This window comes from Abrus precatorius, unplaced genomic scaffold (genome assembly GCF_003935025.1).
Source record: "Abrus precatorius isolate BTA unplaced genomic scaffold, Abrus_2018 Scaffold5, whole genome shotgun sequence".
Taxonomy (NCBI): domain Eukaryota; kingdom Viridiplantae; phylum Streptophyta; class Magnoliopsida; order Fabales; family Fabaceae; genus Abrus; species Abrus precatorius.
This window is the reverse complement of record NW_020874395.1, coordinates 21,616,559-21,760,737: the sequence shown is the minus strand read 5'-3', so window position 1 is coordinate 21,760,737 and position 144,179 is coordinate 21,616,559. Positions and strand designations below refer to the sequence as shown.

The following is a 144,179-nucleotide window of genomic DNA, read 5'->3' as shown; positions in this document are numbered from 1 at the left end:
ATTAATGTAATTGATGATTATGTTTCTGATTGTGCACAGGAATTTTTGATTTCAAACCCATTGAAAAGAAGCTTAGTTCATGAAGGAGGAAAAGATGGTATGAGCTTGCTAACTCAAGAACAGTGGTGTCATTTAGAAGCCACTAAGCCATTATGGAGAAAGATGGACTTCGAAATTTTGGAGTGGAAATCAAAGAAACAACCCAACCCATCCATTAATGAACCACCAGATGAAAAATTAAAGGTCTACCATCATAAAAAAATCAAGGGAGGTAAACTATTTCAAAAAGGTGATTTAGTAGTACTGTTGTACAACTCTCACCTCAAATTATTCCCAGGTAAACTCAAATCCCGTTGGTCTGGACCGTTTACTGTGCATAAGGTATTTCCTTGTGGTATAATTGAATTAACTCATCCAGAAAAAGAAAATTTTAAGGTGAATGAACATAGGCTAAAACTGTACCAGGGGGTCAACTGCAAACTTTTGCAAATGAGGAGTTTAAACTCCTCCATGTTGAATGTTGAATTACATTGAATAGTTTAGGTTAGGTAGGTTTAGTTTATTTTAATTTAGTTATTTATTTGCCTATTTATATATATTTTGAATAAGCGTCCTCGCCCCCAGCATGAACCCTATCTTCTTTTGACCACTTTCTTAGTACAGATGATGAAAGACTCAAATGATGCTAGTGCAGCAGTTTAGTCTGCAATTAGGATAGTCTTAGTTGTTGGATTTCTTTTACTTATGTTATTTTTAGAATTTAAATTGCTCGTTTCTTTATTGCTTTTGTTTCTTTATTGTGTTATTTTGATTGTTCCTCTCCCTTTGTCATTTTGAACTGAGATGATTTCCCTATAAATTCACTTTGGTCATGTTTCTTCTTCATTTGTATCTCAGATTAGCTGTGACTCCCACCACTCTTTGCATATTTCTATTTCTTTTTAGGGAAGTTTCAATTTGCACCTTAATTCTTATATTTGATTGAGGACAATGCAAATCTTATATTATTGGGTGGATACTTATAAATGTCTGAACTGAATTTTTGTTTTGTTCTCGAGCAAATATTGAGCCAGTTTTGCCTTTGCATTAGAGATGATATTCCTGGATAGTTTATATAAATAAAATGTTTTGTTGAAAAAAAGAAAAAGATCATATGCAGTTATTTTGATTATTTGAATTGTGTTTTTAATTGTTTCTCAATTGAAGTATCAAAAGAGTTTTCTAATTTGAGGACCTTGAATCTATGCCAAATGTTTAAGAATATATGCAATTAATAGAATAATTAATATTTGGAAAAAAATTTGGGGCTCTACTAAAAAATAAAAGAGCATGCCATAGAAGCATATCTAGTTGAATGTGGATTGTAGGCAATGTCCGGATACCACATCCTAGAACTCCAAAATTGCTTGAGGTACCGATGTGGAAAGTAAGGGATAGAATTTCCATTAATACCTTGTACTAATTGGGATGGTGCATAAGATGCACCCTGTTAGTCGATCATGGCTCAAAGTGAAGAGAATTAAACAACACCTTGTGGAAGGATTCAAAGTTTTGAATTGAATTTTAACAGCTAATAGTAGAGAGGTCCTTATTCAGTTCTGTCTGAAGTTACAAAGGTTGAGAGCAAAAAAAGGCACAATTTAATTTTTAAGAATTACTGTCCCTCTAAAAATTTGAAAAATAAAATAAAAATAACAATAATAAAAATTTTTGAATTTGATTCGTTGTTGTCAAGGGTAAATTTGATCCATTTCTTTGCTTAGGGACAAGCAATCGTTCAAGTTCGGGGAAATTTGATAAATGCTTTCTATACTTGATCATACACTGTAATTCATGAATGATAATTGAGAGTTTTAAGCTATTCATTGAGAAAATTTACTATTATTAATTTCATTTTATTCATATTTCATGAAAAAGGATCAAGAAGTGAAAACTTTAAAAGATATTGGGAATTGAAGCACACAAAGAACCAGAGATACACATGGAAAAGTACACGCCCGTGTATATGAGTGTGTATCTCACTGGTTGCATGAATCAAGAACACAATGAAGCCAGAGATATACACGGGCAAGTACATGCCCGTGTATATGAGTGTGTATCTCACTGGTCGCGTCAATTGAAGTGTATCATCAAAACCAGAGATGTACACGGTCAAAGTACATGGCCGTGTACATGGGCGTGTACTTTTCATGAAAGCTGTGAACTACAATTTTTAGAGACTAGAGATGTACACGGCCAAAGTACATGGCCATGTACTTTTCAAGAAAGCTGTGAAGTGCAATTTTTAGAGACCAGAGATGTACACAGCCAAAGTACATGGCCGTGTACTTTTCAAGAAAGCTGTGAAGTGCAATTTTTAGAGACCAGAGATGTACACAACCAAAGTACATGGCCGTGTACATGGACATGTACTTTAAACGTGCATCAGAATTTAAATTTCTGCGACAAGATGAGCCCTTGGGCTATTCATATAAAAGGAAACTTGGCACGAAACCTAGGGGACATTGTTTTGAGAAGAAGACTTAGAGACAACGGGAGGACAGAATCAAGCACTTTTATTCATCTCTTTTGTAATTTTAGTTTCAAGATGTTTAGGTTCTAATTTTTCTTTGAGTATCTAGACGTAATAAATCCTAATTGACCAAATTTTCTGGAATTCTTCTAATGCTATTTCATGTTCTTTTCTCTTGGGTTTAATTGAGTAGTATCAATTGTCTTCCATCTTGTTTTCTTGTTTGAATTTAAGTAAAATTCCTGCATGAAATTAACATTATTCAATTAAAAGGACTTGAATGTATTTCTAGAGATAGAAAGACGTAAGTTTTCTGTATTAGGATTAACCCTAATTATGGAATTCATAATGAACTTAATGCAACCTAGGGGTATTAATTAAGGAAGAGATTTTGATTGATCAACAGAGGGTTAGGAATCATTATCCTTAAGAAAGGTATTGATTTAATTCAAAATTTCCTACAGCGATAAGGGTTTGGAACTAAGTAGTTGAAGAAGAATTTTAGTTATTTGGATACTTAGGTGGATTTACAGTATAGATACCCTTTTCTCCTTGAATACCTTTAGTCATACTTTTCTATAATTTATTATCATAAGAAATTTGTTCCTTTTAATTTATTATTCTTCTATTTTTAGTAACTTTATCAACAAAAATTTATTTTTCATATTCATTAACGATTGCGTAATTAAGGATGTAATTCTTAATAACAGTCCCTGTGGATATGACACTTGGTACTCTATTTTTTATAATATTACTCTGACAACGAGTACACTTGCCCAATAATTAGTTTTTACACACGAGTCTCACACTTAGTTACCTATGAACTTAATTGATTACCTCATCTTACTCATCATCTTATGCCAAGATCTCGATATCTCGCTAATTATGTATTTTGCATTATTCCATCATCACCTAACATCAAGGCAATAATTCCTATTTAGATTCTGCGTTAGTTCTTCTCACTCTAATTTATTCCTCAATTTATCCCTTAATTCATGAATTGTACCAACCCTCCCTACGTTCCATTATCCACGGTTTATTACAATGTGTTTTTCGGTATTAGGTAGTTGCTTATTATCCTATTATGAGTGTATTTACATATACTCTTCAATTGAAATGTTGAAGCGAATTTAATGTACATCTCATTTATTTGTTTGTTTTGTACATTGTCTTAATTTACATGTTAGGTCCATGGAATCTATTGGTAGATTCTAACTCTCAGACTCTAATTTTTCTTTGGTTCAGTCTCATTATTGAATATAGTTCTCTATGCTAATCACTCTGTTATATTCTTTGTAGTAAACTTTTTTTTTTGTACAAGGAAAAGACTAATTTGTAGTTATCAACTGTCCTCACCATTTCTATTCTACAAAATTCTAAGATTTGAACCTTAATTTATCAAAATTTAATATTTGAATCATCTAGCATATTAATATCAATCATAAATAACAAATTATTAGTTCATTCATCATACAGGGTAAATACAACACAAGTTAAGTATACTATTCATTTCGTTATCTTATTCACAAAGTATGCTCATTCCACATTATAAACTACATTTATGTGACCACTAATAGGGATTCAAATGGGATTTTATGTTAAGAGTTCCTAATGTTTTCTTTGGTGAGGTTTTTGAGTTCTGTTTAATGCCAATATATATATATATATATATATATATATCTATGTACATTAACACTTCACGTAATTTTACTCACCCTCCCCCCTTTTTTTTGTGAATACAACTTTGCTAGGTCACATGCAACCAAATTCAATTGATCATACAATAAGATTCATACAGTAAGGCTTCACTAAACATGCAATGAGAATTTGGTCAAAATGTAACAAAATTCTAATAGAAACTTCACTCATTATGGGCCCTTTACTTGCTAATAAGAGTCTTATGATGGAGGAAGAATTGTTGGGTGTGAAGGGTCCTAGTCCAGCTCAGTCTAGACCTTGGTGAAATTTCCCAAAGTGACGATGCAAGGAACAAGGTGCAAGAAGATGGAAAAGCATGAGAAAAGGGAGAAAGACTAAGATTTTTGTGATTGAATATTTTTTTTAAAGTGAGAAACCGAAGGCTATTCTTTTGTCATCATACACCTCTCACTCTTATTTGCATAAGGACACATTAGGTTGGATTTTTTCTTAGTGGCTTCTTTTCTTAAGGATAGTTCTCAAAAGTGTGATGGAGGAAGCTTTAAATTGATAGGACTATGAGCAGCCCATCGTGATTTCCAAGGCCCAATATAGTGCCAACTGGCTTGCTCTAGGAGATAGAAACACTTAAGTTTTTTCATAGGGTTGTATTAGGTAGGAGGTCCAAAAATAAAATTGAGGCTCTTAAAGATGTTAACCAGAATTGGATATTTAATTCATTTGAATTATAGTCCTTAGCTCTAAACTCTTTTAAGACACTCTATTCTAATCTTAATCCCCCACATTTTATTCTAAATACTTTGTCCTCTTTTCCCTCTCTTAAAGATGCAAATATTAGGCTATTCTCTCTTAGGGTCTCCATAGAAGAGGTTAAAGTTGCCTTATTTAGTATAGGTAATTTTAAGGCCCCTGGGCCTGATGGGCTTCATGCCCTATTTTTTTAAAAACCAATGGCATTTTCTAGGCTAATTTATATATACCTTTGTTCTGAGTGTTTTCTATAACGACCCTTCTAATACTAAAGCTCTGATATCACTTTTTTAATGTAGTAACTCAGAAAACACCAAAATCTGGTAAAAAAAAATTTTCTTGATACATAGAAATATAAGTATAGGTTCCCTTTTATGGAAAAAGAGAGTTAATAATCATATCTGTTCAACATCTAACCATACCATAGCTAATTATCATTCCATATTTCAATCCCAACGGCCTAATAGAGTAAGAATAGACACAGCTCATAATATGATAACACCTCGATATATTAAATATCAGTTTGGCAGCATAGTCAAGTACTTAGTCATAATTAAAGACGATTAGCATTATCCAAATACAAAACATAACACAATAAGACCAGACTTCCTAAGAGCAGTTCCCCTAATGCATAAGCAAATAAAACATCAGTCATGAGGAGAGTAATCCCTAATGGGATTCAACTCCTCAGAAGAAGTAGGGGAAGAAAAACTAAAAGTAGAAGCGGGATCTTTATCATTCTCCTCGATCCATTCAGCAGCGCGAGGGGTGAACAAGTAGTAGGTATCCTCCTCAGAAGGTAGGTTCCATGCCTTCACCTTGCTCGTGTCCATCTATATAGATAAAAGGAAAGCGATACGAAACAACACAAACAAGGGGTGAGTTCTCCAAACACAAACATCATATATAGCCATACCCCAAGGAAGGCAGCGTACAGTCACATCTCAATCTAACAATCCACATTCAGCATCATCAAAGGTTCAATCATATAATAGGGAGATAAATGTAATCATAATCATAACAAATCTCACGAATATTCAATCATCCCTAATAGTAATGCACATGATGCATGAATGCAGGTTTCGATCTCATCCATAGAGTCATTCATGTGTTAATAACATGCAAATGATGCATGGGGATCCCATCACTCTATGACTGGCGACTTGCCCAGCTTTTACCATAGGGTCTCATAGATAGATTCAAGTCGTGAGGAGATCGGAGGACTCTATTCCCTGCATTTTAGATTGGCACAGTAGAATAGAATAGAAGCAGCATTTAGCTTTAGTAGAACACCACTAGTGTTTGGCCCAAGATAGGTCTCTTTGGGAATGGACCTCGATGACCATAGAATGTGCGGTCCTTGTCAGGTTTGGCTAAGGTTTGCAGTGGGTCATGACCCAGCCACAGAGGCGCATCACTGTTGCCACTTAGGTCGATTATTCCCCCTTTTGCCATCTCTAGTAGATCTACTCGGGACCGAACCTACAACCCTGTCTAGGGTAGGCATTAATTCTGAAATGATAAATTTCATTCAAGCCTGCATTACTTCCCCTTTTATGGTGGTTAATTGGGATAGTTTTCTTGCTAGAGCTTTTCAGCCTACTAGGGAAATTCGTCAAGGGGACCCTATATCCCTCTATTTATTTGTCCTTTGTATAAAGAGATTGACACATCTTATTCAAGATAGTATTCTTGGGAAGGATTGGGATCCTTTTTATCTTGGTTCTCAAGATTTGCCCATTTCCCATCTCCTTTTTGCAGATGATATAATTTTGGTTGCTAAGGCTACTCTCAATCAAATTGCTATCATTAATAGCATTCTGTTTATTTTTTTCCAAACTTCTAGCCTCAACGTTAACCATGGAAAATTTGCTCTATTTTTCTCTAAAAATATTGATCATTATAATAGTGTGCAATCCACTTATCATTACATTCATCATTTCTTCACTACAGGTAGCGGTTTAGAGCTATGTCTAGTGTAGGTCTTATGCAAAATTTGGAAGATTAGTGCGCGAGGAAGGTAGTAGTATTTATTTGACATCTATTGCTTAATGCAATCCTGGTGCGCAGAACTTGACCAATTGTGGATTGACGATTCCCTCAGAAGCTTGTGGGTTGTGTGATAATGAAGATGAGCATATATTGCATCTTTTTTTTGTATTGTAGTATTTCCATGAAACTGTGGTACATAGTGTTTGAATAGTTTGGTGTCAGTTTATACTTACCTGGACATTTGCACGAGACGTTACTAAGCCTGTGTGGAATCCAATGTGAAAAAAAGAAATGGAAGATAGTTGTAATTGTATGGTTTATAGTAGTATAGACAATTTGGCTTCAACGAAATAATATTCTCTTCAATAATATTGTATTAAATGCTAGTAAAATATTTAATTCTATTAAGTATCATTCTTAGAAGTGGTTTGCAGCATAGCCTTTGGAAAGATCAATTGTACATGTAAATTGGATAAATAGTTCATTGACATATATTGTTAATTCTCTTTAGAGTTGTAACCGGTTATAATAACTCTTGTACTCTAAATTTGTTTTTAATAAAATGTTGATGTTTAGCAAAATAAAGAAATAAATACTTATAATTTAATAGATTAAAATAAATAATTATTTTTTGTCTATTTTGTTAAGTTAATAATGATGTTAACCTTTTTCTAATAATTTCTTTAAATCTTGTTTATTCTTAATTTCTGAATTATTGTTAGCTTATAATAATTGTTAAGATTCATCTTCCGGAGCAAAAAGATGTTAAAAGAAAAAATAAAGTGTAGTACATACTCTAACTAACATGTTCAATCCCCTGGGTAAAAGTGATATACTAACTCTCTTATTATGTTTGTCGGCTTCTTGTTTTAATGAAAAAAATTAAATATTAAAATATGAAAATTTTAAAAATTACCAGCAATTTAATTTTTTTAAATTTTAAATTAATAATTTATAGAAATTCCATCTCATTTATATATTTTAGTATATATTATTTTAAATATTATATAAAAATAAAAATTCCTATGTTTAACTCCTTTAACATTGACTTTATCGAATAAAGATTAAATTATTAATATACATATTTTAAGTCTAACAAACAATTTCATTAATATACAAAATTTACATACTCTTAATATGATGTCTTATAATATAAATATACACATTAGAAAAGATGCAATACTGATAAAAAGAAATCAAATAACAAACTAAACTTTTTTACTAATTATATATAAATACTTCATTTCTTCTTAAATGGACTTATTAGTGATTACAAATGTTTTGAAAAAGAATAGTTATAGTAAAATTATCACTTAAAAATTTAATTAAAATATTATCTTTTAAACTAATTATTATTTTATTTTAGTAAATAAATAAAAGTCTTAAATTTGAGTTTACTTGGAGTAGTTGTAATATTTTTATTTTTAAATATAAATTTTAAAATAAAATGTTTTAATTAAAATAAATTTGCGTTCATTTTTAATACAACTTTAAAATACTTTCATTTTAACTTTTAAAAATAAAAAACAATAATTTTATTTTTCATTTATGAAAATAAATCACTTTAAAAAATTTTAATATAACTAATTAACTATTACTTTAATTACTGTAATTTTGTAATCAGTGTCATTTTCATCATGATTTTTTTTTTATGATTATTATCATTAATGTCTTTGTTATTATTATTATTATTTAAAAATAAATATTAATATTTTTATTGTAAATATAATAAATAAAATAGTCAATTAAACTTGTGACACAAAAATTAAGAAATGTATTTAATTATTATAATTTTTTTTTATTATACTAATTTTAAAATGATAAATTCTATGATACATTTAAAATTTTTTAAGATATCATACATGAAAAATTTTAATTAATAATATTTAAACATATGTTTAAATAATAATTATGTTTGTTACATTTAAATAAATTAAAAAAAGTTAAGTCTTCAAACATAATCAGGATACAATTAAAATTAAATAAATTAAAATTTAAATATAAAATAATAATATTATATTATTATTTTTTATATTCTTAATCCTATTATTATTAATATTTAATTACTATATTAATATGTTATATTATAATTCTTTTATTTATAATAAATAAAAATTATATTCTATTCAAAATTAAAAATATTTATATATGTATTTAAATAATAAATTTATTTATTAATAAATTATTATATTTACCACATTTAAATAAGGTGAAGAGCGATTAAGTGTTTGAACATGAACAATATTAAGAAAAATAAATAAATTAAAATTTAAAAATAAAATAATAATATTATATTAATATATTTTTTATATTCTTAATTGTATTATTATTAATATTTAATTATTTAATTATAATAATAATAATATATTATATTATATTTTTTATTTATAATAAATAAAAATTAGTTAAATATGAATTATATTTTATTTAAAACTAAAAATTTATAAAAAATGATAAAAAAATAAAATGATAAATTTAATATATAATAATAATAATAATAATAGTAATAATAATAATAATAATAATAATAAGACTGTGTAGCAAAAATATAAATAATATAATTTTAAATAAATTATATCTAATAATATTTTTTTAACATGCCACATGTCTCTTTTTTATTAGTATAAATTTTTTGGATACAGTATTCATAAAAAAGATTTTACAATACCACAACACATACCTTTTAGAATTTATTTATGCAATAACTGAATAGAAAAAAGATAAAAAAAAACTTATTTTGATATAATAATTATCTTAAGAGGAAAATTGTAAGAAAAAAAAATAGTTCTTACTTTCAATTATAAAATACTATTATAAAAAATAATCAGCTAAAAAAATATTTTTCAAAGATATAGAAAGTATAAAATTTGCATTAAAAATTACTTATTATTTATTTATAAAATTGATAATTTTTAAAATAAAATATAAATTTATAACACATAATTAATTTTTATTAATTTTAATAAATAAATTATTATTTCTCATTAATCATATCAAAGGCACAATTATTATATTTGTTATACTTAAATATATTTCAGTGATATACAATTTACAACATAAAAAAATTGTTAAATTTACATTCAATAATTATTAAAATATTGTAATATTTTATACTTAATTAATGTTACATTTTACAATAAATAATTTCTTTTAGCTAAAAAAAATAGTCTACAAATAATTTATTTTGATACTATTATTATCATAATAATTATAATTATTATTACTATAATAATTATCACTCATCATTACTGATAACAATATTATCATTATCATTATTATAATATTATTATCACTATTTATTATTATTTTATTTTATTTTTACAAGTTTATCACATTATTGTTAGCTCTTCGATTGTCTTCAATTCCGAATGTTAAAATTTTAAAATAAAAATTAATGAATATTATAACATTAAAAATTATATATATTTTTTAAAAATTCAAAATTAACAAAGATAACGAATGAACCTTAAAATTTAATTTAATTAAATAATTTCGTTTGAGTCCCATAATTTTTCGTTCTCATCACCTATGGAATGATTCGAAATAATTTCGTAAACAATAATTAAAATTGCCTTACAAGACAAGTTTTAGTTTGACAAGGCTCGTTTAATATTTATTATTTTATTGAAAGTAATTTTATTGAAATTAGATAAGATGATTATAAATGAAAAATTGTCTTCTTTTAAATATTTAAGATTTAAATTTGAGATTACGAAAAATAATATTGAACTAGTCGTTCTTCTCATTTAGTGGTAATACCAGTTAAAATCTCATGTAATAGTGTAATACGCGTATAACTATTTTTAACTGTACCTTAGTTTTAATTTTTATGTATAAACTAAAGTTATTTGAAAAATTGTAAAAAAATTGTCTTGGGAGCAATATTTTGGAATTGGATGGACGTTTTATAGACCCCACTTTTCTCGGTTCAGATGAGATGCGTACGGTTTGATATGACAAATGATAATCACATCGTAACAGACCCAATTCAAATCGGTCCAAGTGAGCAGGCCTCGCTTATTTTCCTTTAATCTTTTTTGAATTTGCGTGTGTTTTCTTTTCTTTTCTTTTTTTTGTGATTTTTTGTATTTATTTCCTCTTCCTAACACGATTTTTTACATTATTAGCATAAAATTAACAAGGCAGAATGTTAAGGTAGTTTGTTCCGAGCAAAATGTGCACTCTAATTGAAAAGTAACGTTGCAATTTGCTAAATATTTAAAGCCTAGGAAAATTGTAAAAATTTCAAGATATGATTTATTGTTATTTTTATCAACTAAAGTTTAAAGGCTTGTTTGATTTTAAATCTTCAATTTTTTTTTTGAAATAGTATGTGTACTATGTAAAATATTTTAATCTTTAAAATTTTAAAAAAATATCACATTAGTTCTTATTTTTTATTTTTGTCAAACATTTAAACCTTTAAATTTAGACATCGTTGATAAATAATTACAGAATATTAACATGTTATGTTAAGTGATATGTATGATTAATTATGTAAAAAATAATAATATTTTATGTGATAATAATATATGTTTTTACTTTATTTTAGATCTTCAAATTATCACATGTCAAACATTTAATCCTTGATATTGTTATTGACAAACATTTTAGCTATTGGTTCTTAAAAACTTTTATTTATTCATACTTCTTCTTCTTCATTCTTATAGAAACTATCTTTGTTGGCTACTATTTGTATTCTTTGTTGGTAACAGAGGCATTGCTTTAGGCACTGTTTAGTATACATAAAAAATATGATCATAATTTCCTTTAATGGTTCATGGTTGCTTAAGGGGTTGAAAGATTCTTTTAATTTGACTATTTCAAGTTGTATTTTCGTTTACCTCAAATGAGAGTGGTACAAAATCATGATTTATTTTGAGAATTATTGATTAATCCCTATGCAAACTTTGTTTTCATGACTGTTCTAATTTAAACCATTGCGTTAATATACATTTTTTCATTTTTCTTAAGCTTTGACATTGATGGTATTGCTCATCATTTGTCTTTGAGTTTGAAAATTGTCCTCAAACAACAGTTTGTGAGGTTTTGAAGGAAATGATGAGGCCAAAAGAATATAAATTTGAGTTGCCAACAAAGAATGCAGATGGTAGCTGGTGATGGTAGTTTTTGGTGATAAAGAATGAAAAAGAAAAAAGACAAGTAAACAAAATATTTTAAGAATTAATGACTAAAATGTTTGTTAGTGACAATATCATATATTAAAATATCTGATAAGTGATAATCTTAGGGGTTAAAATGAAATAAAAACATATATCATACCACATATGACATTATTTTTGTCACGTAATTAATTTATATGTATCACTTAACGTAACATGTTAATATTTTGTTATTGTCTATTATCAATATTTAAATTTAAATACTTAAATATTCGATAGAGATAGAAGTCAGAAATTAATATAATATTTTAAAAATTTTAAAAATTAAAATGTTTAATGCTTACTTTTTTAAAAACTAAAATGAATGTTTAGTCTTGTTTTATAGCTATAGAATCAATTCTTAAACTTAAAAAGGTAAAATATATATTTCAATAAAAATATAGTATATCTTAAAAATATTTAATAATATAAAATTAATAAATAGTTAGTATCTTGAAACAACTTTTATTACTACTATAAAAGTAACTTGGTATTTTTCAAACAAGTAGGCTTACTTCATTTTAAAATAATTTTGCTATATATTTTTAATAATATTGTAAGTAATTTTTTAATTATTTTATAAAATAAGCATTAAATAAAAAATTTAAGCATTTATCATCTTAAAAATATTTAAAAGTTCTTTCATTTAATAACTAATTTAGAGAACGAGTCTTTATATTGGTTAAGGAGTTAATAAATAATACATTTTTATTAAAATTATATTAAAAGATATTGAAAATAATCTGAATGAGTGCATTTTCATGTTTTTTAATAAAACATTTCTAGTTTAAATTTCTTAACTATTGCTCTTTTGTTAGCATTTTCATATGAAAAATTGGAATACAAGGTAAGAAGATTTATAATTGTTCTTTATAAAAACTTAAATTCATTATCATATACAACATTGGGTAACTTGGATTAAAGCTGTGAGTAATACCACCAATTTGTATATTAGTTTTTAATTTTCTTACACTTTTATACTTCTTTTATAATTTTCTATCACATACTTATTGCATTTTTTCTTATATATATATTATCAATCACTTTTTTGCCCATTTCACATCTAATTATGCTGGGTCATAAACTTATTTTCATCCGTATATGATCAAATAGAATTCGTATAATTCATATAATTTAATTCGTGAGAATTTTCTAATTGAACTTGCAACTAAGATTACTCATAAAAGATCTATATGAATGGCCGTTATTGTCGATGTGCATGGTATTTGAAACCTGGCAGATAAATCTAACATCTCAAAATAAATAAATACATAAAATTGAAAAGCATTGCATGTGGTACAAAGATGTGACTCAGTAGTTCAGGAAGAGCTAGTTGGTAGAACGTACAAACAAGCTCACATGATTTGGTTTAAGCCATGTTATAGAGCTGCAGGACCAACCCTGACCTGTTTGGTTCATGATCTTCAGCCATAGGGGCTCTGCTCTGATTAGACCCTCTTCTGTGGATAATAAAGATCGTCAATCAAATCACGAATAAATCAAGTTCTGATACGTTTCCAACGCTTGCATGATTTAATCTGCCATTGCATTAATAATATAATAACAGAACTCAATCTCAATGATCAAATAACTAGCTGTAGTTTAACGAATGTTTATATCATTCTAGTACAAGCTACTATTGCATTTCCATGTGTAGAATTAATTTATTTAGCTGGTAGTTTAAAAAAGTTTCTTTTCTAATGAAACACATTAATTATAAAAAAAATTATTCATTAAAAGAAATATATAAATAGTTTATACAAGAAAGGCCTTAGCCTTGAACTGAAGTTTTCCATACACGTGTATCTGAACAATGGTTAAGATTAGGTAGTACCGAAACCCTTAATACCTAATATCATGCGAAATGAATCACAATTAATGCACCCAATTAACGGGTACTTAATTTAGATAGGAAATGGTGAAACAAATTTAAAAGAAACAGGGTGATTAGTCGATGTTTAATATAAGAAATTAAGAATGGAACATTCCAATAAGTGCTCACTATGATAGGGTAAGTCTTCATTTAGGGCCACGAGGGCAAAACGATTGGGTTATTATTCTTCGAATATAGCTAATTTGGTATTTGATAAGGAAAAAAGAAAGCATTGAATTTCGTATGTATCGTTGAAAAGTGTGGATTAGATATATAAGGAACGTGCATTGTCTTCAAATTGAGAATTCCCCACACATGTGCTTTTATTTCATCTATGACAAAATAAAGCACCATCAAAACCTGTTTAGTGAATGCGTAAGGAATAACTGGCACAAACATAACAATAATTTCCGATATATCACATATACGAAATCTAAACCATGCACTCTCATGCTCAATAATTATCCTTGAGACTCGCAACCATTTTCATGATAGCTACAAAAACCCCAAGCACACGTTGTTGATCCTGACCTTTTGAAACACGATGCAAAGTGAGGAGGTGCAAGGATGTTGAATGAGGGGATAATGAGGTTCAACGAGGGTGGTCTTGAGCTTAGGTAGCGGTGTAATGCTTTGCCTTTTGCTATTCATCTATTGACTTCTAATTGGAATAAAGTCGATAAAATTACAGAGAAATTATTTTGAGTAGAGAAGAAAATTATAAAGGTTAATATTATCTTTGAAATATATCTGTGAATTATTTGTTTTATATTTAGAGTATTTTTTTATTTATTCTTAACTTAACATATAATTATAGTTTAAAAAAAGGTTTCAATACCTTTTCTCCCGAGATTAATTTTAAATTTAGTCCTTAAATGAAAAAGATAGTAGATCCTTCCTTATAAAAAAATTATTTACTTTAGTTTTAGTTTTTATTATTAATGAGTGTCATAACATTGTTAATCAAACTATATAGAATTACAATATAAAATTATAATGTAAGAGCAAATTTTATAGTATTTTTTCTTCCTTTTTTTCTCAAAGTTACTAAATTTTTTGTTCTTTAACCTATTCATACTATATACATAAATGAGTTTTTATATTAGTTAAAAAGAGTTTTTAATATTAGTTATTACGCCGATGTAGATATAATTGATAAAGCAAGTAGTGATATTCTACATCGGTAGAAATAACATATTTTACCAGTTTTAGAGGTAATCGATGTAGAAAATATATTTTTTGCATAAATTCTGCTAAAAACCAATGTAGAATATACATTTTTTTTTATCATATCTGATATAGAAAGTTTTCTACGTTAGTTAATGTATATATATATATATATATATATATATATATTAAATATATTTTTTATTGAATAAATATCTACAAAATCTAAAATATTAGAAAAATCTCACACAATTTTAGATTTAGAACATTTACATTTTATTCTATATAAAAGGAATAATTTGATATATAAATCAATTGTAATCAATACAATATTTACAAAGAATTTGAAAAACGATAGTCTAAAATAAATGAAGCCTAGCATATTTTGATTTCATTAATCTCTTCTTTGGGATTGAATTAGAATCTACAAATATCTACAAAATCAAATAACAAATAAACATTAGTTTTTTTTTGGTTGAATATAAACATTAGCATTATAACTATAAACAAACAAGTATTTTATGTTCTTTATTCAATTATCATACTTACCAAAGCTCAAGATTCTATAATGTTGGTTGTGATGACAGTTAGCATATGCCTCATGACATAATATTCACACTCCTAACTCCTCTTTTGTTTGTGTGACTAGAAAAATAAGAAATAGAAATGAAGAAAATAAAAAAATCACAAATTATGTGGTGAACATACACCTGGGTATATCCATGTAGGTTTCTTTCTTTTCACATACTTACCCTCTAATGTAACACCCCAAGTTTTGTAATTCTTTTATGACAGTTTTATATATATATATATATATATATATATATATATATATATATATATATATATATATATATATGTTTATGTGGTGATTTAAAGTGTGGCTGTTGACTTGTGGTTGGATTGAAAATGCTTAAGAGTATAGGCTGATGTGTGCTATAAGGACCTTCTCGCTACAGCGAGAAGGTCCTGGGCAAGTTAACGTGTTTCTGTTGCGTTCTCGCTGTAGCGAGAGGAAAACAGAGAGGGAGTATTTTTTGGGTTCAGTCTCACTGTAGTGAGATTATACAGAAAACTAAGTCCAGTTTTGTCTAATATTTTTGCTGTAGTGAGAAGGGGTCTCGCTCTCTTGCTACAGCAAGAGATGCCTTGCTATAGCGAGAATATCGCGACGTTTAGGGTATTTGAGGAGTTTAGGGAAACACATTTCCCATCTTTTCTCTTCATTTCTCCTTCGATTCTCTCGACTCCTAATCCATTTTCACCGATTAAATGACTTCCAAAGCTATTTGTTGTAACTCCTTAAATTTAATTTCTGAAATAAATAAATTTTGTAAAAACAGGAATAATAACAATTTTCATTCAAATGGTTTCTGAAGATAGGTCAACAAAGTATTTCAAAATAAGGGTGAATTACAATTTGAATCAATAATTGCTACAAGACTCAATTAATACATCAATTTTCAAAATAAATTCCTAAGTCTTATAGCAATTTCATCCACCTTTCACTGAGCCCAGTGCTGATCGTCTTGGTCACCTAAAAAATAAATGTAAGGGTGAGTACTCTACACTATTAAACACACACAAGCAAGCATAGAGTCTCACCTTGCACACTTCACACGTTTCTAACACAATTTAGGTCAAGCATTCACAACCACAATTAACATTTCATTTCTATTTACACACTAGTGCGCTTACTGTACCTCCACATAATTAATAAATAACAACCACGTGCGCTCACTGCACGCTAGCCACACTCACTGTGGCACTGTGATAACAATTTTACCTTATGGATGGTTGTCAGTTACTCCCGCATCACAGATACCACGTGTGCAGTCACGAGTCACTCGGTAAATGTGTTGGTCAGAGGTCTAGTCAGGAGGAGAGTGTGTGGCCTGTGGTGCACTCACGCTCACTGTTGGTGTCACTACCACTCTCTCTTCCCCAAGGTATTTCTATCATCCCCATCTTCCACACCTCTAGTGTATCGCTGAACCATTCATAGCATATTCACAACCGCATTTAATATGCCTTATTCACACACATTTCAATTGCATACGATATTCATATTCGCACACGGCATATAGGCCCATATTCATTCACATTACACTTAAGCATTCAGTCGTCATTAGAATTCACCACAACCACTTTACATTATTAAATCATTAATCAATGGCATGTCACAATACATAATCACCCACAATGGGTTCAACCATTCTTATCACATATCACATTACATTCAAACACACAATAATTTCCATCAACACATATTTCCTACCCTCTATCTCAGCCACATTGTAATATTTAGCAAAATAAATGGTAATCAAAATACAATGAGATATGGTAAAGTTCCCCCTTACTTCTAATCAAAGACCCAACATAATACTATGGTAGGAAACAATCCCCACTCAGATTTTGCTCCTAAAACACATGGAAAACTCCATGAGAACTAAAAAGAGCCAAGAAAACAGAGAAGAGGGACGAAAACTGAAACCCTAACCATGGAAACTCACATTCAAAAGCTCCAAACATGTTTCCAACCTTCAATCTTGCACTCAAATGGTTTTGCAGGCAATTTAATCAGTAAGAATGACTTGAGAATCGGGAGAAATGAGAGAGAACTCAAAGGGAGAAGTGGGAAATGATTTTTCCCAAGCCCTAACCCCTCAAATACCCCTTTGGTCGCGATATTCTCACTACCTCACTGCAGCGACATCCTCTCTCGCTACAGTGAAAATCTTAGAGGAAATTGTACTCTAGTTTTTGCAAAATCTTGTTACAGTGAGACCCTCTCGCTACAACGAGACTGCACCCAGAAATGCATCCTCCATTGTTGCCCTCTCACTACAGCGAGAACGCAACAGTTTCAACTCTTTCTCCTAGTGCCTTCTCGCTACAGCGGAAACCTTCTCGTTACAGCGAGAACAACACAGTTTCATGTCCTTCGCCCAGGGCCTTCTCACTACAGTGAGAACACCCTATAACACCCACACTTAGCCTGTACATATATGTATACATATATTCAATTAGTCTAGCCTACTCAATCTTAATACACAATCAACATCCATATTTATTATATATGCTCATCACACAATCAATACTTTTCAACATCCATACATGTATTTACATATATATTAATAACCAATATCACAAAATTTGGGGCGTTACATTTGTACACTAGATTGAAGGTTGGGATTACATTTTGGACATTTGGAGGTACATTTCATGAGTTAGTGTTTTCGTTTTCACCCTCTCTTCGTTCTTCTTAGTTTCTCATGGAGTTTTTCATGTATTTAGAACAAAAATTCATATAGGGAGTAGTTCTACTGTTGATTTCGTAGTGAGTCTTCATTCCAAGGTAACTTAGAATTCATTTAAATTATTATGTGTTAGAATGTGATTAAGATAGAAAGTAGGAAAATGTGTTTATTGATGGAAATTTTGTATTAACCATAATATGGTAAACATTGGATAATGTGTGTGTTGAAAAGGGTTTGATTTGCAATAGGGTTGTAATGGAAATTATGTGTTTAGGTATAATGTGGTTGAATGTGTGCATACATGCCATGTATGAAAATGATTACATGATACGATTGAGAATATGGGTAAATGTGTGTGAATGACATGTTGGTTGTGTTTGAAATGGTTGGAACTATGAATGGTTACAGTGATATATTGGAGGTGTTGAAGATGGAAGCGATAGAAATACCTTAGGGAAAGGAGGGTGGTGGTGAAATCAACAGTGAGCGTGGGTGCACCACAGACCACACACTCTTCTCTGGCCTCTGACCAATACCTTTGCTAAGGGGCCCGTGACTGCACATGTTGTATTTATGAGGCAGGGGGTAACCGGCGACTATCCATGGTGTGAAACTGAGTAAGTTCCTGAGGTTGAGGGCATCAGGAAAACTGTGATCACAGTGCTACGGTGAGCGTAGCTAACGTGAAGTGAGCGCACCTGCGTATGAATTGATGTGCAAATATGCATGTGTGTTATTGAAAAGAGTAAATTAATGCCGTTAAAGTGTGATTTTATTATATTAGCAATTGTTATGAAATAGGCAAGGTGAGTCTCTGTGTTTGTGTGTGTGTGATAGTGTAGAGAACTCCCCTTACATTTATTTTTCAGGTGACCAAGACGATCAATACCAAGCTCGGTGAATAGGATGGGTGATACTGCTATATGACTTAGATAATTATTTTTTTTGAAATTTTTGATGTACTAAATAGGTCCTGTAGCATTTATTTTGATTGAAATTTGTAACTCATCTTATATTTTGAAATACTTTATAGAAACCCTATACTTGAAACCATTTGAAATAAAATTTTTATTATCTCCTTTTTAGTTACGAAAATATCTCATTTGAAAATATTTGAAAAATAAATAAGGTGTTACATCCAACAGATTACTTGCTTCCATAGATCTAATCATGATGAACAATACCATAAAGGAGTGAGTTATGGAAATATTTATGCATATGTAAATAAGTGAAATAAATTGAGTACATGTGGAGATGACGTACAAATCAATTATGACTTTCATTCCTTTTTGGGCTTATTTCTAATGAGCATAGGAAAATGAATTCATTACTTTTGGGACAAATGATAAACAATTGCCAATGTTGCCTATAAACCAATTGACCATATTAGCAACTGTAAAAGTAATTATATAACAAGACTAATTTGCAAAAACACACTCATAATGAAAGGGTGCAAGATAGCAATGCTTCATTCCTTCACACAAACTTTTTTGAATATATGATTGAATAGATTTAGGCTTGTTTCCTAAGCCTTGAATTTGAAGAGGGTCAAGGAAATCATACAAATGATCCACACCCTTTGTAACTGCATGTTGATGTAGATAACTACAAAATGGTAATATAAAAATAAATATTAGTGATTTAACATAACTATTAACAACTTATAAAAAAAAAGAAACAACAATGAACTTATATTAACCATGCTTGAAGAATTGAAATGCAAAACATCTCCTCACTCATTACAACCTCCATACTGTCCTTTTGTGTGAGGTATAATGGTATTGAAGAACCATTTCCATTTATTTCAACATCAAAGTCCAATTGTACAAGTTCTTGCCCCTTTATATTTTTAGGAATATGAGCCTTTATAGTTTCAACAATTTCCTATACAATTACCAATGTTACTAATAATTACATATATGGGCAAAATTTTAAATAAAAAATATTTAAAGAATAAATGAAAGATAGTATACCTCATCATGAGGCAATTGAATGAGGTGCCTAGGCCAAAGGATGAAATAATTAGGGGCTTTCCCCACTATCCTGACCTCCTCTATTAGCTCAACCTATTCAACCACCACTATCATGATACCATCATCTACTATTTGATGGTGTATGGTTAGGCCTAGGTTGTGCACTATGCCATATGCCACTAGTCGCATAGGACCTTACACAAATAATTTGCATTGGTTGACTAGGGTATCGTCATCATTGAGGTCCACTAGGGTACAACTAACCTTCATGCTGACACGCTCCTTAGGGCAAGAGGCTTTAGGAAGGTTGTAGGAATTTGTGCTCCCTTGAGAGAGACTCAAAGAGGCAAGTTCTTTCCTAATCTCAGCTCTCAGCTCCTATCTAATCTCTTCCCTGATTGCCTCCAATTCTTCATGTGTGACAATTCTTTCTTCTTGGAGGTACTTAAGGCAAATGTAACATCCCTTTTTTCGTATTCACTTTATATAATAAATTATGACAATTTAAAAGAAATAACATGAAGATTTCTTAAAACAAATGGTATGAAAATGTAATGACGTTAAAAACTTTCTTGTAAATGAATCCTTTCATGATACTTTGCAAAAACATTAGAAATACATTTTTCATAATTTAAAATTTCAACATAAAAATAATATGATTGATGAAGTTAATTGCTGAGTATTACAAATATAACTCAAATAATTATTTACAGTAATCTTTATCATCACATTGTGTACATACCAAAAATTAATTTTTAAATAATATTGAATCAAAACTTTTACAACTTTAATACAATTTAATGCCTACATAGCATATTCTTCCTTGTAATACCACTGAGAATATGATCCTAGAACGAACCATCCTTCACTTCAATTCCTAAAAAAGTGGTTGTAAGGATGAGTACTCCCGCCCCCAAAATTCATTTATTTAAGAATCATCCAAAATAACATAGGAGACATAAATTTATACCAATATAGCAAATAATACTAGTTTCAACATTAAATTAATAAAATCATAGCAATAGCAATCATATTATTTATACTTCAAATCATACATTACATTCACAGATGTTGCAGCAGCTCAACAGATTATCGATCACATCATCATACTTTAAACATATCCTAGGTTCGCACCACTTCATTCATTTTCACACAGACCAGTATGTCATAATAAGTACATTACAACTATATTAATTAATGCATTATAATTATACCTGTCGATGTATTACAATACCTGTATTATAATTACGCTAATCAATCCATTATGATTCACCTATTACAAACACACATCTCACAAATGTGCATCTATTGCCTCTGGGATCTCTTGAGTTCTTACATATGCATAGATAGCTGCTAGTTAGCTGCAATAACATGGATATAATATGTGTTCCCCCGGCTCCTTTTAGCAAAGATATAGTCAGGAGTCTCGTCAAGAGATGAGTGTGTGACCTGTGAATGCTTTTCCTTTCGGTAAATCATGGTGCATTCTCTTATAATTAGCATTCATCACTCTCATTTCTCCAAGATTTTTCAAATCTTCTCTGGACTCTATGCCCCAATGTATCTCTGTAACTATCTATATTGTGTCTCAACATTTCTCATGACACTTACTTTCTTAGTATTTCATATGACATTCAATTTCTCAGCAAATTTTCATTCCAATTCATTTTATCAACACTTCAGTATTTCCACATGACACATTTCTCATCATCATTTCAACATTTCATATTTTACACTATTTATCCTCATTTTTTCCTTTTTACTTTGACAACATAAACAACCTTAATTTGACATGCACACTTATTCACATTAGCCCTTTATTAATGAATTCTCAATAATAAAACATTACCATTCAAGATAACCAAATACTTTTCATAACAATATGAATTTACCAATTTTCACATTCATCAATTGTCAAACACAAACTCACACTCATCAAACTACACGATTCCAATATTGACAATTCATCCATCTATTTCACATCATACAAATTTACATAGTGATCTACTAATCTAATCACCCCCGTGATTCAATCATCCTTGCTCTCTAAAATGTTTAGTAAGGATGAGCATCTATCTTACCATTAAACATAATGTAATTACATTATTGAATATCATAACATAAACTTTGCTCACAAACTAAGGAAAATCATATTATAGCATATATCGAAATACATACATCAACAATTTCCACAATGCATAAATATTTTATAAAGAAATCGCTACAATTCTCTCTCTCAGTTACGCACTTTCTATGTACTATAATCACATACATTCGATGCCTCCAACACTTTATTAACCCATGCACAGATAGGTAAATAGTCGTTGGTTAACCCATGCACACATATATAACGTATACAATAACAGGCCCCTTAGCAAAGGTATAATCAAGAGTCTAGTTAGGAAACGAGTGTGAGGTCATGTGACGCATTCACTCTCAGAAAGAGTATATATGCGAATGTTGTTTACCTTCCTACATTTTTCTTAGATTTTCCATCGTCTCTAGACTTTATACTCCTAATGTACCTCTGTAACTATTCATACTAATTTCTTTCATCACTTTGTATTCATTCCATACTCCTTTTCACATCCATCTTATTATTCAACTAAAAAATCATGCTTAGTAAAGCACTTTCAGACTAAGTCCATAACACATAGGTTTCAGTATATTAAAAACTTCTAAAATCATCCAAAACATACACTATTAACCCTTCACCACAAACAACTATCATTTGACTAAAAGATCATGCTCATCCAAACATTTTTAGACTAAGTCCTTATCATATGTATCACATAAATATAGAACAATCATGCAAATCAACCAAATATGTATCATCAATATTCACTACAAAATATTATCATTCAAATACGTATTTCCATACAACAAACTTACAATATTATTCCTATGAGTATAAAATATAAATTATGTTATAATGATGAAATATAGTTCTCTTTACCTTGGGATGAAGTGTAATGCTCCAAATTTTGTAATAATAATTTAATATATTAATATAAGTGTATATGTGGATATTCATGTGGTTGTATGTTTGATTCATGTATATGATGATGCGTATATGTGTGTAATGATGTAGACATGTATGAAAGTATGAAAAAGATTGTGAAATGGTCCGTATAGTGTGGTTAAGATGTGATGTAGACTTGTGTTTGAGCATGATTATTGATGGTTAACTTGTGTTTGGGCTAGAGTTGTTTAAATATATAGGCTAAGTGTGGGTGCTGCAGGGTGTTCTCGCTGTAGCGAGAAGGCCCTGGGTGAAGAGCATGAATCTGTGCTGTCCCTGCTGTAGCGAGAAGGCACTGGAAGAAGGGGTGAAACTGTTGCGTTCTTGCTGTAGCGAGAGAGAGACAGTGGAGGGTGCATTTTCTAGGTGCAGTCTTGCTGTAGCGAGATTCTGCAGAAAGTAGAGTGTAGTTTTCTCTGAGATTTTCGTTGCAGCAAGAGAGAGTGTCGTTGCAACAAGAATATCTCGCTGTAGCGAGAGTGTTGTGAGCAGAGGGGTATTTCAACGGTTAAGGTTCAAAGAAATGGGTTATTTTACATTTCCCTTCCCTTCTTTTGCTATTCTATCAATCCCAAACCCTATTCCACCAATTAAACTGCCTCCAAAAGCTGTTTGGGAGTAAGATTAAAGGTTGGATTCACGTTTGGGGCATTTAGAGGTAAGTTTCATGGTTAGGATTTTGGTTTCTCGACCCCATTCTCATGGGATTCTTCCATGTATTTAGGATGAAATTCATGTGGAAAGCCTCTTCATTGTTGATTTCGTGTGTGGGTCTTTAATCCGAAGTGAAGGGGGACTCTATTCTATCTCATTTATGCTTTGAACTCCGTTAAATTGCTATGTATTGTAATGTGGTTGAGATAGAAGGTAGGGAATTGTGTGTTTGGATGAGATTGATTGATTATAGTGAGATTGTGTAGAGTATAGAGTAATGGATGTTGAAAGGTGTGTATGATGGATATGGATTGTGTTGGAAATGTTATGTGTATGGAATGTGAAGTGAGTGAATGTGGGCATATGTACCATGTTGGAAAGTGATACATTGAGGGTGTGGAAGATGGGGGTGGTGGTGACACCAATAGTGAGTGTGGGTGTATCACAGGCCACACACTCTCCTCCTGACTCGTCCTATAACTAACACCTTTGCAGAGGGGCTCGTGACCACACACGTTGTATACGTGCAGAGAGCGCATGTGTGTGTGTGTGAATTGGCTAATGGTGCAGTGAGTGCACCTGTATGTGGATTGGTATGAAATGTTGAAAAGTGATGAATGTGTTAATTGATGCATGATTTGAATTTGGTAGTGAATATGTATGATATGCGAAAGTGAGTCTCTGTACTTGTGTGTAATAGTGTAGAGTCCTCACCCTTACGTTTATTTTTCAGGTGACCAAGACGATCAGCACCAGGCTCAGTGAAGGATGGATGAAAATGCTATTGGAAAAGGATTTGTGAAGGATATTGTTTAAAGAACTGAGTTCCTCCTAAATATTGCAAGAGAGAGCACTTTAGAGAACATAGAAAATAGAGAAAGCAAACAAAGATTGAAAGACTAAGTACTAAGAAACTTTCTTAGAGTTGATCGAAACGAACTTTCAAGCCCGAATTCAAAGAAAGATTGAGGTTTAGGGGTGGTTTTCTGTGAGAAGAGAGTGAGAGATCAGAGAGAATGGAGAGCAGGTCAAAACTTGAATTGTAATCCAAGTGTTCTAGGCTAGAAAACCTTAAATTTCCTTTAACTCGCGACATTCTCGTTACAACGAGATGCCTCTCATTACAACAAAAAAACTAAACAACATTTTCCTCCTACTATCTATCATTCTGGCTACAACGAGAATCCTTGTTACAGCGAGGATGCTATGGGTCATCCTTATCCATTTCTTGCTACAGCGAAAAAGCTCTAGAGAGCTTGATTCTAGATGATCTTTCTTGCTACAATGAGAGATATCTTGCTACAATGAGATATGTTGCAATTTACATCACTTAAAATTTCCTAATTTCAGTCAACATGTACAAACAAATAACATAAAATATAACAATAATAACAATAATAATAATAATAACAAAATGAGGGTGTTATACTTATGATAAGTTTGTATTTTGTCATGCTTTTATAGCTTATATATTTATGTGTGGCCATTATTTTAATTGAGTTATACACTAATTTATATATTAATTGTGCAGATTAATATTAGAAGGCCACAATTAGTTTTTGGTGCATTTTGAACACAAATTAGTTGGAAAGTAGGACTTCATTACAGTCAGCATGCCCAGACCCCAGCAGCCATGACGGGAGTGCTTCGACCACGTGCCACGACAATGCTCACCTGCGAGAAGCCCAAACCTTAAGCAATTTTAAGGTTTTTAAACCCTACAAAAGAGACGTCAGGGGGAGCAACTGAAGGATCTTGTTTTTATCTCATCCTTGACATGTCTTTTTACACATCACTTTCACATCCTTAATCGTGATGCTAGCTATTCACTGACGACTATTAGAGCTTTGGGAGCACGTTAGATCAAGAGTTCTCCTCATTTTTCTCCATTGGAGACTTCTCTAGTTTGCATTTACTTTTCGATTACTATGGATTGGTTTAATGTTATTTAGATTTTTTTTATATTATGTCTGGCTAAATTCATAAATAGGGCTATGGTAGATTCCTTGCATGACTCTATGGGATTTTTATGGTTTATGATAATTTCGTGTTTCCGTTCTTGATTGGTGTTACCCTATTGCGCTATAATTGTATGTCAGAATTAACAATTCTTGAACATATCATAATTAATTATATTGTAGGTGATAATACCACAAATAGTTAATGGATCTATAGGATAAAATGAGACAAAAGATTAGGTGGACCAAACTTAATTTTTTTCTTTTAATCATTATTAAATTAACAGCTCTTAGGCATTTTATGCTTTCTCTTCCTTTTACCTTGCATGATCATTGGGAGTGATAGTTTATAGAAAAGACTACTAACATTGCATGATCATTGGGTGTTAACAGATTTAGTATGAGTGGTTGGCACTAATAAGGAAACTAGAATTAGAATTAATTTAAAAGAAAATATAAAGAAGTGTAAAGTGAAACCATGCACCCTAAGTTCTTCTCGATTAGTTTGTTGTTAAAGGCTGTGCTATTTTAATTTGTTGTTAATCAATTCTACATTCAAATACTTGTTATATTTAATTTTGCATCTTTTAAGTTCAAACAATTAAATTAAGAATTTCTTAGTAATTGGAAACAATTCTTGTGGGATAATATTTTGGGAACTTATTTTAGAACCCTTTATTACTTTCTGACGAGTACACTTGCTCATAAACACCTTATTATAATTTTTCTATGTGGAGATAAATGCAAATCTTTTACAGTGTCCTATTAGTCTCTAATAGCACCACAGTTGATGCAGCAACTAGAGGAGCCCTCATGAGAAAAGACCCAATGAGGCATATAAATGAGTGGATAAAATGGCAATCTTAGTTTTTAGTGGCACATAACTAACCCTATCATGAGCAGACAAAAGGAGACCACTCTACTATATCTAGTAGAGGGAAATGGTCCTCTAACAACTCAGTTAGAAGCACTGAATAAGAAGGATAAATCCTTATTGAAATTACAGGGACAATCAACAAAACCACCTGTAGCTTCTTTATATGAGCACTGCAGCGCCTTAGGCCACAATAACAACTGGTCTGTTACAAAAATTAAAGAGGAAGTAAATTTTATGGGCAATAACTATAACTCAGGATGGCAAAACAACCTTTCTAACTCTTGGGGTAATGACTTTTGTAACGCCCCAAGTTTTGTAATTCTTTTATGACAATTATATATATATATATATATATATATATATATATATATATGTTGTGATTTAGATGTGCATTGTGATTTATGTTAGTAATGTGGATATGTATGTATATAAATGAATATGAATATATATAAGTGTATGTGTATGTGGTGATTTAAAGTGTGGTTGTTGACTTGTGGTTGGATTGAAAATGCTTGAGAGTATTGGCTGATGTGTGCTATAGGGACATTCTCCCTATAGTAAGAAGGTTCTGGCAAGTCCGCTTATCTCTGTTGCGTTCTCGCTGTAGCGAGAAGGTCGTAGGAGATGTGGGTGCCTCTATTACTTTCTCACTACAGCAAGAGGCTCCTCGCTGTAGCTAGAGGGCAATAGAGAGAGTGTTTTCTGGGTTCAACCTCGTTGTAGCAGAAGGACCTCGCTGTAACAAGATTATGCAGAAAACTAAGTGCAGTTTTGTCTGACATTTTTACTGTAATGAGAATATCAAGATGTTTAGGGTATTTGAGGGGTTTAGGGTTTAGGAAACACATTCTTCACCCTTTCTCTTCATTTCTCCTTCAATTTTCTCGATCTCTCACCCTATTTGACCTATTAAATTGCATCCAAGACCATTTGCACCCTAGATTGAAGATTGTTATACGGAAAATAAAGACTCATATATTTATGGATATAGATCATCATTCCAAGCAAATAAAAAGCAAGCAATTTCTTCTAATTATAACACGCATAAAAAAAAAATTATTTGATATACAGTAGAAACTCTTTAAATTAATATTCGATAAATTAATAAACTCTCTAAAATAATAAATTTATCCGATCCCGACTTGGGCCAATATAAAAAATTGAAAAACTCGATAAAATAATAAGATAATAATTTTTTGGGAGATCCCTTTATAATTTTCGGTCCCAAGAAAATCATAAATTAATAATTCATAGAAACTGAAAAAAATATATTACACTCTATTGAAATATGATTCAATAGTTTCTGTTTTCCTTTAAAGTTCAAGTCTATTTGGAGCTCATCTCTAACTTTTCTTATTGCATCCAATAGCTCAGGTGTTGTATTTTTGTATTGTATCATAAAGTTGTGAAGAGTGTTCGACGCCATAAGTGCTTCCTTTCGCGTAACAGGCTCGAAAGACACTGTATCATCTTCGTCGTCATCCTCTGCATAGTTCTCAATGATAGTACCCACAATATCTTCTAAACTCTGAACCTCCAAACATGCTTCATTTTCACCTGGGTAGTTCATTAGATTGTCGATATCCATCTTATTACGATAGCCACATTGATTGATCATAGTCTCGAGGTCTTGAGTTTCTTCATCAAAAGTGGATTCATCCAAATTTCTTGCAACATCATTATCTGAACGAATTTTACAGTGTCGGAAGCATTTCGCTATTGTTTCTTTTTGAACATCTATCGTCCAAGCTGGGATTGCCAAATTGATAGCATCAAGGACATTTATCTTCCCTGGATCAGATTGTCCCACCTCATAACCTTCCAATATTTTGCGGTAAAACCTTCTATGGTAATGCATCTTGAAAGCTCTTATTATCCCAGCATCGCAAGGTTGAATCTTTGATGTCATGTTGGGTGGCAAGAAGAACAACTCAACGTTTCTTAGCCCTTGAATATTTCTTGGATGTGCTAGAAAATTATCCACCATAAGTAGAACTCTTCTACCATGCATTATTTGGTCAAATGAACGAACATATTCATCAAAAAGCACACTAGTCATCCATGCTTTTTTGTTAGCTCGATACTGACAATTCAAGCTATTCATGTTGACATTCTTGAAGCAACGAGGCTTTGCATATTTCCCAATAATCCATAGAGGGATTTTTTCAGAGCCATCTTCATTGCAACAAATAACTACCGTTAGCCTTTCTTTATCTTGTTTTCTTCCTTCAAGTTGTTTTGTTGCCAGTGAATGATCAGCTTGTAGCCGATAAAATAACCCAGTTTCATCCATATTGAAAACATCTTTCATAGGGAACTGATCAATTTTCTCCCGAATTGATACCAATTTTCGCTCCATGTCTTGTATATCAACAGACCCACTCTCGCCAAAACGACGAAATGACTTTATGCCATGTCGGTGCTTGAATTTCCCAAGCCATCCTATAGAGAAGTTAAAATTTGAATCATCATGAGGGTACACGAGTTTCATTGTATCTCTTGCCTTCTGCAAAATTAATTCTCCTGTGATATTCACACATTCTTGATGCTGGAGAAACCACTCATAAACAACCTTCTCCATGTCAGGATATTTTGCTGGTTTGTGTCTTTTGATCTCTGCTCTTCCCTTTTCTATTTTAGCAGAGAGATAGTCATCTGACCACTTAAGTGTGTTTGATATTGTTCCTTGACTAACTTTCAACTAAAATTTTCCCTCAAGCCATCTCTGCAAGTCTTTTTGTGTGCTTGCAGGATTATCTCTCTTATACTCACACAACTCCTTACGTATTTGATCTGACATAGTTGATTTTGCAACACCTTTTAGATGAGAAGCCATCTTGTGAGATATGGTTTGAATACTCTAACACATTCATGTAATTTATATATGCCAAACTTGCTTAAGAATACATTGAACACATTTGTTCCCCTTGTTTACATTTACTGTACTTCAAAAGTCATTATTGATTTCCAATGCATATGTAGTGTAGTTACTAATTTACTGTACGTTGAGTCCCAAGGTTTGCTGTGTAACATCCTATATTTTGATTTAAATAAAATGAGGTTTGTTAAAGTATAATTGGAATAGATTTGGATAGAATTTATTAAAAATAAAAATAAAAATAAAAAAAAATAAAAATAAAAAGGTGAACAGTAAAACCGCCTATGAACAGTGTCGATGAACAGTAAATCGCCTATGAACAGTAAACCGCGTATGAACAGTGAAACCGCCTTTGTACAGTGACGATGACGTCATCAATGACATCAACATGACGTCATGGCTGACGTCACATCCGCGTACAGTACGCGTACAATCCGTGTACAGTACGTGTGCACAGTGTTTCCGGCGTGAACAATGTTTCCGGCATGAACAGTAAGACGGTGAACAGTGTTTCCGATGATGAACAGTAACTTCGAAAATTTTCTATAAAAAGGGGGTTGCGGATGAAATTTTCATTTCTTCACTCCTATCCAAGGTTCTCAAAGGTTCTAAGGTCATATCTCGCCATTTTGTCCCATACTAAACCTCCTAAACTTAGATTTTTCTTCAGATCTGTGATTCTACGTTCGATCTAAAGGATTACAAGTAAGTTTTTCTAAGTTTGAAGTTAGATTTACCGTTTGTTTCTCTTCTTCTTCTTCTTCTTATAGATGTTCATGATGTTCTTAGGAAAACCTCCGTTCTAGAGTTAAACCTTCGGTTAAATCCTTGTAAAAGCTCTGTTTTGAGGTAAGGGGGGCTCTACTTTATCATTTTGTTATGTTTATTACTTGTATTCTCATAGATCTTGTCATGTATGTGATTATATGGGAAATAATCCTTATTTTATGAAAAATAATTGGTGAAAAGTGAGAATAATTGATTATTTATGTGATTTTATGATGAATACATGGTGAAAATGTGATATTATGTTCAAATAAGGCATGATAAGGTATATTGAGGATGGTTGATATGATTTCGTGATATGAAGTATACGAAGAGATGGATGTTTCATGTTTGAATATATTGTGTTTTATGTAAAAATAATGTGTATTGTGAATATGCCATGGTTTGATGTATATGATGAAAAGTATGTGGAAATATAATGAAAAAATATGTGTAAACATGATAAATGGCATATGTGAACATGTGAATATGCTCTAAAGAGTATGAGATGGAAAAAGATATGATGTAAATAGTTACAGAGATACACTGGGGAAGTGGAAGATGGAGACGATATGGGATATCTTGGGGAAATGCAGGGTGGTGAGTGACATTCAGGATTGTGCACTGAATATTGTGTTCAAATGCACCACATGGCCACACACTCATTTCTCGACTTGACTCCTGACCATTACCTTTGCTAAGGGGCCGTCTATTGCATGCGTTGTATCCGTATTGCATTGGGCCATCCGGCGACTATTTACATGGATGTGTAAGACCTCGGGATAGAGGCATCGGATAACTGTGGCCACAGGGCGCGGTAAGCGCGGATGAAAGTAAAAGAAATTGTGAATCTATGGAATATAATCTGTCTTGAGATGAGAATATGCTATATATGACACTGTGATATGTAATGCCATGATGTTTTCTTTAATCGTGATAAGATGTGTGTGATGAATATGTGTTATGTATGAGTGGTAGGGTAGAGACTCACCCTTACACAACATTTTTCAGGAAACCAGGACGAATAGTACCAGGCTCACAGTGCATGGATGGATGAGAACTGCTATAGGACTTAGTTATTTTGAGTTATGTACTGAATATTTTCAGTTCTATAGCGTTCTTTTGAAAATGTTGTAAAACTACTATTTCTTTTTATTGCTGATGAAAATTCTAGAATCTTTGTTTTTCTAAAGTACTTATAAATTAATAAAATTTTAATCTATGAACTTTATATCATTTCCATGTCTGTTTCTATTTAGAGAGTTTTTGAAAGAAAAAAAAAATTTACTCTACTATTTAACTTTTTATGAAAATTTATTATATATTGAGAAAAGAAATATAAGGCGTTACATGCTGCAACGTAATTCTAAGAGGCATAGATTAATTTGCCTTTTTGTTTGGTATGTACAGTATAATTACTTAAAAACTCTTTAAATTAATAATTATTAATTTATCGATAAATTAATAACTCTCTAAATTAATAAATTTCTCCGGTCCTGACATTATTAATTTAAAGAGTTTCTACTATAATGAGTAATATCTCTATGAAGAATTATACAGCGGAAGATGCTATTATAGATATGGAGAAAAATCTAGATAGAAAGTATTTTGATTGGATGGGAATGAATGTAGAAATACTAAATCGTTCCATATTGAGTACGAAAATTTTTTTTGTTTCAGAATTTTTGATATTTTCTAATGCATATAAATATCAAAATAACTCGCGGATCATACCAGTCAAATCACTTTTTTTTCCATTTTAATATAAATATAAATCAAAATGTTAGTGAAAATCAAAATAACATTATTGAAAAGAAAAGAATAATAGATATTTTTAGACCATCGAAAAAAAAGTGATGAAACGAATTTTAGCTATTCGTCATGCAAAAGATTGTCGTTAATCCTCATCAAATATGCAAAGAAATGAATGCAGTACTAGGGTGTTATCCTAGGTCGTCTCCAAGGAATTTTTGGTTGGGAACATACATCGAACAAGTGTAAACATATATTTTAAAGCAAGTAAATTGGGGGGAGGTTTGTCAATTTCTGGATTTTAATCAAGAACGAAATGTAAATTAATGAAATTCAATCAATTAAAATGAGTAATCCCTAGTCAAGCAATGAGTTCCATCATTATTCTTTCAAATGATTCAATAATCCCCTTTCTTTCCCTTGAATTAAGTTAATCTAACATGCGAAGACTAACTTTAACATTCCAATTAAAATTAAGCATCTTAATGGGCTCCAATCTCTATCCCTAAGATTAAGCAACCTCAAAGATTAATCAAAATTAAGCAATTTTGAATTAGAATTTTGTTAGGTAAATTAGGGTTCATTAAGCAATGTTCTCTTCATGCAAATTCCATTTCATTCAGAGATTGGGGTTAATAAATTCAAGGAAAGAAAGATTTGTATTGCAATTAATCCTAAGAATTCAAGATTCATGTGCATTGACTAGGAATTAGCCCTCCATGTGGATGGGCTTCACAAATGAGAGAAAGAAATGCAAGAACGTAAACATCATTAATGTAAATTCAACAAAAATCAAAAAAGAAATTGGAAATTAAAACCTATAGAGGACCCTTGGCTGTCACCCAAGACTCCAATGTCGTAAGAAATTATCCCAATTTGGCAAAGAAAAATTGTGTAAAGTGTCAAAAGTCCCGTACCCTAATTCCTAAAATCTATTTATAGTGGATGACATGTCACCAAAGTGTCCACTTTTGCCTTTGAAAGTGTCCACTTTGGGCCTTGAAAGTGTCCACGCGCAATTCTCGTAAAATTGTCAATTCTCGGGAGTTGCCACTATTGGTCTTGAAAGTGAGAACTTTGGATGCGCGTAGCCACTTTGAAAGGCAATAGTGGCCACGCGTATCATGCTTCAAAATTGGCGTTCCTGGAGCTTCTGGAGTTGCCACTTTTGGTCTTGAAAGTGGGAACTTTGGATGCGCGTAGCCACTTTGAAAGGCAATAGTGGCCACGCGCATCATGCTTCCAATTTAGCATCCCTGGAGCTCTCTGGAGTTGCCACTTTTGGTCTTGAAAGTGGCTACTTTGGAATCTTTAATGCCCAGACTTGCTGTAGTTGCCACTTTTGCTCCTAAAAGTGGCTACTTTGGGGGCAACTTTCATCCAAGGACCAAGATTTCTTAGAATTAACTTGGGGATTCTGCAAAATTATCAAGATAATTAAAATTGCAATCTATATCTATGTAATTAAATACAAATTAACTAAAAATTAATAAACCTATGATTTTTACTCAAAATGTAATTTCTATATTATTTTCACTATCTAAGTCCATTTTTTCTATCAAAAAGCACCAAAAAGGCAAGTAAAAATATAATAAAAAGTGGATTCATCACAACCCCAAACTTAAACTTTTGCTTGTCCTCAAGCAAATCAAATGAACAGGGTTAGATTTATCCAAATTTTTTTTTTTTTGAGATTTTCATTTCAACTTCATGCTTTAATTAGCACTTCCAACATCTTCACAACCATAGACTCATTCAATAGAGGAATCATATTCATGTCAAATATTCCATGCAAAGTTCCACTAAATTGAAACAAAAGAATCAAGCAAGGTTTCATGTGACTCCAATAATGCAAAGAAACTATCCATCTCACAAGGTGGTGTTTCACTCATCACTCAATAACATTTCAGGCTGAGTGTTTTCCCTTAATCCATGCATTTAGCCTCACCCTACCATAGGCTTGCCCATATTCTCAATCTCCTTTGCCTAGACACAATGAACCACCTATCATGAGGGCTTTGTTGGTCACAAATGGGGTTAGGATAGGCTCAAATTTAATCAAGAAGGGTCACAAGATCAAGTGGGTACTCAAGAGGAGGGAGTTCTTTTGAGTGATTTAGTACAACAACTAGAGTGGAATGCCTTAAATGATGTATGGGTTGGACAAGAACTTGCAATAATGTGAGCACAATTCACCCGCAAGAAAATATGTTCAAAATGTTAGGAACGAAAATATGTACAAAAATGAGAATGAGTATGGGTTGGATGGGAAATGCAATCAGAGCATAAAAGCAAAATTATAAAACAGGGCTAGATTAAAAAGAGAAGAGAAGGCATGAAATGAGGAAAAGTAAGCGAGAAATAAATGCAAAATAGGGACAAAGAGTTCACCCCCTCTTTTTATAGATGATGTATTCAAAGTTCCTTCGAGGATTGCTTGACAATATCTGCAGAGAAGAAAGAATATGTGAATGGGTAGTGCAGGGAAATTAGGTCAACCCTCCATGGTAACACACAACAGCAAGCAATCATACCAGGGGCTGCAAAATAATTTGATACCATCCTAAGTAATTTGTGTGCAAAAGGGTGTATAGCGCTACATATGACTCAGAGGGGAACCAATGTCAATCATGGTACATAGCCTACAAACACATTCCATTCCATAAAAAGAGGCATTCTGTGGGCAAAGCATAGAGCTCAAATGGTACAGACAAGAACAATTAAGCACAGAGAATGGTGTGGCATACAGTCACTAGGTATAGCAATCAAATGTATAGCAGAATATGGCTTCTAAGCTCAAGGACCATAATGCAGCAATTAGTGAAATTAAAGTCACGAAAAGCATGTTCAACACCCAGAAAGAGCAACAATCATGGTTAATTTTGTAATATGCATGAGAATCAAGTGCAGCAAAAGTGAAATGGCATGGAATTTGAAAAGCAAAACAGCAAAATGGAGGGGACAAAACTAAATGGAAATAGGCATGAACCAAATTTAGGCACTAACACACATGAACAAGAAGTTTAATAGCATTATTGGCATGTTTAGAGCATAAAAATGAAGGAGGGGAGCATAACAAAAACAACAAATGAGAGTCATGGCAAAGAGGAAGTGGGCGTGGTCACTATTGGGGGCAAAAGTGGGAACGCCCAATTGGATGGGAGTAATACACCCCATTGGGTGCAAGTTAGGGACCTCACCCTCTCTAATTCATGTAAGAATGCTCAATTACACAAGAATTACACCTCAATTTCAATAAAAAACAAGTAAAATTGAGAAGCCCCAAATTGGGGAATCTAAGAACCCTAATCATAAATGGAGAGAAATTGAGAGAATTACCTTGCTTGAAGCATTGGGTGTGGTGAGGGAAGGTGCGTCTTGGGACTAGGAGTGAGTGGGTGTGAATGGGTGTGTGAAATTTGGAACATGAAAGTGGGTGCGTGTGGCCACTTTCAAGGAAGAAAGTGGCAACTACAGTGAGGTTGTGTGTGTGGGCATATGCACGTGGTTACTATGGGGCTTCAAAGTGGGAACTCCAGTGGGTTATTTTGTGGGACAAGCGTGCGTGGCCACTTTCAAGTGAGAAAGTGGCAACTACAGTAAGCCAAAATTCAAAGTAAGTTTGTGCGTGGCTACTATAGGGCTTCAAAGTGGGAACTTCAGAGAGTTCCTCTTTGTGAGCATATGCGCGTGGCTACTTTCAACGAAGAAAGTGGTAACTACAGTGAGCCCCAAAATGCAAAGTGAATTGCGCGTGGCTACTATTGGACTAGAAAGTGTCCACGTGCAAACTATTGACCTCCTAGGTGTCAAAGTAGCCACTTTCACTCTTAAAAGTGGGAACTACAGAGAGAAACATGCTTACCTTGAGCCAAAGTGACCACTATGGCCTATGAAAGTGACCACTCTCACGAAAAACAAATTGTACCAAGCATGAATGAGTACCCAAAGTGTTTGTTGCTGCCACAATCCCTGCAAAAATTCCAAGTCCACAGAAAATTATTTACACAAAATTGAATTATATTAGAAATCTATCTACAAATGAAAACAAATAAGAACAAAAACTCAATTGAAAGAATGCAAAGGAAAAGAACAAAATTCCTTATTCACGTGTGAGTTGCCTCTCACAAAGCGCTTCTTTAACGTCACTAGCTTGACGTGCGACGTAATTTACTCATGACAGGGGTCTTGGTTGAAGGAAATGATGGGGGAGTACACATCCACCTCTTCAACCTCCTCCAAGGGAACTGAGTTCTCCAAAAAAAATGCTTCAGGCGATGTCCATTCACTGGAATGCAGCCTTCCAGTCATGAACTTGAGACATGAGTTGAATAGAAGCATCTTTTGACCTACACAAGACTCTCCTCTACCTATCAATTTATCATGATATTGCTTGGTTCTCTCCTTGTAGGTTCTTGAGTCTTCATATGCTCCTAAGTGCAGCGCTTCTAGTTCTTGGAGTTGTGGCTTCCTTTTCCTCTTCCTCTTTCTCTTTCTTTTCCTCTGAAGTTGCTTCACTAGTTTAGTCCCCCCTTTCAACAGAATTTTGTGCATGCACAGGAGAGGGCTAATACCAGGAATGTCAGCTAAAGTCCATCCAATAGCTCTCTTGTGCCTTTTAATTACTTCCAACAATATCTTCTCTTGATCACCTTCAAGCTTGGTGGAAATAATGACCTGGAGCTTCTCAGAATGTTCTGGTAGGGGCTTCAACTCTAATGTGGGAGGTTGTTCCACAGAAGGAAGTGATTTGGCACTTTCATTTGACAAAGTCTCTGCAATATTCAAACCAAAGGCGTTAGATTCAACTGTACTTGTACTCAATACATCACATTCCAACCCTGTGGAATTTTCAGGTTCATCAACGTTGAAAGTAGTAGAATTTGCATTCAAATAATTAGAAATCTCAGCACAAATTTCACACAGAGAAGAACTATTACACGATTCACAATTAGAAGTATCTACATAATCAGAAAAATTAAGGAGTGAGTCTCCTCCTAAAAATTCAGACAAATTATCATTTATTGATTTATCAAGATGGTTAATGTGGAAAACAGAGTGTTCTTCATTTGGGTGCTTCATAGCATCCAGTATGTTAAAGCGGACAACACTGTCTCCAAACTCCATAGTAAGTGATCCGGCATGCACATCAATCTTCGTTCTTGCAGTCTTTAAGAACGGTCTTCCCAAAATGATTGGTGCAACACTATCCATTGACTCTTTCATGTCAAGGATGTAAAAATCAGCTGGAAAAATGAGGTCATTCACCCTCACTAACACATCCTCCACAAGTCCAGCGGGATGTGTTGTGCTCCTGTTTGCTAGCTGGATGATGACACCTGTGGGCTACAATGGTCCAAGAGACAAAGATGTGAAGATAGATAAAGGCATAACATTAATAGATGCACCTAAATCAAGCATGGCATTATCTATCCTATTGTTGCCTATAATGCAGGAAATAGTAAACGTCCTTGGATCTTTGCATTTCTCAGGCATGGAAGTTTTCTGCCTCTCAAAAAGAGCTGATACATTCCTCCCCATGTTCACTCTTTCATTACCCTTTAGCCGCCTTCTATGAGTGCACAAGTCCTTAAGGAATTTGGCGTACTTTAGGATTTGCTTGATAGCATCTAACAAGGGGATATTGACTTCAACTTTTCTGAAAGTATCCAGAATTTCTTTATCAACCTCTTCTTGCTTCTTGCTGGGCTGAACCATTCTTTGAGGGAAGGGAATAGGAATGGACCTCTCCTCTTTGCCTACCACTTTTTGTTGACATGGTGTGGGCATAGGTGCAGGCTACTCTTGACTCTTAATCTCTCCTCCTTCACCTTCTGCAGCTAAAGTGCGACTAGGATCCTTCTTCTTAGGCATTTTTGGCTCTTGCATCACCTTACCAGATCTCAAGGTAATGACACTCACATTCTTTGGGTTTGTTACAGTTTGTGCAGGGAGATTGCCTGAACCTTGAGATTGAAGTTGATTTAGGGATGAAGCAAGTTGACCCATTTGATTCTCCAAGGTCTTGATACTTGCTTGAGTCTGTTGTTGGAAGGCCTGACTCTGTTGCTGGAAATTGAGATTACTCATGGTGAGTTGCTTCACAAGGTCTTCCAAATATGACTCACTCTTTTGAGGTGCAGGAGCTAGTGAAGGGGATGTTTGATGGTGTTGTTGAGATGAAGATGATGGATGGTGATGTTGTTGGGCTGAATATGGCTTGCTTTGTCCAGCTTGATGCAGTTGGAAATGGTTGTTGGATGGTTGGCTAGAGCCTTGATGCTGTGCATTTCCTTCCCACCTTAAGTTAGGATGGTTCCTCCAACCGGGATTATATCTATTGGAAGATAAATCCCAGCTTTGTTGTTGCTGCGACTGCTGAAAAGGGAATTTATTAGTGTAAATATTAGTAGCATAAGCTTGAGGATTACCTTCCGAAGATTCAGTTTCTTGCAATGTGGGGCAACTATCAGTGAAGTGATCCGTAGATGAACAAATCCCACAAAGCATTGCTGGAATGGATGGAGGTGGAGGTGTATATGCAGCAGAATTCTTTTGGATGGATGCCAACTGTTTCACCATAGAAGCCAACTCATCTAGCTTATGCTCTAGCTTGTGTGAGTTTGAAGTTTGAATTTCATTAACACTCCTAGACATGAGAGAATTTTGCCTTGTAACAAACTGTTGAGAGTTAGCTGCCATATTTTCAATGAGGTTTCTAGCGGGAGTCTTGTCAACTAGGGCTCTCCCACTAGCTGCGTCGATCATGCTCCTATCCATTGGGTGTAAGTCCTTATAGAAGTATTGGATTAGGAGCTGGTCACTTATCTGATGATGGGGGCAGCAAGCACAAAGTCTCTTGAAACGCTCCCAATATTCATACAAACTTTCCCTTTCCAGCTGCCTAATACCACATATTTCCTTTCTTATTGAGGCAGCTCTTGAGGCAAGGAAAAATTTTTCCAGGAACAATCTCTTGAGGGTGTCCCAACTTGTAATAGAGCCAGGTGGAAGATAATACAACTAGTCTTTAGCCAAATCCATAAGAGAGAATGGAAATACCTTCAATTTGACATGCTCCTCCGGAACACCTTGAGGTCTCATGGTGGAACATACAATGTGAAACTCCTTCAAGTGTTTGTGAGGGTCTTCACCTGCAAAACCATGAAATTTAGGTAGAAGGAGAATTAATCCAGTTTTCAAAACAAAAAGGGCGTCCACATCTGGATATTGGATGCACAATGTTTGGTATGTGACATCCGGTGCAGCTAGCTCCTTAAGAGTCCTCTCATCACCTGTCATTGCTCCAAAACTAAAGTCAAGTGAAAATGTAGAAGAGTAAACAGAAATTGGTATCACTGATTGCAAAGATGCAGTAGGAGATGATGATGGTTCAGAGTGTTCAGAGTGATCCCTATGTGTCCTAAGGTTCCTATAAAAAGTCCTATCAATCTCCTGGTCTAATGGATACAAATCTCCAGGGTTTGATCGGGTCATGCACTAGATATCAACTAACTAAATTGAAAGCAAATTGAGTAAATGATATAACAAGAACAATTTAAAATTTCTCTGCAGAATTCTGCAGAATTATGCAGCATAAAGTGTAGAAAAACAGATAAATATGCAGCAAAATGAGTGCAGAAAATTGAAAGTGAGTAATTGAAAAATTGCGGCACTAGAATGAAGGGAATGATGCAGAAAATCATGCAATGATAATGCAGAAACAGACCATAAAATTCGTATGACTATCAACACAATACAAAAACTCAAAATGAAACAAACGTACTAACATGCAAAACACAAAAACAGAGCACCAATCATGTTCAACATAAGTTCAGCACCAATAATTCCCCGGCAACGGCGCCAATTTGATGAAATGAATTTTAGCTATTCGTCATGCAAAAGATTGTCGTTAATCCTCATCAAATATGCAAAGAAATGAATGCAGTACTAGGGTGTTATCCTAGGTCGTCTCCAAGGAATTTTTGGTTGGGAACATACATCGAACAAGTGTAAACATATATTTTAAAGCAAGTAAATTGGGGGGAGGTTTGTCAATTTCCGGATTTTAATCAAGAACGAAATGTAAATTAATGAAATTCAATCAATTAAAATGAGTAATCCCTAGTCAAGCAATGAGTTCCATCATTATTCTTTCAAATGATTCAATAATCCCCTTTCTTTCCCTTGAATTAAGTTAATCTAACAAGTGAAGACTAACTTTAACATTCCAATTAAAATTAAGCATCTTAATAGGCTCCAATCTCTATCCCTAAGATTAAGCAACCTCAAGGATTAATCAAAATTAATCAATTTTGAATTAGAATTTCGTTAGGTAAATTAGGGTTCATTAAGCAATGTTCCCTTCATGCAAATTCCATTTCATTCAGAGATTGGGGTTAATAAATTCAAGGAAAGAAAGATTTGTATTGCAATTAATCCTAAGAATTCAAGATTCATGTGCATTGACCAGGAATTAGCCCTCCATGTGGATGGGCTTCACAAATGAGAGAAAGAAATGCAAGAACGTAAACATCATTAATGTAAATTCAACCAAAAATCAAAAAGGAAATTGGAAATTAAAACCTATAGAGGACCCTTGGCTGTCACCCAAGACTCCAATGTCGTAAGAAATTATCCCAATTTGGCAAAGAAAAATTGTGTAAAGTGTCAAAAGTCCCGTACACTAATTCCTAAAATCTATTTATAGTGGATGACATGTCACCAAAGTGTCCACTTTTGCCTTTGAAAGTGTCCACTTTGGGCCTTGAAAGTGGGAACTTTGGATGCGCGTAGCCACTTTGAAAGGCAATAGTGGCCACGCGTATCATGCTTCAAAATTGGCGTTCCTGGAGCTTCTGGAGTTGCCACTTTTGGTCTTGAAAGTGGGAACTTTGGATGCGCGTAGCCACTTTGAAAGGCAATAGTGGCCACGCGCATCATGCTTCCAATTTAGCATCCCTGGAGCTCTCTGGAGTTGCCACTTTTGGTCTTGAAAGTGGCTACTTTGGAATCTTTAATGCCCAGACTTGCTGTAGTTGCCACTTTTGCTCCTAAAAGTGGCTACTTTGGGGGCAACTTTCATCCAAGGACCAAGATTTCTTAGAATTAACTTGGGGATTCTGCAAAATTATCAAGATAATTAAAATTGCAATCTATATCTATGTAATTAAATGCAAATTAACTAAAAATTAATAAACCTATGATTTTTACTCAAAATGTAATTTCTATATTATTTTCACTATCTAAGTCCATTTTTTCTATCAAAGAGCACAAAAAAGGCAAGTAAAAATATAATAAAAAGTGGATTCATCAAAAAGAAATCTCCGGAATTCGAGTTAGAGACTCAAAATCGAGCAAAAACAGAATGCGCGGGTCGAGTAAATCTTGAATCATCTCCCTCAAACAAAAAAAAAGATATTGAAAAAAATTTTGCGGAATTGGACAGTAAAAAGGATGGTAAGGGTATAAAGAAAAAGAAAGACAAGAACAAGATGAAGGCTAAACTAAATTTCTTAACAAGAATTTTTTTTACTTTTCATTTGGACTGGAAGAATTTCTTAGGTAAAAGAATATTAAATAATGTCAAACTATACTGTCTCCTGATTAGATTGAAAAATTTGAGAAATTGCTATAACCTTTATTCAAAGGGAAGAACTAGATCTAAAAATTATGATGATTCAAAAGCATAAGGATTTCACTTTTCCAGGCTTGAAGAAAAATGAAAATACAAAATTTATGAAAAACGCTTTTTTTATTATCAAACCAGTTCGCCTGTCTAGAAAAAACAATAAACAATTTTTCATGTATCAAACCATGGGTATCTCATTAATTCGTAAGAGTAAGTACAAAATGAATCAAAAATACTCCGAAAAAAGTAATGTTGATAAGAAAAATTTTGAAAAATACATTACACGGACAAGAGACCTAAAAATAACAGAAAAAAATTATAATTTGCTTGTTCCTGAAAATATTTTATCCGCTAGACGTCGTAGAGAGTTGAGAATTGTAATTTGTTTAAATCCTAAGAATATAAATAATATGCATAGAAACACAATATTTTACAATGAAAATAAAGGTAATAATTTTTTGACTAAAAACGAAAAGATCTTGACAGAGATAAAAAGAAACTAATGAATTTCCAAATTTTTCTTTGGCCAAATTATAGATTAGAAGAATTAGCTTGTATAAATCGCTATTGGTTTAATACCCATAATGGAAGTCGTTTCAATATAGTAAGGCTACATATGTATTCGCGATTGAAAATTCGTTAATCAAAATTTGTCTTTTATTTACCATAATATATATCTGGTATATGAAGACAAATTGTTATATACATAACATAAATTGGAACACATATTGTGGCATTGATACTAATCTAATGATGTATCCATTAGATCGAAAAAAGAATCAACAAAATTGTCTTTTATTTTTCAAGCATATAATTTGTTATTTGGTGAATCCATAAATATAGTATCTTTTATATCTATTTTGATTGGATTGATTAATAAGAAAGAATGAATTCAATCAGGAATTCCTAAGGAAATTTAGATTTATATACAAAAATGGGTATCATTACTATTACTGATCAATAAAAATATTTATCAAAAGCGAGGGGAAGAGGAAAGCTTTCATTTCATTTTTTTATGGTAAAAAATTCATTTATACCTGTTATTTCAGAAGAAAAAAAAGAAGAAAACCTAGGATCAGTTGAATTTCAAATATTCCATTTTACCAATAAGATACGAAGACTTACTTCACATTTTGAATTGCACCAAAAAGACTATTTTGTCTCAAAGGGGTTTACGTAAAATTCTAGGAAAATGGCAACGATTACAGTCTTATTTGTCAAAAAAAAGTAGAATACGTTATAAAAAATTAATAAATTAGTTTGATATTAGGGAGTCACAAATTCGTTAATTTGAAGAGTCATTTTCAATTATTCGATTTATTAGATCTTGAATTTTGATGAATTTTTTTTTCTAAAAAAGCGATTCATAGAAGAATGAATCGAGGAAAAAAATCTATGAATATCCCAGCTACAAGAAAGGACCTCATGACAATAAATATGGGGCCTCACCACCCATCAATGCATGGTGTTCTTTGACTTATTGTTACTCTGGATGGTGAGGATGTTATTGATTGTGAACCAATATTGGGTTATTTACACAGAGGGATGGAAAAAATTGCAGAAAATCGAACAATTATACAATATCTCCCTTATGTAACACGTTGGGATTATTTAGCTACTATGTTCACAGAAGCAATAACTGTAAACGAACCAGAACAGTTGGGAAATATTCAAGTACCTAAAAGAGCTAGCTATATCTGAGTAATTATGTTAGAGTTGAGTCGTATAGCTTCTCATCTACTGTGGTTGGGACCCAAGTAGATATTGGTGCACAAACCCCTTTCTTCTATATTTTCTGAGAAAGAGAATTAATATATGATTTATTCGAAGCTGCGACAGGTATGAGAATGATGCACAATTTTTTTCGTATAGGAGGGGTAGCGGCTGATTTACCTTATGGTTGGATAGATAAATGTTTTGAATTCTGCGATTATTTTTTAACAAAGATCGTGTTTTGGCGTTTGGAGGTAAGTTTTATGAGTTAGGATTTATTTTTTCACCCTGTCTTTGTTCTCGTCAATTTCTCATGGACCTCTCCATATACATAGGATGAAAATCTATGTGGGGAGCCCTTCTACCATCGATTTTGTTGTGGGCTTTCATTTCATGGTAAAGGGGGAGTCTACCCTATCTTTTGTTGTTTAGAATTCATTTGTACTCTCATGTATTACAATGTGATTGATATAGAATGTAGAAAGATGTGTGATTTGATGAAAATGATTTGATTGTAATAGGGTGGTGATGGAAATATTTGATTACAATAGGGTTGTGATGTAAATTTTGTGTGGAACTTAGTGTGATTGATATTTAGTAATGTGTGTGATGAAAGTGGTTGAATACTATGAAACAATTGAGAATGTGAATGAATATGTGTGAATGACATGTTGATTATGATTGTGACGTGTTTGAAATGGTTGGAACTATGAATGGTTACAGCGATACACTGGGAGTGTGGAAGATGGGGCGGTAGAAATACCTTGGAGAAAATAGGGTGGTGGTGACACAAAACAGTGAGCGTGGGTGCAACATAGGCCACACACTCTTCTCCTGACTTAGCCTTTGACCAATACCTTTGCTAAGGGGCTCATGACCGCACACGTTGTATCCATGAGGCGGGGACTAACCAGAGACCATCCATGGTGTGAAACTGAGTAAGTCCCTAAGGTTGAGGGCGTCAAGAAACAGTGATCATAGTGCCATAGTGAGCGTGACTAACGTGAAGTGAGCGCACGTGTGTGTGGATTGATTCAAGGTGCAGTAAGCGTACTTGTGTATGAATCAGTGTGAAATGACGATGTGTGTGGTTGACTTGCCATAGTATGGTGAATGTGACATGTGTCGTGTTAGAAAGAATTAATTTATGTATACACAATGTATGATTCTAACTATATTAGGAAACATTTGGAATACGCAAGGTGAGTCTTTATATTTGTGGGTGTGTGATAGTGTAAAGAACTCATCCTTACATTTATGTTTTAGGTGACTAAGATGACCAACATCAAGCTCAGTGAATGAGAAGGATGATACTGCTCTAGGATTTAGAAAAATTATTTTGAGATTTGTAATGTATTAAATAGGTCCTGTAGCATTTATTCTGATTCAAATTTGTAACCCATCCCATATTTTGAAATACTTTATTGAAACGATGTATTTGAAGTTATTTGAAAGGAAATTTCATTATCTTCTTTCTAATTTGCAAAAATGTAATTTATTCGAAAATGATTATTTGAAATTAATAAAGGTGTTACAACTTTGGAAGTCAAAATTCAAATGCTTATTGTCCTCCCTGTGTACAAAATCAGGGAGCAAGGCTAGAAGGGAAAGAGGCCCTTAGATTGCTATCCAACTTTGAAGGGCAAATGATGCAGTATGTGTACTATTTTGATAAGAGGATGTTAAACATTGAATCTAAGTTAGAGCAACACATTCAGAAGGAGGATAGAAGGTTTGCAAAAATTAAATCAAAGATGAAATCAGACTCTTCAAAGGTTGAGTCTTAATTGGAGCAAATTACTCATCTTTTTAGTCAAAGAATGTTGGGAATATTTCTAACCCAACATGAATCTAATCCAAGGGAGCAATGCAATGTCATCATTTTAAGAAGTGGGAGGAAAGTGAAAGAATCATAGAATAGAGGCAAATGCACATCCGTACTTACTAAAAAGCATACCCTTACTCCCCTTATAGGCACACTCGATAAGCACGTCCCTACTCGAGAGAAAACATGACTGTGCTATGAGTATGAGTGATTGGCACTCATAGAGAAACTAAAATTAAAATTAATTTAAAAGAGAAGATAAAGAATTGTAAAGATGAAACCGTACACCCTAGGTTATTATTGATTAGATTATTGTTAGAGGTTGTGTTATTTCCACGGTTAAGGCCATTTCTAAAACTTTATTATCAACATAATATGATGAATAAAATAAACTATAATTTGATAATCACAATATGTTAAAATAATTAAGGAAATATAGATGCTAAACTTTCATTTACATGCAATAAGTACAATAATTTTACAAATTGTTGTTCACAATATACAGGACTTAGGATAATAGTTGCATAACTAAAATAAACTAAGTCCTAGAGCAGTCATAATTCATATATAAAATACTAAGAACCTAGTGCTAGTCGACACCATGTCATCCTTCTATCTTCGCTAAATTCTTAGAATCAATATCCTCATCTGATTCAAGATAGAGATTGCTCGAATCAGCCGCGACCTCAACAGTTGTGACCCACTCAAAAGTTACTCAGATCAGCCTTCCGAGATGATCATGGTCATGGTATGTACACAAGTAAGTCAATGTTGCCAAAGTCCTAACCGTACCTCTATAAATATATATACATATGGTGCGTTGAATCCTATTATTTACAAGAAAGTCTAAGGAAATAGTATATATAATTTCATTTCCAAGACATAGATATGGCTGAGTATATTATCACAATCGATGATCAGCTTAAAATAACATAACCTTTTATACTCATTAAATACATAATTTAATCTACATTTTACAGAAGTATCTATTAATCTAATTCATTCTCGAGGTGTCGTCATCTTTGTTCCTTGAAAATTTTAGTAAGGATGAGCATCTACCTTATCATTAAACATACATTCATATTAAAAGTTAATACCACAACATGCTTATAAGCATAAAATAGAAGAATACTTAATAAATCTAACCACAAAATAGCATAACAACAATCCACAGAAATACGATGCTTCCAACATTTCTTAAGGTCTTACTCAACTAGGTAAATAGTCATCAGTTAGCCCATGCACATGGATACAACGTATACAATATCGGGTCCCTTAGCAAAAGTATAGTTAGGAGTCTAATTAGGAATTGTGTGTGAGGCCATGTGACACATTCACTCTCAGAAAGAGTGTGTACACATACGTGAATGTCGCTCACTACCCTACGTTTTTCCTAAATTTTTCATCGTCTCCAGACTCTATACCCCAGTATATCTCTGTAACTATTCACACTAGATCCATTTAACACGTTATACCCATATCATATTCCTTTATATGACACATTTCTTACCCAGCTAAAAAACTATGCTTAGTAAAGCACTTCTGAACTAAGTCTACATCACTTATAACATGATGGTATATTTTTAGTTATTAGTCATTCCAACTTGTATCATTAACCTTTTATCATAGTTACATAATTCTCAACTAACAGATAACATTTACTCATCATATATTTCATGTAATCACAACATAATCACTCAAGCCATAAAATCAAACACGCATATCACTATCTTTTCCTCATAAGTACTATTATTCAAACATTTATTTTCATATAATAAGTATGTAGTGAAGCTCTCACGAGGGTAAAATATACACTTTTATAAAATGATAAAATAAAGCTCTCTTTACCTCAAGATAAGTATTTGGAGAAAGATTGATGAAGGTTCTTGCTTAGTAATAGAAGTTCTCCTGGATATCACGAGATACCCTTAAGAAATGAAAATCAAGAGAAATGAACAGAGAAAATAGAGTAAAATCTAGAGAAACTTACTTGGAGTCGTTTAGATTTGACATCTAATATCAGATTGAGGAATGATTGGAGTTTAAGGAGGTTTTATTTGAGAGAAGGAAGTGAGAGTTCAGAGAAAGTTGAGAGAGAATGTAAGATTTGGAGTGAAATGAAATTTTCACGCAAAAAATCTCTTAAATACCCCTTAAATCTCCCGTGCTCTTGCTTGAGCAAGATGATTTTTGCTTAAGCGAGACATATCTCGCCTGAGTAAGAACACCAGACAGTGGACTGTCCAATCCTTTTCTAATATTCTAGCTTGAGTAAGGGTCGTTCTCGCCTGAGTGAGACAACGTCCAGAGAGTTTGACATTTTTCCTGTGATTCTTTGTAACACCTTATATTTCTTTCCTCAATATATGATAAATTTTCATAAAAATTAATATGGTAAAGTAAATTTTCCTTCAAAACTTTCTAATAAGGAAAAGACATTGAAATGATATAAGGTTCATAGAGTAAAATTTCATTAATTCATAAGTACTTTAGGAAAACAAAGATTCTAAAGTTTTCATCAGCAATAAAGAGGAATAGTAGTTTTACAACTGTTTCAAAAGAATGCTATGGAACTGAAAATATTCATTACATAACTCAAAATAACTAAGTCCTATAGCAGTTCTCATCCATCCATGCACTGTGAGCCTGGTACTATTCAACCTGGTTTCCTGAAAAATGTTGTGTAAGGGTGAGTCTCTACCCTACCACTCATACATAACATATACATTCTTCACAAAACACATCTTATCACGATTAAAGAAAATATCATGGCATTACATATCACAAGGTTATATAAAGCATATTCTCATCTCAACGCACATTACATTACACAGATTCACAATTTCTTTTACTTTTATCCGTGCTTACCGCGCCCTGTGGCCACAGTTATCCGATGCCTCTATCCCGAGGTCTTACACATCCATGTAAATAGTCGCCGGATGGCCCAATGCAATACGGATACAACGCATGCAATAGACGGCCCCTTAGCAAAGGTAATGGTCAGGAGTCAAGTCGAGAAATGAGTGTGTGGCCATGTGGTGCATTCGAACACAATATTCCGTGCACAATCCTGAATGTCACTCACCACCATACATTTCTCCAAGATATCCCATATCGTCTCCATCTTCCACTCCCCCAGTGTATCTCTGTAACTATTTACATCATATCTTTTTTCATCTCATACTCTTTCGAGTATATTCACATGTTCACATATGCCATTTCTCATGTTCACACATATTTTTCATCATATTTCCACATACTTTTCATCATATACATCAAACCATGGCATATTAACAATACACATCATTTTTACATGAAACACAATATATTCAAACATAAAACTTCCATCTCTTTGTATATTTCATATCACAAAATCATATAATCATATCAACCATCTTCAATATACCTTATCATGCCTTATTTGGACATAATATCACATTTTCACCATGTATTCATCATAAATCACATAAACAGCCAATTATTTTCACTATTCACCGATTATTTTTCATAAAACAAGGATTATTCCACATATAATCACATACATGACAAGATCTATGAGAATACAAGTAATAAACGTAACAAAATGATAAAGTAGAGCCCCCCTCTTACCTCAAAACAGAGCTTTTACAAGGATTTAACTGAAGGTTTAACTCTAGAACGGAGGTTTTCCTAAGAACATCATGAACATCTATAAGAAGAAGAAGAAGAAGAGAAACGAACGGTAAATCTAACTTCAAACTTGGAAAAACTTACTTGTAATCCTTTAGATCGAACGTAGAATCACAGATCTGAAGAAAAATCTAAGTTTAGGAGGTTTAGTATGGGAGAAAATGGCGAGATATGACCTTAGAACCTTTGAGAACCTTGGATAGGAGTGAAGAAATGAAAGTTTCGTTCGCAACCCCCTTTTTATAGAAAATTTTCGAAGTTACTGTTCACCGCCGGAAACACTGTTCACCGCATCACTGTTCATGCCGGAAACACTGTTCGCGGTAACTGTTCACGCCGAAAACACTGTGCACACGTACTGTACATGGATTGTACGCGTACTGTACGCGGATGTGACGTCAGCCATGACGTCATCGTCACTGTACAAAGGCGGTTTCACTGTTCATAGGCGGTTTACTGTTCATCGACACTGTTCATAGGCGGTTTTACTGTTCATTTTTTTTTTAAATAAATTCTATCCAAATATATTCCAATTATACTTTAACAAACCTCATTTTATTTAAATCAAAATATAGGATGTTACATTCTTCGCCTGAACGACTTACCTTGTTTGAGCGAGATCTCTGCTCAATTGAGTGGGACCTGCCTTGCCTGAGCGAGACCCTTTGCACCAGAACTCTAATAAATACTATTCCATTCAATTTAAAGCATACCCCAATATTAGAACAATTTATCGAACAATACATAAATAAAAGGTGTTACATTATGTCTTAAACTTCTACTTTTTTTTCTTCTAGTAGTCTAATTTCATTCTCATCAAACATTTGTGGTTCAATGACCAATTGGATTCTTATAACATTATTTCCTCTAATTCCTATCTCATTAATCCTCTTTTGTGCCTAATTGGTTGAATTGGATCATTTTATGATGTTTGAATTTTATTTGGGCTTATTTAATTTTTCCAGTATTTGACAAAATTCTGATACTGTTTTGGTTTCGGGACCATATCTGTAGTTGTAGAACTACTTTCATTGTGATTCTTGATTTGTAGGAAAGCTAAGAGAAAGGTGCACAAATCCTATTAGAGGTCAGAAACCAATTCTGATGATAAGAAGCTGAAACTGGGTCTGGAAAAAGTCAGAACGCTATAGTCGCGGATCCTGAGCAAGGTGCAGTATTTGGGCCATATCTCAGTCCACAGACATCCGATTAAGCCCATTCCAATGGCGTTTTGAAGCTGACATCCAAAGCTACAATTGTCCTTCAGGCTAGGGATGGCAGTGGGTAAAGTACCCGATGGGTGCCCGCAAAATTTACCTATAATAGGTAGGGTATTTACCTGCTATATGGGTACGGGTATGGGTGTGGGTAAAAACCCGCAAATTTTAATGGGGATGGGTGCGGGTATGGGTATCTAAGTACCCACCCCGCCCCATACCTGCATATATATATGCTTGAACTTTATTCTACAATTGTGCATTGAATTTTTGTATTATTATATTATTTATGTGAAGTTATATAAGATTAATATAAAAATATATTTAATAATAAAGTAAACAAAAAAATTTATTTTGGTTTATATTTTTTATAGAAAAATTTATTTACTATTTTATATCATTTAATTAGGCTAATACAATTTAATTATTATATAGTTAATATGAGATTGACTTTTTTAAAATATTATTTATATATGACACATAAAATATTTTTCATACAAATATTTTTGTTAATAAAATCATATTGATGTCTATATCATAAAGTGAATGATAAATAATAAATATATTGTAAATATTTTATAAATTTTACAATCACCTACTATTACCGTAAATTTATTATTTATTAATAATATTTAAATTTTACTCTTTATATTTTAATTTAAAATAATAATTTCTATGCAACATATGTATTACAAGCACAACTATAATCTATTGAATCTAAATAATATTATTCTTACTATTTATTTACGTTCAAAGAAGTTTTTGAAAAGATATAAATATAAAAAATTATTGTTAATTTTTATTTATTAATTTTTTTTAGGTAAAAAAGTATAATTTTTGTAATATACACGTATATTTCTTTATTATAAAATTTTATTGTGACTATTAATCTTTTATTCAAATTCTTTCTTTTAAAATTTATATACATTATAAATATTTAATTCATTAAAATAATTTTTCAAAAATTAATATTTTTGATAAAATACTTTTGTATAGTATATGAGTTAAAAATACTAGTATTAATATATATATATATATATATATATATATATATATACATATATTATTATATTATATTATTTTAATTAAATATATTATTTTTCTTACAATTTTAAATTCAAAAGTTAAAAAAAATATTTTATGTATCCACTTTCTGTTATTAGTATTGAACTTCTTTACTCAAACTTTATTCTCATTCTCAATATCTGTCTCATTAAAACCTAATAACTATGAAACACTATTCATTAGAGTTAGTTGTCAATGTCGTCACGAGAGGTCACCAAGTGATCCCACATGAAGGGACAACCATTGTGCAGATCTATTTCGTTGTCGCTCTGACATTATCAATTGATCAAATCTCACACAAGATAGGGTTATCACTGACAAATAACTTGTGTGTTTAGTTTTGCTTATTGTTTCTAAAAATTTTAGTTTAGAAAATTATTATATTAAGATATATTTAGCATTTATGATCTTTGAATATTTGTTTTTTTATCTATGTTTGTACCTTGTTCGGCAACTACATATTGAATTTTTGTATTATTATGCTACTTATGTGAAGTTATATAAACATATTTTTCTTTATAAATATTTTTTTCTCAAACAACGCGCGGGTAATGGGTACAAGATGGGTATGCGGGTACCCAGAGGGTACGGGTACGGGGATTAATGTTCATAGGGGTTGGGTACGAGTATTTTTTTAAAACGCGAGTATGGAGATGGGTACTATAATACCCTACCCATTACCATTCCTACTTCAGGCCACGAACCAAAAAGAGGCCGTTTTCATAGCTGAAAAAATGTAACAAAGTGACGAACAGAATTTTAAATTTTAAATTTTTGAATTTAATTTTTTTTGTTCTTCTCTTCTCTTCTCTCTCTCTCGCTCTCTCTCCCTTTTACGAATTGTTTCCCTCCATCCATGGAGGCTTAGATTTCCATCTAATTCAAGGATTAAATGGGACGTGACACTCTTGAGGATTGATCTCACATTGGCATAAATTCAATAATAATTTCAGTTTCATCTCTTCCTTATTTTCTCCTTTTGCTAATTATATTTTTGAATTGAACTTATTCGTTTGGATTGATGATTATGCATCTAGTTGATTACGTATTATTCGATTGATGTATGTAATTGAGTTTTAAGGAACATGAATTGGATTTTCAGGTTTGAAAACTACGATTAACGGCATTGGTAAATTAAATTGACACAATTCTATTAAGTTCTAGAGTTTTCTGAATTTTAATTAATTATGTGCTAATCGAATGCATGAAGGTTTTCATGTGAATGCTGAGTTTGAATTGAGGTTTCATTCGGATTCATTGTTAATTACCGAATTGTTTGTTGATGTACTCTCTTAAAAATCCGGTGATAGAGTAGTCATTTTTCTTCTTAATTCTTGGATTGGAATTTCAATTTTTTTTTCACTCTTCATTCTAATTATAATTAAGTGCATTTTTGGTTTCTTTTATAAACAACCCCCTCGTTTTATATACTCTCTAAATAGATTAATTTTTTCTTGTGATTCTTTGAGAAACGACCCTAGTTGCTTACCTCGTACTATAGTAATTGGGTTTATTTTGACCCGTGTGCGACCACGTGTCATTCAACAGTTTCATGCTCATAATGCACATGCCCTCTATTCCTCTTAGCAACAATGACCATATCCAACACATTAATATCATATTTCAATTATTTTAAATCTTGCCTATATTCAACCAGAAAGTATCTTCTAATTTTTCATACTTTATTTTCTTACTAATGTTCACAAAATTGAAAATATTCATATGTCTTCATCACAATCAGGCCAAATTGCTACTTTACTCCACTTGTACTCATTTCTATGCCCATTTTCTTTCACAAAATTACTTGATAGAATGGTCACATAAGTTAGCAATATAGCCACACAAGAGAGGAAGGTAAAATATGCAAAAAGGCCACTTCTATTCACACAATCATTTTTCTTTTTGCAAAACAAAAAATTATAACTGACATAAGAGAACAATTTCACTATCACTACCACTTTCTTTTCTTAAAACAACATAAATAATTTTCTTAAAACCATATTATCACTGATAAAGGGAGAAAGAAACAATATTAACTTTATAAAAGAGAAAAATCTAACACTATTAGCATATTTTCATCTCTAATAGCTGAAAAGAAATTAGAGTTCTTAACAAAGAAAATGATTTTTTATTCAAAGTGCGTAACAAAAAAATTTCATAAAAATTTAAGAAAAAATAGTATTGAATCATCCGTTAGATTATCTTTTTCGTGAGAATAACACATAATTTTGAATTTTTTTATCATCAAACAATTATAATTTTTAATAATCTTAATATTTGAAAAATATTAAGGGTTTTTATTAAAAAAATTATAATAATAGTTGTTTAGCAACATTTATTCTTTTAAAAGGATGAAACGAAGTTATTTTTATTAAATCACTAATGTTATAAATATTTTGTTATTATTAATCAATATTGTTTTAATTTAAAGACTAAAATATTTTATAGATATAAAAGGAAAAGAATAATGTGACAATTTTTTGCTGTTTGAATGATCAAAACTAGAGTTTAGTGGTTTATTTATTGATGCGGGTCAAACGTGGATATCAACGAAATAAATTTTTGCAACCCGAATCTCATCTTATATATACCGGGGTGTAATTCTACTTATGGTTAAAATGAACTAAAATTCGTTTCTACTTGTCCCCTACAGTTAATTTACTTATTTATTTTTTATTTTGTTTTGTTCACCCTTATTTAAGCACGGGGCATGACGATTTCGTTATTATACTTCGTTAATTTGGAAAATTTCATAGTTGACTATAAGAAAAGTTCAAAACCCATACATAAAGATACATAAACAAGGGAACGTGCATTGGTCTTGAACCGACAATCATCAACACGTGTGCTTTCCAATCTGACAGAACATAGCACCCGAAAGACCTTTTTAATTAAAGTTCATAATACATAGGTTGTGAGAGATGATGCCCAAGTGTTTGGTGTGACACTGTGCATTGAATTGAATTTGAATCCGTCAATTCGTGACAACCCCACAAAGGCTGTTCCTGATATATAAATGTAAAATGTAAAATTGTTCAAGCTAATAAACACGCATTACAAATAAATTTTTGTTGTGAATTTTAATATTCTTAAAAAAATTTCATCTACATGTAAGTATATTCATCAATTATAGTAAAATGAAACATTTTAAACTCTTCCAATATTATTTCTATAATACTATACTTACATGTACATATTACAATTGTTCCTTAATATTAAGGGATGCAATTGTTGAGTATATTTAGTTTGAAAGTAATAAAAAATAAAATCACATGATAAGAGAACAAAAAATGAAAAAATCACGTAATAGAGTTATACTAATGTTCTTCTTGTGACTGTCTAAATATAATATAATTCAATTTAATTTTAAACTATTATGTTACTGTAATTATCAATCTTTTATTATTATTATTATTATTATTATTATTATTCAATGATCATGTAATTATGACTGTATTCTTATTTAAGTATTATCGTAATAATCATAGATAATAACAATTAAATAAAAATATAAAATTCGTTAGAATTGTTAAATTCAATTAATTGATAAGAAGTATAAATAATGGATTTATTCTCTTAACTCTTATTATTAAATTACCTATTTATTTCATTAAGTTATTAATGGTACAATCATCTGTCAATTAATTAACTCAGATATATCTTCAAGCAACCAATTCAAGAATATTTATGATATTATAAGCTTAAAGGAGTCAAATAATGATAAATAAAATTTGAAGTTTTCAAAACAAAACCTAATTGTCTTAATCAATTTTTTAATTTCATTGGTTCTATTTTGCCTTAATAAGGTTAGAGAGTAAATTCTAGAGTCTGTCCAGACAAGTCACTCATAACAAAGAAAAAATAAATAAATTATAATAATCACATATCTATTTTTTTAGATTCAATTCCTCACTATTTTTGTGGCTAATTTAGCATAAATAAAGTAAGCAAAAAATGTTGCATATTCTTAGTTATCTTTAACATAAATTAATTTCTATATTAATTAAGGTTAATTATTTCTACTACAAAAAATAAAATAGAGGTTTCTAAATATTCAAAATTTTTGCACTCAAAGAACAATCATATCCTAAACAAAATATTTGAGCATGCTTTTTATCACAAATGTACAAGAGAATATTTAAAACTTCTCAAACTAATTTATTACTCTATCCATGACACAATAAAAAGAAAATAATGTTTTTGAAGAGAATACTTCCTTTTGTGATAAGTCAAAGTTCATAAGTAATCTCTTTTGAGATGAGTCAGAGTTCATATGTACTCCCTTTTGTAATGACAAAACAAAATTAAACAATAAAAATAATTAAAAGAATATTATAGAGATTAAAATAAACCAAGCATAAAGCATAAAAATAATTATAAGCTAATCTGATTTGAGAGTACATCAACATTAAAATAAAACAAATACATAAAACAAAAGTATCCTAAAGATGAACTCCTAACCCAAAAATGTAGTTAAAATAATAAAAAGAAAAAATAAAAATTCAAGTTGCCTCTTACAAGCACTTGTTTAATATCATGAGTCCGAGCACCATTCTTTGAGCTAAATAGGTTGATAAGGTGCTTGACTTCATATGATCCCAAACACTTTTACTTCAACTTCCATAACATTTCAATGGAGATTTTTAGAAAAGTATGATGGTCACATGGGACTGTCATTCTATCTTCTCTAGTTTTCTTCCTCACTCACCCTGTTTTTTTCAATTTTAGGATCGAACTACGTAGTAAAAGATCAAGAATAAGTTAACATACACTAAAAATAGACAAAAAAAAAGATAAAATTAAGCAAATATATTTTTGTTTTTTTTATTATTAAATGCTTAATCGCCCAACTTCTAATTTCATAGATGTTGTAAACATATAATTTTTAATGCTGGCATAAAAATTTTGTTGCGATCTTAATAGTTTTTAACAAATTCAACTACTAGGTAAGTATACCCATCAATTAAAGTAAAAGATAGTGTTTTATACACTCTTAGTATTGTTCCTATAGAGACTATACTTACAAACATATAATATTAATATTTCTTCAATGTTGAGGGATGCATTATTGAGGATATTTGACTTAAAAGTAGTAAAAGTTAAATGAAATAGTAAGAAAACAAAAAATAAAGAAATCTTATAGTAGAATTGTCACGACCCTTTTTATAAAGGATTAATGACATCATGCAACACAGCTCCCAGCATGATTTATTTATGAGATAAAATATATAATATAGGAGGTATACTTTTCAGAAATTAAATTTGAACTTCTCAACAATAAGATAATAAAGCCCCAAGTGCATTTTCATATATTCAAAAAATTATATAAATGTACACATTTACAACAATTACTCTTCATGGAGCTCAAAATATAAATTTATAAACAACAATTACATTTCTTGAAAACTGTAGTTAAATAGTCTAGACCTATCACTAAGATCTAGACTAACAAAATAATTAAAGCTACAATTTTTTCAAAAGCATGTCAACTTTGACTTTTCTCAATCAGACCTTCCAGCCTGAGAAGTATCTATAGCACCTATTACTTCTGCTGACATACCACCGTACGATCATTGCAACACACATACACCCCAACATAGACAATATGTAAGGGTGAGCTTACGAAATAACAACCACAACATAAATAGCAGAGTACAAACATATATATTTATACAACTTATCATTTCAATAATTTCCAACACATAATGCAGCAATATAATCCATTATCAACTCATCTAATGCAAACAACAACAGCCCAGTCCCAATAACTGATGTCACAGCCTTAATAATCCAGTACAAACCTACAATCTTTTGGTCTAGGAGCAACTCATCCTAGTACCTGGATCCAAATAAAGTACAACTTAACTCGACATGTGATAAATCCACATTTTATTGGATTTTTACTTGTCATTTTGATGTTTCTTAATAGAAAAAGTATACTTAGGAAGTGTAAATAACATAAAAACATCATTTTGGTTAAATATCACAAGTTTCTTAATTTTTGGCTAATTTACATTGATTTACATAGATATAGTTTGCAATTTTGATCATTTGAATAATTGTGCATGAATTTCTAGACTTTTTCCATGGATTTTTAGCATTTGAGAAAGTTTGAGATGAAAGTAATCACTTTGGATCCCATAGTGAACACTACAGCAAGCTAAATCCAGAAGGGCAGACGAAAGTGATCACTATGAACCCATAGTAACAACTATAGAGACGCATTTTGAAGAAGTGCTGCGCATGCTTACTTTGGAACCATAGTAGACACTCTGGAGCACCCAAAGTTATCACTCTGATACCAAAGTGACAACTCTAGATAGCCAAAAGCACATGACTTGCGTGTGGCTACTATGAGGCGAGAGTAACTACTATGGAACGCTGCGCGTTATCACTATGATGCCAAAGTGATAACTCCATAGAGGCCCAAATCACAGGACTTACGCATAACCACTATGGAGCGATAGTAACTACTATAGAGCACTGCGCGTTATCACTATGAAACCATCTTTAGGTGAAAATTTCTGCACTATAAATAGGATTTGAGAAATTAGGGTACGGAGCTTTCACACACTTTTAGCTTCTTTTGCCATTTTAAGGAACACTTGCAGAGCCTAGGGTGGCCTTGGATGACAGCCAAGGGTCCAACCTAGGGTTTGAATTCCATTTCTTCTTCACTTTTCTTTAATTTTTCATCTTGATGTTATTGATTTCTCTTTACTTTCATTTTGTAATTGTGAGACCCATTCTCATGGAGGGCTAAACTTTCTTGTAATCCTTAGAGTTCATTTAGACTCTTGAATTCTTGGGTTTTGAATGTTAATATAATTCCTTTTCTTTCATGAATTTCTTCTTCCCAATCTTTTGAATTAACTTAATGATTGAATGAGGGGGACATTGCTTAATTAACCCTAATTCATTTTAATGAAATTCTAAACTTGAATTGCTTAATTCTGGGTTTATTTCTAAGGTTGCGTAATCTTGGGATGAGAGATTGGAGTCCATTGAATTGCTTAATTTGCATGGAAACATAAGGTTGATTTTCACTTGTTAAATTAACCTAATTCGGAGAGGAGAGGAAGATTATTAAATCTTGAGAGGAATAGGGATAGAGTCTACATGAATGAACTAGGGGTTACCACTTTTTATTAATTGAACTTTATAATTTTGTTTCTTGCTTTTTACATTGATCTTGAAATCACAAAACCCCGCTTGTTTACTTGCTTTCTGAATACACTACACACCATATGTTTGATATTTGATTACTCGTCCAATGTTTCATGGGAGATGACCTAAGTTAGCACCCTAGTATTACATTAATTTCTGCTTATATTTTGATGAAGATTCGTGACAAATCTTTTCGTTCATCAGCATATTTCCCAATCGTTACATGCCTACACCCTCAGCTCAACATGTTTGCTAATAGTTACATGCCTACGCCCTTTAAATATGTGACCTGACCCTATTAGGGCGACATTTCACACAAATGCACACAGTCATATAGTAAGCATTTTAACATATTATTTCACAACATTTATTAGCTACTTTCAGCACTTTATACTATAGCATTTCAACAACTATCTCAAATATGAACGATTTCATACCAGTCACAAAACAATATAAGCCTCATCACATGCATCAACTCAATACATCCACTAACAACAGTCAATCCACCCAGCCATGCTCACTCGAGATTCTTCCCTAGGGTTTGTTCATGCACTAACTTATTCTCAGCTAAGATGAAATTATACATGTAGGTATCTCAGCCTCTAGTAAGTGGATAAAGTTAGTTCAAGTAAGCTCCCTTTCCCTAGAACGGATTTCCTTGGATTGGCCTCCACGCACGTTCTAAAGAAAGAAATAACACTCGAGGGCTCAGATCTTCTCACTAGATTCGCACCAAACCAAGGTTCCTACTTGGATCAAGAAGAAGTTCAGCCTTGAGAAGGTTTTCTGTGAGGGAAGAAGGTGAGAGAACTGAGAGAAAATGAGAGAGGAAGGTTTTCTGTGAGGGAAAAAGGTGAGAAATAGAGAGAAAATGAGAGAGGAAGGTTGTCTGGTGAAAAATGACATTTTTCTGCACTGGGATTCCTTAAATACTCTTCCAGGTCGTGCGCTCTCGCTTGAGCAAGCCAGCTCTTGCTTAAGCAAGCCCTACTCTAGCTTGCGCGAGCTCATCCTCGCCTAGGTGAGAAAACTAGATAGTGAAACCTTTCAAATTTCTACTATTCTTGCTTAAGCAAGAGCCATCTCGCCTGAGTGAGATTGGGTCCAAAGAACTACTCATTTTTCTTGTAACTTCTCGTCTGAGCTAGCTTTCTTGCCTGAGCAAGGTCGCTTATCTTATGAGCAAGATCTCTTCTCGCCTGGGCAAGGGGATAGTTGGGGCAATCTTATCTAATCTTGCTTGAGCGAGGCTAATCCAGAATGCCCAAATTAGCACGACTCAATCTCGCTTAAGCAAGAATTACCTCGCTGAGTGAGACATCCTGCACCCAGAACTTCCAACAGAGGCAATACAAGTCCTGGACTACAATTCATAGGTTATTACATATCTAATACACTTAATGATATCAAATATAGCAACCACTCTACATTACAATTGCTTAGCTCTTAAATCAACAATCATACAACTTTCATATTCATATTCGAATGTATGAAAATCCATACTCTTCAAGTATACACAACACAATTTAAAAGGAATAATACATATATAAAAGATGCACCAATCTGACGAGATTTATATGAAAATAAGTTTGGGACTTCTATGTTTGGAAGTTATGTTTAGGAGGGGAAGGGGGAGGAAAGGAGGAGTTAGTGAGGTAACACGGGAGAATAGAAGTAGAAAAGGTAAATGTTGTTTCATCTCTTGTAACAGAATGAAAATCTCGACCAAAAGACAATTATTCTAGTAGGGCTTTGATGAACCCACAATTTATAGATATTTTGTCTAGCTTTTTATAGAGTTTTAATAGGAAAAATAGACTTAGAGATTGTAAATAGTATAAAAATCTCATTTAGGTCAAATATTATAGCTTTCTTAATTTTCACCTTATTTACACTAATTTTTGTGAATATATTTCACAATTCTGAGCATTTGAATAATTGTGCAAGAGATTGTAGACAAATTCCAAGGATTTTTAACCCTTTGGAAAAATATGAACTGAGAGTAATCACTCTCAAGTTCCATAGTGATCACTCTAGGGAGCTGATTCCAAAGGATAGGCCAGAGTAACCACTTTCAGAAGCAACAGTGATCACTCTAGAACTAAAGAGAACCACAGTGCCTGCGCTAATCACTCTCATGAGTGATAGTGATCACTCCAGAAAGTCCCAAGATGAAGGACCTTGTGCGTAACAACTTTCAGAAATGAAAGTGATCACTCCAGTGAAGACTAAACTAGAACACTCAGCGCGTGTTTACTCTTGTTTACAAGACTGATCACTATGAAGTGGCGTCAGACTTAGTATATATAGATAAATGGGAATTAGGTTAATAGTTTTTACACACTTTTAGATTCTTTTGCCATTTTGGGGAACACTTGCAGGGCTTAGGTCATCCTTGGGTGACAGCCAAGGACCAATCCTAGGGTTTGATTCACAATTACTCTTCACTTTTCTTTAATTTTCACATTGATGTCATTGATTTCCCTTTGTTTTCATCTTAAATTTTTAAGACCCATCCTCATGGAAGGCTAAACTTTCTTGTAATCCTTAGTGAGTTCATAGATTCTTGAATTCTTGGGTATGAATGTCAATATAATTTCCTTTCCTTCATGAATTTATATTTCCTAACTCTTTGAATTGATTTAATGGTTGAATGATGGGGGACATTGCTTAATTAACCCTAATTCGTTTTAGTGAAATTCTTCACTTGGTTTGCTTAATCCTAAGTTAATTTCTAAGGTTGCATAATCTTGGGGAAAAGAGTTGGAGTCCATTAAATTTGCTTAAATTTATATGGGGTTTTAAGGTTAATTCTCACTTGTTGAGTTAATCTAATTCAGAGGAAGAGAAAAAGTATTGAATCTTGAGAGGAATAGGGATAGAATCACATGAATGAACTAAGGATTGCTACATTTCACTGATTGAACTCATTAATTTCATCACTTGCTTTTACATTAAAATTGGAATCACACAAAACCCCCTTTTTAATTGCTTTCACAGTAAATGTTTACAACATGTTCAATGTATGTTACCAACCAAAGTCATTGGAGACAAACTAGGCTTGCATCCTAGACAACATAAGAATTCTGCATATTTTGATGAGATTGGCGACAACTCTTTATGCAAACAACAATAATTATCACCACATTTGCGCCGTTGCCGAGGACTTTGGTGTTCATTTTGCATTGAACTTGTTAATCACTCTGTTTTAGTGTTTTGTTTTTAACTTTTCTGCATATTGCTCTGTTTTTGCTGCAGAATTTGTTAGCTTTGTGCTGCGTTTTTGATGAATCCATATTTTTACTGATATTTTAGCATAATTCTAGCTCATTTAATAAGGAAAATATATGAAGAAAGCAGAAAAACTCAGAAAAAGAGAATGATTGAAAGTTTTATTTCAATTTGTAGTTATTTACGCATTTGTAGAATTTATGCTTAGTTCTTAAGGAATTTATCTTGTTTTTGAAGGAATAATCTGAGCAAAAGTCATGGAAATGGATTATCAATGGAAAGGAAGAGGAAGAATGGCAATGTTGGACTCCAAAATACAAGAATTATGGGATGCAGGCTGGGCGTGATCACTATTGTTAGTGAAAGTGATCATTCCACAGCCTAAATGAGAAGAGGAGCCTGTGCGTAATCACTTTTATTTACAAGAGTGAGCGTTGCCAGTGTGCGTTATCACTTTTGCCAACGAAAGTGAACGTTCCAGAGAGACTTCATTCCTGATGAGCTGCGCGTTGTCACTTTCGCCAACGAAAGTGAGCGTTCCAAAGGCACTTGTATCAGGACAGCTTGCGCGTGGTTACTATTACTCACAAAAGTGATCACGCGCAACCCTCGACCTCCTGCGTTGCCACTCTTATGAATTAAAGTGAATGCTCCAGAGAAGCCTTCAACTCTGCAAGTTGCGCGTGGTTACTCTTGCTCTTGAAAGTGAACACGCGCACTACATAAAGCTTTTGCGTGGTTACTCTTGTGAAGAAAAGTGACAACGCGCAGAACTGGGGTTTCTATAAATACATGATTGAAGCGCGAAACTAAGGGTCTTTTGCTCATTTTCTGTTTTGTTAGTTAGATTCTCGTTGAGAGAGAGTGGAGAGAAGATTGGGGTCGAAGCTTGAAGCTCCAAGAAGAGGGATCAGATTGGAGCTCGTGGCCATGGCTGCTCTGCATTCTTCTTCATCTTCTTCTTCTTCTTTCTCTGTTTTTGTTGCAATGTGTGCTTAATTTCTCATAGTTAGGGGTTTATGGAACTCGAATTGATGTATTGATTCGACTCTATCTTCTGAACTTTAAGTTCTTGGATTAATTGAGTTGTTAATTCTGCTTTTCATGCAATCTTTGAATGGAAATTCATTTGATTAATCAAGAGGAATCTTTACCAATGGGAATTGGATTGTTTGCTCCGATCTGAATTGGCAACCAGAGTTTAGGGATTTCTTAGGGATAAGGAGACCTAATTCTGCAATCTTATAGTTCTAATTCTTAATGCAACCTGAAATTGAATCTCACCTAAGGGATTAGGGAGGTTTAGTGGATTGTTACGGTCAATGAGTTAAGGAATTAACCTTTGGCTAGGTATATGTGAAACTGATTGTCAATTATTCAATTGCTTGAATGTTCAGAGGATTTAATTGGATTGATATTGATATTCTTGTGAAGTAAATTCTTAACTATCCTTCATTGCTATTTCATTTCATCACAAATCTTATACTCTGTTTTTCTGCAAGTTCTTTACTTTTGATTGCTCTGATTATTGCTTTTATATGATACAACTCTCTTCCCAAATTCGTATGGCTCAAATGGTTATTTTTCTGTGAAGTGATAATTGAGTTCCTAATTCCCTGTGGAGACGATACTCGGATCTTAAATTTACTCATTACTTGCTGCAATCCTAGTGCACTTGCTTGTGTTTAGATTGCAAACAACAAGTTTTTAGCGCTGTTGCCGGGGAATTTGAGTTTCAATATCATTAGTAACATAAGAATAGCTAGATTGAGTATTTTGTTTCTCTGAATTTCTGTAGTATTAGTCTGTAGTTAGACATTTTGTCCATTCTGCATAATTCTGCAGCTTTTAAACTTGTGTTTCAATTACTTTTACTGATATTTGCTGCATAATTTTCGTGGTGCAGTTCTGAATACTAACTTGTAGTTTACTTTTGCTTCATTTTGATTTGTATATGCGTGGCAAAAACAAAAACTAATCAACTCTAGTCTTTGATCCTGACATAGACATAACCTTAAGGAGATTGAGAAAAGAGTCTAGAGCAGAAAAAGTCATAGGGAGTGATAGTGAATTAGAAGCTGTCCATTCTCCAGAATTTCAGAACAATCCTAGAGTGAAAAGAACACCTACATCTTTGAGACAACTAAATTCAGAAATAGAGATGGCAGAACAAAATAGAATTAGAACATTAGGGGACTATGCAATTCCTAACATGCAAGGTTTTAACTCTTCTATAATCAGGCCAACTATTCAAGCTAACCATTTTGAGATTAAACCTGCCTTATTACACTTAGTCCAACAAGATCAGTTTTTTGGTGGAAATTTTGATGATCCTAACCTACATATTTCAAATTTTCTACAGCTATGTGACACCATAAGAATAAATGGGGTTAGTGAAGAAGCCATCAGACTGAGACTATTTCCTTTTTCCTTGAGAGATAGAGCAAAATGCTGGTTACAAGCTCAACCACAAGGAAGCATTACAACTTGGACAGAACTTGTGAATAGGTTTCTAACCAAGTACTTCCCTCCATCCAAAGCTGCTAAGCTGAAAGGAGAAATTACATCCTTTGTTCAGCAAGATGGAGAATCATTGTATGAAGCTTGGGAAAGATACAAAGAATTGCTAAGAAGGTGTCCACATCATTGTATTCCAGATTGGATGCAATTGGAAACTTTTTATAGTGAGATGAATGCAGTAACAAGAACAATGGTTGATGCTGCTGCTGCTGGAGGTTCATTAAATACAAAGTCCTTGGAAGAAGCTCAAAGGATTATTGACATGATGGCATCTTCAATGTATCAGAATTCAAACTCAAGGAATCAAGGAAGAAACTCTGGTCATGAAGCTAAGGTTGTGGAAACTTTTCTTGCACAAAATCAGCTACAAAATCAATTGTTTTCAGAACAATTAGCTGCCTTAACACAACAAATCAACAATCTGCAAACAGGGAGTATGCCTACCAGTCAGCTAAGTTGTGATTTTTGTGGAGGAAACCATGTAAATGGTGCATGTGAGGCATCCACAAGTGAACCACAAGAGCAAGTGAATTATATGAATAATTTTCAGAGACAACAGCCATCATATCCCCCTGGATTTCAAATTTCGAATAATAGAACTCAGCAGTATTCTAATTGGAATAATCAATATTCTGCTGCAGAGAATTCTAACTCAAATTTGCCTTTTTCTAATGCAGGTCCAGCAACACAACAGCCTTATTTTCAGAGGAATTCATCCACTTAACCTCAAGAAAATCAGAAATTTTCCAGACCTATGAATGAGAGGTTGACTGAGATGGAAGAAACTATGCCGCAATTCATGAAGGTGACTCAAACAAGCTTCAAAAACCAAGAAGCTTCCATGAAGAAACTAGAGACACAGATTGGACAATTAGCTGAACAACTATCCATCAGGGATGAAGGAAGATTTCCAAGCAATACAGTAATCAATCCTAAGGAGCAATGTCAAGCTTTAACTACAAGAAGTGAAGCTGTAGTTGCAAGTCCTAAACCTGAAGAAAAGAAAGTAAATGATGTAGCAGAGAGGAAAATTGAACAAGATCTGCAACAAGGAAATTTTAAACTATTGAAGAAAGACCATTTAGAAGAAAAAGAAAAAGTTCCCATGAATTCTGAAAGGAAAATAAAAAAGCAACTCTTTGAGGAAGCTTGTAAGCCAATAGACCCAGAAAAATACAAGAGGCTGCCTTATCCTCAAAGAGTCCAAAATCCTAAACAAGAGGAACAATTCAAAAGGTTTATGAATGTCTTTAAGAAATTACAAATTAACATTCCTTTTGCAGAAGCTTTGGAGCAAATGCCTTCATATGCAAAGTTCATGAAAGAACTACTTTCCAGAAAAAGGAAGCTAGAGCATGACAAAACAGTACCTTTGACAGAGGAGTGCAGTGCCATTCTTAAGAGAAAACTTCCTCAAAAGTTGAAAGATCCTGGATCATTTAGTATTCCTTGTGAAATAGGAAACTGCACTGTGGGAAGAGCATTGTGTGACTTGGGAGCAAGCATAAATCTGATGCCATTAGCTGTTCTACAGAAACTTGGCATAGAGGAAGTGAAGCCTACCAACATTACACTACAGCTAGCTGATAGATCATACACTTATCCATATGGAGTTGTTGAAGATTTATTAGTTAAAGTTGACAAATTCATTTTTCCTGCAGATTTTGTAATTCTGGACATGGAAGTGGATTCTAACCTTCCTTTGATCCTAGGGAGGCCATTTCTTGCAACCGGGAGAGCTTTAATAGATGTGCAAAAAGGTGAACTTATGCTTCGAGTTCAAGATGAGAAGGTAATATTTAATGTGTTTGAAGCTTTAAAATATCCAGTTGAAGATAATACATGTATGAAGGTAGATATATTGGATGCTTTTATTACACAACACCATATGAAAGAATTTGATGAAACTGCTGTGTTAGAAGAAATAATATCTGCAGGGAATGACAAATCTGAAACTCTGAATGAAGAAGATATCATGGAAATGCAGCAGCAATTGGAAGCTCTGCCGATGCAAAAACCTGCAGAAAATTTAGTGAGAGAAGAGCTGAAAAAAGACGCTAAAGAAGAAGAAAAGCAGAAGCTAGAACTGAAACAACTTCCTTCACACCTGCGGTATGCATTTCTGGATGAGAAACATGAAAATCCAGTCATTATCAACAATGAACTTAAGCAAGAACAAGAGGAAAAATTGTTAAGAATCTTAAGAGAACACAAATCTGCAATTGGCTGGAGTATTGCAAATCTAAAAGGTATAAATCCCTCATTTTGTAAGCACAAAATTTTATTTGAAGAGAATTTTAAGCCTGTTGTGCAGCCACAAAGGAGGTTAAACCCAGCCATGAAAGAGGTAGTTAAAAAAGAGGTCATGAAGCTGTTAGATGCAGGAATAATATACCCTATTTCTGACAGCAATTGGGTAAGTCCAGTCCAAGTTGTTCCAAAGAAAGGTGGTATGACAGTTGTACCTAATGAAAAGAATGAACTTGCTCTACTAGGACTGTAACTGGATGGAGAATGTGCATAGACTATAAGAAATTAAATAATGCAACCAGAAAAGACCATTTCCCACTACCATTTGCAGATCAAATGCTAGAAAGACTTGCTAGACATTCATTTTATTATTTTCTTGATGGGTATTCAGGATATAATCAAATAGCTGTGGATCCTTTGGATCAAGAGAAAACTGCATTTACATGTCCATTTGGAGTCTTTGCATATAGGAGAATGCCATTTGGTCTGTGTAATGCCCTTGCCACTTTCCAAAGATGCATGCTTTCTATTTTTTCTGATTTGGTAGAAAACATCATAGAAGTGTTCATGGACGATTTCTCTGTTTTTGGTGATTCTTTTGATGATTGTTTAGCTAATCTATCCACTGTTTTGCAGAGATGTCAAGATACTAACCTTGTGTTGAATTGGGAGAAGTGCCATTTCATGGTACAAGAAGGCATTGTCCTTGGTCACAAAATTTCAAAGAAAGGAATGGAGGTGGACCAAGCTAAGATAGAAATCATTAGTAAATTGCCTCCACCTATCAATGTTAAGGGAGTTAGAAGTTTTTTAGGACATGCTGGTTTTTATAGAAGATTCATAAAATATTTTTCTAAGATTGCTAAACCCTTGAGTAATTTACTTATAAAAGATGCAGATTTCATATTTGATGATAATTGTTTGCATGCATTTTCTGTTTTAAAAGAGAAACTGATTTCTGCACCTATTCTTGCAAAACCAGATTGGAAATTACCTTTTGAACTCATGTGTGATGCAAGTGATAGTGCAGTGGGTGCTGTGTTAGGACAGAGAAAAGATAGGAAGTTACATGCTATCTATTATTCAAGCAAAGTGTTAAATCCTGCACAAGTGAATTACACAACAACAGAAAAAGAACTTTTAGCTGTTGTACATGCTTTTGATAAGTTTAGACCATATTTAATGGGTTCAAAAGTGATTGTATACACTGATCATGCTGCTCTTAAATACCTTTTGACAAAACAGGATACAAAACCCAGGTTATTAAGATGGATTTTGCTACTCCAAGAATTTGAGCTAGAAATCAAAGACAAGAAAGGAAAAGAAAATTGTGTAGCAGACCACTTGTCCAGACTTCCTTTGGAGAGTTTAACCACTGAATCATTAGAAATAAATGAAGAATTTCCAGATGAAAAGCTGTTTGCAGTGGAAAACATGCCTTGGTTTGCTAACATTGCAAATTTTAAAGCCACTCAATTCATTCCAAAGAGGTTTACTTGGCAGCAAAAGAAGAAGTTCTTATATGACAGCAAATTCTATGTGTGGGAAGACCCATATCTGTTCAAAATTGGAATAGATGGGTTAATTAGAAGATGCATTCCACAAATTGAGCAAGCTGAGATACTATGGCATTGTCACAATTCAGAATATGGAGGCCACCATGCAAGTTCAAGGACTGCTGCAAAAGTCTTGCAAGCAGGTTTCTTTTGGCCTACACTCTTCAAAGATGCCAAGAAGTATGTGGAAAACTGTGATAAATGTCAAAGAACTGGAAATATTTCAAGAAGACATGAGCTGCCATTAACCAACATCCTAGAAGTGGAACCATTTGATGTATGGGGGATTGATTTCATGGGACCATTTCCCCCATCATTCTCACACGAATACATTCTAGTTGCAGTGGATTATGTGTCTAAATGGGTAGAAGCAATTCCCACCAGATCAAATGATGCAAAGGTAGTGATTTCTTTTATAAGAAAGAACATTTTTTCAAGATTTGGTGTGCCTAGAGTGCTAATAAGTGATGGAGGTACTCACTTTTGCAACAAGTATCTTGAAGCTGTATTAATGAAATATGGTGTGAAGCATAAGGTTGCTACTCCATACCATCCACAAACAAGTGGACAAGTGGAGGTTTCAAATAGAGAGATCAAGCAAATTCTAGAGAAAGTAGTGAACAGTTCAGGGAAGGATTGGTCAAAGAAACTGGATGACTCACTGTGGGCATATAGAACTACTTTTAAAACTCCACTTGGTATGTCTCCATATCAGCTAGTATTTGGAAAGGCCTGTCACTTACCTCTAGAGCTGGAGCACAGAGCATATTGGACTACCAAGTGGCTTAACTTTGATTTGTCAAGTGCTGGAAAGAAGAGAGTTTTACAGTTGCATGAATTGGAAGAATTCAGACAACAAGCTTATGAGAATGCAAAGTTGTACAAAGAAAGAACCAAGAGGATCTATGACAAATTTATTCTGCAAAAAGATTTCAGACCTGGCCAGCAAGTACTATTATTCAATTCAAGATTAAAATTGTTTCCAGGAAAACTGAAATCTAGATGGTCTGGACCGTTTTTAATTAAGAAAACTTCTCCCTTTGGAGCAATTCTTATAGAAGATCTGAAAACAGGGAGAGAATTCAAGGTCAATGGCCAAAGATTGAAGATCTATCATGGAGAGGAGTTTACAAGGAACATATCATGCATGAAACTGGTTTCTCTTGAGTGAGAAACATTTAATGTCAAGCTAATGACATTAAAGAAGCGCTTTGTGAGAGACAACTCATATTTCTAACCCAATTTAAGTTTTCTGCATTATTTTTGAATTAACAGTATTCATAGAAGTCAAAGTCTGAACTTTTCATCTTGGTTACCTTGCTGAATCTGATGTTTGGAATAAATCTGGTGGCTGAAACAAGAATTCAGATTGGAATTAATTAGAATACTTAAAGTTCTTGTATAGTCTGAATAATAGTTATCAAATTCTGCAAATTTTCTGCAAAATACAAAGTTTTGCATCATACTCATCATATTCTGTAATTTTGATGCAAAAGGTAAATTTTGAAGCATGCTAAATCTGTCATTTGTAGCGAATCTGATAAATCCAATTGGACTTCATGCTATAATGTGTTATGGAAAAGTTAGAATTGCATTGTGAATATGTTAAGCAGAAATTCTGCAGAATTCAACTGTGATGTTTGTTGCATCTGTAATTTGGAGCAAAAATGATGAATGAATTGAGAGTTCATGATAGGAGTGTGTAATGTAAAAGTCAAAACTGCATAAGTAGGGAGTGAATACATGTTCTGCAGAAATTCTGCAGAATTCAGCCTTGGATGAATGTTGCATATGTAATTAAGGGTGAACATGATGAGGGAAATAGGTATTTTATATGGTGAGTGTGTATTGGAATGATTATGATTTGTTAAGTGAGCCAATTAAAGTTTGGAGAACTTGGATTGATGAAAGGAATCACTCTTTTGCAGGAAAACAATCACGCAGAGATGGAATTCTGAGATTTCCCCTCTGGAATAATCACTCTCGCTGATGAGAGTGATAACGCAGAAACTGACTGGGAAACACAGCTCTCTGGAACAATCACTCTCGCTGATGAGACTGATAACGCAGAGGCAGATGAGAAAAACACACTCTCTGGATGACTTCCTTTCCTTGTCAAGAGTGACCACGCGCAGGTAAGTATGGAATATTTCATAGCGCGTTACTCCTTTTACTGATAAAAGTAACCACGCTCAAGCAATAAGCTTGCGCGTTATCACTTTGCCCAGCAATAGCGATAACGCGCATTGCATTCAAAATTTCCAAGGTCTCTGGAACACTCACTCTGTTCGACAAGAGTGATAACGCAGAATTTTATTAATAAGGGAACATTCACTTTTCACTTAAAAAGTGGTCACGTGCACACGCGTGACCCTAGACTCAATATAAAGGAACCACGCTCACATCCATTTAAACCTAAATCCCCATTTCCCTCTGAAATTCCTCTGACTTTCAATCTTTCGTGAAGCAACCAGCAAGCAATTGCTCCCTTTTTTTCACTGTCATTCACATTTCTGAAGCTCAAGGTACGTTCTCTGCATTCTACGAAATTGTATTTAGGGTCTTTCTTTGTTGCAACTCTGGAAAAATGTCAAAAATGGCAAGTGGGGAAATATCTTGAGCGTATTCGATTTAAGGAACTTTAAATACTGTGAATAGGTTTTGAAAGTCATTCAATCTCCTCTGTTAACATATTCACATCTGCATTATGTGAAAAACCTGAACATGACTTTGAAAGAAATAGAAATATTCCAGTTGCCATCAACGAAAGTACTCTTTGCATGCAATATTTGAATGTTGATGTCTGAACTGAGTTGTATGGAACGAGTTACTGCTGTATATTGCACTGCATGATTGTATAGATACCATACTGATAAGTCCTGCATTAAGCTGATATTTAGTCTTTGATGATAATGAATGAGTGCATTGTTCTAATTGTATGTGATTCAAAGAAACAATAGGCAATATTCTGGATGGAATTTTACTGTCAGAAGATAATTTCTGTTAGGAACCATTCGAGCATGTATTGCACTTCTAGTGGGCAGGATGAAAGTGCATTAGTAGTTGAAATTTGGTTGAAAATTGTGATTCTTTTTCTGCATTCTTGGTGAAATTGTGAACTCTGAGGGAACAAATTAGGAAGGCCAGTCTAAAATCCCCTGAATATGGTTTGATTAATTTTGTACCTAAGTGCTGGTATATCTGAAAAGTGACAATTTTGCTCTGATAAATAACTTTTGTGCTTACATAAGAGAGCATGTAAAAAAATATGTTGATGACCTATAATAGCATCTCTGCGTTAACCTGATGTGCTTTGAGAGTGTGCACTCTAAACTACAAATTTAAAGGTTTAACCAATTTTGACTGTGATTGCTTAGTAATTTGCAATATTGCTTGTGTGTTTATATGATTACATCCTCATGACAACAACTGATTGTAAAAAGATCCATACTGCAAATTGGAATTCTGCACATGGATTGATTGAATTTGTCTAGTAAAGAGATGTATACTGTCACAATTCTGTGTCATGAATTTTAAACTGTCAAATTACTTGCTTGTTTTTTTTGCAGCCACTTCAAAATGATCAGAACTTCTTTGAATACACCAGTTGGACCTTCTAAGAAGACCAAAGCTGGATCTACCAGCAACACTCCAAGAAGGAGATCTATCAGGAATATTCAAGCTGGAACAACCAGGAATTCTCCAACCACAAAAAGAGCAAGAACTGATGGTGTCTCACCTTCCTCACCCATTGAAATCGCTGACCCTTCTCAGCCAAGAGTAACCGCACATGCAACCTCTTCACCACCTCAGCCGACCAGAAGAAATGCTCCTTCTACCTCTACCCCTACTGATCATGATCCAAGGTTCAGGAGTATTGCTCACGAAAACTATTTCAAGGCAAATATTTTGAGGAGGAAGATTGTCCCGGATAGAGCCTTTGAAATTGCTGAAGGCAACTACCCTGAGTACTCAAAAGAAATTCAGAAAAGGGGATGGGACAACTTCTGCTCCTTGGCTGATAATGGTTGGAGAGAAATTACACAGGAGTTTTATGCAAATGCAATGCGGTTCAAGGGAGACCAAATTCCCAAATTTCACACAATGGTCAAGGGTATGAGGGTGGATTTCACTGTTGCCAACATCAATCGAGTGTTGGAAATTTACACTGAAAGGCAACCTGGGCAGATGGACTTCACTGACTTTAAGAATAGTCCAGACAAGGATTATATTGAAATCCTGCACAGAATTGGAAGGCCAGGCACAACTTGGCAGCTGAACCTCGCCTAAAAACCCAAGTGTATCACCACCAAGAACCTGCTACCATTTGCTAAAGTCTGGAGTACTTTTCTGTTGAACTCTTTCATGCCAGTCAAGCATAGTTCAACCCTGGCAGTAAAGAGGGCTGAATTATTGTTTGCTATCGTTAATGATATGTACATTGATGTGGGGGAAGTTATTAGTGAAGAATTATTGTTTGCTATCGTTAATGATATGTACATTGATGTGGGGGAAGTAATTAGTGAATGTATCTTAAATATTTTGAAAACAAAAAGAGATTCACTATCCTTTCCCTCATTAATCACTTTACTTTGTGAGGATGCAGGGGTTGAAGTTGGAGAATACCAAGAGAAAATCAGATCTGCTCCCCCTATCTCTGTCTCAATGGTAAAGGACATCTATGCCACCACCTCCTGCACTTCAGCTGCACCTATCCCCACCCAGTTCAGAAAGGAGAAACCAATGAAGATGAAGGACATCCTACATCTTTTGGTTGAAAGGAAAAATCAATTGGCTGAACGACAAACTGAGCTCCATAGCAGTTTGAAGGCAGGAACTATGCTATTGGAATGTGTGTTGATGAATCTTGGTCAGAAGATGGGAATGACCAAAGATGAACTTTATCACACACTAGATTTGGCCGAGAATGCTCAATGTCTACACTCATCAGTCTTTAAAGACTTGCCAATCTACAAGACTCATTTTCCACAGCCAACTGAAGAAGTGGTGGAGGAAGAAGAAGATGAGGAGGATGAGGAAGAAGATGAAGATGAAATTTTTGATGAGGAGGATGCCTAAGATGACTAGTTTAGGATTTTTGTTTTCTTTTCTGTTAATTCAAATTTTCTCTTGACAGTCTTGTATTAAGTTTCAAACTTTTTAGTTTCATTTTAGAATTTGGGTTTGTAATTTGCACACTAGGTATATTTTGGTTTCATGCTAATTCTGAACAATTATGTTTTGAACACACATTAATTCTGCAGAATTCAATCCCTTTTCACTTGATAATTGACGGAATTTTTGGTGTTTTGTGCAGAAAATGTCACAACCACACAACACTCACACACCATGGAAGCTGACACTTGCACAAGTTGCCATAAAAGGGGGTTTCATTCACTACCTCTTATTCATGAGTTAGCTTCACATTACACTGAATTATTCCTGAAAAACACCAAAATACTAGAATAGATAATAAATTGCTGGCTGTTAATCAAATAAAAATGATTGACAATTTTGTGAATTCTGTGTGAATTTCTTTTTAAGTTGTTTTTCTCATTCTCAAAATGAGATCACACTTGTATTTTCAAAAATAAGGCAGTTGCCACTAGGTGCATATATTTCTGAAAAGTGCATTGTGTTTTCATTAATCCACATGATCACTTATAAATACCTAGTGAGATTTGAGCTGTCTAATTCTTTTTCTTGTGTGATTAATCATATTTGGCTGCATTCTCTAGAACTTGCCCTTGTTCTTAAATTGAATATGCATGTTACAGTTGTCACCCACATGATAGAGGCCATGGTTTATATCCTAGTCAGCCTAAATGCCTTCCTTTATGATTGAATGTCTTAGTTCACCCTTTTGAGCTTAATATCCCTTTTCTTGAAATTACCTCATTATAAGCCTTGCTGAAAAACCAATTTTTACCATTCAAAAGATCAGAGGCATAATGAGTTTAATCAAGAATGAGTTTTAAAACTAAGTTTGGGGTGGTATCCAGATTTTAATTGCTTGAGGACAAGCAATGTTCTATGTTTGGGGTGGGAAATAGCATGCTATCTAAGTTTGAGTTCAACAAGCCAGAAAGAAAGAACAAAAGTGCTGCAGTAAAATGAAAAATTTATGAAGCAAAGCTGTGAAAAGAACAAAAATGTGAGTTCAAAAGAAAAGAAGTGCAGAAAAAGATTAAAAAAAAAAAAGAAAAAAGAAAAGAGATGAAAATTCTGCTGCAAGAAAAATTTTGTTTGCTGCATAAGTGAGAGAATTAAGGAGGAATAATGCAGATCCAGGATAGTTTTAAAACAAATCACTCAAAATGCCTTTGATCTTTTGAAATTGCATGTATTGTTTTCCATTTTCTTTGATGCCTACCTTAACCTTAGCCTTGTTATAACCTGAAAAAGTCCTCTAGATGTGTGATTAATTGTACTAAGCAGAGGAGATGGAGAAATTGGGCAAGCATATGGTAGAGTGCAGTGAAATTGATGATTTAGAGTGAAAACAGTACCTAAACACTATTGAGTGGTGAGAGAAACACTTCCAAGTGAGCTGTGATCATGTTGATTAATTGTACTCACATGAATTTTGATGAAAAATATGAACTTAGGTAGCAGTTCTTACTCAATGATGATTATGCAGTAGGAATATCATGATGAGTATTTGGATGAACAACTTGATTGAAAATTTTGCAGAAAACACAGAATTAGAAATTAGAAAAATCTGAAATAAGCAGTTTATAAACTGAATTTGAAAATGGAGGAACTTACCCTTGGTTTAGTTTAATTTGCTTGAGGACAATCAAAAATTCAAGTTTGGGGTGGTGATGAATCCATATTTTTACTGATATTTTAGCATAATTCTAGCTCATTTAATAAGGAAAATATATGAAGAAAGCAGAAAAACTCAGAAAAAGAGAATGATTGAAAGTTTTATTTCAATTTGTAGTTATTTTCGCATTTGTAGAATTTATGCTTAGTTCTTAAGGAATTTATCTTGTTTTTGAAGGAATAATCTGAGCAAAAGTCATGGAAATGGATTACCAATGGAAAGGAAGAGGAAGAATGGCAATGTTGGACTCCAAAATACAAGAATTATGGGATGCAGGCTGGGTGTGATCACTATTGTTAGTGAAAGTGATCATTCCAGAGCCTAAATGAGAAGAGGAGCCTGTGCGTAATCACTTTTATTTACAAGAGTGAGCGTTGCCAGTGTGCGTTATCACTTTCGCCAACGAAAGTGAACGTTCCAGAGAGACTTCATTCCTGATGAGCTGCGCGTTGTCACTTTCGCCAACGAAAGTGAGCGTTCCAGAGGCACTTGATCAGGACAGCTTGCGCGTGGTTACTATTACTCACAAAAGTGATCACGCGCAGCCCTGGACCTCCTGCGTTGCCACTCTTATGAATTAAAGTGAATGTTCTAGAGAAGCCTTCAACTCTGCAAGTTGCGCGTGGTTACTCTTGCTCTTGAAAGTGAACACGTGCACTACATAAAGCTTTTGCGTGGTTACTCTTGTGAAGAAAAGTGACAACGCGCAGAACTGGGGTTTCTATAAATACATGATTGAAGCGCGAAACTAAGGGTCTTTTGCTCATTTTCTGTTTTGTTAGTTAGATTCTCGTTGAGAGAGAGTGGAGAGAAGATTGGGGTCGAAGCTTGAAGCTCCAAGAAGAGGGATCAGATTGGAGCTCGTGGCCATGGCTGCTCTGCATTCTTCTTCATCTTCTTCTTCTTCTTTCTCTATTTTTTTGCAATGTGTGCTTAATTTCCCATAGTTAGGGGTTTATGGAACTCGAATTGATGTATTGATTCGACTCTATCTTCTGAACTTTAAGTTCTTGGATTAATTGAGTTGTTAATTCTACTTTTCATGCAATCTTTGAATGGAAATTCATTTGATTAATCAAGAGGAATCTTTACCAATGGGAATTGGATTGTTTGCTCTGATCTGAATTGGCAACCAGAGTTTAGGGATTTCTTAGGGATAAGGAGACCTAATTCTGCAATCTTATAGTTCTAATTCTTAATGCAACCTGAAATTGAATCTCACCTAAGGGATTAGGGAGGTTTAGTGGATTGTTAGGGTCAATGAGTTAAGGAATTAACCTTTGGCTAGGTATATGTGAAACTGATTGTCAATTATTCAATTGCTTGAATGTTCAGAGGATTTAATTGGATTGATATTGATATTCTTGTGAAATAAATTCCTAACTATCCTTCATTGCTATTTCATTTCATCACAAATCTTACACTCTATTTTTCTGCAAGTTCTTTACTTTTGATTGCTCTGATTATTGCTTTTATATGATACAACTCTCTTCCCAAATTCGTATGGCTCAAATGGTTATTTTTCTGTGAAGTGATAATTGAGTTCCTAATTCCCTGTGGAGACGATACTCGGATCTTAAATTTACTCATTACTTGCTGCAATCCTAGTGCACTTGCTAGTGTTTAGATTGCAAACAACAGTTTTCTTGCAATTAATTGTAATTTCTTTCTATTTCTTGTTACTTAACTTTTCTGCTTCATTTTACTGTACTTAGACATTAGTTTTCTGCATAATTGTTCCATGAATTTTTCTGCATTTTTGCTGTTTCATTTAGTTTACTTCTTAGTTAGTTTTTAGTGCATGACCAGATCAAATCCTGGAGACTTGTATCCACTTTATCTAGAGATTGATAGGACTTTTCATAATAACATTAGATTACATAGACATAATTTTGAACATTTTGAGGAACCTTCATCTTCTTCATCTATCTACTCATCACCACATTATTTAAATTTTAAATTGTACCAAATGGCTGATAATGAAAGAACATTAAAGGAACTGGCTGCATCGGATATAACATATCAAACTTTATGCATACAGTAGTATCCTGAAATTGATGCTCCTTTTGTTCTAAAAACAAGACTAATACATTTGTTGCCAAGATTTCATGGTCTTGCAGGTGAGGATCCCCACAAACACCTCAAGGAGTTCCATATTATTTGTTCAACCATGAGGCCACAAGGTGTGCCTGAGGAGCATATAAAATTAAAGACTTTTCCGTTCTCTCTGATGGATGCAGCCAACAATTGGCTCTACTATCTCCCTCCAGGATCTATTGCCAGTTGGGACAACTTGAAGAGACTTTTCCTGGAGAAATTTTTTCCAGCATCAAGAGCTGCGTCCATAAGGAAGAAAATTTGTGGGATAAGGCAACTTGAAGGAGAAACCCTCTATGAATATTGGGAAAGGTTCAAGAGACTATGTACCAGCTGCCCTCACCACCAAATTAGTGATCAATTGTTGATCCAATACTTCTATAAGGGACTACACCCTACGGACCGAAGCATGATAGACGTTGCAAGTGAAAGGGCGTTGGTAGATAAAACTCCAGTTGCAGCCCGAAATTTGATTGAGAATATGGCTGCTAACTCACAACAATTTGCAACAAGGCAGAACTCTTGTGTTACCAGAAATGTAAGTGAAGTACAAGTTGCTGAATCTAGTAAGTTGGAGCACAAGCTTGATGAATTGACATCTATGGTGAAGCAATTGGCTTCCATGCAAAAAAGTGTTGCTGCATCTTTACCTCCTCCACCATCCATTCTAGCTATGTTGTGTGGCATTTGCTCAATTACAAACCATTAAACTGATAGTTGTCCTACACTGCAAGAGTCTGACACTCTAGAAGGTAATCCTCAGGCCTATGTTGCAAACATTTACATTAATAAATTTCCTTTTCTAAATTCACAGCAGCAGCCCAATTGGGATTTATCTTTCAATAGATATAACTCAGGCTGGAGGAACCATCCAAATCTAAGATGGGGGAACAGTTCTCAACAACAGAACTAGCAGCACGACAATTAATATCAAGGACATCATACTGGCCCAAATAGATCCCATCAATCCCAACATTAACCACAACAAGTCCAGCAACATCACCAACCATCTTTCTCACAACCAAGTGCACCACAGAAAAATGAACCATCACTAGAGGAGCTCATGAAGCAGTTGACCATGAATAACATCTCCTTCCAGTAAAGAACCGAGGCTAGTATTAAGACTTTGGAGAACCAAATGGGACAGATAGAAAACCCAAGCTATGCTTCATGTACAATTGATCTAAATGGAGAGGAAAAGATTCAAGAACAACTAGAACATACATCTGCCCAACCAAAGGTGGCAAACAATTTTGAAAGGACAGTTCCTCTCCCATTTCCTTAGTGAGTTATCCAGCCAAGCACGAAGATTGAAGAGACTGAAAAAGAGATTTTTGAGACCTTCAGGAAGGTAAAGGTGAACATACTTCTACTAGATGCAATCAAGCAAATACCCAAGTACGCCAAGTTCTTGAAAGACCTATGTACCCACAGGAGCCATCTTAAAGGTAATGAGAAGGTAAACATGGGTAGAACAATAAGGACCCAGGAACATTCACTATCCCATGCATCATTGGTAATAATAGGATTGAGTATGCCATGTTAGATTTAGGAGCATCTATAAATGTCATGTCATTGTCTATTTTTACTTCACTGTCTCTTGGCCTTTTGCAGCTTATAGGTGTGGTTATTCAGTTAGCCAATAGAAGCATAACAAACCCAGCCGAGATTGTTAAAGATGTGCTAGTCAGAGTGAATGATCTCATTTTCCGGTTGACTTCTACATTTTGGATATGCAAGGGGGAGAGTCAATGAAGGGTGCTGCACTGATTATTCTGGAAAGACCGTTCTTAAAAACCGCGAGAACGAAAATTGATGTGCATGCCGGGACACTTACCATGGAGTTTGGGAACAACATTGTGCGCTTCAACATACTTGATGCTATGAAGCATTCATCTGAAGAGCATTCTGTCTTCCAAATTGATCTATTTGATGATTTGTTAGATGAACAATTTTTTGAATTTTTAGAAGCAGATTTTTCTTTTAATTTTTCTGAATGTATAGATACTCCCTTTTGTGAATATTGTAATAATTCTTCTATGTATGACTCTTGTATTTCTGAATTTTTGAATGTAAATTATGCAAATTCTAATATTGAAGAGATTGAAAAATCAATAGGGGAAGAATGTGATGTTTTGAGTTCAATAAGTACAATTGAATTTGACCATTTTTATTTGAATGTTCTAGAAATTTCTTCTACTGAAAGTGCCAAGTCACTTCCATCTGTGGAGCAGTCTCCCACACTAGAGCTTAAACCATTGCTAGAGCATCTGAAATATGCCTATCTAGAGGCAAATGAGAAGCTCCCATTGATAATCTCCACCAAGTTGAATATTGATCAAGAAGAGAAACTCTTAGAAGTGATTAAGAGGCACAAGAAACCTATAGGCTGGACCCTTGCTGATATTCCTGGAATCAGCCCCTCTCTTTGCATGCACAAAATATTATTGGAGGAGGGTGCTAAGCCAGTGAGGCAGCCTCAGAGGAGGGTGAATCCCATCATCCTGGACATGGTGAAGGAGATCACCAAGTTACTACAGGCTGGGATTATCTACCTTATCTTAGATAGCACTTGGGTCAGCCCGATCTAAGTGGTCCTAAAGAAATCTGGACTCACTGTGGTAAAGAATGAGAAAAATGCACTAATACCCACCAGAGTTTAGAATAGTTGGATAGTCTACATAGACTACAGGAGACTAAACCAAGCAACCCGGAAGGGTCATTTTCCACTACCCTTCATTGATCAGATGCTAGAGAGGTTGGTTGGTAAGTCTCATCATTAGATGGAGTTCTTGACCCTATTCCTCTTTTAGATGTTTTTCCTGATGAACAACTCTTAGAGTTGTATACTTCATAGGCATCCTGGTATGCTGACATTGTTAATTCTCTTATGGCAGGGGCTTTTCCAGCAGGTGCACCAATAGCTAAAAAGGATAAGATAAGGAGTGATGTCAAACATTACGTTTGGGATGACCCTTATTTATGGAAATTCTACAATGACCAAGTCATTAGAAGGTGTGTGCCTCATGAAGAAATCCCTTCCATACTATAGTTCTGTCACGCTTCAGCTGTAGAAGGTTATCAAGGACCCCAAAGGACAGTAAGAAAAGTGTTAGATGCAGGACTGTATTGGCCTTCAATTTTCAAGGATTCATAGCAAGCATATTCCACCTGTGAAAGATGCCAAAGAGTGGGAGGAGTAATTACTTGAAGACAGGAGATGCCCTAACAGCCCATCCTATATTGTGACATCTTTGATGTCTGGAGTATTCCCTTCCTCTTTTGGTTTTCTTTATATACTTCTTGTTGTTGATTATGTCTCAAAATGGGTGGAAGCTAAGGCCACCAGGACTAACGATGCTAGAGTGGTCGTAGATTTTATCCGTAACAACTTTTTTTGTAGGTTTGGCATCCCTAGAGGCATCATTAGTGATCAAGGAAGTCACTTTTACAATAGGACAATGGAATTATTGTTGGAAAAAATATGGAGTTGTACATAAAGTCTCCACTACCTATCACCCACGGATAAATGGGCAGGCTGAGCTCTATAACAGGGAAATCAAGAAAATACTTGAGAGAGTCGTACAGCCTCATAGAAAAGACTGGAGCCACAGGCTTGATGATGCCTTGTGGGCACATAAAACTGCGTTTAAGACACGCTTGAGAATGTCACCATACAGGGTGGTCTATGGAAAAGCCTGCCACCTGTCAGTTGAGGTGGAACACAAAGCTTATTGGGTAGTGAAGACTTGTAATATCTATTATGATTCAGCTGGAGAACAGAGGAAATTGCAACTATAGGAGTTAGAAGAGTTGCGTCTTGAGGCTTATGAGAACTCCAAAATTTACAAAGAAAGGATCAAGAGGTACCATGATAAGATGATATCAAGGAAAGACTTTTCCATTGATCAAAAGGTCCTTTTGTTCAATTCTCGCCTCAAACTCATGCCCTTCAAATCTCCCCTACCGCCTATGGCCTGAGTAATTCACTTCATACGTCAAGCTAGTGACGTTAAAGAAGCACTGCGTGAGAGGAAACTCATAATGATCTTAGGAATTTTAGTTATTTTTCTGCAATAAATGCTGGTCTTGCATTTATGCTTCTCTATTCTTATACTTCATCATATTGATACTTAAGCATCACTCTATGCACTTTGTTTCATTAATTGACATAGTTTTTCTGCATAATTCTCATTTTTGCAGGGTAAGATTATGATTATGGGGGCTAAGTACTGCACAAAGTCAAGAAAGTTTAGATGCAGTAGGATGGTAAATATTTTCAAGCCTTAAGGCAATCACTTGGGTAAGAAAGCAAAAGATTGTCTTGAAGGTACTCACTTTCCTAAACAAAAGTAATCACTTTCAGCTCTAACCTGCATATTCCCTCTCTATAGTGAGCACTCTCATAGTTGATATTGATTACTTTCATTTCATGTATGCCCATGAAGGTGCGCGTGTTCACTCTTATTTGTCATAGTGAACACGCCCAAGCACTTTTGCACAGCACACAGGGTGAAGCTTTCTGGAATGTTCACTCTCAGCTACAATAGTGAATAGGCGCAGTGCTCTCTACTAATTTTGAAATTGAGCGACCCTGTAGTGATCACTCTTACAAAGCAGAGTAAGCACGCGCAGCTCTAGCATACCAAAACCACCTTGCGCATGTTTACTATCAAATTTGAGAGTGAGCACTTTAGTCATTTATATATATAAAGTATTCACTCTTTCATTCACCTTCACTCCATTTCTGAGCGCTTCTCACTCCCATTCTCAAATCCCTTGCCTTTCTCCCCCTTGTATTTGGTTTCTTGCATCCAGGATTCAATTTACTTACACTTTTTCTACAATTTTCACATCCAATTCAGGTAATTACTTAACCTTCATTTTTTGGAATTAGGGTTTATTGCTGTAAAATTAGGGATTCTGCATTGGAGCCCTCTAGATTGAAATTGATAATTTATAGCTGTAATTACAAGGATGTTTGTATGATTGAAGGATAATGGGAGCATTTAATTTGATTATTTTGTTGAGTTTAGAAATGTTGAACCCTAGGGTAGTTACCCCGTCTGCGAGAGTACTTACTTTGAATATTTTGATGTGCTAGTGCTTACCCTAAGATTGTTTTGGGATGTGTGATATTTAATTCGTGCTACATTTCATATATCTATAGCTAATCACATAGATCCCTTTTGTGGCTCTAGTTAATTTGGTCATGAATAAATCCCCATAGTGTTTACTGGCATGTGCAAAGGTAACCATTTGGTTTGCACCTTCTCCCACCACTGTGTCATTTTTGGATTCTCTGATGCTTTGAATGTTGAATGATTTTATCATTGCTACACTTCCATTGTACACACTCAATCAGCCCTGTGCACCTCTTTAATGTTGCTGGAAATCTGCATGACCTTACATTGAACACACACCAATTTTCTTGCTATACACATTCTCATGTCTAAATGCATTCACTATCTGTGTGTGAATTTTTTGAAGCCTGAATAGTTACTTTGAACTTTAATCCACATGCTTGGCCTAGTCATTTTTTTTTTTAAATCTGCTGCATAACACTTGATAGAGCTAGAATCCAGAGTAGTTACTGTCATTTCTCATATTGAACACTTGGGTGCCATAATCATTATTCTGCAATGCCCTTTATTGCACCAATATAGCATATCTGCCACCACACATGCATCAGTTTTTTGCATATTGTCTAATTTCAAGTCTGCCCTTTTTGAATTGATCTATACTGACTTTTCTGCATCAATTGCTTGCTTCGCTACATTTCAGAGTAATTACTGTCACTTCTTATAGTGAACACTTTGGAAACATAAAACCTCACAATGCTCACTCTGATATCCACTTTCACTATGAATATGATAATAGTCGATTCTAATGCTTGTGGCTGTCTCTTTTTACCATTAGCTCACTATTTCTTTTCATCCCCCTGTAGCAATATGGTGAATACTCCAAGGAAGAATACTCTTAGACCCAAGAGAGCCAGAACTGCTGGAGCATCATCATCCAGACCTCCTCCTACACATGACCCAAAGTTTAGATCCTTATCTCATGAAGATTACTTTAGAACCAACATCCTACGAAGGTAGATAGTGCAGGACCGCAATTTTGAAATCCAGTAGGGCACATACACTTAATTTCAAGAAGAAATTCAGGATGGGACTGGGAGCTTTTTACCATATGTGCTAGAAATGGGTGGAAGGAGATCACCTAGGAATTTTATGCTAATGCAATGAGGGTGAAAGGAGACTAGTTACCCCTCAGACACACCATGGTGTGGGGTGTAAAAATTGACTTTACCCCATCCAACATTTAGCGAATTTTGAACATAACCCCAGTGGAAAGGCAAGAACTTGATTTCTCCACATTTAGTTCTTTAGAAGAGAAAGACTACAAGCCAATACTCTAAGCAATTTGTAAACCAGGGGAAATTGGGAGTTTGACATGCAGCTTATGCCCAAGAATTTAACCACAAGACACCTCCTTCCTCCAGCTAAGGTGTGGAGCATCTTCCTTTTGAGTTCCTTCATGCCAGTGCGCCACTCATCTACATTAGCTGTCAAGAGAGCTGAACTTATCTATGCCATCCTCACTGGCATGCCTATCCATGTGGGAGACGTTATTAGTAACTTCATCATGGGAGTCTTAAGCACCAAGAGGGACTCACTTGCTTTCCCATCTATTATCACCATGCTCTGCCAGGATGCTAGAGTAGACATAGGTGAATACCAATAGAGAATTAAAGCATCCTCTTCCATCTCTATAGTCATGGTGAAGGATCTCTTTAACGCCAAGAAACAAACTGCTGACCCAGGTTTTTCCCTACCTCCTGAGTATAAGAAAGAAACTCCCCTTGGATTGAGAGCACAAGTCAAGCAACTAGCACTCAAGCAAGACACACTGCATGCTAGTCAGAAATCCATGCTAAACCTCCTGGAAACCATAATGCTTAATATAGGAAAGAAGCTGGACATGACCTCAGAACAAATTTATTAAGCTCCTACATTCTCTGCACCTTTCCTCACAGCAGCTGTTAACAAGGACCTACCTCCTTTCACAGCCACCACCCCTGCACTTGCAGCTGAGAAAGATGGCAGCTCCAGTTCTCCAGAAGAGGAAGAGCACGATAAGGATGCCAATGACAACCTTTCATCCTCCAGCTCAAATGAAGATCTCATTTAGCTTTACTTTCCCTTATAACATTTACTTTTCTGCCATTTCTACTTCATTTCCCTGTATTTATTAACTACTATTTTCCCTGTAATTATCATACTTTACCGCTTCAGTACCATCTCTCCCTTTATTTTCCTCCATTATCCCTATGAACAACATTTAATGCTTTTATATATACTATTCGCAGTTCATTTTCCATTGTTATACTCTGTGCTGAATCCACTACGCATCTTTGTGCAGAGAATGCCTCCAGTCCCACCAAGAGGAGCATGAATTTGATGATTGAATGTGAATCCATCATTAATGAAAAGGGGGGGTGATCTCTTTGCCTCTGTTTCACATTGTCTTAGTCTGTTTTCTTGCATAGTTCATAGATAAAATACAAAAATATTTTTATTATTTCTGTATCTTTTTTTATTTAGTTCAATGTTGTAATTCTGATTTTATATTCTGATTGCACCTCCCATTCAACTCACAATCATTCTCTATTTTGTAAATACTTCCCATTCCTACCATACTGAACATATTTTCTTGTAAGGTGAACTGTACTCACATACTGCTAAGTAATTATCACCTTTTACCATGGTAGAGAATTGGGCCTGAAATTTCTTTTCTGTGTGCACTTTACATGTATTTTTGCATCTATCCTCTAGAACTTGCCCTGTTTCTTAATGGAATATGCATTGTGTAATTTTTCATCTAGATGATGAGACCTTCTTTGCACACACCCACCCACCCACCCTACAACACCCTTGCACCTAATTCCCCTTGTTCCACATTCCTTCTTTTGCCAAACTTAGTCTACAAAAATATCTTCTTACCTTAAGAGAGGTATTTATTTTGAGTTGCATCTAGAGTGAATACAAGAAACTAAGTTTGGGGTGCTAATATTCACTGTAGTTGCTTGAGGACAAGCGAACTCTTAAGTTTAGGGTGGTGAGCATCATATACATGTCAAAAATGCTTGAATTTGAAGAAAATAATGATTGTCAAAGTCCATTAAAAAAATGAAAATGAATGATGATGAATGAAAGAGAAAGAAAAAAAATAAAAAATAAATCAAGTTATTGTGATAGAAAAAGATTCCCATATAAGGCAAGTAATGAAGAATATGGTGAAAGAATGCTTGAATCTCAATTGCTGCCTCATTTGATGCATTCCACATTCGCTTACTCAAAAGAATTCTCTTTGCTTGAAATACCCACTTGAGCTTTTGTCCCTTCTTGATCAAATTTGAACCTAACCTAACCTCATTTGTGACTAACAAAGCTCTTATGATAGGTGGTTCATTGTATCTAGGCAGAGGAGATTGAGAATATGGGCAAGCATATTGTAGGGTGAGGCAAAATGCATGAATTGAGAGAAACACTTAGCCTGAAACACTAATGAGTGAAGAGTGAAACACCATCTTGTGAGCTAGATGATTTCTTTTTGCATTGTATGGATTGCATGAAGCCTTGCTAGATTTTTGTTTCAGTTTAATGGGACTTTGCTTGAAAATAATTGATGTGAGTGTGATTTCTCTATTGAATGAATCCATGATTTTGGAAATATTGGAAATACCAATTGGAGTCTAAGATTGGAATGAAAATCAATGAGAATTTGTTTTGGATAAATCCAACTCTTTACATTCAATTTTCTTGAGTTTTGATTTGCTTGAGGACAAGCAAAAGTTTAAGTGTGGGGTTGTGATGAATCCACAATTTATAGATATTTTGTCTAGCTTTTTATAAAGTTTTAATAGAAAAAATAGACCTAGAGATTGTAAATAGTATAAAAATCTCATTTAGGTCAAATATTATAGCGTTGTTAATTTTTACCTTATTAACATTAATTTTTGTGAATATATTTCACAATTCTGAGCATTTGAATAATTGTATAGGAGATTCTAGACAAATTCCATGGATTTTTAACCCTTTGGGAAAATATGAACTGAGAGTAATCACTCTCAGGTTCTATAGTGATCACTCCAGGGAGCTGATTCCAAAGGATAGGCTAGAGTAATCACTTTCAGAAGCAGCAGTGATCACTCCAGAACTAAAGAGAACAACAGTGCCTACGCGTAATCACTCTCGTGAGTGATAGTGATCATTTCAGAAAGCCGCAGGATGAAAGACCTTGTGCGTAACCACTTTCAGAAATGAAAGTGATCACTCCAGTGGAGACTAAACTAGAACACTCAACGCGTGTTCACTCTCATAAGTGAGAGTAACTATGCGCACCCAAAGTAACTACTATTATACACGAGTGATCACTACAAAAAGGGGGAAACCTGAGGAATGCTACGCGTGTTCACTCTTGTTTACAAGAGTGATCACTATAAAGTTGCTTTAGACTTAGTATATATAGATAAATGGGAATTAGGTTAACAGTTTTTACACACTTTTAGATTCTTTTGCCATTTTGGGGAACACTTGCAGGGCTTTGGTCATCCTTGGGTGACAGCCAAGGACCAATCCTAAGGTTTGATTCATAATTACTCTTCACTTTCCTCTAATTTTCACATTGATGTCATTGATTTCCCTTTGTTTTCATCTTAAATTTGTAATACCCATCCTCATAGAGGGCTAAACTTGCTTGTAATCCTTAGTGAGTTCATGGATTCTTGAATTCCTGGGTATGAATGTCAATATAATTCTATTTCCTTCATGAATTTATATTTCCTAACTCTTTGAATTGAATTAATGGTTAAATGATGGGGGACATTGCTTAATTAACCCTAATTTGTTTTAGTGAAATTCTTCACTTGGTTTGCTTAATCCTAAGTTAATTTCTAAGGTTGCGTAATCTTGGGGAAAAGAGTTGGAGTCTATTAAATTTGCTTAAATTTGTATGGGGTTTTAAGGTTAATTCTTACTTGTTGGGTTAATCTAATTTAGAGGAAGAGGAAAAGTATTGAATCTTAAGAGGAATAGGGATAGAATCACATGAATGAACTAAGGATTGCTACATTTCATTGATTGAACTCATTAATTTCATCACTTGCCTTTACATTAAAATTGGAATCACTTAAAACCCCTCTTTTTAATTGCTTTAACAGTAAATGTTTACAACATGTTCAATGTATGTTACTGATAATGATCGATTTTGTTGAGTTGTTTAAAAGATTTGTCGCAAATCCTCATCAAAATTTAAACAAATTAGTGTAGTACTAGGGTTACCCTAGATTGTCTCCCCTAAACATTGGTTATTAATATTCATTAAACATGTTGAAGGCATTAATTGAACAAGCAATTAAAATGGGGGGTTTTGTGGTTTCAATTTAATATAAAGAGCAACAAGTAAACAAGTTTAATTAATTCAAACAATAGAAAACAACAATCATTAGTTCATCCACAAAGATTCTATCCTTATTCCACTCAAGATTTAACATTCATCCTCTCTCCCATGAATTAGGTTAATTTAACAAGCGAAAATCAACCTTATGGTCCCAACGAAATTACGCAATTTGTTAGGCTCTAATCTCTCATCCCAAAGTTACGCAACCTGAGAATTAAATCTAGGATTAAGCAATCCCTAATTTAGAATCTCCTTAAACGAATTAGGGTTAAGCAATATCCCCCTCATTCACCATTAATTCAATTCAAGAGACAAGGAAGAAGTAATTCTTGAGAAGAAAGGAATTATATTATCATTAAAATCAAGGAACTCAAGAATCTATGTGAACTTACTAAGGATTACACAAAATTTAGCCCTCCATGGAAATGGGGGTCAAAAACGCAGTTGGAAAATATAGAAAATTCATTAACATTAATGTAAAAGCAAGAGAAATGAGAAACCAAACCCTAGGTTGGACCCTTGGCTGTCACCCAAGGTTGCCCTAAGCTCTGGAAAATGTCCTAATTTTAGTAAAGAAGAGAAAAGGTATGAAAATTGTAAGAACTCTCTACCCTAATTTGGCAAAAATCTATTTATACTAAAGCTGGCGCCCTCCAAAGTAATTACTCTTATTTTTTCATAGTAAACACGCGCAGCATCAGTTGAGTTTTGCCTCTCTGGAGTGATTACTATGAATATTCATAGTAACCACGCGCAGCACTGGGACATTTTGGACTCTCTGGAGTTGTCACTATGAATTTTGATAGTAACTACGCGCAGAACCTTCAATTCTGGATGCTCTGGAGTGACTACTATGAATATTCATAGTAACTACGCGCAGGTTTAGTGGATTCTGGGTTGTGATAGTTGTCACTTTAAGCTTTGAAAGTGATCACTTTGGTCCTTTTGCCAGAAATGGCTTGCTGTAGTTGTCACTATCAATTTTGAAAGTAGTTACTTTCACCTCAAATTCCTCAAAATACAATAATTCATCAAAATAAGCTTGGGGATTCCTGCCACATTATTCAAATGATCAAAATATGTAAAATAAACTATCTAAATCAATGTAAATTAACCGAAAACTAAGAAACCTATATTATTTAGCCTAATTGGAATATTCATCTTATTTACACTATCTACGTCTATTCTTTTCTATAAAAAGTAATAAATGATATATAAAAATTTAGTAAAATGTGGATTCATCAGTTACCAACCAAAGTCATTGGAGACAACCTAGGCTTGCATCCTAGACTACATAAGAATTCTGCATATTTTGATGAGATTGGTGACAAATCTTTATGCAAATGAAAATTGTATCATAAGGCTTCTAGCCCTCGTCAGTTATGGGTCCCACGCCCATGGTGACTAGGCCCCAGAAGATGTGTCGGTGAGTTTAGAGCTCATACATCTACATCACCTCCTCATTGTCTAGCACCCAAATCTTTGCTTGATCGGTGTAAATATGAAATACATACATACATGCAAACAAGAAAAGAAACCAAGGAAAGAAAAGAAAATAAAATAGAAGGGTGAGTCCAAGACAATAAGATTCATATTTCATTCAAAACAAACATGTAAAGATTTTCTATTTCATAGGCTAATCCTTATTATATCAAAATACTATTTGAATACATCTTATACTCCTAAGGACTTAAACAAATTCATGAAATGGGATGTATGTCACTCATAGGCTATCCTTCTTCTAATTTCCACCATTCTTCCAATCAAGGTGGTCAGAGGTCCACATTCTCTACTATCATGATGACAATGTCCTTATCAATTTCAATCTTTAATTTTTAGGAATAAGTCTGTCACGATCCTCAGTAATGGGTGACCACATCGAGATTAGTAAGGTTTCACTGGCGACATGACTCGGCAGCAGTGAGCTACTCCACACCATTGGATCATCCCCTTGTTCACTATCCCCTAGGTCCCTTCATGAACTTGGACACAGGCATTTTCCAGTTGTGCCACACTATTGCCTTAACTCTTCTCATTCACTTCCATGCACAGTGCAAATGAATAATTAGATGTACACCTTATCCTTATTCTAAACAGGCGCATTTCTTGAAATAACACTCAGATTCAAACAAGATAATATAGACGTATCTATTATGTTTATCTCAAATAGAAGACTTCTTTCTCAATAACAATCAAACCTAACAAAATATTTTCATACATGTCTACCGTGTCAATACCCAACAGTATATTACTTTTTATAATAACAATCAGACCCAAATAAAAATATTTCATGCACATTTTCTATATCAGTTCCATGCAACATACTGCATTTGTAATGGTAAACAAACCTAAAAAAATATTACATAAAATACTATATATGTAATTTCAAACGTATAAGCTTTCAACAAGTGTATTTGGGATTCACACTAAGACATGCTCGAAAGGTGACAATGTTCTCTACATGAGTTATCCTATAATTCAAACCACTAATATAATTGATTTGCTAAGTAATATGTCTACCTTTAGAAGGCCTGATTTGGGCAGGGATATCTAAACTCAAAGGCTAAAACGTGTATTTCTTTGATTGTTGGGTTCCTTTTTGGTTCTTACACCGACCTACCTAATGAAAACATAATTTTTAAAATTCTTTATTCATGATTAGTTAACTTACCATAGGTGTAGTTACCACAAAAAAAAAATCTTAACGTCTCTCAATCAAACTCCTACAGACTTGTAATAATTCATCCAATACACACGATAAATTTTGTATCCAAAATATAAAACCACACAGTCCACACTTTGAGTTATGTTCAAGTTCACCAAGGTACATGGTGCAAATTACAACCAAATAAGAGGGATGTCTACTTGCAAAAAAAAACATTACAAACATTCACATTCAACCCTTTGGGTCACAAACCTAAGAAAGAAGGGAATTCTAGAAGTTGAAAAGCATTTATTCTATCACACTTAATCTAGAAGAAAATAGAAAGAAGTATCATGTGAGTTTTAATCCAGAACAGATGCACCAATTATACACATAAGGATGGAGTGTTGTATACCATACATGGTTTCTATTTTTTTTTAAAATAATGGACAAGGTAGCATATGATAGGGCGAAACATACACACTTCAAGCCAAGTATATAGTATCGTATTTACATACAACATACACAATTCCAATATGAAAAAGCAATATGAACGTGTCTATAAAGGGACAACAAATTTCATATCATAGGGGAGTGAAAACACAGAAAAATCAGAAACTGAACTAATTGGATGAGACATATCATAGAGGTATATTCTGGAATTAAAATGTGTGCACTTCCTCGGTTTAACTACAGGATAATACTAGTGCAAGATACATAATTTCATCCATGTTATAAGAATAAATTAAATCCATAACTACACACATAGCAAAAGGGACGTAGAATATAGTATCTCTTGAGTTTCTATCTAATCATCAAAATATTGAAATAAAAATCTTCACTTTCTTATCAATGAGAAGAATTACCATGGTGCAGATTAATAATGACTCAACAGAATAGATTATCACATGCATTCACCTTTCATCATTTGTACTAGAAAATAAGGAAAATAATTTCACATGGCAAACACCTTTGTTATTTTTTAGTATAGGCAGTCAAAACAAAAAACACAACAAATCTAGGTTCATGGTTTCAGAAATCATGTTTTTTATTTTTAAGGTTAAATCGAAGAGAAAAATTAGAAAAGTAACTTATAATGCTGGTCCACTTGATATTATCTATTATCATTAGCAGGGGACACACTCACTTAAAAAAATGAAGAAAACATAACATTGGGGACATGTAGCACAATCCACTTACAATCGTATTGCATGCAAGCAACAAAATATCTATCCACTCACGAGGTCGATCAAAATACAAAAGGATGAAGAACAAAACATCATGCATGCAGTTTTTATTGAAATCAAAGAGTGGAACAAGGATAGACTAACTTATGTAACAAGTAATTTCATGCATTTGAAATCAATTACTTGGACTCTCCTTACCTCTGCCAAAATACGAACAGGAAAAAGGGTGGGAAAGTTTCTTTTACTTGCAGCGGAAGTCTAATGCACAGTTTATGGATGGATGGTAGGGTGACTAGAGTAGAAAATGGAGTCATGCAACATAGGGGTAATACTCATCTCTTGGTTCTCTCGATGTGTTTAAATCAAGGTGGTCTTATTTGTGAAGGAGAAAATGAAATTAAGGTAGGACGAGTCCTTTTATATAGGTGAGTTGAAATGCAAGGGTGAGAGAAGGTAGAGAGGTGTCAATTTAGTGGGTCATTGAGGCTCCTTAATTTTGATTGTCACTAAAGTAATAGCCACCTAACCAGTCATTAAAACCCACTCTCACTCTCTCTTTTTCTACTACGAGACTTTGCTACATGACATTTCATTTGCCTCCACTCAGCCATTAAATTGCTGCATCCTTCAAAGTTATCCATTACTAGCGTTTACTATGGGAACAATTTAAGGGAGAGGGGAAAGGCAAAAATCAAAATTTAAATGTAGGCTTTTAGAGAGAATACATATAAAATCTAAAGGGTCGGCCTAAGAGAGGTTTCGGTTGAGGTTTCTCATTGAATGCAGGTGGTTGGCCATAATGATTTGAATTTGTAACATCTTTACTTTATTCAAAACAATAAAAATAATTTCATAGTAAAAAAGGGATAATTAATTTAAATCCATTTGCCAATCGAGTATAAGACGTGGAATTATAAAAATTTCATTTATTTTGCTTGAACTTATAAAAATTTAGAGAACAAATCCATGAAAGTAAAACAAATTAAAAAGGAAACGTGAAATAACATTTATATATATATATATATATATATATATATATTGTTCTAAAGAGTTTATAGTGAATTAACCTTAGCAAAATACACATCAAAATACATCAGGACTCTTTTACAATATTTACAAAGTAGAAAATATAACAAGTCCTAATGAGCAGCCTATCGACCAAAAGACCAAAGAGTTACTAGTATCCCTGTGCCATCCTTCTATTTCTGCAATATCGTCAGAATCAAGATCCTTATCTGATCCAAGATATTAATCACCTAAATCTGCAGTAACTTGGGTGCTAGTGATTCGCTCAATAGTTCATTTGGATGGCCTTCGGAGATGGTCGTGGTCATGATATGTAAACAAATAGGTTAAGGCTGTTGGGGGGTATTGTTGGGTCCAACCCAATTGGGCCTCTACTAAAAACATACCAGAGAAGGAGGGGTAAAAGGGAATTATGGGCAGGGAGGCTGTTAGGGAAGATTCTAATGGAATAACAAACTGAATGACGTAGAGGAGAGAGGGAGGGATATAAGGTAGATTGATCAAAGGAAGGGGTAGGAAATATCTAGGAAGTGATCGAGAGGTACCTAGGAGAAGTTTCCATTTCATCATTATTACCTTTCTGCTATTTTCATTTTTCTGCTGTACTACTAGGGAGTTCCCTAAGGTTTCGGTGTTAATTTCATAAATATACTCAGTTCCTATCAAGTTGGTATCAGAGCTCCCAATCCTAGGAGCGCCTGATGGTGTTGACGAGAATGGAGAATAGGCTGGAAAACGTTGAACGAAGACTAGAGGACATGTAGGTTGTTATGCAGGAGGAGTTCAGGAGGCAGATGGAGGAGATGATGATGGCAATGATGACCAGGCTCAAATCGGCTCTACAGGTGATTAAGGCAGAAAGGGAAGGTACACACGATAACTAAGAAGGTGGTAATGGTGAGGGCAATGCTTGGCAAAGGGAGGAAAGGGTAAAGCGAGTTGAAGTGCCTTATTTCACGAGGATGATTCATATGGATGGGTGTACAGGGCAGAGCGATACTTCAAAATTAATGGCATTCCCGAAGCAGAGAAGGTGGATATGACGATGGTGTGTTTGGAAGGGAAGGCGCTCAACTGGTATCAATGGTGGGAGCTGCTGGTGCCAACCACCACCTGGCCAGCATTTTGATAAGCCCTATTTGGGCATTTTCGGTCGTCTTCATCAGAGAATCCATACGAGGTGCTAATGGGACTGAAACAAAGAGGAACGATTATGGAGTACAGGGAACAATTCGAGCTATTCTCTGCTCTGCTGCGATTTGCCAACGAGGAATTTATGATTGGGGCCTTCCTTAATGGCCTAAAGGAAGAAATCAAAGTAGAGGTCAGGTTGAGAGATTCAGGGGACTTGAGCACGATGATGGAGATGGCCCAAAAGGTTAAACTGAAAAATAGGGTGTTAGGCCTCTCATTTGGCCCTCCTTCTAAAATGAGTGGGTCAACGTGTAATAAGCCAGGTTAGGTTGAAACCGGCGAAGCCCAATATGCGCCTAGGCAGAGCTGGACCAGAAGAAGCAAACCCACTTACTCCCTTGGGCCAAGGGTTTCTAATCACCCTAATAGCAGCTAGGTTGAGACGCAAGGGAATCCAAATCATCGTCGCAACCTAATCACCTCTTCCTCACACCAAAGAGGACTTGGGTTCAAACGACTGACCGAGGCAGAGAAAAACGAGAAGTGACAAAGAGGGCTCTACTCTCGCTATAATGAGAGCTTTTCGCCGAGCCATGTTTGTTGCAATAAGTAGCTCCACGTCATTATGTTTGGGGAAGAAGATGCGACCCAGGGTGACGTCCCTGAGGAGGATGAAGCAGAGGAAGTAAACCTTCAACTAAACGCAAGTATTATTGCTGGTATAACTTTGAAGAACTCGTTGAAATTATAGGGACTGATCTCGGGTAAGAGGGTAATTATGATGGTGGACTCAAAGGCAGCGCAAAACTTCCTATCACCAGGTTTGGTAGAAGAGCTAACTATCCCCACAGAGGCCACGAAGGGGTATTTCGTTGAAGTAGAAGATAGGCAAAGGTTGGGAAGCCATGGGGTTTGTAGGGGGTGGTGTTGGAGTTACCTAATTTACAGGTAATTCAAGACTTTTTCTTGTTTGACTTAGTGGGGGTGGATGTGGTTTTGAGGTATGAATGGCTTTCAAGAGTTTAGGGAAATTTAGTGTTGACCTGCGACAACACTTAATTGAGGTGCACAAGGATGGGAAAACTATTGAGGTGAAAGGGGACGTGGGGCTATCACGGATAGTGGCTTCATTAAAGGCCATTAGAAAGGAGTTAAAATGGGAGGCTGAGGCTTATTATGTAGAATAGGGTATGATTACATTAGGATGTACAGAGTTACCTACTCAGGTGGCAACGACAGCTCAGAAGCTATGAGGGAGCTATTGAGGGAGTCCGACGAGTTGTTTAGGAGGGCACCATTCTCCCACCCCAAGGGAATGTGACCATGCCATAGTTTTGAAAGAGGCGGCTACTAGAAAGAGATTGATCAGACTTGCTAGCAACAAGGAAGAGATTGAAAAATTTGTAAGGGATATGCTAGCAGCAGGCTTGATCAGACCCAGTACCAACCCCTATTCTAGCTCATTGATTCTTGTCAAGAAAAAGGATGGTAGCTAGCGATTCTGTGTGGATTACCGTGCCCTTAACAGTATCAGAGTTCCAAACAAGTTTCCTATTTCAGAACTGTTGGATGAGTTGGGAGGGGCCACAGTCTTCTCTAAACTGGACCTGAAGTCAAGCTACTACCAAATTCTCATGAGGACAGAGGACATACCTAAAATAGCCTTCTGGGGCACATGAAGGACACTACAAGTATGTTGAAAATGTTGTTCGGGTTAACCAATGCCCCCTCAACGTTTCAATCTTTGATGAATCAAATTTTTAAACCCTATTTACGTAAATTTGTATTTGTCTTTTTTGATGATATTTTAGTGTATAGCCCAAATTACTCTTCTCATATTGATCACTTAGGTGTAGTTCTTCATTTACTAAAAAGCCAAAAGCTGTGGATCAATGGTAAAAAGTGCAGTTTTAGAGAGTCTCAGCTGGAGTATCTTGGGCACATAATCTCCTTAGCTAGAATCTCTGCTAATCCTGCAAAGATTTCTGCTATGGCACGATGGCTAGCACCCAAGGACATTCGCAGTTTGAGGGGATTCCTAGGGTTAATCGGGTACAATTGCCGCTTTGTTTGGAGTTATGGTGTTATTACTAAACCTCTCACTCAGTTACTGAAGAAGAATAATTTCAAATGGACAGAAGAGGCACAAACTGAATTGACCAACTTAAGAGGGAGATGAAGGCTCTGCCTACTTTAGCCATGCCAAACTTTGACCTACCATTTGTGATCGAGACTGACGCCTCAGGGCATGGAGTTAGGGCAATTTTAATGCAACAAAGTCGACCCTTAGCATTTATTAGTCAAGCGTTATCAGACCGAAATAAGGTGAAATCTGTCTATGAACATGAGCTAATGGCAATAGTGTTTGTTGTTCAAAAATGGCGCCAATACCTGTTGGGCAATCACTTTATTATCTGAACTGATCAAAAGAGTTTGAAGTTCCTCTAGAAGCAACGTGTTTTGACAGCGGAACAGTTAAAGTGGGTAACCAAGCTAATGGGTTTTGACTTTGAAATTCAATACAAACTAGGGCTAGAAAATAAGGCAACTGACGTGTTGTCTAGGGTGATGAGTTATAATGCCATATTTATGGTGACTAATGCCGACCTAGTCAATTTCGCTGAGGAGGTCCTTGGAGATGAAGTGTTGAAGGGAATCATGCAGCAATTACTGTCTCACCCTTATTGCCATCCACATTATGCAATTTCTTAAGGGTGCTTGTGGTATAAGCAGAGGCTAGTCCTCCCTAAGGAGTCTGCCTGCATACCATTATTGTTGGCAGAATTTCATGCCTTACCTTGGGGGGGCCATTCTGGAGTGACAAGTACTTACAAGAGGTTGTCTATAGTTTTTTAGTTAACGGGGATGAAGCAGGATATAGAAAAATTTGTCGCAGGCTGTCAGATTTGTCAACTAAGCAAACACGGAACCTTGAAACCTGCAAGCTTACTTCAGCCCTTGCCCATTCCTATGCATGTATAGGAAGACATCTCGATGGATTTTATTGGAGCACCTCCCAAAGCTAAGGGAGCTGACAGCATTATGGTCAATAGGCTAAGAAAATATGCCCATTTCATTCCCTTACTTCACCCATATTTAGTTAAGGAGGTTGCCACAATGTTTGTAAAAGAAATAGTTCGTTTACATGGTTTTTCTACATCCATAGTTTCAGATCGGGATTGAATCTTCATTAGTTCATTTTGGAAGGAATTATTTCGTCTCTCGGGCACCAAGCTAAAATTCAGTTCAACTTACCATCCTCAAACGGATGGCCAAACTAAATTCATTGATAACCACGTCGCAATGGTATCAAACAAACTAGATTTTCTTAAAAATTTTGCAATACAAGGAGTAAACCTAGGTCATCTCACAAGGACATAAGATACATTCTGTTTCTGGTTCCATCATGTGATTTCAGATTAGCTTAGAGAAGGATTGTTTTGAATTAAATTGTAAACAATAGAAAAGAAAAGAACAAGGAATAATTATAGCGAAATGAAATATGAAATTCAACCAAATCAAGATCTCAATCATTACAACACAATTCTCATTGTTACACGAATATAATTCCAACGAATTTCCAATCAACACTAATTCAATACGACATTAATAACCCAAAATCTAAATCTAGATTATGAATTTCATCAAAGCAAGAACTGCAATCACAAATCCAATGCTCTAACAAAATTCAGAACAATTGATTTATTGAATTAGGTGAATTCATTTATTTCAAATATGAAATTCTCATTCTCTGTTTAGAATGCAAACGAAAAATCAATATCATGAAAAACGTAATTATCCTAATCAGAAAAGAGGAGGAAAAGCGCGAATTCGATAGAACCTAACCCGAAACTCAAACGCAATGTTGTTCTTGAAACCTTGAACCGATTGATGGATTAGCCTTGCTTCATGATCATGTTTGCTTCGGCCAAAACCAGAAAATATGAAAAGATGGAAGGTAGAGAGACGAAAATAAAGGAAAGAATTTAAAATAAAGACTTGTAATTCTAAAAAAATTGCAGGAAAAGAAAAATAAGGATTCGTACATAGAGTCATAACCTCTATTTAAAGATAAAATAATTGGGCTTAATTAAGGCCCAACTCCCTAATGAGTTTCCTAAACACCTAACTAAGTAAAAGACATAATAATTGGGCTTAATTAAGACCCAACTCCCTAACTAAGTAAAATCAACAATACAATCAAATTCTGAAAATTTTAGTGCAGGGCCGCAACATTGTGACGCAATTTTGGACTTGAAGATGCTCGAACTGGGCTTTTCTCCCAACAGAGAAGTTGTAGATTTGTCTTATCTTTCTAGGGACACTAATTTTGTCCAATTCCGAGTAGTGTAGCTCCAGATATGGTCTTTGCAAGAAACTGTGTCAAAATAAGAAATTATGGCGGGAATTAAGAAAGATTTATATTTAAATCCTAAATTACTTACTAACACAAATCTAAACTAACACATCAAAATAATATACTAATGAAGCACAATTAAACCAAAAACATGGAGAGAAAGATGTACTAAAATATGACTATCAGTCACCAATCGCACCATTGAAGCCTATTTGAGATGTTTTACGAGTGATCATCCACGCCAATGGGTTCATTAGCTGCAATGGGGAAATTTTGGTTTAATTCTTCATTCAACGCTTCTATTAAGATGACCCCCTTCAAGGCACTTTATGGTCAAGACCCTCCTATGATTGTTCCTTACTGTCGGGATAGTACTATGGTGGCTGAGGTGGACCAATTATTGTTGTTGTGGGACAGCATCATAGAGGAGCTTAAGCAACATTTACTTAGAGAATAGTTGCAAATGAAAGGGCAAATGGATAAGGGACGAGGAGAAATGGAATATTAGATTGGGGACATGGTGTACTTGAAGGCTCGACCATATAAGTTGAAGTCATTAGCAAAAAGAGTAAATCAGAAACTGAGCCCTAGATTTCATGGCCCCTTTTGTGTGGAAGAAAAATAAGAGTTGTTGCTTATAAGTTATTGCTGCCAGAATCATCACGAGTGCACCCTATTTTCCATGTTTCCCAGATGAAGAGGGCCCCCTACTAGTCGACCAAGTCAAGCTCTGCCCCCATTTCTAACAAAAGAATTTGAGCTCCAAGTTAAGCCTGAAAGGGTGCTGGATGCCCGAAAACTCATGAATGAGTACTAGGAGGTTCTGGTTAAATGGAAGAATTTGCTTGAGGAGGACAACACTTGGGAAGAATTTGATCTACTAAAGGCCATATTTCCACACTTCCACCTTGAGGACAAGGTTCCTCTCAATAGGGGGGTATTGTTAGGTCCAAGCCAATTGGGCCTCTACTAAAAACATACAAGAGAAAAAGGGATAAAAAGGGGATTATGGGCAGGGAGGCTATTAAGGAAGCTTCTAACAGAATAACAAACTGAATGACATGGAGGAGGGAGGGAGCGGCTGAGGGAGAGGTATAAGGTAGATTGATAAGAGAAAGAGGTAAGAAATATCTGGGAAGTGATTGGGAGGTGGCTGCTGCCTAGGAGAAGTTTCTATTTCATCATTATTACCTTTCTACTATTTTAATTTTTTGGTTGTACTACTACGGAGTTCCTTGAGGTTTCGGTGTTAATTTCATAAATATACTCAGTTCCTATCAGAATATATATACACAGAGGGTATGATGTATTCTACTTACAGGGAAATAAAAGGGGATACTATAATATAGTTCCATTTCCATCATAACAATATCCCTACGCACATCATTAACATGTATAGCAATTCTAAAGTAACATAATCTCTAATATTCGTTAAATACAGAGTTAAGTCTATTATGTATAGAACTATCTACAAGTCCAATTCTCTCTATGAGTGCTATCATCCTAGCTCCTGAAATATTTATGTAAGGATGAATCTCTATTCATATTACCAAGTATACATTCACAATTATTCACACAGAAAAACAAAAGTAATACAACAATCAATCATGTTCATATACATGTAATAATCTTTAAATATTCAGCTTATTACTCTTCATCTCTCTCTTAATACTTAGAGTTCTCATTATGCACTTTTAGTGCCCCTGTGATCCCTTGAGGTCTTCCTTAGCATAGATAGTTGTTGGATAGCCACAGCTACACAAATACAATGTTGCCGACCCGGCCCCTTTTAGCAAAAGCATGGTCAGAAGTATTAGTCAGGAAATGAGTGTGAGGCCTGTGATGCTCCTACTTTTTCTATTACTCCAGAGTCTTGATGAATCCACATTTTATTGGATTTTTACTTGTCATTTTGATGTTTCTTAATAGAAAAAGTAAACTTAGGAAGTGTAAATAACATAAAAACATCATTTTGGTCAAATATTATAGGTTTCTTAATTTTTGGTTAATTTATATTGATTTACATAGATATAGTTTACAATTTTGATCATTTGAATAATTGTGCAGGAATTTCTAGACTTTTTCCATGGACTTTTAGCATTTGAGAAAGTTTGAGACAAAAGTGATCACTTTGGATCTCACAGTGAACACTACAACAAGCTAAGTCCAGAAAGGCAAACTAAAGTGATCACTATGAAACCATAGTAACAATTACAAAGACCCATTGAAGAAGTGTTACGTGTGCTTACTTTGGAACCATAGTAGACACTTTGCAGCAGCCAAAGTTATCACTCTGATACCAAAGTGAAGACTTCAGAGAGGCCAAAAGCACAAGACTTGCGCGTGGCCACTATGGAGCAATAGTAACTATTATGGAGCACTGCGCGTTATCACTATGAAACCATAGTAGTTACTATAGGCGAAAATTTCTGCACTATAAATAGAATTTGAGAAATTAAGGTACAGAGCTTTTTACATAATTTTAGATTCTTTTGCCACTTTGGGAGCATTTTGCAGAGCTTAGGATCCTTGGGTGACAGCCAAGGCCACTCTTAGGGTTTGATTTACATTTTCTCTTCATTTTCCTTTAATTCTTGCATTGATGATGTTGAATTCTCCTTGTTTTCATCTTGAATTTGTAAGACCCATCCTTATGGAGGGCTAAACTTTCTTGTAATCCTTATTGAGTTGATGGATTCTTGAATTCTAGGGTATGAATGTCAATATAATTCCATTTCCTTCATTAATTTACATTTTCCAACCCTTTGAATTAAATTAATGATTGAATAAGGAGGACATTGCTTAATTAACCCTAATTCATTTTAATGAAATTCTTAACTTAGTTTGCTTAATCCTAAGTTAATTTCTAAGGTTGCATAATCTTGGAGAAAGAGTTGGAGCCCATGTAAATTGCTTAATTTGTATGGGACACTAAGGTTAATTCTTGCTTTTTGAGTTACCCTAATTTAGAGGAAGAGGAAAAGTATTGAATCTTAAGAGAGATAGGGATAGAATTACATAAATAAACTAAGGATTGCACATTTCATTGATTGGATTCATTAATTTCATCATTTGCCTTTACATTAAAATTGGAATTACACAAAACCCCCTTGCTTTAATTGCTTTTATAGTAAATGTTTACAACATGTTTAATGTATGTTACAAACCAAAGTCGTTGGAGACAACCTAGGCTTGCATCGTAGACTACATAAGTTTTTCTTCATATTTTGATAAAGGTTGATGACAAATCTTTTTGCAAATGAAAGAAAATTTTCGCTCATCAAATTGGCACCGTTGCTGGGGACTTTGGTGTTAATTTTCCATTGAACATGTTAGTTACTCTGGTTTAGTGTTCTGTTTTTAATTTTCTTGCAATTTGCTCTATTTTTGCTGCATAATTCTGCAGAATTTGTGCTAGTGTGTAGCATATTTTCGTGCCTTATGTTTGCAACTTCTTTCTATTTTGCTGTTTAGTGTTAATGCTTCATTTTACTGCACTTAGATATTGGTTTTTTTGCATAATTGTCACCTGAATTTTTCTGCATTTTTGTTGTTTCATTTAGTTTACTTCTTTCCATTGTTTATAGTTAGTTTCTAGTGCATGACCAGATCGAATCCTGGAGACTTGTATCCACTTGATCTAGAGATTGATAGGAAATTTCATAGTAGCATGAGAACACATAGGAATAGTTTTGATTATTTTGAGGAGTCTTCATCTCCTTCATCTATCTATTCATCACCTCATTCATTAGAATCTAAAATTGAAAAAATGGTTGACAATGAAAGAACATTAAAGAAACTGGCTGCACTGGATGTAACATATCAAACTTTATTCATACAGTATCCTGACATTGATGCTCCCTTTGTACTTAAGACTGGACTAATATACTTGTTGCCAAGATTTCATGGCCTTGTAGGTGAGGATCCGCACAAACACCTCAAGAAGTTCCACATTGTTTGTTCAACCATAAGGCCACAAGGTGTGCCTAAGGAGCATGTCAAATTAAAGGCTTTTCTGTTCTCTCTCTGATGGATGTAGCCAAGGATTGGCTCTACTATCTTCCCCCAGAATCTATTACTAGTTGAGACAACTTGGAAAGGCTTTTCCTGGAGAAAAGCATCACAAGCTGTGTCCATAAGAAAGGAAATCTGTGGGATAAGGCAACTTAAAAGAGAAACCCTTTATGAATATTGGGAAAGATTCAAGAGACTATGTGTCAGCTGCCCCTATCACCAAATTAGTGATCAATTGTTGATCCAGTACTTCTATGAGGGACTGCACCCTATGGACCGAAGCATGATAGATACCGCAAGTGGAGGGGCGTTGGTTGACAAAACCCCAGTTGCAGCCCGGAATTTGATAGAGAATATGGCTGCCAACTCACAACAATTTGCAACAAGGCAAAACTCTTGTGTTGTCAGAAATGTGAGTGAAGTACAAGCTGCTGAATCTAGTAAGCTAGTGATTAAGAGGCACAAGAAAGCTATAGGTTGGACCTTTGCTGATATTCCTGGAATCAGCCCCTCTTTGTGCATGCACAGAATATTATTGGAGGAGGACGCTAAGCCAGTGAGGCAGCCTTAGAGGAGGGTAAATCCCATTATTCTGGACGTGGTGAAGAAGGAGGTCACCAAGTTGCTGCAAGCTAGGATTATCTACCCTATATCAGATAGCACTTGGGTCAGCCCAGTCCAAGTGGTCCCGAAGAAATCTGGACTCACTGTAGTGAAGAATGAAAAAGATGAGTTGATACTCACCAGAGTCCAGAATAGTTAGAGAGTTTGCATAGACTACAGAACGCTGAACCAAGCGACCCAGAAGGATTACTTCCCATTGCCTTTCATTGATCAGATGTTGGAAAGGTTGGCTGGTAAGTCTCATTATTGTTTTCTTGATGGTTTGTCTAGTTATTTTCAAATTTGCATAGCACCTGAAGACCAGGAAAAAACCACTTTTACATGTCCTTTTGGCACTTTTGCCTATAGGAGAATGCCCTTTGGCTTGTGCAATTCTCCAGGAACATTTCAAAGATGTATCTTTAAGCATTTTTTTTTTATTTAGTGCAGCATTGCATAGAAATCTTTATGGATGATTTTACCGTGTATGGCCCATCTTTCTCTGCATGTTTGAGTAATTTGGAAAAAGTTTTGAAAAGATGCATTGATACTAACCTTGTGCTTAATTTTGAAAAATGCCATTTTATGGTAGAACAAGGTTTACTGTTAGGCCATATCATTTCTGAAAAGGGAATTGAAGTAGATCCTGCAAAACTTGATGTTGTTACACAATTGCCTTACCCCTCTTGCATTCGAGAGGTTCATGCTTTTCTTGACCATACAGGGTTCTACAGGAGATTCATTAAGAACTTCTCCAAAATTGCCATTCCCCTTTCGAAGCTTTTACAAAAGGAGACTGAGTTTAATTTTGATGAAAAGTGCAAGGAAGCGTTTAATATGCTTAAGGAAGCCCTGACCACCACACCCATTATCCAACCTCTAGATTGGACCACACCATTTGAATTAATGTGTGATGCATCCAATTTTAGAGTGGAGGCTGCATTGACACAACGGGTTGGTAAGTTTCCTCACATCATTTATGATGCTTCTAGAACTTTGGATCCAGCACAATGTAATTACACCACAATTGAAAAAGAATTGTTGGCCATAGTCTTTGCATTGGACAAGTTTAGATCATATTTGTTAGGGTCAAAAGTTGTGGTTTTTACTGATCATTTTGCCTTGAAGTATTTGCTGAAAAAGACAAATTCTAAGCCCAGGCTTATAAGATGGATGCTCTTACTTCAAGAATTTGATTTGGAGATCAAAGATAAAAGCGGAACTCAGAATTTGGTAGCCAACCACCTGAGCAGGATAGAGGGAGTTCTTGACCCTATTCCAATTTTAGATGATTTCCCTAATGAACAACTCCTAGAGTTTTATGCGTCACAGGCACCCTGATATGCTGATATTGTTAACTTTCTTGTTGTAGGGGTTTTTCCAGCAGGTGCACCAAAAGCTAAAAAAAGATAGGATAAGGAGTGATGTCAAACATTACGTTTGGGATGACCTTTATTTATGGAAATTCTGCAGTGACCAAGTCATCAGAAGGTGCGTGCCTGATGAAGAGATCCCATCCATTTTGCAGTTCTATCACGTCTCAGCTGTAGGAGGTCATCAAGGACCTCAGAGGACAACAAGAAAGGTGCTGGATGCAGGACTGTATTGGCCATTCATTTTTAAGGACTCATAGCAAGCATATTCCACCTATGAGAGATGCCAAAGAGCGGGAGGAGTAATTACATGGAGACAAAAGATGCCCCAACAGCCCATCCTATATTGTGACATCTTTGATGTCTGGGGTATTGATTTTATGGGGCCATTCTCCTCCTCTTTTGGTTTTCTTTATATACTTCTTATTGTTGATTATGTCTCAAAATGGGTGGAAGCTAAAGCCACCAGAACTAATGATGCTAGAGTTGTTGCAGAGTTTGTTCGTAGCAACTTATTTTGCAGGTTTGGAATCCCTAGAGCCATCATTAGTGGTCAAGGAAGTCACTTCTGCAATAGGACTATGGAAGTCTTGTTGAAGAAATATGGAGTTGTACACAAAGTTACCACTGCCTACCACCCACAGACAAATGGGCAGGCTGAGCTCTCTAATAGGGAAATCAAGAAAATACTTAAGAGAGTAGTACAGCCCCATAGAAAAGACTGGAGTCGCAGGCTTGATGATGCCTTGTGGGCAAATAAAACAACATTTAAGACACCCTTAGCAATGTCACCATACAGGGTGGTCTATGGAAAAGCCTGCCATCTGCCAGTTGAGGTGGAACACAAAGCTTATTGGGCAGTAAAGACTTGCAACATCCATTATGACTCAGCTGGAGAACAAAGGAAATTACAACTGCAAGAGTTGGAAGAGTTACGTCTTGAGGCCTATGAGAACTCCAAAATTTACAAGGAAAAGACCAAACAATACCATGACAAGAAGATTTCAAGCAAAGAGTTCTACGTTGGTCAAAAGGTTCTCTTGTTCAATTCTCATCTTAAACTCATGCCTGGAAAGCTCAAATCAAGGTGGCTTGGACCCTTCACAATTACAAAGGTATTTTCCCATGGTGCAGTAGAGATCATAAGTGACTCTACTAGCAAAAGCTTTATGGTGAATGGGCATCGCTTGAAGCCATTCTTGCAAAACTCAACTACCTTGGAAAAAGTTGAGGAGATTGACTTGTAGTCACCATGCACCAACCTCCATTCTAACCCTTGGCCCCCATAACTCATTACATACGTCAAGCTAGTGACATTAAAGAAGCGCTGTGTGAGAGGCAATTCATAAGTTGATTAAGAATTTTTGTTGTTCTTTACATTCAATAAGCATTTTTATGATTGAGCTGTGAATTGTGATGAATTAGACATGGTTTTATTACATATTCTTCATTCTTTTTACAGTGGACAGTTTTAAATTTTGAATGAAATTCATATGCACAAAGACATATCAAAGGTGCCCACTTCCATTTCATAGTAGTTACTTTCAAGCTAAGGTAAGTGATCCCACTCTCTGTAGTTTTCACTTTCAGTCTATAGTGATCACTTTCAAAAGCTTCTGGGCTCATGAGTCTGTGCGTAATCATTCCCAGTTCATAGTAAACACATGCAGAGGCACTGGAATATAGAGGGCTCTCTGTAGTTATCACTTTGGTTTCATAATGACAACTACAGAGGCGCCTCTGGAGCAATCTTGCTGTGCGTAGTTACTCCCATTTCACTTTGGCATTTTATAAAAAACACATCCTCTTTAGTTGTCACTTTCTCCCCATAGTGATTACACATAACATTCAACTTGAAAAATACAAACGCGCGTGTCTACTATGGTTTGAAAGTGATGACGCCCACAGCCTATATAAATTGGAAGTGATTACTCTAACCCTCACTTTCACTCATCCTCTGAACGCTCTCACTTTGCATTAATCTCCAACCTTCTTATGATTTCTCCCTTTCACCTTCGCTATGTTGTGCTAAAACCCATTCCATTCTGCATTTCTGCAATAATCTCGAACTTCCATCCAGGTCAATTTTTCAATTTTTCTCTTTTTGTGTTAGGGTTTATAACTGCAGAATTCAGGGATTTTGATCTAGGGCTACATACTTTGAAATTTCTATGTACATTCTGTTAGTCGAAGTATGATTGCTTGATTCAAAGGGATTGGGGGTATTTAATTGTGATAAATTTTGCATTTTACCATTGCTCCAACCCTAGCATGCTTGCTGTCAACTAGGGACTTTGATTTTAACCCTTGTTTGTAAAATTGTTACACAAGTTCTATAAATTTGAGAATGATTATGTGTTTGAAAGGGGTTGGGGTACTTTAAATTGGGTAATATGTTGTGTTCTGCCATTGTCAAACCCTAGGGTAGTCACTCCCATCTGAAATTATGAACGATTGTGTATTCTGATGTAGTGGCAACCATCCTAGGCTTGTATTCACCGATCTTGGGTACGCTAATGTAACATCCCAGATTTTGGTCTGCATGGCAGGGAGTGTTGGTTATTAATTAGTAACTCTTTTGCTTGATTTTCTGTACTCTAGTTTAGTTCTTACTACGAATTAAGTTATTCCCTAATAACTGAGTAAGAAATTTTTTTTTTAGTTTATGAATTCTCGTAATTGACGGTCTAATCATATTATGTTCCCTGCTTGCATAATTATTTCTCCTAGGGTATGTTTAGTTAATTTCGTGTATGTATGCCTATAAAATTATGTGATGAAATTACTTTAAAGTGGCCCTAGGATAGTGAGATTAACCTGGGGCGAAATTGTCTTTTGAGTCTGATGAGTGCACCCCATTTGTACCCTCTAATTTTGTTATTAATGTTATATTGTTTGTTTAATTCATATTATTTAATTGAGTGATATACTTTCTTAAATTAAGTGGAGCTACACGTGATTTTTTTTCCTCTTTCTTGTCCTAAATGTCCACTTGGCCCTAATAATGGATGTGCATAAACCTTCCAGTTATCCCGGTACCACGCACACTAAATTAGTTCATTAATGAGAACCACCCTCCTTTTTGCCCTAGGTCCCACATGTACCACAAAGGACCTAAGGGGCACGTTTCAATCCTTCCTCATTTAAGTCTAGTAAACGAAAGGCCATTCATGCCTAGGGGAGGGAGAGAATCGAGTTTGAGAGCCTAGGTTCTAGCCCAAATTATCTATACTTAATGCAAATCCCATTATTCCAAGTTACTTCAAATAAATGCAGCCGCCACCCCTTGGACTGTTATCTTTTAATTGACCCTTATTTAAAAGCTTCCCTTTTATAGTGCAACTGAAAAATTAGAGTTACAATCCTTTTCTCGAAAAGTAGACTTTCCATATTCTTGGCACTTGCGAAAATCTTTACCCTACTCATTTAATACACCTTAGGATTTTATTCAAATACCCCTCTTTTAAATTAGGTAACTAGATTTTCGTTTATTGCATATATAGGAGAGAGAAAAACTGGCCATAATGACCTAGATTTCAAGCATAAAAATGTTGCATTTAATGAGATTATTAATTTCCCAGTTACCCTAATTAGGTGCAGCCGTTTTTGTTTTCCTAAACTGTCATTTTTGTGTAATAATTATTATGATTCTCTTATAAATGTGCAGTCGAGATTTATAGGTAATTTGGATCCCAAAATACCTTCCCCAAAATATAAACCCTTCCTATTCTCGTGCTCTTAATTATAGCTAGCCAATTTAATTCAATTTGACATTTATTCCAATGGTCATTTATTGAAGAATTAATCATGCTTGATTACTCCCACTACCAACCCTTCACCTAACCGTTAAGTGCACCCTAATTGCCTTAATTACCTTCCACTCACCTTTAGCCCCGTCGAGGAAGGTGAATAGACACGCCCCAATTCCCTCCCCCAAATGATTGGAACCGTTAGCCACATTAAGGGTAAAGCATGAGTCAACGTGGAAATCCCCCCCTATGATGCATTAAAACCCTAAAAATCGTGCCTGATAATAATTGTATATTCTTTCCTTAATTGCTTTGCATTTATGATTAGTCATTATGAGAATTATGAGTGCACAGTACCCCAAAGGAAGCGCCACCTTTGTGAGAAATTCAAAGGGATGCTTGCATGCCTATTCCCTCCTCCAATAACTAAACTGCCTCCCACATTTAAAACGCTGCACCTAGAGCAATCACTCCCTTTGAAATCGTACCACCATAAATTTTCACTTAAGAGACCTTTCACTTACACGGCTACACAAGAGACACAACCCTTCCTACTTCATGGGACACGAAGGGTCTGAACCCCTTTCCCTCCACGAACAAAGCCTTACCCGCCAATATACTCTAACTTCTCACTTTACTTGTGTCCCAAAACCCTACTTAGTTACTCCATCATGATGACCCGCCTATGAAGACGTGTGAAGCATTAATGACATTACTTCTTTTGCACTCTGAGCATTTAATGCTCTTGACGAGACGTTTAGCATGCACTTGGACACCAAGAGGCACGGCCATTCAAAAATAAAGGGGAGGCAAAATGGTGTTTCACTAATCTAACCCTAAAACCTTTCTTGTGCAACTCTTCACCGCCAGCCTCTGGGAAACGAATGGACAAAGGGTTTAAGTTACATTCTATAAAAACTTTCTCTTTTCTCAAGCTCCCTTTTCTCTCCTCATTCTCAAAAACACTCTCAACCTCATCTCTCTCTCTCTCTCTCAAACATCCTCTCACCCCCACACCAAGCCACCCTCTGCACTCTTTTCCTCGTGAACAACGTTTCCCATCACCACCCCCTTGAGGATACGAAGAACACTGGAGAGTTTCCAACACAGCTTGCACTCCTCTTCCAAACGGTTGTGCCGCCATCCAAGACTCAAGCTGTGGTTGAGTTCTTGCCAACACCGAGGCTAAGCTTCCCACTCCTCATCCTATTCTCGAATCGAACAGGTTAGGGGAGTTCTTGATTGTGTGTGAATGAATGTGCTTGCTAACATGTGTGTGATCGAACGTAATGAATATTCTTCCTTCATATTTTTGTTTCTAATGAGATTAAAAGTTGCATGCAAATGACTTTCTCTTCATCTTCTAACTTCTTTGTTTGAACACCGCTTGAGAATGGCGTTTGGCAACTCGAATGCGAGAATGGCGTTTGGCAACTCGAATGCGTGTGAATGAGTGGGATCACTGTTTGCATGTTGATCAATTGGATTTTTATAACCTTATTTCCTCTCATTCCTAGCTCATTAATCCTATTTTGTGCCTAATTGGTTTGAATTGGATCATTTTATGATGTTTGAATTTTATTTGGGCTTTATTTAATTTTTCCACTATTCGGCAAATTATGATACTGTTTTGGTTTCTGGACCATATCTTGAGTTGTAGAACTTATTTCATTGTGATTCTTGATTTGTAGGAAATTTAAAAGAAAGGTCCACAATTCCTATGCAGAGGTCAGAAACCAATTTTGATGATAAGAAGATGAAACTGGGCTTGGAAAAAGTCAAAACGCTGCAGTCGCAGATCCTGAGCAAGGTGCAGAATTTGGGCCATATCTCAGTCCACAGACATTCGATTAAGCCCATTCTAGTGGCATTTTGAAGCTAACATCTAAGGCTACAGTTGTCCTTCAGGCCACGAACCAAAAAGAGGCCGTTTTCATAGTCTAAAAAAAAGAACAAAGTGAGGAACAAAATTTTTGAATTTTGAATTTTGAATTTTAATTTTTTTGGCTCCTCTCCTCTCTTCTCCTCTCTTCTCTTTTACATTTTTTTTCTCCCCTTTTACGACTTGTTTCCCTCCATCCATGAAGGCTTAGATTTCCATCTAGTCCAAGGATTGAAAGAGGGCTGAGACACTCTTGAGGATCGATTTCGCAATTTATTCAACAACAAATTTGGTTTCATCTCTTCCTTCTTTCTTCTTTTGCTAATTATGATTTTGAATTGAAGTTCTTCATTTGGATTGATAATTGTGCAGCTGTTTGATTACATATTATTCGGTTGATGTATGTAATTAATTCTTGAAGGAGTGTAAATTAGATTTTCAGGTTTGAGATCTAAGATTAATGGCATTGGTGAATTAAATTAACACAAATCGATTAGGTTCTAGAGGTTTCTAAACTTTGAGTGAATTGTGTGTTAATCAAATGCATTAGGGTTCTCGTGTGAATGCTTAATTTGAATTGAGGTTTCATTCAAATTTAATGTTAATCACTAATTTGTTGGTTGAGTCATTTTCTTGGAATCCGGTGATAGAGTGGTCGTAGTTCTTCTAAATTCTTGGATTAGAGTTTTTAATTATTTTTAACTTTTGATTCTAATTAGTTATTCTATAAATCAAACCCCTTCTAAAAATTTTATAATCATATAACGTTATCATTATTGGGAGTCGACTCGGATTGCACCACTTACTACATAATTTTTATTCAATTCAATTTTTATTAATTTGTCCGAGAGCGACACTCGCGATCAAATTTTGGCGCCGTTGCTGGGGATGATGATGTTATTTGATTATGTAATTTTGTGTTAGTTTGATTGCATTGCATATTCTGTGTTGCATTTTACATATAATTAGGATTATGCATAATTAGTGTTTTTCATCGAATTAGGATTCTGCATAATTAGTGTTTTTCATCGAATTAGGATTCTGCATAATTAGTATTTTTCATTTAGCATAATTGTGTCTATGCATTCTATTTTAGTAGCCTTTGAATAGCATAGTAGGTAGTCATCTATCCTTGCTTAGTATTACATCATTCAATTCTCTACATTTTGTGTTGTGTTTCTGCATTTTTGCATTCTGTATTCATCGATAAAGTACACGGCCGTATATCTGAACGTGTAGATCTTTGTCCAAACTTAAAAGTGACAACTTTTTGCATACAACTCCTATTTCTTATTGTAATGTATGCATTTCATATAGCACGACGAGATCTACGCAATGGCAATAGGTCAGAGGCTGGTTGGTGGTTTCTGAAAAAAAAATTATTTCTTTTCATTCTTATTTAAATATTATGGCTCAGAGAATTTTTTATATGGCTAATCATAAAAGACTAGAGAACAAGCTAGATGATTTAGCTTCTTTGATCGAACAGTTGACATTGTCACAAATGGATACAATGTTGTGTGAAATTTGTAATTCACTTGAACATCATACTGATTTCTGTCCTACATTGTATGAGCCTGCAGGTTGGATGAGTCATCCAAACTTGGGATGGGAGAATTTTATGCAGCAACAATATCAACCCCCACCACAAAATGTTGCACCTTCCAAGAATGAGCCTTCCTTGGAAGAGTTGATAAAGGAGATGACAATTAACGATCTGAATTTCTAATTAAGAACGGAAGCATCCATTCAAAACTTGAAAAATCAGATTGGTCAGTTAGCAATAGCAGTAAACGAGCTGAAGTCTCAAGGTCCTGGTAATCTTTCTGCACAACCAGTTGTTGAACCAGAGAATGTTACTTTGAAATCAAGAAAGACCATTCAAGACTCGCAAGAGCAGCAACCAATAGATGAAGATCTTAATGCTACTGCTCCAGCAATTGATTGCAGCCCAACAAGTGTAGAATTTTCTCCTACTACTCATGCCACTTCTACCGAGGTAGAAGAAAATTTTGAGCAATATGTTCCTCTTCCATTTCATTCGGTTTTATATGATAGTTTGTTGAATGATTTAGTTGATGATAATTTGGCTGAGTTTTCTAAATTTTTAGATTGTATTAATTATCCTAACCTAGCCAATTATCCTAATTCTTTTACTTACGATGCATGTAATGATTCTGCAAAATGTAGCAACTATGTTGAGATTGATACATATGTTTATGGTGATTTTGATGTAGCTATTACAGATTCTGAAAAAGTAAATCATGATGCATCCACGGCAGATTCAGCTCCAATTTTTACACTACCTTTTTCTCTAAAGTTGCCCCCTGCATTTGAGTTAAAGCTATTTCCTGAGCAGTTGAAATATAAATATTACATCATTGTATATTCAAGGGAGCAGCCTAGGTACAGCAGCAAGACACGATGTTCTGCACATCAAGGAAATGAAGAGCATGAAGAGAAGCTTATTAAGTTCATGAAGCAGCTGGAAATCCCTCCACGGCTATTTCTTCCATGTTCCCAATTAAATGAAGTGCTGCAAATTTATGAGAAAAAGGAGGAATATCTAGGGATACAACTCACAATTATTATTATTATTTTTTTAGAAGTTTTTAATTTATTTTCTGCATTCAATAATGGTCTTGCATTTGAGTTTCTCGCCTCAAGTTCTTTTCTGGTAAGCTTCGTTCTAGGTGGCTTGGTCCTTATATCGTGACTAAGATTTTTCCCTATGGTGCTGTGTAGATTTTGAAGCCTGGAACGGATAAAGTACTCATAGTGAATGGCTACCGCTTGAAGCCATTTCATGAGGACATACCCTTGGAGACCACTGAGGAGGTTCGCTTACTAGCGGCCACTTATGCTTGATTAAGGAGTTCCTCTCTTCCTTTCCTTACTATATTTTACTTACATTTCCATTATACATTACATTGAGGACAATGTAAAATTGAAGTGTGGGAGGGAGAATGATAGGTTATTGATAAAAAATAAATAAATAAATATTTTTTATTTTTTTTAGCATTGTTTTTGTTTTGTTTTCCTTTGTTGAATTGGAAGTTGTTAAGTTAAGGCATTAGTCATTAAGGAGGATAAAGTTCCTACATGATTTCATTCTTGCTTCTTCCTATTGATATATGTGAATTGGGTGATTGATTTTGATTTGTATGATTGAGTATGTTAGACTTTACCTTTGTGAGCTTTTGAGCCTTATTTTTGGATGGTTGAAATTCATGCCATTCTTTTCTTTCTTGTGTGCTTTCCCTCTTAGATTTTGTCATTCTTAGAACTTGTTTTGATTCTTCTTTGAGGTTACAATTTTCATATGCAATTACAAACATGATAGAGACATTTCTTTCAAATTTTTACGCACTTGGCCATATAGCTTACCTTGCATTTTTCCCTTTGTTTAGCCCCTTTGAGCCTTATTGACCATTCTTTGGCTTCTAGCACATTATAAGCTTTAAGTGGAAAACCATGTTATACCTAACCTTAGGGAATAGGGAGTGCATTGGTTTCATTAATGTTATTGCATTTCAAGTGTGGGGGTTTGGAAAGAATGCAAGAAGAGAAAAAAAATGAAGAAAAAGAAAAAAAAGAGAAAAAAATAAATAATAATAATAAAAACAAAATTTACAAAGAAAATGAGAATTTTTTATAAAAAAAAAAGTCCAAGGAAAGTAAATGTGTGTTATGGCTTGATTTGTCTAAGGACCAATGTTATTCCTATTCTCTTCGGTTGTATCTTGTCATATCCTCATATTTCCTTACCCTTACATTAGCCCCATTACAACCATTGAATAAAGCCCTCTTGATTTGTGTTTGCATATGATTGTAAGTAGTGGAGAAGTAGAAGATTAACAAGCTTATGGTAATGCATTGTCTTTTGAGGTGACTTGAGTGAAACACTTTGAACCATACACTTGAGAGTTGAGTTGTATACACCATCTTGTGAGATCTTTCATGCTTGATCTATACACTTTGAATGATATTACTTAGCTTGCATTTCGGAGAGGTTGGGAGTTAAATGTTTGATTGTTGTAGAACTCTTAATGCTTTATTTCATCTTGTATTCCTAAGTTCAGCACTTCTAAGGATTCATTAGTGAATTTATTTATTTTGAATATTCTGCGATTTTTAGGTTACATGTTTCTATTTGTTTGACTGTGTCTTACATGAGGACATGCAAGAGCTAAGTGTGGGGGAATTTGATCAATTGGATTTTTATAACCTTATTTCCTCTCATTCCTAGCTCATTAATCCTCTTTTGTGCCTAATTGGTTTGAATTGGATCATTTTATGATGTTTGAATTTTATTTGGGCTTTATTTAATTTTTCCAGTATTCAGAAAATTCTTATACTGTTTTGGTTTCTGGACCATATCTAGAGTTGTAGAACTTATTTCATTGTGATTCTTCATTTGTAGAAAGCTAAGAGAATGGTGCACAATTTCTATGAAGAGGTCAGAAACCAATTTTGATGATAAGAAGCTTAAACTGGGCCTGGAAAAAGTTGAAATGCTGCAGTCGCAGATCCTGAGCAAGGTGCAGTATTTGGGCCATATCTCAGTCCACAGACATCCGATTAAGCCCATTCTAGTGGTGTTTTGAAGCTAACATCCAAGGCTACAATTGCCCTTCAGGCCACAAACCAAAAAGAGGCCATTTTCAAAGTAAAAAAAAAGGAACAAAGTGACGAACATAATTTTTGAATTTTGAATTTTGAATTTTAATTTTTTTGGCTCTTCTCCTCTCTTCTCCTCTCTTCTCTTTTTCGTTTATTTTTCTCTCCTTTTACGACTTGTTTCCCTCCATCCATGAAGGCTTAGATTTCCATCTAGTCCAAGGATTGAAAGAGGGCTAAGACACTCTTGAGGATCGGTTTCGTAATTTATTCAACAACAAATTCAGTTTCATCTCTTCCTTCTTTCTTCTTTTGCTAATTATGATTTCGAATTGAAGTTCTTCATTTGGATTGATAATTGCGCAGCTGTTTGATTACATATTATTTGGTTGATGTATGTAATTAATTCTTGAAGGAGTGTGAATTAGATTTTCAGGTTTGAGATCTAAGATTAATGGCATTGGTGAATTAAATTAACACAAATCGATTAGGTTCTTGAGGTTTCTGAACTTTGAGTGAATTGTGTGTTAATCGAATGCATTAGGGTTCTCGTGTGAATGATTAATTTGAATTGAGGTTTCATTCGAATTTAATGTTAATCATTAATTTGTTGGTTGATGCATCTTCTTGGAATCTGGTGATAGAGTGGTCGTAGTTCTTCTAAATTCTTGGATTAGAGTTTTTAATTATTTTTAACTTTTGATTCTAATTAGTTATTCTATAAATCAAACCCCCTCTAAAAATTTTATAATCGTATAACGTTATCATTGTTGGGAGACGACTCGGAATGCACCACTTACTACATAATTTTTATGCAATTCAATTTTTATTAATTTGTTCGAGAGCGACACTCACGATCACATGTCAATGATATTGAAAACCTTACACGATTCTTTCTTGTTTGCCCTCATTACTAAATAAAGTTGGTAACTTTGATGAATATCCGAATGCATGTTAAAATAACTCTATGAATCCTTGTGTTCTTTTCGATTTTCGTCCACTACCCTCCCTTCTTTTTTTTTGGCTGAGAAATTACTCATCTTTTTCCTCTCCGATGATTCTGTATGACCAAGGAACTTTTTTTTTAACCATGAAAGAATTCTCCTACTATCTAATCACTATTTTACGAAAAGAATTTGTGGTAGAAATGAGTTGCATGTGTGATTAAACTTGTGGTTGTTCCCATGATTCTTTAATGATCATTTTGTTTGCGAAGGTTCATTCCAACTATGATGTTTCAATGAAATTATTTATTTATATCCATTTTCCCTTCTTTTTCTTTTATTCTTAGACTGTGAACGAATGGTTCTTCTTTTCATTGAACGTGCTAGCTCTTATGAGCGTGAATTGATTTTGTGGTTTGTGACCCTTAAGAATAAAATGCGTGCTCCAAAAATGGCGTGAGGAGGACGCTATTACGAAAATGTTTTATGAGCATGTTAAGAAGGATGGAGAGTCAAGGTCACAGTTTAGCATAGCTAAGGGATGTGAGTGTTCAGGTTCAAGGAAGGAACCTTGGGGGTAGTGGAGGGGGGTTGCCCCAATGGTGCGGAATAGCTCACCGTGGCTGGGACACGTCGCCATCAAAGCCTCCACTAATCGTGATGCGAGCAAGCATTACCAGGATCTGGAAGGACTCATTCTTGAGGAATCAAAATTGTAAAGGAGGGAAAATGTCCCTGATAGATTATGTATAAAGTGTGCTTGTAGGGAATGAGGGCCTTCGATCATCTTGACTGGGAAGAGGCTGGGAACGAATGGAGGAAGTAGTAACGTTTTGGGTATCTTTGTTTTCAATTATGCTATGATGAATCCTTTGACTTTACTTGCGTTTGGTGACTGTTTGATGGGTATTCTGTTATAACTATATTTTTACTGAACTAGGAATTGGTAATTATTTTGATGCTATCTTTTCTTACTTATTCAATTTTTTATGAATGATTGTATTTGAGCTCACCTTTTCTATCCTTGCTCTGTTATTGTGTTTTTTGTGTATTGCATGATTGCGTGACAGATGGATCCAATCCGAGCGAGAGTTTAGGGGGAGGACTCCAGAGGGAAGGAGGGATGGATCTATGACCCAGCAACGCGCCGCCTCATGTATCAGGGGATGGTCTCCATGTCCCTGGGACCTCTCGCTGAAGACGGATGGAAGCCAGACTGGAATGACCACATTTTTACTGAAATCTCCATACCCCTACCACCTGAACGGAGTATTATTATTCATTCACCTCCTCCTTCTCCATTGTCTCAAGAACCTCCAGCCAAAGGACTTAAAACTTTTGTCGATAAAGGTAAGACCATCATTGACCTTGATCCTGAACCTACCCCTTGTCCTAGCCCTGCTCCTGCACCCGCACCTGAGTGGAAAGACGTTGAAGTTGTTGAGTCTTTCATCAGGCTTGTACCCCGTCATTCTCTCAGCATTCGAGCACCCCTATCCGAGGAAGCTGGACCTTCTACCCGATGCCCTTCACCACCACCACCTACCTCGCAATCACCACCGCCTACCATTGGATGGATCGACAGCGACCCGGACGATTTGCCGCCCTCACCTCACCCTCAGCCCGTAAACGATGAACTCAATTCTGATAGAATGGAATCCGACCGTAGTGAGGATTCCTTTCCATTATAGTTTTATTTGTAGATTTCTGTTTTACTTTATTATGGACGAATACTGCTCATAGGACTTGGTTGTTTTCTATTTTATTTGTTGGTTGTTTTGAAATACTGAACTTTGGGAGTTTTTGGTTTTAAGTAGTTTTACCTTGAATCGTTTGAATGGAAGACTTATAATAATTTACTCTTTTTATCTACATGCTTCTCGTTTTGGATTTGAATTTTTCTTTTATGATCTGATTATAAGGTATCATGCGCTTACTTCCACTATTTATATGCGTTTACTCTGGGAAAATTTAGAGACATATTGATAAATGCTAAGGAAATTTTAAAATGTATATATATATCTCGCGCTGGACCATCTCAAGTGAAATTACCTTGTCATGTTTATTATCTCGGTTTAATTAGAATTGTACAATAAATTGGATTTTTGTTTATGCATAATAATATGTACGTTTTGAGCAGACCGAGAGGAGGTCCTAAGGATGATGTTTATTTTCCTACGATAAGATCGTGATTCTGTGTAGATTCGGTATAATGTTGACTTAGTAATCTCAGGTTACACTTATTTTTTAGTACACCATTTTATAGAAGTCTTGAGTTGTAGAGTTATGAGGTAGTATTTCGGCAAAGTTAGGTGTTACAATTTAGTGGTATCAGAGCAGTTCAATCCATTCGGCCCTGGGTATGGTCCTAACTACCCATACTTGTGTGAATTGATTGATGAATTGTTTTGCCTTAGGTTTTATTATTCTGATTTATGGTGATTCTTAGCTTTAGGGTATTCCTGCTGTCTTACTTGCCTGTGACTTATTTTTCAGAGTTCAATGGCTTGGAGACAGAGGAATGCGACTATTGATGCCTTACTCAAAAGAGTGGTAGGTATCCTGGAGAGGCAACACAAGCCAGCTCCAAACCGAGGATTATCTGAGTTTCGTAAGAATCAACCCTCTCATTTTCGCGGAGGATTTGACCCTGATGGAGCCCAACTCTGGTTGGAGGAGTTGGAGAAAATATTTGAGGCCATGGCGTGTCCAGATGGTGAGAAGGTTGTCTATGTGGCATTTATGCTCGTGGGCGAGGTAGAACATTGGTAGAGAATCACTCGCCAACAACTGGTAACGGATGGGATTGATTGATTGGCCAACCTTTCGGCGTAGATTCCTTGAAAACTATTTTCCTGAGGATCTTAAGAGAAGAAAAGAACTGGAGTTTCTAAACCTAAAGCAAGGAAGTACAAGTGTAAGGGAATACGCGGCCAAGTTTGATGAATTGTCAAGGTATTGCTTCTATTTTTCTCATGCTGATGATCGAGCTAGGTGCTCCAAGTTCGAAAGTGGACTTCGACCTGATATCAAGCAAGCAATTGGCTACCAACAGATTGCACATTTTCCTGAATTAGTGGATAAGTGTTAGATCTATGAAGATGACACTAAAGCAAAACAAGCTGCGTGGAAGAATACTGGACCCAAAGGAGTGAGGGAAGTTCTGACTTCAAGAGGAGGGAGATACGAGATGGGAAGAAGCCATAGAGTCATCCTGACCATCAGCCAAGGAGAAATCCCTCTAGCATTAAAAAATTGGATCATGAAGGACAGAGTCAACTTGAGCTACGTTGCTATAGCTGTGGAGGACCCCATTTCCAGCGAGATTGTTGTCTTAATCCTGTGACTTGTTTTAGATGTGGTCAACAGGCTCATTATAGCTTCTCTTGTCACCTGAAGCGAAAGGATGCGGGAGGAAACGACAAGGGAAGAAACTGGACTGGGAATCGCAATAACAGTGGAGGTCAGAATCAAATGAGGAATCGTTATCAGCCCAACCCTGGCAACTCTAGGAATCCTTCTGGGACACCTAACATGAGGGGACGCATGTACACGATGAGCGGTAGTGAAGCCACTCATTTGGAAGGTCTGATCCAAGGTGCGTGTGTTATAAATGATGTTTTTTTAAGGGTGTTATATGATTTAGGGCCAACACATTCTTTTATTTCTAATGATTGTGTGAGACAGTTGCAGTTACCTATTTCTCCTATGATCGGGAATCTTTTTGTTTCTACCCCTGCTGGTCCCTCTATTGCCACCTCCATTGTTTGTCGTGATTGTAATATTTGTTTAGAAGGTGAAGAATTTCTTGTCGACTTGATTTGTCTACCCCTCTCTGAACTGGATATTATCCTAGGTATGGATTGACTTTCTGCCAACCATGTCATGTTAGATTGTCCAAATAAGAAATTAGTTTTTAATCCGTATAATGATAAAAGGACCAAGGATGAGGCTTGAGAAGGCCAAGATGCTCAGTGTACCCATACTCCAAGGAACGTGGGACCGCAAGTTTTTGCAATTCTTGCTATTGAGGACCCTAAGGATGATCCTATGATTGATGAGATACCTATTGTTCGTGAATATCCAGAAGTTTTCCCCAAGAATATACCTGGATTGCCTCTGGAAAGAGAAGTCAAATTCTCTATAGATTTGGTTCCCGGTGCTGGACCAGTCTCCATGGCACCCTATCGAATGTCACCGGTAGAACTTGCTAAATTGAAGCAACAGCTGGAAGAGTTATTTGAGAAGCAGTTTGTTAGACCAAGTGTGTCTCTGTGGGGAGCCCCTATTTTACTCGTCAAAAAGAAGGATGGAAGTATGCGACTCTGTGTGGATTATCGCCAGCTTAACAACGTAACTATTAAGAACAAGTATCCTCTGCCTCGGATTGACGACTTGATGGATTAGTTAAAAGGAGCATCGGTATTCTCAAAGATAGACTTGAGGTCAGGGTACCACCAAATTCGAGTCAAGAAGGATGACATTCTGAAAATGACTTTTTGAACGCAATATGGTCACTTTGAGTATTTGGTCATGCCTTTTGGCGTGACTAATGCTCCCGCTATATTCATGGATTATATGAATCGTGTGTTCCACCCTTATTTGGATCGGTTTGTGGTAGTTTTTATCAACGACATTCTCATCTACTCACGAAGTCCTGAAGAACACGAGCAGCACCTGAAGATTGTCTTGGAACTCTTGTGAGAGAGGGAACTATATGCTAAGCTTTCAAAGTACAAATTCTGGCTAGAAGCGGTAAATTTCTTGGGACATGTTATCTCTAAGGAGGGAATTGCGGTTGACCCGTCCAAGGTGGAAGCTGTTCTACTTTGGGAGCTGCCCACGACAGTGACTGAAGTATGTAGCTTTCTGGGACTTGCCGGATATTATCGACGATTCATTGAGGGGTTCTCAAAGATTGTTACCCCTCTTACCCGTTTGACCCGAAAGGATCAACCTTTTGTGTGGGATAAAAAATGCGAGGCTAGCTTTCAAGAGTTGAAGAGGAGATTGACCTTGGCTCTGATATTGATTCTTCTGGAACCCCAAGAGAAGTTTGAAGTGTATTGTGATGCATCTCACCAAGGACTCGGGTGTGTACTAATGCAAGAGCGGAAGGTAGTGGCCTACACATCTAGGCAATTGCGTCCTCATGAGAGGAATTATCTGACCCATGATCTTGAATTAGCTACAGTGGTCTTCGCCCTTAAGATCTGGAGACATCATCTTTACGGGTCCAAGTTTGAAGTGTTCAACGACCATAAGAGTTTGAAATACCTTTTTTATCAGAGAGAGCTAAATATGCGCCAACGGAGATGGATGGAATTTCTTAAAGACTACGATTTTGAACCCCATTATCATCCTGGAAAGGCTAATATTGTAGCTAACGCCTTAAGCTGAAAGACATTACACGCCTCAACAATGATGGTAAAGGAATTTGAACTCCTTGAACAATTCTAAAGTCTTAATCTGGAAGTTCAAGTGAGACCCAATAGCTTGATTTATGGAGTGCTCCGAGTGACTAATCAATTCCGAGATCAGATCAAGGGTGCTCAAGAGCGAGATGAATTTCTTCAAGGGAGATTGAAAGCCAAAGAGAAAGGGCGAGAACCCAATATATGCAAAGATAACTACGGATTGATCAAGTACAAGGAGAGAATTTGTGTGCCAGATAAGGATGAGCTTAGAAGAAAGGTTCTTGAAGAGGCTCATAGGAGTCAATTTAGTATCCATCCTGGATCGACTAAGATGTACGGAGACCTAAAAAAGATTTCTAGTGGCCAGGAATGAAGAAAGATATTGCTAGTTTTGTAGCTTAATGTTTGACTTGTCAAAAGGCTAAAATAGAACATCAACGACCAGTTGGACAGTTACAACCCCTAGAATTTCCTGAGTGGAAGTGGGATGACATTGTGATGGATTTCGTATCGGGATTTCTAAGGACGTCAACGGGACATGATGTGGTATGGGTGATCGTAGATGGACTTTCCAAGTCTGCCCACTTTATTCCCATAAATTCTAGATATTCTATGGAAAAATTGACTCAACTTTATATTAAAGAAATTGTTCACCTGCACGGAATTCCCAAGAGTATCATTTCTGATAGGGACCCACGTTTCACATCGAGGTTTTGGACGAGTTTACATCAAACTCTGGGAACGAAGTTGCGTCTTAGTTTAGCTTACCACCCCTAAACCGATGGGCAATCTGAGAGGACGATCCAATCATTAGAATACCTACTACGAGTATGCAGCCTAGAGAGTAGCAAAAGTTGGGATGAAAATCTACCACTGATAGAATTTACTTATAACAATAGTCATCACTCTAGCATTGGTATGGCTCCGTTCGAGGCATTGTACGGGCGTAGATGCAGAACGCCCTTGTGTTGGTACGAAGCAGGAGAACAATTACTCATCGGTCCAAAGATAGTCCAGCAAACTACTGAGAAAATTAGAGATATTCAGGAAAAGCTAAAGGCAACTCAAAGCAGACAGAAGAACTACTACGATAAAAGAAGGCATACGCTGGAATTCGAGGAAGGAGATAATGTATTCTTAAGGGTCACCACACATACGGGTGTTGGTTGAATTCTGAAGCATCGAAAGCCTGGTTCTAGATTCATCGGCCCTTACCAAATCCTTAAGAGGATAAGAGGATCTTCGTATCAAATTGCCTTACCCTTGAACATGTCTAAACTTCACAATGTATTTCATGTGTCTCAACTTAGGAGATATGTTCCCGATCTATCCCATGTTATCAAAGTCGACCACCTACCCCTCAAGGAGAACTTAACTTTCAAAGTTACACCCCACCGGATCGGCGATCGCAAAATTAAGTGCCTCCGAAATAAGGAGATTCCTTTAGTTATAATATGGGATTCCTTTAGTAATCTCAGGTTACACTTATTTTTTAGTACACCATTTTATAGAAGTCTTTAGTTGTAGAGTTATAAGGTAGTATTTTGGCAAAGTTAGGTGTTACAGCTAACATGATTGCCACAGGGTCTGGACTGTTATCTTAGTTTCACCCAATGCATTTTGGATGATTACTGTCAATTGGGAATTCTGTTCAAAGCCTTTGCACTGAAATTGTTTTGAACATTTTGTTATTTAAAGTCTGACTTGTTGATTGAAAGGAATTAAGATTGTGTGTTTGCTTGATAATTCATTCTTCTGTGCATGCCTTTCATTGACAACACTGTGCTGCAATTCTTATTATATACATATATTTCAGCACTTAACAATTGCCACACCATGTATACTTGCACTCCAAATTTTCAATTTCTATGTTATAATTCTCACTGTGATTTTGGATGTATTGCTTTGTTGCATATTGGTTAATTCAGATTGCCATTTTCACTTTACTGCACACATATGTACTTCTATTTCATTTCTACATTCTAGAATTTGAGACTACCCTGTCTGTGCTTGAACCGTTCATACATAACAATTGTGTTGTAAATTCTGTTATTTGCAGGGCACATGTCTGATCACAAGGGATTGAGAGTTGTTGTCTTAGCTTAATTACTATTCTTGTGCCTTTATTGCATTATAGTGTAACTACTTTCAATCCTGGTGGTGATTATTTTGCATGTTTTGATATAATGGCCACTAAAATAGTCCCATCTCTGTATGACAATCACTGTTTCATTATAACTTAACTTGTCTTACTTGGATTATATGGTGCTTGCTGCATAACTGTCATTCTAAGGTATTCACTGTACTTTCTCTGAAATCCCCAAGTGTGTGTGCATATGAACAGCAATAACCCAACACCATGCTACATTTCCTTGTAACTACTCTGCATATGGACCATGAATTTTGCCTTACAACAGCCACTCTAAATTGAAATCCAAAAGAACCACTTAATTGTGGCTGAATACAATTGTCTGTGAATCTGTCCTTGTGTTATGACAATCACTTGTCCTCCTAACTGCACACATGCATAATTCCCTGTTATTTACTCTCTGCTAATTGAAAATGAGCATCCTTGTCAATTGCTTGCATAGAAACTGTCCTATATTCTCTAAGTGATCTTTCTTGACACTTTGTTGTCATACATAGTGGCATGCTACTACTTGTTTGATTTCTATGCACTTATTTTCATTTTGCTGCATCACTGTCCATCTCAAATTTGGTTGCCTTGCTGCTGTCTTGCCTGAACCATAATGTGATCACTTTGGCATTGTACCCCATCACCAATATTCTGGTTTAATCCTTCACTATCCAGTTGAATGTTATTTTAGTTGATACACATAGTTGTTGCATAATATAAATGTATATCTCACACAGACTCTTTTCCTCTACAGCAAATATGGTCAATACACCAAGGAAGAACACTCCAAGGTCCAAGAGGGCCAAAATAGCTGGTGCATCTTCCTCTGCACTCTATACCAAGTCATTGGAGCATGAAGAATACTTCAAAACAAACATCCTGAGAAGGAAGTTGGTGCAGGACCGCAACTTTGAAATTCAAGAAGGCACCTATTCCCAATTTGAAGAGGAGATTCAGAGGAGAGGATGGGACCTTTTCACGACCTGTGCTGGTAATGGGTGGAAGAAAATCACCCAAGAGTTCTTTGCCAATGCAATGAGGGTTAAAGGCGACACTGTCCCTCCCAAACACAGCATGATGAAGGGAAAACTGATTAACTTCACCCCCTCCAACATCTAGAGAGTTTTGAATATTCCAACTGTGCATAAATCAGCTGGCCAACTGGACTTCACCACCTTCAACATCCAAGAGGACAAGGACTACAAGCCTATCCTTGAATCTGTCTGCAAAGAGGGTGAGAATTGGGAATTTGACTGCAAGATGCAGCCCAAAAACTTGACAACAAGGCACCTCATCCCTGCAGCAAAAGTCTGGAGTGTCTTCATTCTCAGCTCTTTCATACCAATCCTCCACTCCTCTACATTAGCAGTGAAGAGAGTAGAGCTTATTTATGCAATTCTGACAGGCATGCCCATCCATATGGGTGAGGTAATCAGCAGTGCCATCATGGACATCTTGAGCAGGAGCAGAGATTCCATGGGTTTTCCATCCATCATCACCATGCTATGCCAAGATGCTGGGGTAGATTTTGGAGACTACCTGCAGAAAATTAGAGCAACCCCTCCTATTTCTACAGCAATGGTGAAGGACTTCTTCAAACCCAAAAAGACTGCTGACCCAGGACTATCCCTACTAGCTGACTACAAAAAGGACACTCCAATGAGGATGAGGGAGCAGATGAAGCAGCTTGCTCTGAGGTAGGACTCCATTCATGCTGGACAGAAGGCCTTCATGACACTTATGGACAGAATGTTGCTGAACATAGGGAAGAAGTTGGGGATGACTACCACGCAGCTTTATGAAGCCCTTACTTTCAGTGCCCCTTACCTACGAGCAGCAATCCAGAGTGACTTTCCACCCTTTCCTCCTACTGCCCCTGCCAGAGCTGAAGAATATGATAGCAGCTTCAGTGCCTCAGATGAAGACCCCCCAGCAGCAGCAGAAGATGATGATGATGATGATGACTCTACCTTTTCCAACTCTGATGAAGATGCTATTTAGTCTTAGTTTCTTTTTCACTGCACTCACTTTTCACTTACTTTCTGCTATTTCCCTGTATTTACTGTTAACCACCATTTCCTTGTAAATATTGCACATTCCTATTTCCATCTTTACTACTTTATTTTCGTATTATCACTCTTACTCTGAACAATTTAAGACATTTTCACTTATATATATATCTATTCCATTTTCTGGCTTTATATTTGCTCCCTATACTAAATTTTGTGTATATTTGTGCAGAAAATGCCCTCAGTTCCATCAAGAGGAGCATGAATTTGACCTCCGCTTCCATATTTTCTTAGTCTATATTCCTTGCACAGTACTAAATGAAAATAAAAAAAATATTTTCTTTATCTCCCTTTTAATTTGGTCTAGTTTTGCAATTCCATAGTTATATTCTGATTGCACTTCCCATTCAACTCATGATCATTTTCTGTTTTTGAATATTATCGTTCCTACCATGTTGCGCATATTTTCTTGTAAGGTGAACTATGATCACATGTTGTTAAGTAATTATCGCCTTTTACCATGGTAGAGAATTGAGCCTCCACATTCTTTTCTGTGTGCATTATAACATGTATATTTGCATTCAATCCTCTAGAACTTGCCCTATTTCTTAATTGAATATGCATTGTGCAATTTTTCATCTAAATGATTGAGGCCATCTTTGCACACACACACCTACCCTAGAACACCCTTGCACCTAAGTTTCCTTGTTCCGCATTTTTCTTTTTGCCAAACTTAGTCTGTAAAATTATCTTCTTACCTTAAGAGAGGTATTTCTTTTGAGTTGCATCAAGAGTCAATGCAAGAAACTAAGTTTGGGGTTCTGATTATGATTGTAGTTGCTTGAGGACAAGCAAGCTCTTAAGTTTAGGGTGGTGAGCATTTTATATGTCAATATTACATGTCAAAAAAAAAATTGCTTGAATTTGAAGAAGAGAATGATTGTCAAAGTCTAAAAAAATGATGATGAATGAATGAAAAAAAATAAAAAGAAAAATACAGCAAGTCATTTTGATAGAAAAAGGATTCTCCACATAAGGCAAAGTAAATGAAAATATGGTGAAAGAGTGCTTGAATCTCACTTGCTGCATCATTTAATACATTCCACTCTTAGTTATTGTACTCACTCACTCAAAGGAATTCCTTTCTCTTAAAAACCCACTTGAGCTTTTGACCCTCCTTGATCAAAATTGAACCTAACTTAATCCATTTGTGACCAACAAAGTCCTCTTGATAGGTGGTTCATTGTATCTAGGCAAAGGAGATTGAGAATATGGGCAATCATATGGTAGGGTGAGGCAAAATGCATGAATTGAGGAAAAACACTTAGCCTAAAACATTTCTGAGTTAAGAGTGAAACACCATCCTGTGAGCTAGATAATTTCTTTGCACTGTGTGGATTGCATGAAATCTTGCTGGATTTTTGTTTCAAATTAGTGGGACTTTGCTTGAAAATAATTGATTTGGGCATGATTTCTTTGTTCAATGAATCCATGATTTTAGAAACATTGGAAGTGTCAATTAGAGTCTGATCTTGGAATGAAAATTTTGAAAGAAAATTTTTGGAGAAATCCAACCTTCTTACAAGTAACTTTCTTGAGTTTTGGTTTGCTTGAGGACAAGCAAAAGTTTAAGTTTGGGGTTGTGATGAATCCATATTTTATTGGATTTTTACTTGTCATTTTGATGTTTCTTAATAGAAAAAGTATACTTAGGAAGTGTAAATAACATAAAAACATCATTTTGGTCAAATATCATAGGTTTCTTAATTTTTGGTTAATTTACTTTGATTTACATAGATATAGTTTACAATTTTGATCATTTGAATAATTGTGTAGGAATTTCTAGACTTTTTCCATGGATTTTTAGCATTTGAGAAAGTTTGAGACGAAAGTGATCACTTTGGATCCCATAGTGAACAGTACAGCAAGCTAAGTTCAGAAAGGCAAACTAAAGTGATCACTATGAACCTATAGTAACAATTACAAAGACCCATTTTAAAGAAGTATTGTGCGAGCTTACTTTGGAACCATAGTAGACACTTTGGAGCAGCGAAAGTTATCACTCTGATACCAAAGTGAAGACTCCAGAGAGGCCAAAAGCACAAGACTTGCGCGTGGCTACTATGGGGCGAGAGTAACTACTATGGAGCATTACGCGTTATCACTATGACACCAAAGTGATAACTCCAGAGAGGCCCAAATCACAGGACTTGCGCGTGGCCACCATGGAGCGATAGTAACTACTGCGCGTTATCACTATGAAACCATAGTAGTTACTATGGGCGAAAATTTCTGCACTATAAATAGAATTTGAGAAATTAGGGTACGGAGCTTTTTACATAATTTTAGATTCTTTTGCCACTTTGGGAGCATTTTGCAGAGCTTAGGATCCTTGGGTGACAGCCAAGGCCAATCTTAGGGTTTGATTTACAATATCTCTTCATTTTCCTTTAATTCTTGCATTGATGATGTTGAATTTTCCTTGTTTTCATCTTGAATTTGTAAGACCCATCCTTATGGAGGGCTAAACTTTCTTGTAATCCTTATTGACTTTATGAATTCTTGAATTCCTGGGTATGAATGTCAATATAATTCCCTTTCCTTCATGAATTTACATTTTTCAACTCTTTGAATTGAATTAATGGTTGAATACAGGGGACATTGCTTAATTAACCCTAATTCATTTTAATGAAATTCCTAACTTAGTTTGCTTAATCCTAAGCTAATTTGTAAGATTGCGTAATTTTGGAGAAAATAGTTGGAGCCCATGTAAATTACTTAATTTGTATAGGACATTAAGGTTAATTCTTGCTTTTTGAGTTACCCTAATTCAAAGGAAGAGGAAAAGTATTGAATCTTGAGAGGGATAGGGATAGAATTACATGAACAAACTAAGGATTGCACATTTCATTAATTGGATTCATTAATTTCATCACTTACCTTTACATTAAAATTGGAATTACACAAAACCCCCTTGCTTTAATTGCTTTTATAGTAAATGTTTACAACATGTTTAATGTATGTTACAAACCAAAGTCGTTGGAGACAACCTAGGCTTGCATTCTAGACTACATAAATTTTTCTGCATATTTTGATGAAGGTTGACGACAAATCTTTTGGCAAACGAAAGAAAATTTTCGCTCATCAAGTCTACAGTAACTTCCACATCTAAAACCTGCTAGAAGGTGACTTTGTAACGCCCCGAATTTTCTAGGACTAACAAGCTATTACAAGAAGTTCATTGAATGATTTTCTAAGATAGCTTTACCCTTAACGAAGCTGACCCGTAAGGGAAAAGAGTTTAAATGGACCAAAGGGTGTGAAGCTAGTTTCTTGGAGCTAAAAATAAAGTTGACTTCAATGCCTATATTAGTTTTGCCCGACCTGGAGCGGAAGTCCAATGTGTATTGTGATGCGTCCGGGTAAGGACTTGAGTGTATTTTGATGCAAGACAGGAGAGTGGTTGCCTATGTCTTGAGGCAATTATGTCCACATGAAGTTAACTATCCGACGCATGACTTGGAATTATCTGCAGTGGTTTTTTCTCTTAAGGTATGGAGGCACTACCTATATGGAGTAAGGTTTGAAGTGTTCAGTGACCACAAAAGCATAAAATACCTTCTTGATCAGAGGGAGCTGAACATACGGCAAAGGAGATGGATGAAATTCCTTAAGGATTATGATTTCACATTGTCTTACCATCCTAATAAGGCAAATATGGTGGTTGATGCATTGAGCAGGAAGTTATTGCACGTGGAAGAAATGATGGTAAAAGAGATAGAGCTGATTGAGGAGGTGAGACCGGGGAGTTTGTATCTCAGAGCGACAACGATTCATAACGACTTCTTGGTATACGTTCAAGATGCTCAGCAGGGAGATGCCTTCCTACAAGACATGATTAGGCAAAAGGGTGAGGGAAAGGACTTGGAGTTCCACTGCGATGAGAACGGGGTGATTAAGTTCCAGAATCGAGTGTTCATTTCCCAAGTGGATGAGTTGAATTGAAGCAAATGATACTTAAGGAAGCGCATAAAAGCAGGATGAGTTTTTACCCCGGTGCGACCAAAATGTATCAAAACCTCCAAAAGAGTTTTTGGTGGAATGGAATGAAGAGAGATGTGGCCGAATATGTGGCTAGATGCTTAAGTTGTTAGAAGGCAAAGGTAGAGCACCAACGTCCACTTGGGTTGTTGCAACAGTTAGAGATCCCTGAGTGGAAATGGAACAGTATTTCTATAGACTTTGTTTCTGGGTTGCCGAGAACTAGGAACAACCATGATGCCATTTGAGTGATAGTGGATTGGTTGACTAAGGCTGCACACTTTCTCCCAATCAACATGAAGTATAAATTGGAGAGACTTGCAGATTTATATGTGAAGGAGATAGTCAGACTACATGGAGTTCCGACTAGCGTGATATCCAATAGAGATCCGAGATTTACCTCGAGGTTTTGGGACAGCCTGCAAAGGGCGTTGGGAACTAAGTTGAGGCTTAGTTCGACTTATCACCCACTGACCGATGGTCAGACGAAGCGGACTATCCAATCCCTGGAGGATCTTTTGAGAGCTTGAGTGATTGAGCAACAAGGGACTTGGGAAGAATGCCTGCCATTAGTGGAGTTCACTTACAATAACAGTTATCATGCTAGCATTGGGATGGCACTATTTGAGGCCTTGTATGGGTGGAGGTGTAGGACTCCTTTGTGCTGGTATGAGAATAAAGAGGCTACTCTGTGTGCACCATATATGATTCAAAAGCAGAATGATCAAGATGATCAAGGAGAAGATGAAGGCTACATAAGATAGGCAGAAGAGCTGCTATGATCAGAGGAGGAACCCTTTGGAGTTCCAGGTGGGTAACCATGTATTTTTTAAGGTCTCATCCGTGACCAGAGTTGGGAGAGCTCTGAAATCTTGGAAGCTATCTCCTAAGTTCATTGGGCCATTCAAAGTGCTGAGTAGAATTGGTCTTGTAGCATACCGGATAGCATTGCCTTTGAATCTCTCAAATCTACATCCGGTGTTCCCTGTGTCACAACTCAAGCAGTATGTGCCAGATCCTTCCCACGTGACTCGTGACCGCCCACGTGGTATCTGTGAGGCGGGGGTAACCGGGGTGTGAAACTATGATCACAGATTCACACCATGGATGGTCACCGGTTACACCCACCTCACGGATACCACGTGGGCGGTCACGAGTCACTCGGCAAAGGTAGTGGTCAGAGGTCTAGTCAGGAAGACAATGTGTGGCTTATGGTGCACCCACGCTCACTGTTGGTGTCACCACCACACTCTCTTCCCCAAGATATTTCTACCGTCCCCATCTTCCACACCCCCAGTGTATTGCTGAACCATTCATAGCATTATTACAACGACATTTGTAACACCTTATATTTCTTTTCTCAATATTTGATAAATTTTTCATAAATATTTAAATGGTAAAGTAAATTTTCTTTCAAATACTCTCTAATAAGAAAGAAACAATGAAATAATATAAGGTTCATAGAGTAAAATTTCATTAATTCACAAGTACTTTAGAAAAACAAAGATTCTAGAATTTTCATCAGCAACAAAAAGAAATAGTAGTTTTACAACTGTTTCAAAAGAATGCTATAAAAGTAAAAATATTCATTATATAACTCAAAATAACTAAGTCCTACAACCATGTCCCATATCGTCTCCGTCTTCCACTCCCCCAATGTATCTCTGTAACTATTTACATAATCTTTTTCCATCTCATACTCTTTCAAGTATATTCACATGTTCACATATGCCATTTCTCATGTTCACACATATTTTTCACCATATTTCCACATACTTTTTATCATATAATCAAACCATCGCATATTCACAATACACATCATTTTTACATGAAACACAATATATTCAAACATGAAACATCCATCTCTTTGTATATTTCATATCACAAAATCATAAAATCATATCAACCATCCTCGCTTGGGTGAGCCCCTTCTCGCCTGAGCGAGATTTGCAAATAGTGATCTCCCCAACTATTTTATGATATTCTCGCTTGAGTGAGCCCTATCTTGCCTGAGTGAGATGACGTCCAGAGAGCTAGATATTTTTCTTATGAGTCCTCGCCTAAGTGATGTCAGACCTGTAATTTATTATTGAGTGATTGGTAATATTTTGTACTTGTTAAATGTTAATTAATGGATTATTTAGTAGTGGAATAAATTTAGATGGAGTTTTAAATTATTTTTTAAAAAAATTGAACAGTAAAGTGAGTATAAACAGTAAATCCATTGTGAACAGTAAATTCGGCATGAATAATAAGTTGGTGTGAACAGTGCCAAAAAAATTTTTTCAAAATTTTTGCCTATAAATAGGGTGCCTTGTACAAAATTTTCATTTCTTTACACTTCTCAAAGGTTCTAGAGAGACCCAAGGTCATATACCACAATTTTCTCTCATACTAAATGTAACACCTTAAATTTAATTTTGAAATAAAATTTTTGCAAAATAGAAATAATAAAATTTTCATTTAAATGTTTTTCCAACACATGTTCATCGAAGTGTTTCAAAATAATAAGGGTTTTATAGGACTAATTCAATTACATCATAATTTTAAAATAAACTGTCTGAGCCCTATAGCAGTATCATCTATTCCTTCACTAAGCCTGGTGCTGATACTTTTGGTTAGCTGAAAAATAAATGTAAAAGTGATTACTCTACACTATCTAACACACACAAGTAAGCATAGAGTGTCACCTTGCACATTTCGCATGTTTTTTAACAACAATTTAAATCAAGCATTCACACCACAATTAACATTTCATTTCAATTTACATATCGGTGTGCTCACTGCACCATCACACAATTAATGAACAACAACCACGTGCGCTCACTGCACGCTAGCTACGCTCACTGTGACACTGTGATCACAATTTCACACCATGGATGTCGCCGGTTAGCCCCCACCTCACAAATACAACGTGTGCGGTCACAAGCCCCTCGAAAAAGTGTTAGTCAGGGGACAAGTCACGAGGAAAGTGTGTGGCATATGGTGCACCCACACTCATTGTCAGTGTCACCACCACCCTCTCTTCCCCAAGATATTTCTACCACCTCATCTTTCACACCTCCAGTGTATCACTGAACTATTCACGACATTCCAACATATTCAAACACAACCACATCTGCATTCACATTCGACATGCCATCATACACTTTCCCATCATTTCATATCTACACATATTTCATTCACATTCTCAATCACATTATACACAAACATTAGATTTTCACACAGACCCTACCACAATGAACTCACCCCATCACACTTAATATCAGCCAACATAAAATACATTATACCTAATGCAAAATATCCATCAACACATGTGTATCCACCTTCTATTTCAATCATATTGCCATACATAGCCAAATAAAAGAATCTCTAGCAAAATTTGATAAGGTTCTGTAACACCTTAAATTTAATTTCAATTTAATAAGATTTCACAAATTATAATAACCAATTTTCATAAAATACTTCAAAATAAGGGAAGGGTTACAAAGTAATATCAAATGACTGCTACGAGACTAGTTTAGTTACAACAAATTTTAAAATAAAAATTGTCCTATAGCAGTCCATCCATCCCTTCACTGAGTCCGGTGCTGATCGTCTTGATTACCTGAAAAATGAATGTAAGGGTGAGTACTTTACACTATCCAAAACACACAATCAACATAGAGTCTCACCTCTAGAACCTTCCCAATACATTCAACAAACATAATCACAGACAGCAATTCACATCCATAAGTACAAAACACAAATCCATGCATACGCATACCAGCCACACTCACTATAGTACTGTGAGCACAAATTTACACCATGAATGGTTGCTCAGCAAGGATAGTGGTCAGAGGTCTAGTCAGGAAGAGAGTGTGTGGCCTGTGGTGCACCCATTCCGCAGTCGGTATCACCACCACTCTCTCCTCCCTAAGGTATTCCTACCGTCCTCATCTTCGACACCCCAGTGTATTGCTGAACCATTCACAGCACATCACAACGGCGCTAATACGCCCATTCACACATATATTCCATTCATGCATGCAATGATCATGCTTACACACAGCCCACCTTGCATTCAAATACACGGTACTAGGCCCATATTCATTTCACATCACACGGCACATAGCCAATATTCATTCATCATGCAACATTTACATACAATCCACATCCATCAAGCTCGTGTCAACACATATAATGTTCATATATCACGACACATGGCCCACATTACATTTCTCAGCAATTTTCTACCCCTTAACTCAGCCACAACACAATATTAAGTAAAATAACAACAATTCATTGCACAAAAGAGTAGAATAGAGCCCCCTTACCTTGGATTGATGTCCCACGCGCTAAATCCACCAAGAAGTGTTCCCCTTCAGGGATTTCGTCCTAAACACATGGAGAAACTCTATGAGAACCTAGGGGAACCACGAAAATAGAGAAAGGGGATGAAAAATCGAAACCCTAACCATTAAAACTTACCTTTAAGCGTTCCCCACACGGATTCAACCTTCAATCAAGCTCCCAAACGGCTTTGGAGGCAATAATCGGTTGAATAGGGCTTTGGAAACGAGAGGATCAAAGGAATTTCGAAGGGAGAGGGAGAAATAACTCTCCCTGAACCCTAACCCCCTTTAAATCTTTTTTCTGGTCGCGACACTCTCGCTACAGCGAGACGCCCCCTCGCTATAGCAAAAAAACCAGAGAAAACTATACTCTGGTATCTGCAGAATCTCGCTACAGCGAGATTGCACCCAGAAATACACCCCAAACTGTTGCTTTCTTGCTACAGCGAGAAGGTGACAGTTTCAGTCCTTTCTCCTAGGGCGCTCTCGCTACAGCGAAAGTCCTCTCGCTGCAGCGAGAATAGCCCAGTATCACGGCCTGCACTTAGGCACTTAGCCCATTTCAGCCCTATCCATTCATGCATACACGTATATACATACACACATCCCCAATATATATATATACACATATATTCATACTCATTACACACAAAACACCATCATTACGCATCCAAGGTAAATCCATAACATTCATTTACACTTGTACACACATATATGCATTTAGATTTATATAAATAACAATAATTAATATTACAAAATTAGGAGCGTTACAGTCCCCCCTTACCTAGGATTGAAGACCCGCACATGAAATCAACAATGAAGAGGCTCTCCACACGAATTTCATTCCAAATACATGGAAGAATCTCATGAGAACCGAGGGAAACAGAGAAAATAGAGAATGAGGACAAGAAATCAAAACCCTAACCATGAAACTTACCTCCAAACACCCCAAACGTGAATCCAACCTTCAATCTTACTCCCAAACGACTTTAGAGGCAATTTAATCGGTAAAAATGGGTTTTAAGTTGAGAGAATGGAAAGGGAAATGAAGAGAGAAGAGTGGGAATGAGCTTCCTAAACCCTAGACCCTTTAAATACCCCTTTGATCACGACACTCTCGTTACAGCCACACTGTCTCTCGCTAAAGAGAAAATCTCAGATTAAACTGCCTTCTAGTTTCTGTAGAATCTTGCTATAGCGAGACTGTAACCTAGAATGCACCCCTCTCTGTTGCCTTCTCGCTATAGTGAGAATGCAACAGTCGCATCCCTTACATTCAGGACACTTTACTACAGCGAAAATGCCTCTGTAGTTCACACTTAGCCTATTTTTAGTCCAATTCTAATCATATACAGCAATTCCAGTTCCACCACAAACCAATACATATGCTCATACTCGCATTCACACATTCATACAAGTCTACATCATCACATATATATATATATATATATATATATATATATATCAAACACAAACACATGAAAATCCACATATATACTTATATTAATATATCAAAATATATTACAAAAATCTGGGGCGTTACAACTCTCCCCTCCTTTAGGGAATTTCATCCCCAAAATTCAACCAAACTACAATTACACAAACAAGTCGGGATATAATTCTCTTATTCTACTATCTGTTTTCCATGTGGCATCATCACTTGAACTCCAAATTACCTTCACCAATGAGATTTCCTTGCCCCTCAACTGCTTAATACGGTGGTTTGCAATTCTTACAAGGTATACATCATAAGACAAATCTTCCCTCACTTGAACCGGGTCAAGTTCAATCATGTGCGAAGGATCCAACACATACTTCCTAAGTTGTGACACATGGAACACCGAATGTAGGTTTGAGAGATTCAGAGGTAATGCTATTTGGTACGCTGCAGGACCAATTCTACTTAGCACTTCGAATGGCCCAATGAACTTAGGAGATAGCTTCCAAGATTTTAGAGCTCTCCCAACTCCGGTCACAGGTGAGACCTTCAAAAACACATAGTCACCTACTTGGAACTTCAAAGGCTTCCTCCTTTTATCATAGTAGCTCTTCTGTCGATCTTGGGCAGCCTTCATTTTTTTTTTTATCATTTTGATCTGCTCATTCTGCTTCTAGATCATATCCAGCGCATACAGAGTAGCCTCCCCAATCTCATACCAACACAATGGAGTTTTTCACCTCTGTCCATACAAGGCCTCAAATGATGCCATCTCAATGCTGGCGTGATAACTGTTATTGTACGTAAACTCCACCAATGGCAAACATTCCTCCCAAGTCCCCTGTTGCTCGATCACACAAGCTCTCAATAAATCTTCCAAGGATTGGATGGTCCTCTCTGTCTAACCGTCGATCTGTGGTTGATAAGTTGAACTAAGTCTTAACTTAGTTTCCAATGCCCTCTGCAGGCTCTCTGATCAATGAATTTTTATACACTTGTGATAGCTTTGTAATAGGCCTAATTAGTTGTGAATTATGCTTAATTGTATTGTTTTGGCTGAGTTTTATATTATTGGGTTTAAAGGCTGAATCATGGCCTCCAGAAACAGAATTGGACCAAAACTGGGCTGGAAGATGCAATTCGCGGATTCTGGACCTTAGTGCAGTGTTTGGGTCATATCTTGGCCCACAAATGTCCGATTCGACTCATTCCAGTGGCATTTGAAAGCTAACATCCGTGGCTTGAATGGTAGGTCAATAAAAATCATAACAGACACGCTTCCTGGCCGAATTGGAAGGAGGAAGTTACGGTTTGTTATTGAAGATTTTGAAAAGTCAGATTTGAATAAAAGATAGGGAGTTTTTCTTTTTGAAGACGTTTTTTTTTTTGGGACTTGTCTTTTTTTACAGATTGTTCTTTTCATGAGCTTCCATCCATGGAGGACTAGTTTCGTTTATCTAGTTCAACGATCAATGGAATGCAACATTCATGAGAATCGGTTTGTAGATTTTATATTTAAATTCGGGTTTCCTGTTTTCTTGTTTCTCTCTATTTCGATTAATATCATGAACATGAAGGTTTTCGGTTGATTTATTTTTGAGAGGCAATTCAATTCATTGTTTTGTTTCGGTTGAAGGGCATGAATTGATTTTCAAAAATTAAGGTTAATTAAGTGGTTCAGAAAGTTAACACGTTCGATTAGGTTTTTTTGAGGTTTCTAAGTTTAATTGAATTTGTGTTAATCAAATGCATGAAGGTTTTCGTGTGATCGCTTGATTTAATTTGAGGTCTCAGTTGAATCTAGTCTTTAACCACCGAATTTGAATAATATGTATTTTGGGATTCCGTGATTGAATGTTTGCTTATTCTTTCTTGATTCTTGAATTAGGTGTTTTTCACTTGATTTAATCCTTTCAACTTTGACTCTGTTTTATTGATTCTATATCACCCCCCACCCCCGTCCTACATACTCTCCAAATAGATTAATTTGTCTCTGTGATCCTTCGGGAAATTTTCCTGGTTGCTTGCCTCGTGCTATAGCAATTAGGTTTATTTTTGACAAGTGTACAACCCCGTGCCAAATTGGCACTGTTGCCGGGGATCATTGAGGTGTTTAATCGTATTTAGAGTGCTTTCCTTATTCTGTTTAGTATTATGTTTAGTCTATTTTGCAGTGCTTTGCTTCAACCTTATTTTGCTTGAAGCCTTCAAGGTGAAAACTTACGTCTGATTTGACTTTGGAGTTTGAGGCTAAATTTTGGTGTCCAAATAGCACTCATCACACTAATCAATCTTGTCCAAAGGAGCTCTCACCAATTCCTTCATCTGGTAGGTGTTTTTCTGCAAAAGGGTAAAAAGGTAATTTTTCTAAGGACTAACTCAGATTGGGCTGAAACTTGGTCAGGCATAGTAGAAAAATTCAAGGATTAATACCAAAAAATTTAGGGACTAAACTGAGTGGTGAACCCCTCAATTTCCAAAATTCAATCATTTAGACCACTTTTTCAATTTTTTTAATATTTTACGATTTTTAAAAATAGTGAAAAATTCATAAAAATAGGAAATTTAATTTCTAGTACTTCTGTGGTAGTCCCATAATATTTTTTAATTTTAAATTTTTTTTGTTGGTCTTGTTTCTCAGTTAGCATATTGTGTTTGGAAATTTGTGACTAGCATTCTTATGTGTTTGATGTTGCATGACAAGAGCCAACCTTGGCAAATTGCATCCTTTTAATCCTGAGATTGATAGGACATTTTGTCATTTAAGTAAAACACATAAAAGGCTTTCCTTCATCGAGGTTCAAATTGATAGCAGTGTAGGTTCTACTAGTAGTGTTAATCATTATGTTTTTGTGCATTTTGAATCTTTGCATTCTGATTTCGAGCGTATTACTACTAATATGGCTAATAGAACCTTGAAGGAACTTGCAGCACCTGATGTTAACCATCAAGCTCTAGCCATCCAATACCTTGTTTTGAATGGAGACTTTCAGCTAAAGTCTGGATTAATCTACTTGCTTCCTAAATTTCAAGCTGAGAGCCTTTCCTTTTTCACTGGATGGTTCTGCCAAAGATTGGCTATACTACCTACATCCAGGCTCTATCACCTGCTGGCTAGACATGAAAAGGCAATTCCTAGAGAAATTCTTCCCTGCTTCAAGAGTTGCTGCCATAAGAAAAGACATTAGTGGCATAAGACAAATCAATGGTGAGACATTACATGAGTATTGGGAAAGATTCAAGAAGCTGTGTGCTAGTTGTCCACATCACCAGATAAGTGACCAGCTTCTAATCCAGTATTTTTACGAAGGACTTTTTCTGATAGACAGAAGCATGATTGATGCTGCTTCTTGTGGTGCATTAGTAGACAAAACACCTGTTGCAGCCAGAGATTTGATTGCTAATATGGCTGCTAATGCACAACAATTTGGTACACGAGCTATGTTTTTAGTTAGAGGAGTAAATGAAGTGCAAACTTCTGATGCCAACCAGCAAAGGATGGAGAACCGAATTGAAGAGTTGACATCATTGGTTAGGCAAATGGCTCTTGGTCAGCAGCGGCCCCAGCAAACCATGCCACTAGCAACCATTATTTGTGGCATTTGCTCTCTCCCCAACCATCCAACAGATCAGTGTTCAGAATTGAGAGAGACTACTAATGAGACAGTTGTTGGAATTTTTCCTGGTAAACCCTTTCTCCAACACATACAATCCTGGTTGGAGAGATCATCTAAACTTAAGGTATGGTAATTCCAGCTCATCTCAGCAACCTAACCAATACGTCAGACAAAATTTTGCAGGTCCAAGTCCAGGGCAATTCCCTCAACAAAACAGCAGTGCAGACCCAAGCCTAACAAATTGGTAAAGCAGATGGCAAATAACAGTGTTCAGTTCCAGCATAGAATAGAAGTCAGTATCCAAAATTTGCAAACGCAAATTGGCCAGTTAGCCACAACTATGAATGAACTTAAATCACAGGGATCTGGAAATCTTCCCTCCCAAACCGTGGCCAATCCAAAGAATGTGAGTGCTATCACCCTAAGAAGTGGCAAGGAGCTGCAAGTACCAAACCAGGCAGAAGGTTCAGATTCTGCAAGTGGTGAAGATAAAAATGATGCTGCTAACGAATCAGATTCTGCAGAACTAGCCAAAAAGAGCAGCAGCAGGGAAGCAGAACCAAGTATTCCAGTGCCTTTTCCAAATAGAGTGACACAGAATAAGACGCTGGCAGAGGCAGAATTGAACAAGGAGATCATGGAGACTTTTAGGAAGGTAGAAATTAATATCCCACTCCTAGAAGTGGTCAAGCAGATCGCAAAATACGCCAAAGAAGAAGGCTGAAGGGAGATGAGAAGGTGAGCATGGGTAGAAATGTGTCTGCCATCATTCAGCCAAGCATTCCTCCAAAGTGCAAGGATCCTGGCACTTTCACAATCCCTTGCACCATAGGGAACCAACAATTCAGTCAAGCCCTGTTGGACCTTGGAGCCTCAATCAATGTCATACCAAAATCATTATATCAGTCACTACACATTGGAGAGCTCAAACCAACAAGAGTGGTGATTCAACTTGCCAACCGAAGCACAACTCATCCTGAGGGAGTTTTAGAAGATGTGTTGGTAAGAGTAAATGAGCTTATTTTCCCTGCTGATTTTTATATGTTGGACACGGAGGATGATTCAAATGCATATCAACCTACAATAATCTTAGGTAGAGCATTTTTAAAAACTGCTAAAACTAAGATTGATGTGCATTCTGGCACATTGTCCATGGAATTTGGAGACAGTAAGGTGCATTTTAAATTGTATGATGCCATGAGATATCCACCAGAAGAGCATTTTGTATTTCATTTAGATATCATTGATTCATTGGTTGATGATGTGCATGCGAATTTGTGTGCTGAGTTTCTTGAAATTGTTGTAATGAGAGATGAATTTCAATGTTCAGGTTGTGATAGAATTCATGATTTATGTGTTGTTTGTGGCCGAAATTAATACATGCCTGCATGGTTTAGATTCTGAACAGATTTTTTCTGATGAGTTACATGCTGATCTTCCTGTTGTGGGATATGATAATGCTCTTGTGCAAGATTTCTCACATGTTGCAGGTGCTGAAGTTACACCAGCAGAACAAATAAGATCAGTGTCGTCCATACAAGAGCCACCAATAGTGGAGCTCAAGCCACTTCCAGAAAATCTAAAGTATGCATTTTTGGCACCCAATGAGAAGCTACCAGTCATAATAGCCAAGGATCTGTGACCAGAACAGGAACATAAGTTGCTTAACATCCTGAAACATAATGTAAAGGCTATAAGCTGGACACTTGCTGACATTCCTGGAATTAATCCTTACATATGCATGCATAAAATTCAGTTAGAAGAAGGAGCCAAACCAGTGAGGCAGCCCCAGAGAAGGCTCAACCCGCTCATTCTAGATGTCGTAAAAAAGGAAGTTAGCAAGCTGCTAGTTGCTGGCATAATTTATCCAATTTTAGACAGCAAGTGGGTGAGCCCAGTGCAAGTGGTTCTTAAGAAAACTGGCACTACAGTGATAAAGAATTCCAAGGATGAGTTGGTGCCTACAAGAGTGCAAAACAGCTGGAGAGTTTGCATAGATTATAGGAAGCTGAACCAGGCCACCAAGAAGGATCACTTTCCTTTGCCCTTCATTAACCAAATGCTTGAAAGGTTGGCAGATCAATCACACGATTGCTTCCTTGATGGGTTTTCTGGCTATTTCCAGATTCATATTGCACCAGAGGATCAAGAAAAGAGCACTTTTACTTGTCCATTCGGCACTTTTGCATACCGGAGGATGCCCTTTGGTTTATGCAACGCCCCAGGTACATTTCAGAGATGTATGGTGAGTATTTTTTCTGATTTTCTTGAGAACTATATGGAAGTCTTTATGGATGATTTCACTGTATATGGTCAATCATTTGATGCATGTTTAGACAACCTTGATAGGGTATTGCATAGATGCATTCAGTCTCATCTTGTCTTGAATTTTAAAAAATGTCATTTTATGGTTGGGCAGGGTGTAGTCTTGGGACATGTCATTTCTAGTGAGGGCATTGTTGTTGATACGGCTAAGATTGATATTATTGCCTCTTTACCTTACCCCACATGTGTGCGGGAAGTGCGTTCTTTTCTTGGACATACAGGTTTTTATAGGAGATTCATCCAAGACTTCAGTAAGATTGCTCTTCCGCTATCCAAGCTGCTACAGAAAGAAACAGACTTCTAGTTTGACGATAATTGTAGGAGAGCTTTTGACAACTTGAAGCAGCATCTGGTTTCTGCTCCTATGCTTCAGCCGCCTAACTGGGAGTACCCGTTCGAGCTTATGTGTGATGCATCAAACCTTGCAGTAGGCACTGTTCTTTCACAGAGGGTTGGGAAGATTCCTCACATCATAGCATATGCTTCCCGAACCTTAGACTCTGCACAGGCAAATTACACCACCACTGAGAAGGAGCTTCTGGCTATCATTTTTGCTTTAGATAAATTTTGTGCTTATCTCTTAGGAACTAAAGTGACAATCTTTTCTGATCATGCTGCACTAAAGTTCCTATTAAAGAAACCAGATGCAAAGCCCAGACTCATCAAATGGATGTTGCTTTTGCAAGAATTGATATTGAGATCAAAGATAAGAGTGGAGCCGAAAACTTGGTAGCAGACCACCTAAGTCAGATCCCACAAACTTTAGAGCCTCTCCCCATCCATGAGACTTTTCTAGATAAGCAGCTATTAGAGCTGCAAGGTAAGGATCCATGGTATGCTGACTTAGTAAATTATTTGGTTGCTTCTGAGTTGCCTGCTTATTTTAAAAAGCACCAAATAGAGAAACTTAAGAGTGAGGCTAAGTATTATGTTTGGGATGATCCTTATTTATGGCGCATGTGTAGTGACCATGTCATTAGGCGTTGTGTGCATAAGCTAGAGATACCATCTATTTTGCAGTTTTGTCATATTCTTGCATGTGGGGGTCACTTTGGGCCACAATGTGTAACATCCTATATTTTGATTTAAATAAAATGAGGTTTGTTAAAGTATAATTGGAATAGATTTGGATAGAATTTATTTAAAAAAAAAAAAAATGAACAGTAAAATCGCCTATGAACAGTGTCGATGAACAGTAAACCGCGTATGAACAGTGAAACCACCTTTGTACAGTGACGATGACGTCATCAATGACATCAGCATGACGTCATGGCTGACGTCACATCCGCGTACAGTACGCGTACAAATCCATGTACAGTACGTGTGCACAGTGTTTCCGGCGTGAACAGTTACCGCGAACAGTGTTTCCGGCGTGAACAGTAAGGCATCGAACAGTGTTTCCGGTGATGAACAGTAAATTCCGGCGGTGAACAGTAACTTCAAAAATTTTCTATAAAAAGGGGGTTGCAGACGAAATTTTTATTTCTTCACTCCTATCCAAGGTTCTCAAAGGTTCTAAAGTCATATCTCGCCATTTTCTCCCATACTAAACCTCCTAAACTTAGATTTTTCTTCAGATCTGTGATTCTACGTTCGATCTAAAGGATTACAAGTAAGTTTTTCTAAGTTTGAAGTTAGATTTACCGTTCGTTTCTCTTCTTCTTCTTCTTATAGATGTTCATGATGTTCTTAGGAAAACCTCCGTTCTAGAGTTAAACCTTCGGTTAAATCCTTGTAAAAGCTCTGTTTTGAGGTAAGGGGGGCTCTACTTTATCATTTCGTTATGTTTATTACTTGTATTCTCATAGATCTTGTCATGTATGTAATTATATGTGAAATAATCCCTGTTTTATGAGAAATAATCAGTGAAAAGTGAGAATAATTAGTTGTTTATGTGATTTTATGATGAGTACATGGTGAAATTGGGATATTATGTTCAAATAGGGCATGATAAGGTATATTGAGGATGGTTGATATGATTTTATGATTTTGTGATATGAAATATACGAAGAGATGGATGTTTCATGTTTGAATATATTGTGTTTTATGTAAAAATGATGTGTATTGTGAATGTGCCATGGTTTGATGTATATGATGAAAAGTATGTGGAAATATAATGAAAAATATGTGTAAACATGATAAATGGCATATGTGAACATGTGAATATGCTCAAAAGAGTATGAGATGGAAAAAGATATGATGTAAATAGTTACAGAGATACACTGGGGAAGTGGAAGATGGAGACGATATGGGATATCTTGGGGAAATGCAGGGTGGTGAGTGACATTCGGGATTGTGCACGGAATATTGTGTTCGAATGCACCACGTGGCCACACACTCATTTCTCGACTTGACTCCTGACCATTACCTTTGCTAAGGGGCTATCTATTGCATGCGTTGTATCCGTATTGCATTGGGCCATCCGGCGACTATTTACATGAATGTGTAAGACCTCGAGATAGAGGCATCAGATAACTGTGACCACAGGGCGCGGTAAGCGCGGATGAAAGTAAAAGAAATTGTGAATCTATGGAATATAATCTGTGTTGAGATGAGAATATGCTATATATGACACTGTGATATGTAATGCCATGATGTTTTCTTTAATCGTGATAAGATGTGTGTGATGAATATGTGTTATGTATGAGTGGTAGGGTAGAGACTCACCCTTACACAACATTTTTTAGGAAACCAGGACGAATAGTACCAGGCTCACAGTGCATGGATGGATGAGAACTGCTATAGGACTTAGTTATTTTGAGTTATGTAATGAATATTTTCAGTTCTATAGCGTTCTTTTGAAACAGTTGTAAAACTACTATTTCTTTTTATTGCTGATGAAAATTCGGGAATCTTTGTTTTTCTAAAGTACTTATGAATTAATGAAATTTTACTCTATGAACCTTATGTCATTTCCATGTCTGTTTCTATTTAGAGAGTTTCTGAAAGAAAAATTTACTCTACTATTTAACTTTTTATGAAAATTTATTATATATTGAGAAAAGAAATATAAGGCGTTACACAATGCACTACTAGGAAGGTCTTAGATTCTGGTTTTTACTGGCCCACATTGTTTCGTGATGCTTACACATTTTGTAAAAGTTATGCACAATGTCAGAAAACAGGTAGTATTTCCCGTAGGAATGAGATGCGTCAACAACCCTTATTGTTTTGTGAGATATTTGATGTTTGGGGCATTGACTTTATGGGTCCATTTCCTGTTTCTTTTGGTTTTATTTACATTTTATTAGCTGTTGATTATGTCTCCAAGTGGGTGGAGGCTAAGGCCACTCGAACTGATGATTCTCATGTTGTTGTAGATTTTGTTAGATCACACATTTTTTGCAGGTTTGGAGTGCCCAGGGCTATCATCAATGATCAGGGTAGCCACTTTTATAATAGGAACATGGAAGCCCTACTAAAGAAATATGGTGTCAATCACAAGGTCTCAACTCCATACCATCCACAGACCAATGGACAAGCAGAGGTGTCAAATGGGGAGTTGAAACAGATCTTCAAGAAAATAGTTAAGCCCAACGGAAAGGATTGGAGCAAGAGACTGGCGGATGCATTATGGGCTTACCACACTGCCTACAAAATTCCTTTGGGGATGTCCCCCTATAGGATTGTTTTTGGCAAAGCATTCCACCTACCGGTGGAGATTGAGCATAGAGCCTACTGGGCAGTAAAGAATTGTAACCTTGATTTGAGCCAAGCTGGAACACACAAGAAGCTCCAGCTTCAAGAGTTGGAAGAGATTCGAATGGAAGCTTATGCAAACTCCCACCTATACAAAGAAAAGACTAAATTCATCCATGATAAGATGTTGTTATGGAAGGA

The 144,179-nt window shown here is 35.4% G+C and overlaps 3 protein-coding genes, 2 non-coding genes and 2 pseudogenes across 5 annotated transcripts; 5 read left to right on the top strand and 2 right to left on the bottom strand.

Annotated features, from left to right (window-relative positions):
• Window positions 1-28,130: 28,130 nt before the first annotated feature.
• Window positions 28,131-29,701, bottom strand: LOC113868124 (annotated as a pseudogene).
• Window positions 29,702-32,082: 2,381 nt separating this feature from the next.
• LOC113866912 lies at window positions 32,083-77,733 on the top strand (annotated as a pseudogene).
• LOC113868228 lies at window positions 39,081-39,185 on the top strand. Its single transcript, XR_003505252.1, has one exon. It is a non-coding gene; the product is annotated as a small nucleolar RNA R71 (small nucleolar RNA).
• Window positions 64,318-64,424, bottom strand: LOC113868295. Its single transcript, XR_003505316.1, has one exon. It is a non-coding gene; the product is annotated as a small nucleolar RNA R71 (small nucleolar RNA).
• Window positions 77,734-95,154: 17,421 nt separating the features above from the next.
• On the top strand, window positions 95,155-95,658 carry LOC113866911 (uncharacterized mitochondrial protein AtMg00860-like). The gene is made up of 2 exons (XM_027501711.1): window positions 95,155-95,170; window positions 95,291-95,658. The coding sequence occupies exons 1-2, from the start codon at window positions 95,155-95,157 to the stop codon at window positions 95,656-95,658; spliced, it is 384 nt and encodes a 127-aa protein (XP_027357512.1).
• A 22,163-nt stretch (window positions 95,659-117,821) lies between these two features.
• Window positions 117,822-119,428, top strand: LOC113866910. Its single transcript, XM_027501710.1, has 4 exons — window positions 117,822-118,097; window positions 118,391-118,619; window positions 118,668-118,877; window positions 118,983-119,428. The coding sequence occupies exons 1-4, from the start codon at window positions 117,822-117,824 to the stop codon at window positions 119,426-119,428; spliced, it is 1,161 nt and encodes a 386-aa protein (XP_027357511.1).
• A 17,665-nt stretch (window positions 119,429-137,093) lies between these two features.
• Window positions 137,094-138,738, top strand: LOC113866909. Its single transcript, XM_027501708.1, has 3 exons — window positions 137,094-137,336; window positions 137,431-138,143; window positions 138,198-138,738. The coding sequence occupies exons 1-3, from the start codon at window positions 137,094-137,096 to the stop codon at window positions 138,736-138,738; spliced, it is 1,497 nt and encodes a 498-aa protein (XP_027357509.1).
• Window positions 138,739-144,179: the final 5,441 nt, after the last annotated feature.

Coding starts and splice junctions, on each gene's coding strand:
- LOC113866910 (XM_027501710.1), top strand. CDS start 117,822: ATGGGATTGATTGATTGGCCAACCTTTCGGCGTAGATTCCTTGAAAAC. Junction 118,098..118,390: donor TTGCACATTTTCCTGAATTA/GTGGATAAGTGT, acceptor TGTGGTCAACAG/GCTCATTATAGCTTCTCTTG. Junction 118,878..118,982: donor TGAACTGGATATTATCCTAG/GTATGGATTGAC, acceptor AGGCTTGAGAAG/GCCAAGATGCTCAGTGTACC.
- LOC113866909 (XM_027501708.1), top strand. CDS start 137,094: ATGACAAGAGCCAACCTTGGCAAATTGCATCCTTTTAATCCTGAGATT. Junction 137,337..137,430: donor AGGAACTTGCAGCACCTGAT/GTTAACCATCAA, acceptor CTAAATTTCAAG/CTGAGAGCCTTTCCTTTTTC. Junction 138,144..138,197: donor TCATCTAAACTTAAGGTATG/GTAATTCCAGCT, acceptor AAAATTTTGCAG/GTCCAAGTCCAGGGCAATTC.